This window comes from Punica granatum, chromosome 1, assembly GCF_007655135.1.
Source record: "Punica granatum isolate Tunisia-2019 chromosome 1, ASM765513v2, whole genome shotgun sequence".
NCBI classification, from domain to species: Eukaryota; Viridiplantae; Streptophyta; class Magnoliopsida; order Myrtales; family Lythraceae; genus Punica; species Punica granatum.
In genome coordinates this window covers 42,628,800-42,772,243 of record NC_045127.1, presented here as the reverse complement: position 1 = coordinate 42,772,243, position 143,444 = coordinate 42,628,800, and the positions used below count along the sequence as shown (strand labels likewise).

The following is a 143,444-nucleotide window of genomic DNA, read 5'->3' as shown; positions in this document are numbered from 1 at the left end:
CAAATTCTAGCTTCACTATGTTTCGAGAACTAGATAGACCAGTATATACGAAGCATAAATTCCTTCTGTGCCCCTTCCAAGAACCCTCACTAAACTATGAGATCAATTTTGTAAGAGAATAAATAGATAAATAGATCACACTGTATTCATGAAGTTAATACTTTTGAAGAGATAATTGTGGTTATTGCAAAATCTCGCATGGTATCAGAGCTCGGATTCAAGACATCATTCACGCATCACATTCCATTTAATTAACAACACAATGCACCTTCAAAACTATTCTGAGAGTAGATGATTGTGGTTATTGCAAAATCTCATAAATTGAGGTCACTTTTGGCACTCTAGCTATGATCTTCCAAGAACCCAAAAATTTTGGGGCTGTTCACACACCCTTAATTAATGAACTATTGTATGTCCCTATTGTGTCCATCTGCATGCTATCCTATACTACTTTCACGAGGTATCCTTGTATTCCCAAGATTATGAAAAAAGTTCCAAACTTTAAGAGTCGGAAAAAAACAAAAGAAGTAGCTAGTGAAGATCACATCTTTATCCAATGGCTTAAAGTTAAAAGTTTTAGAAAAGTTAAGAAAGGATCTTTTTTTTCACAAATATCTTCTAATTATATCAAAGGGCAAGTTCAATGTTCGCCTTTATTTTAAGTTTTATTAATTTTATATAACGAGTTCTTCTGTGAATCACGTATTATTAGCCCAGACTCAAAAGTACCACTGAAATCTCATCATATAACTAATTTCACATATATTTGATCATCCACATTTGAACGATCCTTTGCCCCCTGTCTCCCCCACCAATTGATCAAAAGTAAAATTGTTTGTGTATATATGTATATATGTATATATGTATATATAGGCTTGCAAGCTAGGGGATCAAATAGAAATTAGAAAAGAAAATCAGAGTGGTACTGAAAGTCTGATTAACGATAATTGCATCTTGAGTTTATATATAATATATACATATATATTGATTCAGTATGTTATGAGAAGATTGTTTGATTCATTCAATGAGAGGCTTCTGCATAAGTTTTTCAAGCAATCTCTCAACTTTTGTTGCTTATCTCTTTAAATTCCCTACATTAATAAATTTGGTTTTTCTATTTCGACGAATAATTTCTGATTTTATTTCTCATTAATGTATACTTAGAATATTGCAAACGTCCAATTGCTTAAATTTATACATTACAAATTATTAAAATGTTGTGAAATTTATGTAACTTAATGGCACAATAAATTAACTCAATTATGTACCTTTTTCTCTTCTAAAGATGAGCATGGATCTAGTATAATAAAATAAAAATTCTAATAACTAATTAAAGGCCACATGTAGTCTTCTTGTGAATATTAAACACCGAGCCTCTCGAATAAGTAAGAGTATAAGCCATTATACTATCCTCTCTTTTCGATGGATTATGTAATTTTATTTGTTGGAACTTGGAAGACCGTATATACCATTTAGTACTGTCAAGGGAAAATAATGAAATATGGGCGTCGGAATATTAGTAACAACCATCCCGAAAATCCCCAGAAAACACAAAACACCATCTCCTCTCTCTCCTCGAAATATGGATCACGGAAGGGCAGAACAGTAATTTGCGGCCACGCACTTGCTTTCCCGACAAAGATATATAAAAAGCGATGTTACTCTCTCCAGCCCCTGCATGCAGTCCTCGGTGTCCCTGCAACGAATACTATTACATTTTTTAACATAACAACAAGGCCAATGGGGGTGGAGCAGCTGCATCGACCACCAAGCCCCGAAGCCGGTGATGTCAGCCCCTCGGCTGCTGCCGCTACTTCCCGCCGTGGCGGCACCCGCCACCCGGTCTACCACGGGGTGAGGAAGAGGCGGTGGGGCAAGTGGGTGTCGGAAATCAGGGAGCCCCGCAAGAAGTCGCGCATATGGCTGGGGTCCTTCCCGGTGCCGGAGATGGCGGCAAAGGCCTACGATGTGGCCGCCTACTGCTTGAGAGGAAGCAAGGCGCAGCTGAACTTCCCCGATGAGGTCGAGGAGCTTCCGCTGCCCAACACGTGCACCGGGCGCGACATTCAGGCCGCAGCTGCTAAGGCGGCGGCATCTAAGAAGATAAATGTCATCATCAACGACAATGACAACCGTGGAGAGGAGGAGGAGGAGGATGATTTTTGGGAGAAGATTGAGCTGCCGGAGATTTTGATGAGCGGCGAGAACTTGAGCCTCTGTGACCACTGGCAGGGGAGAGGGTGGGGAGCCACATTAGCCATCGATGATGTTGAAGATGATAATAACTAGTCCTGCCCTTGCTATTAGGAATTACTTTTTCATATTACGTGACGTGAGGATGCAAATACTGATTAGTTTTATATATGCATGTTAATATCAAGTAAATAAACCTATGTTTTATTCGATTATCAGGATCTTGTTGAATCATTGTATAAAATTTAATTTTTGGCAAGACTATGGGACCGAAAATTAGGATAAATCTAATTTAGGAACTTATACTTGCCTACCGGAAAAAAAAAGTCTAGGAACTTATATTTACCGTTGGATATACATATGTAGCTGGCTACTACGTATGTAAGTACTGTCAGTTACTTTCCTGTACTTACTGTTATTGGATGTACATATATATATAGACATATCTATCTATATCTATATATGCATATCTATACCTATATCTATATCTATATCTATATCTATTCCTCAATCTCTATTTATATATGAAAGCTTTGCTATTTCGTGCGATGTTAGAGAGAGTACGATTCAAATTTCGTATTTTCGTTACTGTAATTCGTTTTCCTTTATTTTTATAATACTTTAATAATTTTTTTATTATATTTAAATAAATTTATTTTACTTATAATATATTCTATTTGTCTTTTGATATATAAAAAATGAAGCATTAAGTGCGTTCACATTATTATTTCAGCAAATTAAAATTTATTATTATTAATATATAAAATTATAAATTTTCTTTCTAAATTTTTTATATAAAATAATGCAATAATATATACATTACTTCATGGTGAAGTAAATAATAATATCATAAAATAATATAATAAGTAAATTCTTTATTATGCTTTAATAAATTTATTTTACTTATAATATATTCTATTTGGCTTTCGATTAATAAAAATACCAAAGTAATAAGTGCGTTCACATTGCTATTTTATTTTATTATGAAAATTAAATACTTTATTTTCATTATATAAAAATTATAAATTTTCTTCTAAAATTTTTATATAAAATAATGCAATAATATATACACTACTTAACAATGAAGTAAATAATAATATTATAAAATGATATAATAATATATATGTTTACTTAACTATAATGTAAATAATATTAATATATAGGTTAACTTTTTCTCTAAATTTTACCGAACAAAATAATAAACTTTAGTTAACTTTGTCACATTTACTTATATTACAGTTAGGTAATATATGAATTTTAAATTATTTTATTTGATTTTTAAAATTACTTATTCTTTAGTTAGGTCATATAATAATTATTTTATTATAAATGAATTTTCTAGCATTTCACTTCGTACTATTGAAAAAGTTTTCCTATCCTTTCTTTCTCGGTCATGAGTCAAGGTATGTACTCAGCTATCTCTATCTTATTCTGACGAGCCTATTTTATACGACGTCAGAGAGAGTATGATTCGAATTTCGTATTCTCGCTATTGTGATTCATTTTCCTTTTTTTTATAATATTTTTATAATATTTAAATAAATTTATTTTACTTATAATATATTATATTCGACTTTTGATGGATAAAAAATGAAATCATTAAGTGCGTTCACATTACTATTTCAGCAAATTAACTATTTATCTTTAGTATATAAAATTATAAATTTTCTTCTAATTTATATATATATAAAATAATGCAATAATATATATATTACTTCATGACGAAGTAAATAATAATACTATAAACTAATATAATAAGTAAATTCTTTATTATATTTTAATAAATTTATTTTACTTACAATATATTCTTTTCGGCTTTCGATTAATAAAAATATAAAAGCAATAAGTGAGTTCACATTATTATATTATTTTATTATGAAAATTAAATATTTTATTTTTATTATATAAAATTAAGAAAAATAAATATTTTATTTTTATTATATAAAATTATAAATTTTCTTCTAAAATTTTTATATAAAATAATGCAATAATATATACATTATTTAATGATAAAGTAAATAATAATATTATAAAATAATGTAATAATATATATGTTTATTTAACTATGAAGTAAATAATATTAATATATAAGTTCACTTTTCCTCTAAATTTTACCGTAAAAAATAATAAACTTTAGTTAACTTTGTCACATTTACTTATTTCATCGTTAGGTCATATATGGGTTTTAAATTATTATTATTTTTTTATTTTTAAAATTGCTTATCATTTTTTTGAAAAAATAATTTTTAAAATTTAATTCATTTCTTCTTGCATTTTTTCTTCTTTGAACTTAATATTCGTCTGAGTAAACTAAATTATCTTCTCCCTTTATTGTCTTATAATTTCTACTGTTAAGTTCCTTAAATTTAAACTACTATGAGTTTATTAAATTTCAAAAATTGTTATTAATCAACTTATAAAATTAAATATTGTTAACAATAGTGAAAAATAAGATGATGGTGCCGGTGCATAGCACCGAGTGTCATACTAGTATTTATATATGGCAAAGCTGTTCTACAAAATTAAAAAGAGATAATAAGAAATGGTAAAATGTATGACTTTTTTTGAGTGAACTCTGATATTCGAAAGTTCAAGTATAACACTAGTTTGCATTCGTTAAAAAATAGGTAATTTAGCTCCAAGTGGCTGCTTTGACTAAACTTTACCATAAAATTTAGAGGGTATAAGGAAATGGAAAATGCAAAGAAACCCTCACAAATGAAAATCAATTCAAAATCTCTTAACTCAAATTTCATTGTATTAGACTCACGAATCTCTTTTGTAACTGAAAAAAAAAATCTCTCTTAACTCATTATTGAGGTTGAGGACCACATTTAACCTCAATCTTAAATTTCAAATAGTTTTAAGTTGAGATCGAATAGAGAAAATGGTCTTGGTGCAGTGATATAAGACGTTGACTTGGTACCAAGAGGTCCCAAGTATGATTCTCACTGATGGAACTCATGCGCTCTTTTATTTAGCTTTATTTTTTTTTATTTTGTACTAGATCTATGAACCTCTCTAATGATAAAAAAGGAAAAAAAAGATCGAGATCAAGTATCTAATGACTTAGCATGTCTTTAATAACTTAAATTAGGTCTTGAAGATAATTTTCCAGCACTTAATGCATTTTAACTTGTTTGATAAATACAAAAGAGAATGACTCAATTTAACAACTTAACTCAGAAAATCACTTTAGTCATCAACTCGAGGCCTACTTTTTTATTTTTTGCTGAATCGCTCAGCAACCAGCCATTTTTTATATTTGCAATGGTGCTTTAATCTTTTTTGCAATTACAAAATGGTCCAATTTCCCTTGCACCTGGAGAGGGAGAAGACAGAGATGCCGGAAGTGCGATTGGGAGGGAACCATGTGGTGATGGGCTCAGGGGTGTAGCTAGCCACCACCGTTATTGACGACATCGCCGGTGCCCGGTGGGCTCTGTGCTGACTGGAGAATGTATTCGATAAAACACAAAAAAAGACTTAATTTAATGGATTATTATCTTAAAAATTCACGTAGTTTCCAAAAAAATCCCAAATTTACAAATCTTTTACTTTTTGTCCTGTAAATTCATAAAGTTTTGTTTCGGTACCACATCTATTAAAAAGTTAAATGGTTGTTCAAATTTGTTGAGGTGGACATTAATGACATTGACGTGTATAACGAAGTCCTATGTGACGCACTGAATGGGCTTAAATCGGTCAAAGTTTGATCGAACTGATCAAAATGAGACCGAATCGGTCATAATTGATCAGATTGGCCAAACTTTGACCATCTTCTTTCTCCAAAATTCCCGAAGCCCTAGCTGCCCTATTTCACCGAAACCCTAGTCGTCACTTGTCGTTGCCACCAATCATGGCCAACCACTGCATCGTCGATGACCGTGCTGGCAACTGCTGTGATCATCAAAAGACCAACTGAGCTGGAGGTGGCTCACAAACTTGCTCGGAAAAGACTGGTTCTAAGAAGTCGATTGCGCATTCGAGCTGCCATGAGCTGGTCATAGTCTTGTCGGCCACGCGACCATGCGAACTGGACTCCATTGAAGCTACCAATGTTGGAGCAAATGGTGACCTAGATCGCTAGCTTCAATGATCTCGGCCGGGTTGGTGGCGACTAAGGCGGCAGAGATTAGCGGACGATGGCCGCTGAGTTGCCGCTGCCATTTCTGTAGAGGGGTGGAGGAAGAAGAAGGAGGGAAAATAGTAAAAGAAATAGGATTAAACGCAAATCTCTTAAACTATTGGGGGACAAACAAGAAAAATATTAAAAGGAATGGGGATCATTATGCAAATCTCTTAGACTGTTGGGGGCCATATAAGCTTCCATTAGCCACGTATGCACCATTAGTGTCCACCTCAATAAATTTGAATGGCTATTTAACATTTTGGTTAATGTGGTATCGAAATGAAACTTTATGAATTTACTAGTTAATAAACAAAAAAATTGGTAGATCAGCGATTTTTGAAAAACCATGCGAATTCTTAGGATAATAACCCTAATTTAATAGGGGGCAGCGCATCCGGGGATTAATTACAATTTAGCTTGTTTGATAAAGACAAAGAAAAAGAGTTAATTTAATGAATTTAAATAAAAAAAATCACTTAATCATTAACAATGTGTTTGGTTTTAGAGTTGAGTTGAGTTGAGTTTTGATTTTAATTGGACTGTAATGATTGTTTTGTTGAATTATGAGAAAAAATGTGAAAAAGTAATGAATAATTGAGAGAATTTAGTATTAAAAATTGAATTGAGTACAATGGAGGTGTATGTGGATTTATGTATGGGTCCCACCTTTTTGACTTTGAAGAGTTGATTTTTATTGTATAGTAAGTAGAGTTAAAGTTAGAGTTAAAATTTTAAAATTCGATTGCGAAACCAAACGGAGTATAGAAACTAAGGCCCACTTTCTGAGCCAACTAACCATTTTCTATACTCATGCCTTAAATTTTTCAAATTACAAAATGGTCTAGTTTTCCTCACATCTGGAGAGCTAGAGAACATAGATGGCGAAGGTGTGATTAGGAGGAATTAAATGGCGGTGGGGCTTGAGGTATAGCCTGCCGCTACCGCCCCCAACGGTGTCTTCGGTCCCATGCTACAGACGTGCTCGTCAATGAGCATAAAGACTGCTGGTGATCTCGTCGGGGGCGATGGTAGCTAGCGACGATCTATTATCGCCGAGATCTGGTGTTCCGAGTCTATTGCCTCTCTCTAGAGAGAAGGAGATACTGGTCGTGGCGGCTTGTTGGCCAACCACTACCGCCATAGATGAGATCATCGGTGAGCACAGTGCTTGGTCGTGGCCCATGACCTCTTTGGGGCTAGTGGTGGCTTGGCTACGAGCCACTATTGCCCCTTTCGATGGCATGATGGGGTTTCTTTTTTTCAATATTTTACTTTCAAAAATTGTAAAAAAATAATATAATATTAAAAGATTGGGGTCAAAAGTGAAAAGAAAAGAAAATATTAGGCTTGTATGTGAATACCACCCCGAAAAATTCAAATTTTCAATACTTGTTGTCGTGAAATTTTTTTTATTTAATTTATTAGGCATTCAATTTAAATTTAAACACTTAATTTTCGACACTTAATATTAAGTTGAAAGAAACACTATCTGAGTTTTATTTTCCATATTCTTGCAATTGTTGTTGAAAAACAAATAGATAAATATGTACTCACTTTTATGGTTATCATAAAGATTTAGAATCTTTTATATATAGTAATTCAATGCACTCCCACAAAATTATCCCATTGGATCGTTAAGGGCATGCCACATAGGCGCGTTGAGAGATTTTTAGCGTGCCACATCAGCATCTTGAGAGCTCTTGGTGAAGAGTTTGTTCATGTTTCCTACATTTAATATACAATTAGATACACACATATTCTTGGGTGAAAACACCTTAATTAATTAAAATGATTAAATAAATTAAATAATTTATACAATTAAAAAAATTAAAAAAACAAAAGAAATAATTTACTAATAGAAACATCAGTTCCATGATCTTTCTCTACTCTGCAAGCTAATGGTCAGCCTCTCTTCTTCATCTTCCTATTCACCAACTTTGTACATCTCACTTCTTCCTCTTTGTTCACCGCTTCTCTTACACGCGAAACAAGATATTTTGAACATATGTGTTGAATTGTATTCTTTCTTGTGTAGTATGATCAGCGTAATTCATTTAACCATCAATATTTGATAAAAATATCCGTTTAATATTTGAAATAATAAGCACGTGTAATATATATTTTGTTAGAATAAATTAAACACTTAAAAGTCAAGATTTATCATAATATATTATAAAAACTAAAATAATACATATTCCCGCACAGCGTGCAGGCCATGTGACTAGTTGAAATTATGCCCGGCACGACAAATTTGCCATTTTCCTTCTCTCTAGCTCTCTCTCTAATAATTAATCTAAACCCCGACGTATTGCTAGATTTATCATGTTGATATGGAAATATTAACCGACAGATAACTAAATAATATGGCTATTAATAGAAGTTAAACTGAATTCAAGTGACAGTATTTATCTTCACCCGGAAAAGGACAAAGAAATGATCATTTATTGAGTTTTCAAAGGATAAGATCATTAATTGAGTGACTAGTTCAAGTAACCTATCTAAAAGCTTGTTCAAATTACAGATTATGGATGGATGAATATTTGATGGAATCAGGATACGACCCCATGGTCTAGATGAGTCTTCTTGCTTCTCTATGGACGTGATTGAGCGCTGCTCCGAACTTGCACCGAAGAGAAGAAAATCCAGGGTGTGTCCTCGATTTTCCCCTCTAAATGTTGCTTAAGCCAGATTCGATTCTAAAAAGTGTAATTCTGCATGAAGTAAATTAGTTATGTAACGAAAAAAAAAAAATACAGACCTGGATGTGTAAGTATATATGGAGGGGGAGAGGGATGATAATATGTTGAGATATTTGGGATCACGAGATATTCTCGGTATAACTATGTCATTTTTAATGAATTGATTAGGCAAGTGAATATCTTCACTCATGTGCCGCGACAGGCCTAGCTCCATCATTTATGAATGATTAGTATAATAACTCTTCATAAGTCACTTCTTTATAACTTAAGTTGCAATTCAAACTACTCATAAAAATCAGGGTGTACATATATGTAGCCCACTTCTCAATATATCGCTATTATACCCCACCAAATAGAGATATCTTTTTGCAACTTCGACCATTATAATTCCATTGCTGATATGATACGTAAGTACCGGAAACAGTAGAAATAGTACTGCACCATTAATAGAGGCAAATTGATTGAAATTGCTTGGGCCACACACATGCAGCTCCAATTAATCTCTCCTGCCCCATGTGTGAACTGGACACTCAAGCCTATGGAATTATCCATAACCCCAAGGACCGTCCTAGTCCTGAGACATGTCACATTGATTATCAATACTGGGGGATCGGACGGCCTGGCTGGACCATAGCCCACAGGACCACAGTACATACAATGATACAAATACAAGAAGTTTTCACATATAAGGCAATCATTAGTTATGTGGAGACAAAACACTACCAAGAAAGGAAATTGCCCAATTTAATTATTTTCCAAAGTTCTGATCGATTTAACCATTCAATAGAAACGGATAATCCGACTGTACTATGTAGTTTTTTTTTTCCCGGGGGAAATATGTAGTCTCTTTTTAATATATGGATGGATGGATTGATATCCGGCCATTAAAGTTTAATTAATAAAGTTTTTAGTTGATTTTGGAAAGTTCGAGAAAAGCTTATTAAACTTCGCAGCTTCAAAAACTTGCTACCAAAAAAAAAAAAGCACAGTGCTACACGCTTATACCTAAATCGAGTTTTAATTAATAAAATATTGATTGAATGGTAAATAATTCAACCTATGTAAAGAGAAGAACACAAGTTTGAGTTCAACTTATTCAAAGGAATAATAACTTTTAATACTCGATCTCTTAAAATTACGGAGGTAATATTTCTTACGAATTTTTTCACCGGAAAAAGAATGAAAAGATTTTTATCTCACGCCATACTCTTGCCTTAAGCCCATGGCTTAGAACAGGATAGATAGGACATGGAAAATAAGAGGACACAAAAAGTTCCGGAAGTTAAAATCAACTTCAAGACCTAAGTAGAGACTGAGCCACATTCACTTTAGGAGGGGCAAACTAGGGGTAGCAATTCTTGTCGTGTCGTGTTTATACATGTCGTGTCTAAATGGATTCGTGTCATCGAAGTCATAACTCATACACGACACGATTATTAAACGGGTCAGGTTTTTGAAACATGAACATGACACATTTATATCTGTGTCAACCCATACACGACACATTTAAATCTGTTTATCGAAACGTGTCATAATATATATACGTATACACGACACGATTATAACCGGTACCCGGACACATTAACACGACATGTTTATCCGATCAACCTGTTTACCCGGACGCGTTAACACGACCCGATTATCCGATCATCCCGTTTACCTGGACACGTGAACATGACCCGTTTATCCGTTCAACCCGGCTACCCGGACACGTTAACAAGACCCGTTTATCCATTTAATCCAGTTACCCGGACACGGGACACATTAACCCGAGAAGAAAAGGAATGAGAACAATAACCCGTTTGTTGAAATAGCGATACAACACCCAAAAAATTGGAAAGTGACTACAACAGAAACCCTTTAAAGATTCTTGATTTCTGAATAAACTTACAGAATCATTTCCATACTAAGCTAATCATACAAAATTGAAGCTCCACAAAGTAATGAAAAAGGCACATAGCATTTCACAGTAATATTCAAAACATTTCTCCTGGAAACTTTGAAAATCCTCCAGTCTCTGAAAACTATTCTACTCCATGTTCATAATTATCCATGCATAATAAAACCTAAGAAACTCCCAATCTGCCACTAGTAGGCAACAACTTCAAATATACCATTGAAAAGCACACTGAGAGCAACTACATCTTTTGCCCACTGAGAGCAATGCTGGTTTGCGGGACAAACCGACATATTGTTATAGAAGGGTCCCATTAATTCTGGGACAAAGTTGATTCTATCAATTTGAAAGTAACACATGGCAAAGACAGGTATAAGTAAGATGATACAATGTTAAGAAGAGGCAAGAAAAGACTAGTTTATCATTACCAAATCAGCATGCTATGGTAATGTGCTTCGAAATGGATGAAGTGAAAATACCATAAGAATCCCAATAATCTGAGGACCACTAACATAACAGAGCAGTTCTACAAAGCCAAACAACTGCGAAAGATAAGAGAATCCAACCCAAGCCAAACAACTGCGAATACAAAAGCGATAGAGCTCTACAACTCTTACCAAGAGTCTTTTCCATAGACCTATTGATGTTCCCAAGAGCTAATCTCTCCCTCAATTAACCACAGTATTGGACCCTTGAGTTGATGGCTCCTCGCTAATGTTTAAGTTCATCACATCCTCTGTGAGTTGATCCACGGAAATTCCACCAACCATCTACATTCAAAAAAGAGAGAGATCAACAAAAGAACTGTAAAAATCAAATCTGAAAAGTAAACTTACCGGCTAATCCATAAAGCCAATCTCGAGAGTACATGAGTGCTTCCACAAGGTCGGGTTTCAAAAAACTCCGATACTGATCAAGAACACGACCTCCACAGCTGAATGTTGTCTCGGAGGCAACCGTGGATACGAGAATGCTCAAAACATCACGAGTCGTCCTTGCAACCGTCGGATATCGTTGGGAGTTAATCTTCCAATACTCAAGAATGTCCAAGTCTGTCTTTCTATCGCTCCTTGTCTCATCTAAGTACTTTTCTAGCTCGGAGTTTTTCGAAGATGCTGAATACACATTAACAGCATAATCATCGAACTCTTGAAAAAAAAATAACAAGGAAAGACCAATGACAAACGTATTCCAAGTGCAACTGACAACAAGAAAATGAAAATATATGGGGAGAACAAATACAAATATTGACAAAGTAACACATAACATCATTAAAAATTTTACCTCCAGCATATCTACGGATTCAAACTCTTGATCAGGATCTGGCACCACTTTCTCTTTTGATGCACTCTTCATAAAATGAGAATAATTTGTCTCGAACAGTCTGAAATTTTGAAGATTGACTACCATACAACTTTCTGCAACTCCAATCCACAAACTCAAGTTTATACCTAGGGTCAAATATCACAACAATCGATAAAATCACTGAAAATTCAAGCCAGTATTTTTCAAATTTCATAAGCATCCTCAATGACATTGGTCCCAAATCTTCATCTGTCCCATCACTATACTCCTTCAGCATCATATATGCTTAGAAAGTGGAAGGAACAAATAGATTTGCGGTTGGATACTTACTCCCAGAAAACAAGCTCGTAATCTCAAAGAAAAACCTTAAGAACGTTTTTATCTTCTCAATCTTCTGCCACTCCAATAGGGTAGGATAATTTGTATAATTGGAATCACTTAACTCTAGGTGGCAAAATGCACGACGATAATAGAATGCACTTTCAAGCATAAGAAAGGTTGAATTCCAACGAGTAGGGACATCTTGCCTCAAGCCTTTCTTCGAATTCAAAGAGAAGAGTTTCACACATTCAAGAAACTTTTATTTTCTAACTTGAGACCCCTTAACATACTTGACACTCTCCCGCACTTTGTTTACCGTAACATCAATCTCTTTCAGTCCATCTTGCACAATTAAGTTAATGATATGGGCATAACATCGTTGATGAAAGAATTCATCTTTGGCTAGGAGTGCATCCTTCAAATTTAAATGCGATCTCAACTACCCACAAAAGTGTCATTGGCCGAGGCATTATCTAAAGTAATAGAAAACAATCTTCCCTCAATACTCCATTTAGCCAACAAAGAGGTAATCTTAATACTCAATGCCACACCAGTATGTGGAGGTGGCATCGGGGAGAAATTCAGAATCCGCTTTTGCAAAATCCAATTTTTATCAATAAAATGAGCAGTCAAAGAGAAATACCCATCAATAGCAATCGAGGTCCACAAATCAGATGTCAAGGAAATCCTACCATTAGCTTCTTCAAGCAAGCCCTTAACCAGCGACTTCTCTTTTTTATAAACTTTCAACACATCAGCCCTTGCAGTGTTTTGAGATATAACAAGCACACTCTCATTCAAATATGAGAATACAGATCTAATTGCAGCATACTCCACGAAGGCAAGAGGCAGATAATGCATAATAATGACAGCAATTAGCAACTCACGAAAGCGTTTAGGATCAAATGTAGCACTTCTCAAAGGCATATCATGGTTCATGAGCAGCTGACTAACATCTCGTGTATCCTTACGAATGCATCTTTCACTATGTTTTTTCAAATTTCCTGTCCCATATTGACTATCACAAATAAAAATAGCACCACACTTCTTGCCCTTACAACGGCTCTTACCATCAATAGACTTTTCTGCCAACCTCTCAAAGAATTGCCACACACGTGAGGTCAATCTTCTTTTTCGCTTGTCTTTCGATGTCTTTGCCTGAGTTCCTGTTGCAGTGTCTTAGATCTCGTCTACATCGAGCTCCACGACATCATCATCTTCGTTTATCGTGGCCATGGGTTTTTCCTTCTCAAAGGATTCCAAGTTCACCTCCAAATTATTTTCTGAACTCATTATCCTTAAATAAAATAGACAATGAGAAACTAGTTAATGCAAATGGAAAAAGAACTTACAAATTGAAAGGCACTCAAACAAGTCGTGGCTATCAAATTATTCAAGGGACTCGGACTATATTTTTGAAAGAATAGATACATTGGTTAATGGTTAGAGCAAATCGAATATTTGCTCAAAATAGATAGTTGTTATTGCCTTCTTACCACTTCAGAAGAGAGACATTTCAAAGGAAGTCAAACAGAACCAAGGAAAAAACAAACAAACAAAAAACATAACAAAGCAAAGCAAAGCAAACAAATTATACAAATGAACTGGAACTACGAACAAAAGAGAGCTATGTTTACCCAAAAAAAGAGCTAGCAGTTGAAACATATTATGGAAAACAGACAAAACACAGTTATAAAAGTTAAACAAAAACAGTCTGTCCTAGGCTCCCAGCTCCATCCGCACCCTTACTTTCTCGATTTTTTCAGCTCCTAAAATTAAAAAATGAAAACCAGAACATACCCAAAAATTTCAAGAAAAAACACACGATAGTTTCGAACATTCGGATTTTCGAATTGATTTTGGTTCGAGGTGTTGCAGATCCGCTTGGGAAATATGATTCATCAGCCCAAAAGGGTACTTCGATTTTTCGATTATCTAGATATGTTTTAGCAATCCTAAGTAAAGAGACAAACAAGGAAGAGCAAAACCAATCTAGTCGAATTAAACCCTTCTTCTTACAAGCCACTTGTTCACCCAAAAATATATACAAATATACAAAACGTTACATCCTTTGGGCTCAGTATAACCAATACACAACAATTTAAACTACAGACAGAACCTAAGATAATAGAAAGAAAACACGAGTGGGAGGAGGGTACATTACATACAAGAGACCGCTTTCCGTGGACAGGAAGACACGAAAACAGAACAATCAGCAAAGCCTGGATAGGGAAGGGGAGTGCTCTGGGGTCTGCAGAGCAGGGATACCTGATGTCGAGGTTGCGCGGTCGAGTTGGGTCGAGCTAACGTCGTCCTCATTTGAGGTCGGACTCGTCGGAGAGAAGGCTCGAGGTCAAGGGCCCGACGGTAGAGGGCTCGAGGGTCGTGGGGGTGGCGGTCGCGGTCGCGGGGTCGAAGTCGAGGTCGCAGGACTGAGGTCGCGGGGTTGACCCAAGATCTAGGTCGCGTGGTGAGGTCGCCTTCGTCTGGGTGCTGTCGACCGAACGACTGAAGGATTCAGGTGGAGGCTTCGTCTGAGCGGACGGTCGAAGTCGTCTTCGACTCAAATGGAGGCTAGATCTGGAAGGATTCAACTCAAGGATCTGAATTTCGAAGGAAATCGGGTGGAAGCATGAAAGAAATCAGATGAATCTTATCTGGAAGCAAGAAGACCGAAGAGGGAAACTTGCGATTTTGCGAAGACTGACTCCGGTCTCCTACTGGAACAGCAGAACTGGAATGGAAGGAGGAAATTTCGAAATTAGGGTTAGACTAGTGTAAGGATAGTTTAGTAAATTTAGTTAGATAAACGGGTTACACGATTGAACACGTCTAAATAAATATGTTTAATCGTGTATAATCGTGTTATACGGGTTCAACCCGTTTAGACCGAATATAAAAAAATCCCAATCCATATCCGTTTAACTCCGTGTCGTGTCAATTTTTTCCGGCCCTGGGGCAGACCACCATTCCCCCCCCCCCCCCCCCACCCCCCCGAATTTTAACCTTCTTCAAGTTTATGCCCCTAAAATAATAATTTCTTAAGATTTTGTCCTACAATTAGATATTAAATTATCATTTTCCCCCTAAAAAAATGTCCATGTGTTATTCATATCAATTCATTATTTTTGCCCCCGGAAGAAGAAAATCCTGACTTCGTCCTTGGTGCTAAGCCGAGTGATGTTATTACTCCAAACTCCATTCTTATTTGTTTCTTATAACCTTTCATACATTTGGTTTATAGTACAACGGTATTTTACCTCTGCTAATAGATATATCTTTCATATGAAGAAATAAATGGCATGTATTTGTCAAATAATAACCGGGTGCAAAAACATCCCCTTCTATATATTTTTTTAAAGACTTCTCTACGTGTTGATGGAAGAAAAAGACGGGGGGGGGGGGGGGGGGGGGGGGGGGGGGGGGGGGCACCTTTTCAAGTTATTGCTCATATGGGAAAATTCCCTTGTTAGATCAATAAAGGACCCGTTATTTATATCAATCCAATGATTTCGAGAGGTTACAAATGATTTGATTAAGAAATCAGATGATCGAGGAAGGAGTCGTAAAGTAGTGACACAAAATGCCAATCCAAAATCAAAAGATCATTAATTCAATCCTTATCAGTAGGATTTATGTGCCTCCTTATTTCTTTTATTTTTTACCCTTGTACTAAGTCTTGAACATCTCTTATAATTGAAAAAAAAAAGAAATCGGATGATTTTGTTCCACTCAAAAAGAGGGAAACTTGAGGAACATATATAGTTATTATGATCAAGAGATTATACATTGGAAAGTGATTAAAAGTTATTAAGGAATTTGTTTAAGTTAGTTAATTAAGAAAATTAATAAATGTGAAGATAGGACAAAGAGGGAGTACAAGAAGATATTTTATGAGTGTTTAAGTGGACCAATAAATAAAAGAAAAATGGCTTATATTTTATTATTAGTTTTAGAATTTCAGGAGTTGGCCGTGAAAAGAGCCCTTAAAATATCTGGAGCATATTCTTCCACTTCTAGGCTATTTTCCCATCATTGAATGTAAATTGTGAAATGTCATTTCACCCAAAAATGATCAAATGTCATTAGTATTAGAAAACCAAGCACGTAAATAGCGGAAAAGTTAATTACGGTAAAAATCAAATTTTTATCGCGTGCTCATTTTAATCGAAAACTTCAAGATCATATCTTGACATAAGAATTGCCTTCTAAACGAATGACAACATCACATATTGAATCTACAAGAAAAGTTTAGACTTTTATATTAACCTTGTTGATTCGAGTTAATCAAACTAACTGTCCAAGTGTCCGGTCTCTAGGTCGTCCACACGAGCACGTCTCCACCGAGATTAGACTCCTCTCGACCCTTACACTCCGATCTGGGTCACCGATCTCGAACGGAATCGTCACGGAATGAAATGATCTCTTCAAGGATGTCAAAGACAACACCAAAGCGCCGAAACGGAACCGAAAAGAACTCCGATCAGCCTTGGGATTTGGGCGAGTTGCTTGTTGATTGCCTCAGTGGAAACCTTCTCTCTTTCTCTCTAATATCGGTTGATGATCGATTGCATAATGGGGTTATCTGTAAGAGCATATCTATATATATCTTTATCCTAGGGACTAAAATGCAATTATTAATTAATCCACATTAATTAATAGATCACAAATGAGTCCTCACACTTAAGTCATCCAATGACTTGCCCTTGTTGTAAGAAAGAAATATCAAGCAAGTCCTTGACACGAGTTTTCATCAATAGACAATCTATTTATAGAAACTCTCCAAATAAGGAAACTATCGGATTTCCTTAATTAGATTTATCCTTGATATTGAACTCGACTTTAGGATGTGTTAGCACCCTAGCAACCACATTGCAAGCCTCGTTCGATAATTAATTCCTAATTAACTTCCTTAATTATAATTAATTCTTTTCTTGGTTTAACCACGCTCAATGTGTGTGACTAACTAGGTTCATCATCAAATGGCAATGGGATTATAGTATCAACTCATTTGACACTACCAGAAACTCTTTCTGTAATCAAAAGCATAATTCCCAAAATGCCATTGCTTCTCAAAGTTCACGAGTGACACCTAGCAGCATATCGTGACAATCCAAATGATGACGAATGTATAATTGAAAACATTCTTATGAACTTTTGATAGTATATGCCATGCATTAAATCCCTTCACTACAAGATCCCGATCTAGTCAGAACTACGGTAAATGCTAAACTTTATAGCCGATCATATGGACTCTCTAATTTCATTCTTAGATCTGTAGTACTTGAACATAAACTCTTTTCTATTCGAGTCTATCTACTATGGCCGATGATTTCTCGATACATAACAAAACTCATATCCATAGGACCTTTTCCATGTTTACTCAAGTTAGTGAATCCTGTCTTGATCGGACACCTAACTCCAAGTATAACTAATTAGGACCACTATCTGCCGAATACTCATGCTAAGCACAAATATATTAGCAGTAGCAAATCCTAATCACCTATACTTGAGATAGCGTTCTATCTCAGGTATAAGGACTATATGCATTAATACGATCCAGATAATATTCATTGACATTAGTAAATTACCGTATGAATATTATTTGCACGTCACGTTCGACTACTTATTATATAAGTATCCACAAATCTGTCATGATAACAGTTATCAGATAGCATAAGATTCACTACTCCATTTTCATTAGTATTTATATACTAATCATGGAAATAGACAGATGTGACGATCTATTTGGAGAAATAATGTCCAGTTAAGTTTCCTACGATCGTGAACAGTTTAAAGATATTCTTATCGAATTATTTCGTCACTCATATTCTTAACTCTTAAGAATGAAGCATTTAAAATATATTAAGGACTTTATTCTAATAAACATAGACAATATACGAATAATAGAATAAACTTTATTGCCATAAAAAGAATTATCCAAATATATAAATCAGTCTCTAGGGCATATCACTAACAATTAGATGCATCGACAAGATTTCATTCCATGCTTAGGATGTTCTCCACAGACGCTTTCGAGTCTATATTTCAACCAAATCTGGTAATTGGTAATATGGGCCTATAGAGAAACAAACTTTCTTAATCCCGAGTCGTTGTGTATGGCACTATACTAGAACCCCCGTTTCAGCGTGGACCTCTATTTGATCTTTCATATAGTTGCAGTTATTAAAAAAAAGTGACTTAATGGTTATCTTTTATCCTCCTATGTGGAAGACTTCCACACGAAAAATTGTTTAATGATCCAAACTTGCCACATGCGCCAGAGGAAACCAATTAGATATCGAGAAATAGGTGAATAAGAGCTAACTATGCAATTTATATGCCATAACTAAGACTTTATAGTTGTCACGTTAGTCTTATAATAAGTCATTATGAAATAGAATTATCTAAGACTTTATCCTTCTATTTATTTTCCTCAACTAAATTTGTAATTATGAAAATTCTAACGTGACAATAACTTACGGTTAAATTTTATTAAGTGCTTAGCTTATTTATTTTAGTGATAAACAATGCCAAATGCTAAACAGTTGAACTAAAATCCGTTTGGATTCAAAGAAAATTGATTTTAACTTTAACTCAACACACTACACAACAAAAATACACGTTTCCCAAGTCAAATTTATAATCACATCTCATTTGTCCTTTTCCACAATCAAAATCAAAATCAAAATTAAAGTAACTTTAACTCTGAATCCAAACGGCCATTTTATGTCATCAGCCATGACCCTTTGTCATATTAGATGGCATGGGTTGTTATGTCACCGTCCATGACCCTTTGTCATATTAGATGGCATGGGTTGTAACTAACTTTTTAAACGCAACGTTACTGTTCTCAACCAGATTTCTCTAAAATTAACACATAGGACATAGTGATCTCCTTGAATGAACATGATAGATCCTACCTAGGGAAGGGGAAGAAATGACAGATCCAAGTGTGCATACGTGCTATATTCGTTTGTAAAAACAAACAACAAGTGGAAGGTCCTGACTCTGACTTGCCTGCAATGGAAATTTTGTCTATTAGTACATTGGATTAAGAATTTTAGATAACAGTCCAATGGATACTTTGGGACAAGGCCACATTGTATTAAATGTGCTCGAAAGCAACGGGAATGTTGGCCAAAAGTATTATTATACATACAAGAGTGGTGTACAAGTAGGATACAGGCCGGGCAATTCCGAGCCTCACCTGTACTTTTCATCGTGCCCAACTTGTCGTTTGAGGTGAAATGAGTTAAGAGGGTCATGGTCCCCGCACCATCACGTTAGTACACATTTGGTTTGCCTTTGCCGGAGCCATAGTGACCTCCGGCTCCGCAGAAGAGTGACTTTGGATGTTGGCAACGGAGCGTGGTGGCGATGGTGATCAGCGTGATTGAGGTGAAATGTTGAGGGCACCTGCTGGAAAGTTTGATGAATATAGAGGTGGGAGATAATTTGACCCCTTTTTTGGTCAAATATATATAAAGAAACAAAATTTAATAAAGGTGCATGGGTACTCTTATCAAGAGAATGCATGCGTTATCAAAAGAGAACGTGTGGCTGTATTAATCGTAAAGAATTGTCATGGCGTACTATACACTGAGGAATTGCGTTTGGAGTTGAAAATATATATAGAATCTTTGTTTCCCTAAGGGTATATTTGGTTCACTAGAATCTAGATTCAATTCCCTACGTATTCCGTGCGGAATACGCATTCCTTAGTTTGGGAAGCCAGTTATGTGGAATAGGAGTTTCCAGTCGGACCTCCCATCAAGCTCTCATGCTGAATAACCATTCATCCCATGGACATGGTAAATAGCTACTCCCCCTTAACCTCTCATAAGGAATAGAGGAGAAAATCAGAAAATACCCTCTAATTTCCTCTCTAATTACAAAGCTGGAAACCTAAAAATCATGATCGTCTAGAAACTCCTCCATTCAACTAGAGTAAACCCTAGAGCACGAAGGCCTCTGATGGCCCTGATGAAGACTAAATCGATGTTGGGATCGTCGATCTAGCTAGTCAGATTGCCGGGTACTCGAGATCCATAGTGTTATTGTGTACGTTGTCACATTCCTTGCCTTCTAAAGGTGCCTAGAGGACTGCCCAAACGCAATAGAGCGATGGTTCAGAAGCGGATACCCTACCGACAGGGGGACAGGAGACGGCCATCTCGAGGCACATCACGACCTACAGGCAAGACTAGTGAGACTTGGGGAAGGCAACTCGATTGGGAGTAAGAGGATCCATAGTACTTGAAGACTCACGGATCAAAATTGACATTGGCATCGTCTCGCGATTTCATCGAGAACCATCTTTCTTCCTCCAAGATCATTAGCCATTCCACGATCCTTGTCTTGCTGATCGCACACTGCCTTTTCTCTCTCGAGACTCCGGTTGTTCTCAAGTACGTGTTTCTCCGGTCTTGCTACTGTACATATTGTTTTCTCTTCTTTGGGGGAGGACAAAAAGAGACATTACAGATAACAACAATCAACATATGGAGGTTGATCTTGATTGTTTTCCCTGGCATTCTTTAGCAGCTAAGTGCTTGAGGAAATTGAGATAGAAAGAACTGGAACTGTTCTCATTGGTATAACGTTATAGAGTGCAAATGACCTAGCAAAAGAAAACCTATAGAAGGGATCTAAAATAAGGATATTTTCAATTGATTTATTGCCACGAGAGCTGAGGAGGATGAGGGTGGAAAACTTTCTTTTCATTGTAATTTAGGAAGAGCAATACTTTTTCATGTCTCGATAAGAAGCTGCAGCTTCGAAAAAGCAAAAAGAACGAGGACAATGATGTTGTGGATCACAATGAAACTTCCAATTTTTCCCAATTTTATTAAGGCCATGTGAATTGGTTTCCAGTCTAACTAGCTAACCAATCACCACACTAGAATATATGTTCTCTGGTTCATGCTTTGTTTACATATGCTAGCTCCAAATATTATACCGTACTATGTGGTGTATTTGAATCCCTTTTTGCAGTTATGGCTCGCTTGAGCTTGCATAGTAAGAGCAAGAAGACGAAAATCGTTGTTCTAACTGTGTGTATTTAAATTTGTACTATATTAAGAAGTTTGATGAGCCTCTTAATAGAATTAGCTGCTCTATATGGCTTAAGCCAAGCATTAGGTCGTACGAGTTAAGCTATTATGCCAGGAGGGATCATATTAGGAGGCTTGTGTATGCAGATGACGTGACTTGCACTGAACAACTTAGGATGGATAGAAATTCATTTTTCAAATTGTGTCATATGCTTCAACATATTGGGGGTTTGAAAGGTATAAGGAATATGCATGTTGATGAGCAAGTAGCAATGTTCTTGTATATTTTGACTCGTCATTAAACACCAGTTTGGTCGATCAGGTGAAACTATAAGTCATGTTTCCACAATGTTCTCAAAACGACTTTACGTCTATAAGCTCATTTGTATAAGAAGCCCCAACCAATAGCTGCTAACTCCATGGACCAGCGTTGAAAGTGGTTTAAAGTAGCCAAACTAATGTCAAAATTTGTCAAATTATGGAGTTAATATGGTGCTAACATTATATTTTGGTTCTGTAGAATTGTTTAGGTGCTCTAGATGGGACTTATATCAAAATCAGAGCACCCTTGGTTGATAAACCTAGATACAAAACTCGTAAATGTGACATAGCAACCAACGTGTTATGAGTTTGTACTCCGGATATGCAATTCACATATGTTTTTCCTGGATGGGAGGGTTCTGCAGCTGGTGGGAGAGTATTACGAGATGCTCTTTCTAGGGAACATGAACTTAGGGTGCCTACTGTTGAGTATAATAATTTTTTGACATTGATAATATTAAAAGGTAAGCTTAATAACATACAAAGTGAGATAGGTTTTTTTGCCCCTTTTAGTAGAGGTCAAAGGTATCACCTCAATGAGTGGCGTCAATGGCATCAACCGAGAAATGATGAAGAGCTTTTCAATTTGAGACATGCATCTGCTCGTAATGTTACTAAGAGGTGTTTCGGCTTGCTTAAGATTCGATGAGCTATTCTTAGGAGTGCATCATTTTATCCCGTTAGAGTGCACAATGGAATTATAATTACTTGTTGTCTACATCATAATTTTATTGGGAGAGAGATGGCTTTTGATCCTATGGAAGACTAACTAAATGAAACAGTTGGTGACAACCGTAATGAGGATGTTGATAATATTTTTGAGATTCAAACATCAAAAGCCTGGAGTAATTGGAGGAAACGGTTGGCAAGTGAGATGTTAATGAGTGGAGCTCCTCGACTACTTAGTTATATGTTGTGGCTGGGAGTTCTAATGTAAACTTTGAAGAGTAGTTTTTTATTTGTTTTGGGATTAGTAGGTAGTATTCTGATTGCTTTCTCAAGACAATGTGAAGAAACTTGTGTTAAATTACTATGTAGATTTCATAATTATATTAGAACATTAGTTATGATATAAAACATGGTAATAAGTTTGTATATAAGCTTCTATGGTTAATTTAGTATCGTTGCTTTATCGAAAATAGGTTTTATGTGGAGGTTGTTCTAAGCAGGGTTATTTATCATTAGAGGCACCACCCTTAAGTAATCATTATTTTTATTAATACATATATTTTTTCATAAAAATTAAAATAATAATTTTTATAATTTTATATAATAACTAAAATAATTTTTATTATAATAGTAGTTTATAAATACTAATTAAAATAATTATTCTTTATTAATTATATAATTAATAATTAATAATTAAATAATAAATTACAGTAATGTTTTATTAAGAGAATAATTTTTACTAATTATTAAAATAATTATGCTTATTAATTTATTAAAATAGTCATTTATAATAATTATAATTAATAAAAACAATATTTATTATTTATTATTGCTAATAATTAAAATATTATTAATATTATTAATTTTTATTAAAATAATTACTTTTATTATTAATAATTAAAATTTTATTTTCTTTAATTAAAATAGATATTTTTATTAAAATGATTACTTTTATTAATTATTTAAAATGTTTATTTTTTATTAATTTAAACTTTTTCATTAAAGTTATCTATTTATGATATTGAAGGCTATTAGTTTGGCATTAAGGGTATTTTTGTCTGTTTTTTGAATTTCTCTTCTTTCCATTCCTTATTCAAGCCACTTAAATTTGAGAATTGTAATTGTCAATTTTATTATTCCCTTCAACCAAACAAATAAAATTTCATCCGAATTTCTATTCTATTCTCTATCTATTCTAATTTATGTCTATTATATTTTGTATTAATTTCATTCCAATGAACCAAACATATCGAAAATGGTATGTGTACTAAGGGCAAGTCTAGTAGTGAGAATTGGGGACTTTCAAGTGCCCACATGGCAGTGGAAGGCACCCACCCACAGCACTCCTCCCATTGGAGCGGCACCACCTAGCGGCACTCCCCAAGGCAGTGCCTCTACGCAGGCACTCCCCTAAGGGGGAGTGCCCAGCCAATTAGAGCAAGTCGAGTGGCTTGTTTTGGGCGCCTGCTCCCTTTCTTATTTTTTATTTTTTAAAACCAGGGCTCTTTGACCTGTTTTTATTTTTTAAAAGTAAAAACAGGAAAAGGAATTTAATGAAAAATAATAATGTAATTAATTTTTAAAAATGTCATTATAAATAATGTCATTAATTAAATTATTTTTTAATTAATGTAAATATGTTCATTAATTCTAGTTAAATTAATTTATTTATTTAATTACTATAATTATTTTCATTAATTAAATTAATTAATTTAACATAATTAATTTCATTAAGTTTAATTAATTACTTAATTTAACTAATTAAAAGTTATACTATATAAGTACAAAATTATGCCCATTAGAACTCAAACTTAGTGTCAATCATTGGTGTGCATTTCGAAAAGTGAGTGTGTGTGTTTTGCCCTTTGACGAGGCGCAGATGTGGTACGTGTGAGGTCCGAAATGGCAGCCAAGGGAGTGCCTCCCATTGGATTTGCCCTAAGCGTTTATGAAAATTTTGAGTTTCAATTTAAGAAGAGGAGATTAGCGGTCTGAAAAGTAAAATGTAAAAGTTAAAAGAAATCTCAATATGTTCATCCGGAGTGTTTGCAACCATAGTAAGATTTACAATTCAAGAGTTTATGCATGTCCGCAACTTAAAATGGCATGTCCATGTTGAGTTGAACGCCAGAACTTGGTCGCTCCTATCACGGCTGAGGAGACTCCCATCTCCAATGTGGCCGGATAACTGGTGGAGGCCTGATCAATAGCTTCATTTTTCTATCCATATCAGACGTATATGTTAGTCCAATGGGAATTCCGACGCAGCTCATCTTTTTAATCTGCAAATAGCTGTGCGTTGAGTTCGTATATCAGAGATTGGCAATCCATCAGCCTCTGATAGCACTTGCAAGATGATGGGAATGTGTTGCTTGCAAGTTGGATGAAGCCACTTCTAGCCACCAGATCTCCCTTTTTTTCAGATTGCCTTCGTTTTTGATAGCTTGATTTCTAACAATATGCTTCTAGCTCAAGAGCTTCTCCTTGTGCTTAATTAGTCGGCAATGGAGGACGGAACATGAGCCTTGCTGCAATCTAGTTGGATATAGGTAGAGCATAGGGGGACCTGGGTGGAACAGGAGACCTGCTAATTCGATGATAATGCAACATATATACCAACGATTTACATACTTTGGTGATAAACGGCCAACTATTGGAGACATTTCAAACGCAGCAAGGACCTATATTAGGCAAGGCAGCTCGTTTTCCCCATATTAGTCCATCATCGTATCCGCCAATACACCTTTGGAGAACTCGATATATGCAAGTGTTTTGGGACGGGAAAAGGAAAGTCATCGTAACCTTGCCAGGACAGGGATGCCCTCCGTTTAACCATCTTTCTATTTTTCATGGATGCTAGTTTTCCATATTTGAAAGCTAACCAACATTAAAATGTGGAGCGCCGAGCAATAATGCATCAATTTGTTGGAAATCTATGATGAGGAGGAGAAACAACTGGGATGTGATCCCACACATCCTAAGCGTTGTCGATCTTGGATTTAAGTAAATATCCCTTGGCGAAGTTGGGAGATCGAGTGCTTCCTTCTGCAGATTGGCTCCAGGCTGAGGCGTGATGCACAGAAATTGAAACCTATTTCACTTGCCACGAGTTAAGACTGGTTCAGTTCACACCGGAGTTTTCTTCTTAGTCTATAGAGTTCACTTCGCTCTCGATACTACTCGAGAGTGGCATGTCCAAAAGAAATAAGCATCAGCGTAAGAAGAGATTGACAAAATGGTATTCCATCTAGTACTTAGGGGAGGGAGTCTTTCTCTTGATCGCATCGGGTCGCGCTTTTGTATTAGTCGGGAGAAATCATGTGTGGACCAGAGGAGTGATTGAAATGGAAGCTGAAACCCAATTGCCAAATTCTACAGCCGATTTGATTGGACTGCTCAGAATAGCAAATCCGGCCAAATTTGGATTACTGACCCACTGAAGGGAGCCCTCCCCATTGCGTTCTCTCTCTCTAACACGATAACTATACCATATGGGTGATGACCTAATGGTTCCAAACTTACTATCAAGTGGTTTGAAGACTTTCAAGTCTCGAATTCAAAACTCCTCGGGGACATATGCTAGGGTGGGCTATTTGGCTTTGGCCTATGGTCATCTCCGGTTTCTGTGAACTATACTAGGTCATTGGTGATGCTACGCTGACAGAGTCACTATTTTGCGCTAGTTGTTTAGTTCATCTCATATATTCGCGGTTGAACACGAAAGCTTGAACATTAGGTAACGAGGGGCGGCAATATTGCCATTGTTGCCGCCCACCATTTTATTCAGCCCAAAAAAAAAAAGGATAACCATTGGTAGCTGGTGAGAAGGGCGATTCTAGGCTCGTTAGCACAAACCTTACCGGCCGAGGTGAATACTAATTCAATGCACGTATATAAATGAATTAACAGAATCTTCTTATTTTTTATTTGCATTTTTTAAAAATATTTTACCTTTTTTTAGTGTAGAAATATACCACGCCTTCCTATTTGTATCCAAACAAAATTGAAAATTGAATCAATTAATTTTATTTAAAAAAATTAGTTGATAAAATTAGAAGTTCATAAAGAAATTACAAAATTAAAATTAGTCGTTTCGGGGGTTCGAATCACTCTTCGCCCACAACCGGTCCAAAGGGGGAAGGACCTTTCCATGTGAGGGTAGAAAAATCATGATTAGGATAGTGGACCCAAGGCTATAGAACTTGGGTGTGGGTCTTTTGTCGAAATGAAATAGCCTTCCTTTATAATAAATAAAATGAAAAAAGGAAGGCCATTTCATTTCGACAAAAGACCTACACCCAAGTTCCATAGCCTTGGGTCCGCTATCCCAATCATGATTTTCCTACCCCAATAGGGAAAGGTCCTTCCCCTTTGGGCCGATTGTGGGTGAGGAGGGATTCGAATCCCTGACACCGTGGTTAGTAACCACGTGCTCTAATCCTCTGAGCTATAGGCCCCGCCAAGTCCCATCCATCGAATCACTTTTTAGAAAAATACGAGACATCTAAGTCAAACAAGTAAATAGATCTATTCATTGATAAGAAAAAGAAAAAAATGTGAACGGTGATTGGATTGAAGATAAAATAAAATCATGGGTCGCGAACAGTGATTCGATTGATGATAAAAAAAAAAAGAGAATTCTTGGTTCAGTTTTCCACCTTAATGACAGAAAAAAAAGGATTGATCAAATTCTATTGAGTTTGACTCATTGTGAATAATGGTTTGTGTAGCCATAAATCCTATTCATTGGCCTTGAATCAGGGTATTCAAGAAGAGCAGGTTGTTCCAGCTTGATATTGTCAAAGAATTCCTAACTATTGCATGGGAGCAACATCTTCGAATTATTTTTCCTTTCCAATATCATTCTCTTGGAGCTTCTCTCATTCCTTTTATTGAACATAATGATGCGAATCATGCTTTAATGAGTTCGCATATGCAACGTCAAGCAGTTCCACTTTCTCAGTTTAAGAAGTGCATCGTTGGAACTGGCTTGGAACGCCAAGCGACTCTAGATTCAAGGGTTATTGCTATACCGCACGCAAGCGAAAGATCATTTATACCATTACTGACAAGATCATCTTATCAAGCAATGGAGATACCCTAAGCATTCCATTAGTTATGTATCTACGTTCCAATAAAAATACTTGTATGCATCAAACATATTTAGTGGGGTAAGTGCATTAAAAAGGGACAAATTTTAGCGGATGGTGTTGCTACAGTTGGTGGCGAACTCGCTTTAGGTAAAAACATATTAGTAGCTTATATGCCATGGGAATGTTACAATTTTGAAGATGCAGTATTCATTCTGTGAACTATACTAGGCCCTGATGGTGCTACACTGACAGGGTTAATGCTTGTGCTGGTTGTTTAGTTCGTCTTATATGATTGCGTAGCGAGGAACGACAATATTACCATTATTGTTGTCCACCATTTTATTCCAAAAGAAAAAAAAAAGAGGATAACTATTGGTAGTTGGTGAGGAGGGAGATTCTAAGTTCATTAGCACAAATCTTACGAGCCGAGGTCGAGGCCCGCCTAGAGCTTGCGCATCATGCACTATTTAGCAGCAATTGCAAACCTCTTCAACAGCTAGAGGAGCTTGGGAGAGTGTCTTGCCATTTTCAGCCGAGTTCGGTGCTGAGAGTGACGGGACGACCTTGAACTTCTCGTGCTTCTTGCGTTATTACACACACCTAACCAAAGGGGTAAAGGATTAAAAAAAAAAGAGCCAATACAAAATGAGAGATTGACCAAAACTATGTTTATACCGTAGTAAGACATACATGTGTCAGCATCCTATTTCAGTCCACCGGCTCCAAAAGGGCAAAATCATCATTTTTGTCATCTATCGGAGGGAAATATTTTCAACTAATCGCTCAAACACGCACGACTCCTTAAAATGAGAAATTTTCATAATTTAACACCAATTTTATGATTTTTCAAGAAAATAATGCTATTTGGGACTTCTTTAGATTTCACGCACGTCAACGTCAATTTTTATAATTCAGGACTAAATTAAGGCCAAAAAATATTTTATTGCATAACATTGATCCATAAATTTTTCTAAACACAATGCTGGTCCCAGATCATTTTTTCAACATCCAATTGCAAAGACGAGAATTTTAATATAAACGCGCATCAAATATAAATTTTTAATCCAAAAAAAAAGGGCAACGGTCTGTTTTGACCGTTGCCCCTCTTCTTCCCCCCATTTTTTTTTGTCTTTTTCTCCCCTTCTTTCTTCTCCTCTTCTTCTCTCTCCTTCTCCTCCCTAGCTTCTTCTTCGACAAAATTGACAATTTGGTCCCTGAAAGATACACCTCACTGCAAGTTGATCCCTTACGCATATTGTGTGTACAAGTTGGTCCGAATGTTGCAAACGTTTGTACCATTTAGTCCTTCCGTTCGAAAAATGGGAGGTCCCTGACGGGAAGTGCTCAGACGGCCATTAATTGGCATTGTGACCTCCTCCTCTTGAATTCCCTCACTGGCTATACGGCAGAAGAACATAAATGCAAAGAGAAAACCCCAAAACACATTTGATTTTACTCCTTCCTTCCTTCCTTCCTTCCTTCCTTTCCCTGATTTGAACAGAAAACCCTAAAACAAATCCCCCACATTGGACTCGAAGAACACATTTCGCCCCAAAAAAGCCAAACCCGAGAACCCCCAACACAACAGAAACACGTAGAAACCTCCAGCAGAAACAGAAAAAACAGACATCCTTAGCTTGATCTTCAACTACAACCTTCAGATAACCAAAATCGGTATTCCCCATCTGCAAAACAACAAAGCCAACAACCCCCAGCACAACAGAAACACAAACCCGAGAACCCCAGAACAGCAGGAACACACACAAATCTCCAGCATAAACAGAAAAGAAACAGACCCCAGATACAAAACAAGAACAAGAGAATCCCCAGCAGCTTCAAGCCATCGGCATCACCAAACCCGAGAGCCCCCAGCTGCAGAACAACAACAACAGAACCCCCAGTACAACAGAAACATGCAGAAACCCCCAGCAAAAACAGAAAAGAAACAGACCTTAGCTGCAGAACAAGAACAAGAGAACCCCCAGCAGCTTCAAGCCATCTGCATCACCAGACCCGAGAACCCCCAACTACAGAACAACATTAACAAAGCACCCAGCTGCAGAACAACAACATTAACAGAAAACCAAACAATTCAATAAGTACAAACCTAATAATTCAGCTTGCAACAATGAAGACAAATCAGTGAAGATATAACTGGTTGATCCAACAAATCAAATCAGTGGGGAGCAAAGTTCAAATATTTTTATAGTTTGAAAATTTGAAATGAACGAACAATAGTCATTCAGATCCTTCTACAATTGTTTCTAGCCATCCCAATCACAGGAAAAATTCTGCACATTACAGTATAGCACAATCCTCTAATAAAGTTTCTAGATTCATTAGTCACAGAATAAACCATGAAAAAATATAGTTAGAGGAGAAAAGTCTCAAGCATTTTTAAAGAAATATATATACATACATATCCAACCTGAACCACTGTAAAAAGATATGGGCATGTACCGATCCACACAGAGAAACATCATCAATAACCAGGCAATAAACTGAAGCAGAAAGAGAATTAGCTAAAACAGAAAACTCTGTTCCCCTCTCATATAGAACACTTTGCTTCCTCCAATGCACATAGAACATATGATCTGAATTGCTCATTCCACACTCATGCAGACAAATATAAAATTTGTTACAACACTCAAACCAATCCCATTCAGCACTCTTCCATCCACAGACAAAATTGACCACCTTTTTGGGATGACATTCATAAAAAACAATGCCTTAATCACTTTCATCAACACAGCAGTTGAAAAAATTAAGATAAATGTACTGACCTGGTCACCATGTGCCACCCAAATCAACAGCCTTTCTGCCAACTCCCGCAGCAACAATCCCAGGTGCTTCTCACCAGGAAACGACCACAATCACGAATGAAACTCCGGAAGATCACAGTCGACACTCTCAATTGCAGAAATATTGAGGCGTTTGGTCGAATTTGATGATTTGAGTCGAATCAGGTGGTTCAATTAGGGTTTCAGGGACACCGCGGGAAGCACCAATTTGGGGATAATATGATTTTGTTTTTCATTTTGCAGGGTTTGACTTCAAGGACGACCAATTTTGCCAATTAACGGCCGTCTGAGCACTTCCCGACAGGGACCTCCCATTTTTCGAACGGAAGGACTAAATGGTCCAAACGTTTGCAACGTTCGGACCAACTTGTACACACAATATGCGTAAGGGATCAACTTGCAGTGAGGTGTATCTTTCAGGGACCAAATTGTCAATTTTGTCCTTCTTCTTTAAATAGACCAAAAAAAAAAAGAGGGAAACCCTAATGCACGGGAAGGAAAAAAAAGAAAACCCTAACAACACACATCCGGAAACCCTAGTCGCAACATCCCTCTCCCTCGAAAATCCCAACTGCCTCCTTTCCCAAAACCTCCAGCTAACAGCATGACCTCCCCTGTCTTCTTCAACTGGTCCCTCAGCATTCCCTCTCCCAAACCTCGCAGCTTCCCCTCAGCTCCCCGCTCCGCCCCGAGCTCGTCGACAAAAATGCCCCCAGCTCCTTCACGCCACTGCCCTTTCTTCATCCCAACTCCTCTCCTCCCACAGCTCACACCCTATCTCCTTTTGTTCCCTCTCACTCACAGCTCACACCGGAGTTCGACTTTTCCCCAAGCTCTCATCCCTTTCTTTGTTTTTTCTTAAGCTCAGCCCCGACTTCCCTCAAGCTTGTCTCCCTTCCCTTAGCTCACTCACTCTCTTTCCCTCAAGAAAACCATAGTTTCCCTCTCTCTCACCCACATAAACTCCCATGAACTCCCTCAGTGACCCCTAGAACCCCTCGCAGACCTCCCAGCTCGTCCCCGTTGCCCTCGTGCCTCCCTTTCTTATCGGTTTCCCATGCGTTTTCACTTTTTTCTTTCCTTGTTTCGAACAGCACAGGTTCGGGCTTCGCGGAAGTCATTCTAGGGCCATTCAAGGGTTTCATGGCTCCCCTTTTCGAGCAGCCCAGACTTGCCTCCCTCTCTTCCAGGCGCCACTTGCACCAGTCGAGTCTACGAGATTTTCCAATTGTTTTAGACCATTCCCGAACTTTAAAATTTGTTTCATTCAGGCCCTGGGCCATTTTCAACACTTTCAGTCCGGCCATAGAATTTTCAGGTCATTCAAATCAGTCCAGAAAAATTTTATTTCTGTTTCAGTTCAGTCCCTGTGACATTTTTCCTCTTTTCAGATCAGTCCCGCACTTCAAATTCGTTTCAATCGAGTCCTGGGCTATTTTCGACATTTTCAGTTCAGCCACTGAACTTTTCAGATGATTTAAACCAGCCCAGAAAACTTTTATTTCTGTTTCAGTTCAGTCCCTGTGACATTTTCCCCTTTTTTTTAGACCAGTCCCAAACTTTCAAATATGTTTCAATCAGGCCCCAGACCCTTTTTAATTCTTGTTCAGCCACCGAACTTTTCAGACGTTCCAACTTAGTCCAGGGAACTTTTCAAGTTGTCTCAAATCAGTCCCTGAGATTTTTAGCCGAATTCCCAAATCAGTCCCTGTTCTTTCAAAATTATTTTTAATTCGATCCTTGAGCAATTTATGAGATGTGCATTATGATCGTGGGTGATATATGATCATATGCGACCGTATTTTATGTTTGGTTTCGATTGAATGATAAATCATAAGTCAAATGCGTTCGATTTAAACAAGTTGCTTCGCAAATCCATAATTTCTAAGGCAAATGATACATTAAAACGGTTTAATTAATCACTCGGACCTAAAACCGATGAATTAATTTTATTGTGATCATTTTGTCCATATTTGTGTGCTTGGAATGTTTGAATGTGTCTTTGATTAAAACCTCACATGAATCGATTTAATCACGTAAAGTTGATTAAAAATTGGATTTAACTCCAAGACGGTTGGAAATTAGAATTTATCGGGCGGCCTACTAATGACCATTCCGACGGCTCGAAATCCGTAAACTAAAGCATTCGGCAAATTTTTAATTAACTTAAAATTCCACACATTGGACGATCGGGACACTAAATTTGGCTAAAATAAATTACTCGACTCTTTTAAATAAATTGCACGAACCGATCAATAATTTGTAATCGCGTCGACAGTTCAAGAACTGTTGGCCACGCTCTTTTAAAATTCACAATTTTAAAAACGCCAAGATACGTGTCAGGTAATCTTGATTTTCCACGCACACACATATTTTCCGATTAAAGGGCGTCACTATCGGTTCTTGACCCGCCGACACCTTAGCGGTGTCTCGTGCTCCCATTTCCCTAAATTTGTGTTTAGAACGGGTTAAAATACGAAAAAACAGATTAACCTCAAACTCGACTTAATCAAACATGGGCAAATAGTCAAGTAAAGGGTTAAGTTAGGTTCTTGTCATAACCTGTAAAAACCATATTGTCACAATACAGGAAAATCTAAAAACAACAGATACATCCGAGACTTGACTACAAACATCGTGTTTGTTGGTTCCACCAAAATAACGTCAAATGCTACACGTCCTCTCTATCACCCCGCTTTGTTCGTTTTAAGGTAGAATTTGCATGCCAAGATACCCCGGTTAATAATATGTTAATTCACGTAAATTCGGCAATAACAAAATCTCGTTGTTTGTTTATTTGTGCTTACTTATTACATTCTTGCACTTGTTTGTTATGTAGATCTAGCCCGATCCTTAGGATGCGATTTACACGGGTCCAACACCCCTAGTCGTCGATCATGGGGTCTAATGCCCCCATACACCGAGTGCGCATCTTAATTTAATTTTCAGTCTTTTACAAACCACACTGTGAGCACGAGTGAAATAATGATCGAACACGAATCGATCGGGATTCAGTCATTGTAATTTTTATTTTTATTTATTTGAGAGAACAATGTAAGGGCTTATGTTGTACATTTATATAAGAATCCCGGTCGGAGAGTTGGCGGTCGGAGTGTTTCCTCGAATTTACGGTGTCAAAATGGGCGAGTTAAGTGCAACCCTAAATCATGCAATAAATAAATAAAATGGCAAGTCTAACAAGTTAGAGTACCGAAAAGGCGTGTGGGATATAGGCCCACACGTAATAGAATCCCCGAATTCGGAATTTTCGATTCCGTACAAACCATTGCCTTAGCAAAACTAGGTGTATCCCATACCTCTAGACCTGGGCAACTCACCGACCCTCAACCTTTGGGTCGTAAACAGGTAGTGGTGACTCCTTCTCACGTGCATCCGTCGCGCGTTCCCGGGAAAGTGGACACTCCCGATCTGCGTTACATTAGGCACGCGCAAGCATACCCCGACGAGACGAAATTCGGGTGTGCGCACATGACCATTCAAGGGAATTGTTGGCATATCTTGCACTCTACGTTATCGCTTTCCAGTCCAAAACCATTAAACTGTGAGCTGCTGCCGGTTTTTGAATCGAAGACAAAACCCCAACTGCTATTTAATGCTTAATGAAAGATCTTTGGCAAAGCAAAAACCATATCCACACCATAAATTCGATTTTTCAAAAACGGAAAAGCATATCTGTATCCAACCATAGTTTTTAAAATAAAAACAAAAATCATAAAAATCTAGTTCTTTTCGGTTCAATTAACCGTATAAGTAAATATTCTTTTGAACTGCCTGTAATATATTATGTACAATTTGATTCCTGCATTGAGTCATATCCAAACCAATTTTATTTAACATCATACATGATGCATCCCCAACAATATAAAATCAATAGCAAAATGAATATAGTAGCAAAACAAATCTCATAGCTCAATACAAAAATAAAAAATAAAAATTGTGATAGAGGTTGCAAGGCCCATGAAAATAAAATTTCAATGCATACACAATATATACAGTTGGATTCGATGCTTTCAGATCTTAACATTGAAAACTGAAAACCAAAACATACCCAGAAATTTCAAGAAAGAACAAACGATAGTTTCGAACATTCGGACTTTCGAATTGATTTTGGCTCGAGAGGTTGCAGATCTGCTTGGAAAATGTGATTCATTAGCCCAAAAGGGTACTTCGATTTTTCGATTGTCTAGATATTTTTTTAGCAGTCCTAAGTAAAGAGACAAACAAGGAAGAGCGAAACCAATCTAGTCGAATTAAACCCTTCTTCTTACAAGCCACTTGTTCACCCAAAAATATATAAAAATACAAAATGTTACATCCTTTGGGCGGAAAAGGCAGTATAACCAACACACAACAATTTAAACTACAGACAGAACCTAAGATAATAAAAAGAAAATACATAGAGTGGGAGGATGGTACATTACATACAAGAGAACCGCTTTCGGTGGACAGGAAGACACGAAAACAAAACAATCTTCACAGGCAGCAGGGCGGCCAAAAAACTGAGCTGAGGGGTTGGTCTAGAACCGCGGTAACATCCATCCCACCGTCCATCCTAAGAGCAACCCAGCGCCTACGAGACCAAAACCGAGTGCGATCGCCACCGCATACTTAGTCACATCGACTCTCGTCTCCCCACGCTTACCACTTTTGCCCTTGGCAACTTTCTGCCAGTTCCTGCGCAGCTTCTTACCTTTATAGGCTGTCCGAGGACGGACCTCGGGGAAGAAGGCAGAGACCGAGGGCTCATCGTCTCCGTTCTTGATCTGCAAGTGGATGGACTCCAGCTGCAGGAGCTGGAACCACTGCTTGTATGCAAAGAGCTGAGATGCTTGCTTGAAGAACAGCTTGATGATGTGCTCCTTCTCGGCGTTGGCTCTCTTCACAGCATTCTCAGCTTCCCTTGCTCGGGTCTGGGAATGACACAGAGCTTCCAGCAGCTGAGCCTTGCTAGGATCCGGCTCACCACCCTCACCAGCCACTGCCTTCATGTCCTCTTCAGCCGTGCTGTAGCCGGTTTTGCTGCAAATTTCACAAGCGAAACTCAATCCCACTAGTCCAAACGACATCAGCACTATCACATACCAAGACATCCATCTACCATGGCTATATTATTCCCCAGTTCGTTTCACGCAAAGTAGCGGTGCATTCAGGATGCTCGAATGGAAAGGAAAGCTTTTTCTCAATATAAATTCATTAAATTCCAATCCTCAGCTGCTACACCGTAGCAGAAGGGCCATCACTGATTGCCTATTACTTGTTTAGACAACACATGATGCAAATTATTATGGCATTTACCTTTATCTTTCTTTAAACGATGCTTTTACGTAAACCGATTATGCAGTGGCCATAACAAGGGAAAGCGGAAGACCACTTCAAAAGAAGGCGGCATTAAATTAGTCCTCTCTTCTGACAACTACCTGGATGATTTGTCCGAACCGTACGTAAAATGCCCTTCATCAGCGGAACCCCACTTCATCCCAAAATTTTGGCCGAAATCAGGACAGGCCATCTTCTGAGTTGAGCTTACGATAGGCTGGGGTTGGGAGCTCCTATTTATAGAGGGTTGCAATTCACTTTGGGGCTCCAGGCATCTGATACGTGAATAAGGGTGCCTAGTGACATGCACCTTCTGAGGTGGGGGCAAATCACAGTTCTCAACATGGTCGAGCGATTTCCTGGCAACCAAGGAGGCTAATTCTTCCCTGTCGCTCATGCGCCACCATGGCTCGCTCTTCCCATTTCCGATCCATGGGGAATATGCATCAAACCCAAGGTCGTTATGTTGCTTAGAAACAGATGAACCAAAATTATCTAACTCCACAAACTCGTAGCTGCTCATTATATCACTGGTTTTCATTCCCTTGATACCATCACTGCTCAAGGTACTCGCATCTAGCTGCCTCTCATCAGTTCCTTTACTCATACTGGAGGAAAGATGCTCATTACTTAATTCAAGTAAAGCCTCAACAGTCTTTGAACCATCAGCATCCATAAGATCGTCCTGTTTGACAAATGTCACCTCATCAGAGTTACTTCTCCAGCTTTCAGAACCAGATTTCAAGCCTTCCACCTCAGCTTCCGAAGCATTAAACTGTTCACCAGGCAACCCCTTTAGGAAAACATAGCTAGGTTGGAGCTGAAGCCACCACCTGGTATCGGATGGTAGATTGCAAAACGAAGGCTTACGATTGAAAGACATAAAGCCTGAAACAGGATGATCTCCCCCATCTTCAGGTGCAGCGGGTCCAGCATCTACCTGTTTGGACCCGGAAGAGGATGACTGGCAGCAAGCAAGCTTTGGGGCTCTCTTGGCATCCTCTTGCACGAAGCATCGGTTCACTGTTCTCTGCCACACGGCCCTGGCTTCTGCTGCTGCCATCTCTCCTTACCTTTGAGGCATTCTTCTGGCAGAACAAATGATCATTATTAGATAGTCTTTTCTTTTGCATAACCAACAACAGTGGATAGAATTCATCAGAAGCAAAGGACATGCAAAGTTTTCACTTTTCAAAAGAAACAACCAAACAAGCAAAGCACATAGAAATATGAACAAGACATGGTTTCTTAAAATGGCAAAGTGGTAATCCAAGATCCAGGTTTCAGCCCTCTCTGAAGGCAAAAGGACAAAGGAGAGAACGACCGCATAGAAATTTGTTTCTACTCAAGAAATTCCTCCTTATACGCAACTTTCCCCACTCTTGTATGCTTTCAGCCTTTGTTCAGCTCAACCACTTTCCCAATTGGAGGGAAATCTATAAAAGGAAATGTCGTTCCAAATGCTATTTTGTACTTCCGATGGTCATAATTAAGAATGAAGCGATCTTGGGATAAAAGTTAAAATTAGCTAAAATCTTACACAGAAAAGACAGTCAGCAAGAGGGAGACTCACTATACTAAACATACTTCTAAGATAACATCAGCAAAAATGAGGTCACATGAAGCTCAAAGAATGAATGAACATAAAACTATACCCCAGAACATATTAATCGTAAGTCCAGATATGTTAACCATGCGGGCAACATCTAGCTGAGGACAACAAATGCCAAACGGAACCATAATTCAAAGGGCCTGCTATAACAGGAAAAGACACAGCAATCAGGAATACAAGGAGCAGAGGTCTTTCACACATCAAGCTACAGCAAGCGATTCAAAGGGGCAATGGCATTTTAAGGTTGAAGCACACATCATGATTTTCTAGAAGAAATTGCAGGAAAAGAACAGATGCAAAATGTGACCAACTTCAAATTCGATGGAACCGAGCAACTACCCGCAGTTAACACAAGTGACCGTACAAAACACCAAAGACTTTCAAGGTGTGTGATCAGCTGGGCAATACAAAAAGGAACTCAAAATCAAAACTTTTCCATATGAATTCACATCCCAGCAACAAAAATTCGCAAACCAACATAACCCATAAAAGTTGAGCTACAAGAACACCGCCAAGAGCAAAGACAGTAATGAATTACAGCGAAATCCGCCGGATGTTGTTGATTCCAAGAATCCCAAAATTAGTAAGAGAATCAAACACATCTGGACAAAACAGCAACGAGAGAAAAATTAAAACCCAACCAACTGATGGGTTAAAGAGAAAACAAAAGGAGAAAAGATAGCAGGAACAGAGAGAGAGAGAGAGAGAGAGAGAGAGAGGTGCGTGGAACCAACAGCAAGACATGAAGAAATTCGAGAGGGAAACGAGGGGATACGCACATGGTGAGGAATCTATCTACAGATCTGAAGAGGGTTGAATTGAAGCGAAGAGCTCGGAGGTTAACTGAAATGGGGGGAGGGCGAGAGAGAGAGAGAGAGAGAATTTCTCTTCTATTGTATTGTCGTAGTTCAGTTATCGTGCTGTGCTTGCTGGGTCGCCTCGGCCTGTCTATCGGTTTGCCGAGACGAGGAGGAGGGAGGGAAACAATTTCTTCGCAATAATGTATCTGAAGTTACCGCAGAAACACGGCAGCGTGTTATCCCTGGGCTTGGACTATTTCTTTTACGTCTACTCTACCCGGTGGACGCAATTGATTTTTTTTTTCCCTTCTTTTTTTTTTTTTGTTGTTGTAAACCTTGGTATCGACGAATTCAATTAGATCTCGACTAATCCAGTTAAGCAGGGTCGGACCACTAAGGACTAAAACTCTCTCAACGTTGATTTTTTATATTCACAGGGACGCAAATGCAATTTTGTGTTTATTATTCTTATCTAGCTAATATTTCTACTAACTTCTTGGAACTATTCCGGGATCTATTATTCATCAAATTGCATATAATTATCCATTATAATTAACCATCAATCAATATATAATATATAAAAGTAAAATAGTGAAAATTGTGAGAACTCTATTTGAAAACTCTCGGTTCATGATGAAACATTGAGAATCCTGAGCTCATTATTAATTGGCCCTTAATAGATATCACCTATATTAATATTTAAATTAATTTTTATAATTATTCAATAATAAACTTAAAATTCCAAAGCATACGGTTATAAATATTTATATTTTGATTGTCGTAAAATCATAGTAATTTACTATTAATGCATCGATCTTATGCATGCGTCACATTAATTTATCCATGCATGCATGTAATGTTTTTTCTACACTAAGCATTATCCTCTCTCTTTCGGACTCTCGCATTCAGTCCAGAAAATGCAACTCAATCTTTCTGCTCTCTCTAATCAATCATCAATATATATAAAAGTCGAGCCGTGAAATGAAAATGCGCCACAATTCCCTTTTTCTTAGAACCTGAGCTCCTTATCGATGAACTTTTCGAATCACTCTCAGTAATATGTTCATCCCTCATAGCCCATATCCTTTGGGATAGACACTTTATACCCGTTTAAAGATCCGTTAAATTGAATAAATTATCTATCTGTACACTACGTATTTCAAATATTGAGGATTAACGCATTCTTCGAGAATAAGAGGTGGACTATAATAGATTGTATGATATATATTATACATTTTCTATTAAACGTATACATGGTATGATATATTAACACATTTTTCATTAAATGTATATATACTTCGTGCAATCCAACACTAATCCCAAGAAAATTATTCCAATATAAACAGTGCATGAAAGTTTTAGATTTATTTGGGAATGGAGTGGAGTTTATGTATAATTATATTTATTTGGAATTATAATAATTGTGTTGTTGAATTATAGGAAAAAGTAATGAATAGTTAAAATAATTTAGTATTAAAAATTAAATTGAATGGTAGTTAAGATAAAAAAAATTGAAGAAAAATGAAAAAAAATAATAATTTTGCTGTTGAATTGAAAATAAATGGAGTTAAAGTGGAGTAGAGTTAAAAAAATTATTTTGTTGTCAAACAAGGCCTTAGATATTTTTCCATGTAGAAGCCGATATTTGTTCCTTTTTTCTTATTCGAAGACCTTCCGATGGGCACAACTCAAGCTTATTCAGTAGAGGCTAATAGAGTCAGAGACTACTATTAATTTCATTACACATTCGTGCAACGGACAGACATGAACCTAATTATAAATTGCGTCTAAGAGAAAAAAAAAGTAAAAATATTAAAAATTTGATGGAGGATAAGAAACTCTTTTAAACCATAAGAAAGAGCATTGAAGGACTATTAAAAGTGCGTTTGGTTTCAGAGTTAAAGCAACTTTGATTTTGATTGTGAAAAGGAACAAATGATTGTATAATGTGTTGAGTTAAAGTTAAAATTAAAATTTTTGACTTGAAAAATGTGTATTTTTATTGTGTAGTGTGTTGAGTTAAAGTTAAAGTTAAATTTTTTGTGATTTTACCTGCGAAACTAAATGGAACATAATCTCCGGGCAAAATATCTTAAACCATATCCATATCAATATCAATATCTATATAAATTATAAAAGTCGGATCAACTCATCAGGCGATACCACATAGGATATAAATAGTCCGTGGTTTGCCACAAATCATAACACGACAAGTGACATGCAATTATCAAGCCACGCCACTCAAGAACTCCGAATATTCTTCAGTTATAGAAGTTGAAAAATCACACACACACGCACACATATATATATATATGTATTATTAAGAAAAGAATAAAAGTCATCTTTGACTCTCTTAAATTTTATCGAATTTACGTGGACTTGGGCTCATCTCAATTCAAAATCTTGAGCTATTAAATTGTAATGTCCAATCTCATATAAATCATTCTATTTTCTTTTATCCTTCCGATATGAAATTAATTTTTTCTAATTGACTTTTATATTCCCAACAACAGCTATATTGCCTCATTATAAGCAAACAAAATCTACTACTCTATGAACTATATGAAACTCAATTTTCATAAATCGCATCGGTATCATTAGAAAATTAAAGAAACTTAAACAAAAATATGATTAATTATAAGAAATAAAATTTAATCAAATATGTAGTTGCAAATGAAAATTTCAAATTAATCCTTATGGACAAATCTTCGTCATGGAAGGATGTTACTTGTGATCATAGATTTGTTAATATGTCTAACAAATTTTGCTCGTGCATAGCACAGCCCTTTTGTCTAGTTGTCTTAATTCATGATACTTTCGCTTGTAATTTCCTGAAAAGCCTTTGTCTGCCAAGTTAATTGCTAATACTGGAACAGGCTGAGGTGGCTAGCGATCTCAATCAAGATTTGATATTACATCAGACGCAGATCTTATTATTGAAGTTAATATTATATGGTATAACGGGATGCTTTCTTTACGAAAATAATATGGGTGGACTTCTGGATGACCACATCTTGTGGCATAAACAAATGGGAGAATATCAAGTTCCTCGGAGAGGACATTTGACAACATATGACATCTTTTAATATTCCAAAAGATTAAAATATAAAATAAAATAATAAAACACTAAAAATTTGTGATATGGCAAAACGTTGCATCAGAAGAAACCAGCTGAGGCCCACCATTTTATTTTTACCCGATAGTTATTGCAGACCTAATAATCATATCTTAAAATAATAAATGTTTCCATAAAAAAAAGTAATAATAATAAATGGGTTGGGTAGAGTCTCCTTCAAAGTATAATTTTAAAGAGGTTCAGAAAATAGAAAGACTTTTATTATTTTATAAATGTAAAATTCACATTTGGGTCTACATAGACTTGAGCCAATTTGTAATCCAAAAGTTTAAGCTCATAAGTTACTGAACTCAAACCTCATATAAGCTTATAGTTTCTTTCTCAATTTTTCTATGTAGAATAACGTATCTCAACAATAAGAAAATATGTTATTAAGTAAGAGTTTTGTTAAATTCTCAATTAATAAGTTTCTTACAAAAGAATATATTAACGTATTAAAAAGTAAGTTTCTTATTATTTAACGAGTGTCTTAATATATTCATAATAAGTTTCTTGTTAAATAACAAGAAATTTGTTATTCAATAAGGTAGTTCACTAAATGTCTTCCAACATTCTATGTTGTGGCACACTCTGATTATTCTTTACAAACTCCCCCTTTAAGGAGGTCCCGAACATAAGATTATCTCTAATAAATGTGGGAACTTGGAAAAGGGAGACTTACAACAAAAGCTATGTAAGCATCACCGATCTATATATTATATAATTTAAATTTCTCCCACCAAAGTTCACGAGAGCTCTCCATTTAATTGATGAAAAACTTCTATTTGCAATCCTGAATAATCGACTTTTCACATCCCTTATATATTAATATATACTTAAATTTGTTCATATTTTCATGATTAATTTTTAAAATTTTCACAATATATTTATGTATAAAATATTTTCAAGGAGATTATTTAATTTTAATTTTTCGTTATTATAAAATTCTTAAATATAATAATATCAATATAAAATAAAAATCGCAAAAAAGTCGGTGAATGAATTTTTTATGTGATATGCATGTATTATGTATTATCACACTATCTATTAGCGGAGAAACGAAAATTCAACAAATTGATGCTCGGTATTGATCTGGGACTATAAAAATAGTCATTTTTTTTCCGGCTCGACAAAATAGTCAAATTTTCCGTACATTGAATAGTCTTTGCACATATTGACGTTTTGATGCATGTAACTTTTAAAAAGCCGTACATTTTAGTTTCATAAATTCCCTTTCAACATAACTTTTATATATTTTTCTAAATATAACATTACCTTTAAAAAATATATAAAAAGTTTGACATTTGCATTCTTTCTTATCTTTGGAAAATAGTACAAAAATGGACGATCTTGATACTTTTTCCTATTTTTAGCACGATTTTTGAAAAATAACATAAAAATATACGACCTTCAGGTTACTTGCGCATCTAGCGCTATGTCAATTATTCCGTCAAATGGTAACCGCTATCGTTAGCTCCCTGTCAGCTATTACTGTTACGTTTGACAGAATAATTGGCATTGTGCTATAATCGCAACTAAATTTGAAAGTCATGTCTTTCTGTATTATTTTATAAATGTCATATTATATTTAAGAAAAAATGTAAATATCGTGTATTTCTATATTGTTATTCAAACGTCATGCAATGTTTAAGAATAATGCAAAGATCATGTATTTTTTGGTGGTTAGCTCATTTTCTTTGTAAATCAAAAGAAAATATAAAAATTATCCAGCCGGCCTCAGCACTGCAGGGTCCCCATCTATCCAATCCAACCACCCTCTTGGCCCTTCCTAAGATGATCTATGGATAGACAGAAGGAACACCTACATACATACGAGGTGTGAGGGTGGATCATTTATGTTCCCATTGGATTTTTTTTTCCTAAGATTTAATTAATTACATTAATTAAATTAGAAAAACTCACTAAAAGGTGAATTTTATATATTAAAATTCCAAAAAATATGTCGAGAGTTAATAATTCGATGGACAAATGATGCTTATAAGCTCGTGGCTGGTCTTGTTTGTGATTAATAAAACATACTGAGAGATCACAAAAACTACCATACCGCCCACAGAACAAGCTTATAATTCTCTGGCTCGAATGGTTAAATTTGGCGAAAATAATGGCAAAAGGAAAAAGAAAAAAATCCACTTGATCAGTTTTTTTTCCTCGAACGATAATGAAAATCCTTTACATATTCACAGTAAAAATGGATACAAGGGAAAAGGCCCAATCATATATTATAAGAGCGGACACAACAGTTTATTCACGAGTCAAATAACATGAGAAAAATTGAATTACTTCGAAATAAGACAAATACAGTTGCAAATTGCTATCTTGAAATCTTTAATCCTAATCCCGACTAGTTAGTCGCATTTTACCATGGACTCGGGTGAAAATCAGGAGGGGAAATTCTCATCTAGTCCATAACCTATAGTGAAATTATTCTCTATTGTGAAAGTCATAATGGAATTCCACAAAGTAGAATAGATAAAATGTATTGGGCTGGTATTCGAACGCAAGATCCCACCACAGATCACAAGCCCTAATCAAATACCAATGGACTTGATCCTAAATAGCCCAATCCCAAAACAGTCGAAATAAAACAGCCAGGGCATCGTTGATGAGTCCATCTGATCACTTAATTTTGTAGATACAGAATCTAGTAAATGTTGATTTGCTTTTTGATAATAATTGGTGAGCAGTAAGGACCCACAAAATAAAAGGATTCCCCCGGTTTTTAACCCTTTATATAGTGGGCTGTGCCAACTGTTATTTTCCTTCGGTATTGGTGGGGTGCAATTCTGTGGGAACCCCCATGAATGAATGTACCACGTGGCGAAAAGAGTTACCCACCCACCAAATCTAATTATTTATGCCAATGTCAATTAATTTGAACAAGAATTTGTATGAGTTTTTGGCCCAAATGGATTTACGTATTCCCAAATTAGATCTGTGTTGAAAATAATTCTCAATCTAGATTTGTATGTATACAGTTCTTTTCAATTCAGTCCTTATGTTTTTAACTCTTTCAAACATACCTTCGAAGATACTCTTATGTCTTATTTGCCAACCGTTTTCCTGATTTTTGTTAACTGGTTAATCTAATTTTTAAAAAATACTAAAACCTAGATAAAAATTAATCGGTTTGGCTACATTGTATGCAATTCTTAAGAGTCAAACGTAAATTAAAGTCGATTTTTGTACTTTTAAAGACACTCATACGTCTTATTTACCAAATATACTTGTTTTTCCGATTCGGTAGACTGATTAACTGAATGTTTTAGAAAACATTAAAATTATAAAATTTAATCGGGTTCGGCTATGTTGGAAGCAAACTTTAAGAATTTGTAATATGTTTGGTTTAGGAACAAAAGAAAGACTTAGGCCTTAAAATTTTAAGAATTCCTACGTAACTAAAATAAAATTCACAAAATAATTAAAAGAGATTAAAAAGTAAAAATAAAATAAGAAAAAAAACCGCTTCAATTTATGTTCGATTATTAAAATTTGCGTCCAATGTAACCAAACCCAATTCAATTTTATCTAGATTTTAATTTTTTTTCAAAAATTCGGTTAACCTATTTATCAAATCCAAAAAACAGTTATATTTGGTAAATAAGATGTAGGATTATCTTTAAAAGTACGAAGCCGACTTCATGTTGCGTTTGAATATTAAGAATTGCGTACAACATAGTTGAACCGATTAATTTTAACAGTGTTTGAATATTTTTTTTAAAATTAGGTTATCCGGTTAACCGAATCAGAAAAACGGTTATATTTGACAAATAAGACATAAGAGTATCTTTGACGGTATCTTTAAAATTGTTAAAAAAAGATAAGGATTGCATTGAAAACAATTTCACGCATACAAGTCTAGATTGGGAATTATTTTCAAAAGAGATCTAGTTTGGGAATAAATTTCAAAAATAAGTCTATTTGGGGCAAAAACTCAAATTTGTATCGCGGTTTGGTGACTAGCAGTGGAAATTGTAATTATTAGTATTTTCCTTCTTTTATTTTTCTTTGTCAAGGAAATGAGAGATTATTCGGTGATCCTATCTCGCCACGTGGCGTGAAGAAAAATCAATTAAATTGTAATAAACTAAATAATAAGTGTTAATCACTCGACTAATTGTGATAGGTTTTATTAATTTCACTCGACTAATTATGGTAGGTTTTCTTAATTGAAGTAATCTAATTAGTTTTTCCTCACCATATCATTATGCGATAAGATCATTTAAAATATTCTCCAATGAAAGAGAAGGACGCCGAGTCAATTGATAGTTACATTTACACTTCTGAATCCCTACAATTTTGATTGGCATAACTACTTTTTATAGAAATAGCTCACTATCGAGATGCTAAAATGGAAGACATGAGTTAACTTAATAGAACTCCTTCGGTTGAGCATGACCCTCGTCCATGTATAACTCGTCATGCATGGAACTCTCGTAAGAGAATCACGGAGCTATGTGGAGGATCGACATTGATGCGAACATCTACACAACCAACCTGAATTCTTACCATTAAGACCGGACCTCCATGGTGTCATTATTGTTATCTTATAGGATTAGAAATTTTCGATTACTTGAATTTCAATTCCATTACCGAGTAGGATTAGTGTAGTGTTTGGAAAACGTGAATCTTTTGGTAAAATTCCAATTAAAGTTTTACAGTAGAATCATGCAGAAAAATTCTTCCTCTTGGTCTATACGATGATCAGATTACTTATCATGTTAACTGTTTTTTTTTCCACTATGAAATTGATATCCAAAAATTTAATTAAATCATGACTAATTCAGTCGAATCGGATTAGCCCAATAATGAGTAAAACTCTCACAGCGTGAATTTTTTGCATTCAGAAGAAATCGAATCCGAGACATTGTTTAAACAAAACAAATACCGAACCACTTGAATCAATCAGTATTGGTATTAACTTTATATAAATGAACATAGCATGTCTGTAAAATTTCCATATAAAACCCATAAGCGATAGCTTTCAATCAAAAAGTTCGACCTAATAATTCTTAATGTCCAATTTCTTATGAAATTTTAATGATCATTTCGATTGGGACAATAAATTCTCAGTGAGAATATACAGAATACAAAGAAAAAAAACAAAAAAAAATCAGATCAACCTCCTCAATTTCTAGTATCTTATTGCCGGGTGATGAGTCATCAGATCGGACCAACGAAACCTGGCCAAGTAGTGGAAGATGAGAGAACACGCCCTCCCTTCTCGTTCTTCTTAAGTTATATACTAGATAAGAAAGGTTTGTGCGATAAGTGATATTTAGTCAAATGACGGTATAATATCTAATGAAATACATGTAAGGGGTAAATATGACTCAGGGTGATCTCACAAACTCATACTTACATGTATTTTAATAATTTTTATTCATTCATCCAAAATAATAAATAATACTCATTAAATACTTAATCCAACTTAGGTGCACTTTAGCAGGCTGTCTCAAAAGACCCTGCAGTCATCATTGTCATGCTAAAAATAGCAAGAGGAAGAGAGGTCATCACCTAGAACTCTCTATAAAGTTACGATTATTTTTTATCAAGTAAATAAAAGAATTTAGATTCGATATTCACTTTAAGATTAGTCCTTTTTTTATTTGCTATTAATATTTCTATTTCATTGTATTATACATGAGTATTCTAGTTACTCTTCTTCTTTTTTTCATCGTAAAAGAAACACTGTTTCTTTCTTCTTGTTTTTTGAATCCCATTTTATGTTGTCTCACGATAATATAGTGAAAAATAATTAGAGTATGTTCTATAATCCTAGTCACATTGAGCATTATCTAGAAATCGGATAAGATTTTTATCAGGAAAACTGCATAATTGCGGCTTCATGCCTTTGTAAATGATATTGTAATGGTGCGAGGTGGACTAGCAGCTGAAACCTGATCCTTACAGTAAGCGCCCATGTATATATATTTTAAAGGAAATTCCAATACGATGTAGTGTTAGAGCGACACGTTTGACATATTAGTTAAGGCGTCTAGTAGTTTTATCATTTTTGATAGACCATACAAACTACTAAACACTTGAACTGAATGTAGAAATTGTAGTAATCACAGATATTAAAAGTACTAAACTTTTGAATTGAAATACTAAATATTTGGACTGAAAGTACTAAATGTGTCACCATGATGCAATTTTATGTTAGTAAGACATATATTAAATATATATATATATGTGTGTGTCACTCTCTCTTTTCGGTGAATTCTTTCACTCTCTTTGACATTGCGAATTTGATGCAATACATATTTTTTGACAAATTCTACGATGAAATGTCAAATAATATTCTGTGGTGAAATGCTAATTTTTTCTAGTCCTTTTAATATTAAAGACCACATTTTATTCTATAGATCTTTTAATGGCGTCACAAAATCCATCGGGCTACACGTAAACTAAAATAAAATGGAGGGTCGCTTACGTATCAATGGCATATCAGTGACGTGTCCATAAATTAAAACCTGCTTGCATGTTAACGACGTGTCAGTGACGTGTCCGGCTTATATTAGATAGATTTTCTCTAAAAATTGATTTTTATGGTCCGGTTTGGGGATGTGGCAATGATGGGTGATGTGGCAGAATTTGCTTGGTACATGTGACGGGAAGATTTGAAAACAATAGTATAGTATTGTTGGTGAAAATTGCGAAATGAAAATATGAAGGGTTAGAAATATTAGGGGCAAAATATGTAACTAATGGATGAATTAGATTAAAAGTTGGTGGAATTAAATGGCTGAAACTAATGTTTCAGAGTAAAATACAAGTGGAATTTCATCATAGAATTTACCTCTAATTTTTTATTGTATTTCGAAAGTTGGTAAATTATTTTGTAGTGCTGCTTTCGGATCACCATACGTATCACTATCGGCCTACCAGGGTCGAATTCATTCCTTTTATACAAGTATCATGATGGAATTCCACCTTAACCAAAACAAATTAATAATTAAAAAAAATTATAATATAGTGACGCACGCTTTCAATCGGTGACTAAAAAGTTTTAAATTCGACATCTAATTATATTGTTTTCTTCTTTTTTTTCAATGATTAATCGTATCATTTTATTAATTATTAAAATTTTTATTTTACTTTGTTAAATACACTAACTTTTCTTGTAATGAAAAAAAAATCATAAATCACTTGAAAGGAGAAAATAATTCAATAAGTCACTTCACCGCCACTCTACCTTCGTGTCAAATCACGAAGCTTTCAGCTGACTCATCATTCTAAATGTGAAAAATCCTCACCCAATTGGACTTGGACATCCACCTGACGATCCACGATATTGTTTTTTCACCAAAACTATCAGTCCACAATCGCATGGCATAAGTAGTTCTTACACGAGAAAGTAGATTGGGCACAATGCATTGACTCTGGACTTGAAATAATTGAGAGTTCTTGAGGTTATTTTTTATCTGGAAGATTTTTATGCTGTGTTTGGTTTCAAAGTAAAATTTTAACATCAGATTTTGATTTTAAAAAAGAGTGATACATTTATATATGAGACTTACACTTTGACTTTGTATGAGTTATTTTGTTTTGTTGTGGAAAAAAGAGTAGTATAAATGGGACCCACCCTTTGACTTTGTATGAATTATTTTGTTTTGTTGTGGGTATAATTAAGTTAAGGTGTGATTGTATTTCCTTATAATCGGATTCATTTACTAGACTTATGGATCTTCATTGTTGTTGCATATAATTGTCTACCCGTGTTTTGGAAATGAATGAAATCATTCCAAGAGTCGACTTGTTCCGATAATCAGTGGCGAAAGGACTTGTTTCCGGTAATCAGCAGAGAAAGATCGAGAAATCTCTTACAAATTCCATAATAACAATTTAAAACTGGTATTGTTTCGTTTGAAACGATGGCATCACAAGCAAATGGAACGATACCGGACCATAAAGGAAGGCCTCACTAATATTCTTTCTTAGGGGTGTATATGAGCGTTGTTTTTCACTAGTTACTCAAGCTCAACTAAGCAAAAACTTGAATTTGTCTCAACTCTTTCGCGTGCGAGACAATCAAACTCAACCTTCGTCATACTCCGTTCGTAAATCTCGCGAGACTAGTTGACCCTCAATTATCTTAACATGATTATACTATTCTAATTTAATCAGTATATCAAGCTCGAGCTAGTACCCTGCTTGACTCAGCTCAGTTACACCCATTCAGACTCACCAGCGCGGGTCCGGTCCGAAAGAACAGTTGCTCGGACAAGTTCAAACCAAGGCCACATTAAGAGGAAATAGCAGACCTATATCAGAAGAAGAAAATGCATCTGAAAGGATAAGAAGAGAAGCAATACAAAATTAATTTCTACATGTTCACCAAAAAAAAAAAAAATCTATATGGCATGTCTAGTTTACAAAAGATCACCTCTCTCTCTCTCTCTCTATATATATATATATATATATGAATTTATATAATATAGTGTGTATCCATATATTATGCTATTACTAGCTACGTGATACAGTATATGCATAAAATAAGATGTATTGGAGCAACAGACACTTGACAGTTATGGATGCAGGAACCTCTATTAGTCGACCAACAAGTTCTACGATCGCGAGGAGTGCCATTCGGTTGGAAAAGCAAGTAGATTGGGTATCCATTCTGCTTAACAATTCCAAGCGCCACGTGAAGACTGTGTATTGGTTCACTCTTTCATCGCTTGGGAATTGGAACCGAGAAGATCTTCGAGCGATTTTCCCTTGCTGCTCCTAGCTCGTCCAGCTTCTTTCAAGAGCTGGGCAAGTCTTCTCCTCTCTTCGTCAAAGTCGGGATTTACTGTTCCAAGCTTCTCTTCCCTCAACTCAACAATGTACTCCAATATCTCGATTGCTTCCTCTACCCTGTAACAAATGCAACAGAATTCATGTCAGTCATAACTACTCCAACTGCAGCTCTTTGAGAGTATCAACTACTTTGCTCTCGTGCTGCTCAGATTACCTCGTCCAATTATAATACTAAACCCAATGGCCTATCAATGCAAACAGGAAAAGTAAAACCTCCATCCTAGGAACATCTATAAAAGGAGAGCATACGAATGATACCTCCCCAAGGCATCGTAAGTTGCAGCAAGATTGCTATACACTCCGACCGTCTCCAAGTGACACGAGCCGCACTCATGCTCCAGTACTACCGCTGCTTCTTCAAAGAATTCTACCGCCTCATTTATCCTGTGCATTTGCAAGCAAGCCAATCCCGTCTGATTGAGCACGATACCGAAGAAGGCCGACTTACTCTCCCCACAAACCCGAAGCTTCAGGATAGCACTCTCAAAGGAGCTCCGAGCATCACTGTACCTTCCAATCATGTTAAAGATCACACCCATTTGCACTTCTATCCCGGCAACAGTGTTGAAATGCCCAGGACTGCCCTCTAGCAACTTCATTGCCTTATGGAGAAGCTTCAATGCTTCCTCAGTGTCACTCAAGGCTTCATATATGGCTGAGATTTCTATCAACCCCCTTGCGATCTCCTCAGACATGATTTCAGAAACTGCAGACTCCGCATAAACCCTCAATGCATTCTCACAGTAGAATTTGGATTCCCTAATTTTGCGCGTTTTGGAGCTAACATCAGCTAGGCGAATAAACACTGAAGCGACAGAAGGATGATTCTCCCCTCTTGTGGACTTTAGGGCTGTAAGTGCCTTGCGATAGGAAAGAACAGCCTGATCAAAACGACCAAGCAAAGAATAAATGTTCCCAATGCTAACATCAACAGTAGCAATGTCACTATCTAGAGCTTTTGTAGCCATTGTCCTACGAGCAAGAACAAGTTGCTCTAGAGCAGATTCAAAGTCTCCCTTGGCTTCACATATTAGAGCCAAAAGACGGCGATCAGCTGCTTCTTCAAGGGAACCAGGGGCTCCGTGCTCTCTGTATATTTCCAGGGCCTTCTGACAAAGGACCTCGGCCTCATCAAATTGCATTGCCTGCAGATGGGCCTCAGCCAAGTACCTGAAATAAATCAAAAGCCATTTTCGAGGGCTCTCAGGATTCATGTCTTAAATCAGCCTGACATATATTAGAGTCCAGTCACATACGGGTAAACTCTAGAAATGCAAGAAGATATGAAAGAAAACCTCCAATGAACTGATGAGTCTGTGTCCAGTTGGAGAAACAGTACAATTCCGTACCCACCCATAGAATATCAAGCAATTTAAACAAGCAAATCTGCTTATTACTCAGAGAGAGAGAGAGAGAGAGAGAGAATCTCTCTTCATACTGCTCTAGCTCTTAGTTTCACATTGTATGACCATAATCGCAATTAATTAGAAGCTAAGGTAGATGGCAAAAAAGTGATATAAGTGGTAAAAGATAGAATTATGTGGTTTTTGCTAAGATTTTTCTCAATTTCTGACAGGGTCTATAGCTGCCGGGCTTGATGAATATCACAAGCCATTGAACGAGGTAAGTCTGGGCCTTCTTATGGTACCCATGTGTACCTACAGACAGATTGATTGCTTCTTTCTAGATGCAAAACTATTAGTATAAATAACTCAACCAACTGCAACTGATTCACAAATCGTGAATTAACCGTGAATGCATACGCCTGGAACAGGAAGTGCTTTTGCTCTAAACTTTGCTAGCTATACTGCATTGAGTTTCCGCACAAAGCACCCGACAATGAAACATGGTTCCAACTTTCCTATTCAATCACCGGAGAGAACTTTTGGCGATCATTTTCACCGAACAAATCCAGCCGCTAGATATAGCCTCTCTAGTAAAGCCTTAAAAGGCTAGCGAAACTTAGAAACTATAGAATCTTCTAATATTGCAGGCAGGACATGTAAAGGGTTCATGTCCTCTTCTTGAACAAATCATAGTTCAGTAGATACATCAGTTGCTCTTCCTACTTATCCTTGATTTGCCAAAAGAGAGGAAATTGCATGAAGCAAGAAGCCGCAAGCTGGATTTCGGCAGAGGAAGTGACTGACAGAACAAGAAATTACATGAAATCATATGAATAGACTCAAATTAAATTTATTAAAGAACTGTTCATTGTAGGTTTAAATTCAAATTGCCAATGAGCCTCACCTGCAGGTGTCTGCAACCAGGGGATGAGAGCTACCCAGAGCCTCAATCTGGACCTTCAAGCCCGACTCATAGAAGGAGATGGACTTCTCCACCTGCCCCAGCCTCGAGTAGGTGTCCCCGAGCTGCATGTACCCGGAATACTTCACCATGGAGTCGGGATCAGCCCCATCCCGGGTGGACAGCTCGAGGAGCGGGACTGCCTCCTCGGGACGCCCCAAGATGCAGTACATCTCCGCCAACAGACGCAAGGCCATGGCCGTCTGCGGACCCGAAGCGACCGATTCCCGGCTGAGGTTCGACGGAGACGGGCCGGGAGCAGGGCAGCAGTCTCCAGCTCCATTGCTAATCGAAGGACTCACCGAGGCCAAGCCCGGCATTTCCGTGAGATACAGAAAGTCTGAAGCCGGAAAGCAAAATTTGGGCGCATCGGGGGGTCCGTCCGGTGGTGAAGAAATAGAGGGAGAAGGGGGATCAGATCAGGGTCATGATTGGGGAGGGAGTGGCGAATGATTAGGAGATTAGGAAGGGTGGTTATGGTGGTGGAGGATGGCGTGGAAGAGACGGGTCATCATGAAGGAGTCGGGATACTTGAGTTTCATGACCACCTTCAGCACAAAGAAGGGCACGAACAACGACACGAGCTCCATGGCGAAGGAACCCCGCCAAACGCCGCGGTTTGTCTCCGACGACGGCGGGCGGCTGCTGCTGCTTGCGGGAGCTCTACGCACGGAGAGTGAGCCCGGTTGCCAGCGATTCTCCTCGCTGCCTCATCAGATTAGAGCTCTCGTTGGTTCTCAGCCAAAGATTTGGTTTTTACGACGTTCACCGGTGGATTTGAATTAGTCCGACAGCCCCATTGGTAGTGTCTGTGTCATCTTCCGATGAATCGCCAAATAGACGCTTGGCAACTAAACATTTGGTTTTTATTTATATATTTATTTATATGTATGCCCGATATTTATATTATTTCTAGTCAAGTCCCTCATCTTATAAAATAGTTGATTGTCGTCCTTCCACGGGAAGTCTTTCAAGGGTTTCCACTTCCCAAATGCCAAATCTTCTTCGTCGCTCGCCGCCATTCCTCCGCCGTTCCTCTGCCGGCCAAGCTCGTTGTCGCCCATCCACCATACTGGCTCGCCCGAGCTGTGCCCACTCTAGCTCGCCAATCCCTAACGACAGGTGCTTCTCTCTCTAAACCGTAACTGTCGATTATTTGGTTGCATTTTGATGAAAGTAAACCCAACTGGGGGAGTCGGGACTGAGAGAGTGCCGCCTCACTGTGGATCTTTAAAATGCTTACATTGTTGTGGTTCTCAATTGCTATGTTCTTCTTCTGAAATTTCCAATACTCTGGCCGTGATGGGTCTTCCAGAGACCGAATCTTCTTTTGTCAATTGCTATGTTCTCCTGCAGTGGCCCTGTTATTGCCCAGATGAAGTGGTAGAGGTGATAGGCAATTCTTATTATAGGGTTTTCTCCCTATTGCTCCCAGTTTGTCTCCGTTCCCAGAGTAGAGTTTTCCTGAGGTTATACTTCGGAGAACTCATCGGATTGAGTTCTTTGACGTTGTTGAGCACGAACTGTTCGACGAAATGTCCCAACGTTGTTATCTTTAGCAGAACTTTTACTAAAACCTGCTTGTTCTGAGTTCCTGGGGTTCATATACTGAATAATTTCATTGATTCTTTTCAATTGAGACTTGGCCCCCATTTTTTTTTTCCTTTTCCTTTTATTTCGTGATAAGTGGAAGCTTGATGACCAAAAGTTAGATTCATTGTGTTGGGCGAGCATCTATTTAACTCAATGTCATTTTGATTGATTCACATGAATAGTTGGTCAAAAGTTCTCATTGTGTTGGCTTTAGGCCACCAGATTTATGCAGCGTAAATGGAAGCAAATAAAACTTTGGTTTGGGCATGCGTATTTATGCAGTCGTGCTTTCTATGTTGTTTGGACATCACCAGTTAGAAATTCAGATGCTTTTAAGTTTGACACTGGAAACAGTTTTCATTCGTTGGGCACTTATGACTCGCACTCATCATCTTCCACCCCCAACCACCCCCCCTCTCTTCTTCTCCCCACAATTCTGCTTCATGTTACGACAATAATGTATATGATTTTTGTTTTAACTAGCAAGAGTCAGTGGCCCATTGAAAAGACAGTTAAGAGTCATTGAGAGCCTTTAACTACTTTTCCTCTGGAGATGGTTTATACTGTTGGTGTGATCTAATAATATCCTTCGTGTCTGGTCTCTAAAAAAGGATTACAGTCTGAAGCCAAATGGGGCACTAATTGTAAGAACTACAGTAGGTACCAAGCCTGACATGCTTGGTGTTTGCTATCCGCAGAGCTCTGTGGGATGGTATTTTCCATAGGCTTGCTAGATTCTTGAGCATTTTCTTGCAAAGGTTATCCAGTAACTTCTATTTTAGGCTTTTGGGGATGCATTTCCTATAATTTCTCTATTAAATCCTTTTTTCAGGTTTATGTTGTGAACCAATCTACCTATATATTGCAATGTTGTCTCCTTTTATTTGATCTCTTTCCCTTAAGTTCCTGTGCATGCAGATGCTTTTCATCCTCTTAATTCTCACTTCACATTTTTATTAAAACATTGCAATTTTAGCTTCCAATTCAGTATTAGCGACGGGAAATGGGAACTGAAGAATCAAAAGACCCCTTCAAAGGGGTTGACTGGAAGGCCGTTGGTAATGACCTGCAAAAGGACCCCGGTGGCAAACCAGTCGTGAAGAAACGGCTTCCAAGGAAGATAAGACAAATTCCAGAATGCTACTTCCTTCCTCGAAGATCTCTTCCCTCTGCCCTTGCCTTTTACGGGGCATGTATTGCTGGGGGAGTTGGCGCAGGGATGCTGCTCGAGATCTGGATAAACAAGAAAGTCAAAGGTATTTCCGTAATACGTTAGCAGTACTTCTAATAAAAGTGCTCATCAGGTCTTCAACTGTAGAGTCTATGCAGTTTCCGATGCCTCCAGATTTTGAGAATGAAAAATTTTCATCCGTGGAGCTATACTGCTTAATATAAATGATATTTGGACACTCCAACAATTACCTTAAACAAGGGAAACGGGGATTTCACTCGCAGTAGACAGCAAGCATTTTCTGAAAGTATATTTCTTGGACTGCACGTCAGCATCTCCCCGTTCAATACCTCTTTCTGGTGCAGTCGACGAGCTTTATGCTGCAGCTAACATCTGCTTTGTCATTGCAGAGGATGGAGGCGTCATATGGGAATTCGACAAGTAGTGCCAAGACTAACAGTAGTGACAAGTAGTGACAATGCAGGCTTAATCTTTTGCCTCTTCTTATTGAGCAAAAATTTGTGCTCTCATTCTTTGTCTTCAATGACACGGCAGGCTTGAATGCTGTTGGTAAATTGAGCGATTAGGACCATTTCATACGTATAATATCTTCTTCATCTTTTTACTAGTGAGCATGCCTCCACTATTAGGCTGTGCGGGTAGGACAAGAATGGGCCGCCATATGCTAATCTAGCGGCTCATCAACTTGCACAATGCATTGTGTGCACCGGTTGATCGTTGATAATAATTGTTGTGCATGATAGAAACAGCGTTTTTATTTGGATAGCGATGACCCAATTCTATCGGTGAACCGTAATCTATTTCATGTTCTAATACACGGAAATTTTAATTATGCACGATTGGGTTACTAAGATGAAACTTCATTAACCTCATATATTATTTTCTGAAACGAGGTAGTTGGGCATAAGCTTACTAACGGGGTAATCCTTATGTTTTTGGATAAAGATGAGATATCATTATGATGACAATAAAGATACATCCGCAGCCGGATAATCCTCTAGCATACAAATGAATCAAAATTTGATTTGAGGCCATATTGGCCTAAATCATGGGCAAGAGGGTTATTGGAACTTGATATCCACGTACATTTCCAATCCGAGAAAAGAAGACAGTTTATGGATAGCATCAACTAGCAAAAGGGTATCAATGTGTATCCAAATTTTCTTCCATCCACAATCAAGCGCTAACGAGATAGCTAGCAGCTCAACTTTCGCTTCAGCTTGTATAGGGGAGGCAACCTCAATCGAAGAGAACCAAGAGTAGGATATTGGCTTATTCGCAATGCCCATGGTTCCTACCAAGCAAGATTTGTTTGTCGTCCAAGCAGCATCAATGTTAATGTGTATCCATTATTGTTTCGAGTTGTTGGTTTCTCCATAGTTGTCGGTTGGGCTGAGTGGAGGATTGAGAAGTTCGTTAGATGCTTACTTGCTGGTATGTTCCTTGAAAGCTCGCTTGATCCGACTGATGGAAGAAGTAAGATCAGCTCTTTTACCAGTAGCCAAAACATCATTTCTAAGGCTCCAAAGTTCATAAAGAATTATAGAACCATATAAAGTAAAAGAGGCACAATCAGGTAACATGCTAGCCAAAGAGATAAGGGGGATTCACAATGAACTCAACAATATCAGTAATAGATGTGCATGGAATAATATTCGACAAAATATTCCACAGTTATTTCCTTCAAGCAACACCATAAAAGATGGAATCCCCAAAGAAATGAGCATAATTATCGGAGCTGGTTCGACAAAGCGGATATGGGGCATTGTTTTGTATGAACCAGGGGAAGCATTCACTTGTCATTCTCCTTAGATGGATTTTCAAGCGGTCATGCAACTTCAGTCACCATAAAGCTACCAATTAATGTTTGAAGCAGAGCTGAAACGATGCTTTTGATCAAGTTCAGGGAACGATTTTACCGAGTGAGCATCAGAGGTAGTTGGGGTCCAGATGATCGAGTTCCTGTAATCTTCTTGAGGAAGATGAATTCTCAAAATGTTCAAGGCAATGGCATCCACCGTTTTGGATTTAAGAGCATTAAGTCACATAGCTTAGCTTTCGGATCAACCTGTATTCCTGCGTTAGAGATGGGTTTATAGTCGGGATTACCTAGGATCCATGGGTTGCTATATGAAAGTGGATGCTCCATCACCAATGGCATGGCACATACCTGATTGTATAGTATTCTTGCACCATTGAAGTTCTTTCCATGTGTATGAGGAACTCGCTGATGGGCGCTGGTTGAGAAGAGGAAGTTGTCGTACTTGGATTTCATAGCTCAGAAGGCAAGGCTATTGGAGTTCGAGATATGGGCCTATGCTATTTTCGAGAACATCGCTCGGTTTGAATCCTCAGCTCTCTTATATCCTAGACCTCCCATGGCATTTAGCTGGCATATCGAATCTCAACTCTTTGGGACAAAATAGCTTCCCTCTTCTTTTTTACGACCCCACAAAAAACGTCTTTCACTTGATCAATCTTGCCAAGTGTGGACTTAAGGAGACGTAACAAAGACATGTTATAGATGGGAATACTAGTTATAACAAATTTAGCTAAGGTTGCCCGACTCGCCCAAGACGGTGATTTGGATTTCTAAGATATAACTTTGCTCTTTATGTTTTCAATGATGAAATAAAAACTCTTTCTCTATATATATAAAGAGTAGATTACCCTGATAGTGAGAGTCCTCTTTGACCTTCCTCATTCCCAAAATGCTCTTAATGTCCTTCCGAGCCTGGGCTGTGGTGTTCCTTAAGAAGAAAACACCTGATTTGGAGACGTTGACTTCTTGGCCAGACCACAAACTGAATTTTTCTAGGATGCTCTTGACAGTGTTAATTTCAGAGGTGGTGGCCCTTGAAAAGATGAGTAAGTCATCCGTAAACATCAAGTGGGATCTGAGGGCTACTAATTTGTATGCCTTTTAGGGCACCTTATGCCCTCAGCCCTGTAAAGAAGTCGAGACAAGGCTTCCATAGAAATAATGAACAGGTATGGATATATTGGGTCACCTTGTCTTATACCTCTTTTGGGAGAGAAATGTCCATATGGTGAGCCATTGATGAGTACAGAAAAGGAAGATGTGGAAATCTATCGATGGATCCAAGAGATAAAGTTTTCATGAAAGCCAACTTTTTTGAGGATAGTGATGATGAAAGACCATTCTAGTTTGTGAAAAGCTTTCATAAAATCGTTTTTCATGTCGATCCGGCCCCTTTGGGCTTTAGTCTTCTTCATTTTATGGATAATTTCATGAGCAAGAAGACCGTTTTCATTTATCCATCTTCCTTCAATAAAGGTAGTTTGGTTCGGAGAGACGATTCTATGGAGGAAGGGTTTGAGTCTTTCTACAATGATTTTGGAGATGACCTTATAGCTCACATTGCAAAGACTAATTGGTCAGAAATCTTTGAAAGTGGAAGCATTTTGTGATATTGGGATATGAGTTATGAAACTGTTGCTCCATTCTCTAAGAATATGACCATAGTGAAAAAAGGATTGGACTGTTGAGATGAGTGGACGTGGCCATAATGTTTGTAAAAGAAAGCTGGAAAGTCATCTGGTCTAGTGGCCTTAAGATTAGGGATTGCCTTGAGAACTCTAATGACCTCTTCACTGTCTGGGATGGAAGTGAGTATGACATTCTCTTCATTAGTAATGGCTTATTCGAAAAGGCCTTCAAGATTGTCAGGAAATGCGGGATTTGAGGAGGTTAAGAAATCCTTAAAATTTTGGATGAAATAATTGCCTATTTCTTCTGGATCTTGGATCCAGTCCCCACTTGGATTTTTTATGGCTGCAATATGGTTTGATCGTTTTCTAATGATTGTGGACAAATGAAAGAATATGGAGTTTCGATCACCATCTTTGAGCCATAAATCACGTGATTTTTGGCGCCATATGAGGTCTTCCCTAAGAAAAAATTCATCAAGGGTTGTTAGGAGGTGTTCCTCTTTATCTTTGGTTTTTGGAGTTTGGTCTAGTCGTTGAAGTTCATCAAGTTCTTCAATAATCTCAGCAATTCTTATATCACAGTGGCTAAAACAATTGTTATTCCAAACTTTCAATTCTTTTTTCACATTTTTAATTTTGCAAGAAAATTGAAAAGCTCTAGAGCCTTTTGCTTCGAGTAACCAAGCCTTTTCAACCACTTCTTGGCTGGTGTGGTCACGGGTCCAGGCTTCCTCAAAGTGAAAGGGTCTAGGTTTTTTTGTTTGAATCCATCCAAACATTTATCAAAATTGGATTATGATCGAACTTGGCATAGGGCAGGTGAGAGCTTGTTTGGATTATGAGCAATGCTCAACTCAACTCCATCCAATTTGCTACCCGACAAACTTTGTCTGCATTTTCAAAGATGTGGGTCCCAATAGCACAACGGTGGGTCAAAGTGCTCGACAAACCGTGACTTCTGGGCAGAAGACCGTTCGAGTGAAAGCCAAAGAATCCGTGAAGCTTCCTCCTTCCAAGCGTCGGTAGGGTTTGAAATTTCAACGAAATTGGTTGCAAGAATCTCAAATCGAGGGCGGAAACTCTCGATTGGTAAGTGGGTTCCGTCAATTCCATTGATTACTCACCTCCATTCCGTCAATTCCATTGATTTCTCACTTCCATTCCGTCAATTTCGTCGATGTCAGAGACTGTTCGTCCATGATGAGTAGCGGGCAAAGGAGCTGCGCTTCACAGTGAAAAGGGGAAATTGTCAGGAATTATTCGCGGAGAACTGTGCTCCGGCACGCGATGTCAGATCTCCCGAATAATGCAAAATTGTAGGGGGCCCTCCAATTGCTCTGTTCTCGGCTCAATTTGCCGATTTAAGCAGCGGTAGACGAAGATTTGGGAGAAGCATCCGCATTAGAGGTATGTTCCGTCGGCCTCTGTCTCTAAGTGCTCTATTCTCGTTTTTCTTCGTTGACTGCTCATTGGAAGCTCTGAAGCACTTGTTTGAATATTGCTGCATTTAGCCTGAAAGCTCATTGAAAGTTCAGTTTGAAAGCGTCAGTGTCACGACTGTGATTGCTTTTGCTCTCTGGACTCATACAACTTGCTAAAATCGTGAGCTATTAGTGATTATTTTGTTGCGAAAAACACCAGAGAAGTTCGGCTCTTGTCTGAGAACCTACTGCTGCTCATTGAAATTTCAGTTTGAAAGCGTCAGTGTCAGGACTTTGATTGCTTTTGTTCTCTGGACTTATACAACTTGCTAAAACCGTGAGCTGTTAGTGATTATTTTGTTACGAAAAACACCAGAGAAGTTCGGATCTTGTCTAAGAACCTACTGCTGCTCATTGAAATTCAATTTGAAAGCGTCAGTGTCAGGACTTTGATTGCTTTTGTTCTCTGGACTTACACAACTTGCTAAAACCGTGAGCTGTTTGTGATTATTTTGTTGCGAAAAACACCAGAGAAGTTCGGATCTTGTCTGAGAACCTACTGCTGTGCATTCCTTTTTTCCCAAACATAGTCTTATGGATTTACGAGAGATGGGAGTCGCTATTTGTTCGTTTATGCATTGTCTTTCTGCTGCGAAGTTTTGTTTGTTTGTCATTCATTTTGTTTTGCCTGTTATTTGTGGAAGTTTTGCTACAACAACTGCATGCATCATGGCTCCAAAAGGGGAAAATATCATCGAATGGAGTGATGAAATGGACTTAGCTTTCCTAAACGTAATGCTTGAGAAGCTAAGAAGAACACACACTACAACATGGAAGACTAGCACTTGGAAAGAGATCACAGCTGAAATGATCAATCTTTTTCCCGATAAGCATCTGTTCTTGCAGAAGGTGAAGGACAAGTATCAAAGAATGAAGACAAATTTCACCCGATTTTCTGAAATAGTGAAGCATATAAGCGTCGGGTGGGATGCAGACACAAACACCATCACAGCCGACCCAGATGTTTGGGATATGTTTATAAAGGTATATGCTGTTTTTTTGTTTGTTCGGCTTCTACTGTTGTTTTCAATGAATTGTCACTGATCTCCTTTGAGCAATGTCGTTGTTTTTCGTACAGAAGAACAGGGCGTACAAGACATTTCGGAGCAAGGGCTGCAAGCACTACGATTTGCAGAAGTAACTGTTTAGTTCTTCAGTGGCTACCGGTGCTCTTCGCATATTCTCAACCGATCCACCTCCAACTTTAGAAGAAGAACGCCTGTTAAATGAGGAATTCTTATCTAGGGGGAAGGGAAAGCTGAAACAACATGTCGATCTCGAAGAAAGTTCCGACGAGAGTAATGACCCTGTCCATGTTGCAGAGCAAGGGCTGCAAGCACTACGATTTGCAGAAGTAACTTTTTAGTTCTTCAGTGGCTACCGGTGCTCTTCGCATATTCTCAACCGATCCACCTCCAACTTTAGAAGAAGAACGCCTGTTAAATGAGGAATTCTTATCTAGGGGGAAGGGAAAGCTGGAATAACATGTCGATCTCGAAGAAAGTTCCGACGAGAGTGATGACCCTGTCCATGTTGCAGAGCCCATTTTAACCAAGTCTCGACGTCAAGTGCCGAAAAGATCTCAAAGCAAGAGCTCACAAATGCAGGAGTGCATGGACATATTCAGGGAGAGTTTCACGAAGAACCAACAGGAGACCCCACCGTCGGCAAAGAAAAGCAAGTCGGTATCGAGCCCTGAGAAACCTGAGAAGAATAGCATCAAGGAAGCCCTCAATGAGTTGGCTAAATTGGAATCGAGAATCCCTCAACCCTTGTTTGTGAAAGCGGGCAAAGCACTCCTTGATCCAGGAGTGTGAAGGCTTTTCATGTGGTTCAAGGATGAGTCACGAATGTAATGGATATTGCAGCTGGATCATCCTTGAAGCAACCGTGATCAGATTTTTTTTTTTTCGAAAAACAACGTTTTTTTTTATTTTTTCTGACTGAACTCGTACTGCTGATGTTTGTTATGTGTGTTTGCTTATACTGATGAGTTTTTATTTTATGTGTGTGTTACATGTTATTGTGTTATGATTATAATTGAGTTCTTTTTTTGTTAACGATATATTCATGAACTTATTTCCATAGTTATAGGCGATCATTTGGCAAACAGTATGTCTCGTAATGGCACGTCTTCAGCCAATGACAATAACCCCGGAGACGACGAGAATGAACGTAGGCAACGTATGTTCTACTTCTTGATGATGCAATTTGATCAGATGGAAGATCCCGTTCCACGGAACATGCCGTGTAGAAATTCTTCACTTCAAGGACGACAGTATATTGTTGAAGTATTAGGGAGTGACGTTCGGTGCTTCGAAAGCTTCAGAATGGAACCACACGTGTTTAGAAATCTATGCGACACACTGCGGTTGCGCTGTGGCATCACAGATACTAAAAAAGGTATTACCGTAGAAGAGCAAGTTGGTATGTTCATGTTGGTTATTTCACATAGTATGCGATTTTCAATGGTGGCGGAAAGGTTTCAGCATTCGAAAGAAACGATTTCAAGAGTTATCAAAAAAATTACACGCGGAATACAAGAATTATCTGCCGATTTTATAACACCGCAGAACGTTATTGTCCAGCCGAAAATTGAAAATGATGAAAGGTGGCGCTTCTTTAGGGTATGTTATCTGCTAATTTCATACTGTGTAGAACTGTTTTTGGTATACTATGTGAGTTAGATATAATTATGCGTTTTTCATGCAACATTGTATTGGAGCTATCGATGGAACCCATGTCGCTGCATGCATGCCACATGCGAACAGAGTACCTTATCGCGATCGTAATGCCGATATATCAAAAAATGTATTGGCTGCTTGTTCACACGACATGATGTTCACATACGTGATGACGGGTTAGGAGGGTTCCGCACACGATTCAAGAATATTTGTTGACGCTGCGTCAGTTGAACGCTTTCCAGCACCACGTGGTCGTGAGTATTTGCTTATACATTTTCAATTTTCTATGAAATTGCAAGCCGAAATTAGTTATCTTTAATTTTCCTTTTGTTCTTTGCAGGACAATATTACGTTGTTGATGCAGGGTTTTCAAATTTACCGGGATATTTGGCTCCATACAAGGGAGAACGGTATCACCGGAGCAATTTCCCTCAGCATAATCTGCCAACAATGGAAAAAGAGCTATTCAACCAGTGCCATACGTCGCCATGCGTCAGTGCGTAATGTTATCGAACGTTGCTTCGGTATTTTGAAAAAGAGATTCGCCATACTGAGTGTAATGACGAACTTCATACTGTATACACAAGGACAACTTGTCATTGCTTGTTTTATTTTGCATAATTTTATACGCCGTAATAATTACCATGACAGATTATTTCTGGAGTACGGCGATGCGTGGGCGGATTACGATGAATTTCGCAATCCACCACAACAACAAGGAATTAGAGTTGATGTGGACATGAGTAGCGCCGAAATGAATGTTGTACGCGACTGTATCGCTAATTGGTTATGGCGTGCGGAGCGAGGAGGGCGATGACATACACTGAGGTGTTTGTATTTGAATTTAGTAATAATTATTGTTATGCTTTGACATTGATTTTGTCAAATTTGTGTTTAAATGAAATTAATTTCATGCATACAATTACTCCTTTGTTGCGGCACCTTCACCGGCAAAAAGGCAAAGGCAAAAAAAAAATCCCTGGCCACGGCAATTGTGTTTGTCGTGGCCTTCTGAAAAAACAAATAAAAAATTTGAAAAAAGCATGACTGTGGTCAACACAAGAGGAAGGATTCCTTCGAAGGAATTAAACTGGTATGGACCCACCATGAAAACTTATTTCAATCATGTTTTGTCCTTTTATGAAATAAGTTGAGTTGAATTGGACATTTTTTCCAATCCAAACACACCCTGAGAGACTCCGGCTTTTGGAAAAAGGAGTCTCCACTCATCATTAGTAGTGGCTATATCAAGCCTCAGCTTAACGTGAGCAAGACCCGATCATTTGTTTTGCCAAGTAAAAGGGTTTCCAGCAAATCCCAAATCAATGCAACCAGAGTGGTTCATAAAGTTTTCAAGAAAAGACTAAGAGGAAGAGGCGAAGGCTCGACCTCTCCTTTTGTCAAATTCAGAGCATATGTTATTAAAATCTCCTACCAATAACCAAGGGCTATTAACACTATCAGCAATCTCAGACAATTCAGACCAAGGCATGCTTCAAATTGGCGTATGAGGGACCATATACATAGGTAACACACCAAGCAGCAAGCAGCATAGCATATTCAATAAGGGCATGTATATGATGGGAAGAATATTTTAGAATAGTTACCTTCAGTTTCGTGTCCCAAATAAGATAGAGGCCTCCTGCGGTGTTCGTGGAATCAACGCTAAAAATGCCATCCAAATTGCAGCGTTGCGCTATCTTATTGCATCGATTGGAGTTTGTGTTGGTCTCGGATAAGAAAATCATGCTAGGGTGGTGCTTCTTTTAAAGGAGGCACATGGCTCGGACTGTCGGGTCTCCTCCCAACCCCCAACAGTTCCAGGCTAGGAGACTCATGGATCGGTTAGGGGCATGGTTAGGCCCACCTCCTTGACCATTTGGACATCCTCGAGGTTAAGTTCATTTTCCAATTCCTCAAAATAGTATGGTTGGTTCAATTGCTGCCATGGAGACACCAAGATATTGCGCTGCGTTGGAATCTATCCCAGGAAAGCTGCCTGCAATTGTGGGTCGAGTTGCATAGCTTCACCAAGAGGCCTAACCATCTTGTTGAGTATGGCAGGGTGCTGAGCATTGGACGAATTCTTCCATAGACATCTCTAACTTCCTCTTCCTGACTGGATGATTCGGGTGTGCCGCTTCAGCAATTTGGGATTGCGACATAGATGGTGAGAGAGCAAGTTCGGTGCCCTTGGAGGTTTCTGGCAGAATGTTTTGTTGGAACAAAGGACATATGTGAGGATCCTCTAGGCTTAATTTATTGACTTGGCCTTCAGGGTCCATGATGCCTTTGTACAGAGAACCCATGGGGTTGATTTGAGCTGTGTTCATGGATGAAGGGCCTGCAACCAAAGATGTCCTAATCATCTTTTCAGACTAGGTATGGGCTTAGAGAGTGGTGGAGCCTATCATGATCTCTTTTCCCCTCACATTGAGTCCAAAGGGGGAACCTTGTGCATTTATTATTTCAACGGGAACCTGCTCAATGTCAGAGAACATTTCAAAAGAAAAGTCCCCCACTATAATGTTGGTCCTGTATAGAACAAGAGCTGCCATGTTTTCGGAAATATTAAAGATAACCTTGTATTTCTGCTTCTTGGGAGTCACGCTACCTTTCTTAGCTGGAAATTGGATTGTTTGGGTAGGGGTGTGGGGGGAATCTGAATTTTGGGGTGGACCATGGCCTTTTCCACGGCCAGGGGGTTGCCTGGTGGGGAGTTTGAGGGAACCGCAACAACTTGTGGTGAAGAGAGATCGACTTTGGAATTGAATCTTAACTAGGGACCATACTTGTGGGGATTACATGCTGGTCTGAGGGATATTTCCCTTGCCGATGACCGATTACGCCGCAGTCATAACAAAAGGTAGTTAGGTTTTCATATTTAAAATGAACCCATGAAACTGTGTTGTTCTTTCTCATGATGAGGTAGCCCGGGAAGAGAGGTTTGTCGATTGAGACCTTTACCAGTGCTCTTGGAGTAATGAACCACTTGGGATACTCCCATTGTTCTTCCAGTCGATCTTGATGACTGTTCCAGCTTCTTTTGTCAATCTCCAAATGCCCTACTTAGAGAGTAGTTCAGGTGGGATTCCTAAAGCTAGATCCAAAAGGAGATCGTTTTAAATTTGATTTCTTCTAAGGCGAGCCCACTGTCCCATCGAGCTAACATCATGTGTGCTTCTGGAGCAGAGCATGCTCCCTTCATCTCGTCAAAGTGCAGATCCTGTAAATCTCTGAAGAGGCATACCAATATTTCCTGTGAACGATATTCGAGAACAATGGATAAGCCTTTTTTCGGTTTCTAGGCTTGGATGAGGCGAGGGATTATGACTTTCGGTGGTGGGATTCTGAAGCCAAAAGATTTGATGAGGAGAGTTAGGGGCATGGAATCCGGGGCTTCATTGTTGTTCTCAGGGAGTTTTAGAGCCTTTACGTTTGAGGCCATCAAAATCTAGTTGTTGAACAGTTCCACCAAATAAATGCTGAGATCTGTAGGGTCCATGGTGCATTTTTTCTTTAGTAGTGGTGGGGTATCTTGTGGTGAGATATTAGGGGGGGAGGGAGGGGGGGTGAAAAAAGTTTTGAATGGCAGTGGGGGTTGGGGTGTTTGAAATGGTGGAGATGAATATAAATGTTAATACCATGAATGAAAAGTACAAGAAGGTTGGTTTAGGGGAGTTAGGGACTTGCATTGTGATTTGGGCAGTAATAGAAGAAAGATCTTCTGCTAACGATTGATCGCAAATATGGGGCACCATTGAATAAGGGGAACGGGAAGAAGAAGAAGGGGATAACTTCCAATAAAGGGAAGAGAGATGCTCTCAACTAAGGCGAGAAAGAATTCACATTCTGGGTAATCCTTATGTTATTTGAAATAGAAGTGTATAAATACAATTAGAGAAATATATCAAAATTCAGTAATTCCTAGAACGCAAGAGTCGTGATGTGATGAGATTAACATAAGTACTATTTCATATTTCGGCAAGACATACCGTGAGACAAGTAATCAAGCAGGCGGGTTGAGTTATAGAAATTTATTTATTACTTTAATATTATGAGCGTGAATGACTTACCTTTAACTTTCTGATGGAGTAAAAAATGTATAAAGGGAGTTTGACTTGAGCCGCCACATGACGATTGCCCTACCTTGGTCGCTCATGGGTGTAGCCCATAACGGTTGAGGTAGAAGATGATCTTAGCATTTTCATCGATAGCTTGGACCTAGTTTGGATTGAGGTGCGTGAATCTCAACCTCTTGAGACTTGATGTTCATCGCGATTGCCACGAATGCCATTGAGCTCAAGTAGCTGGTTGGTCGGTGAAGTCGCGATGTCCGGATCTTAGTGGTCAAACACATAACATCGACGCTGGCTCGTTGAAGCCTGTCCATGGCATATCAAAGTTATCTTTGTAAGATAGATATAAACACGTGATTCCAAGGAGAAGAAGCAATGAGGAACCAATGGAACCTTAAACTCTCACAAGAATATTAGGTACCGAAAGATAAAGATCCGACTTCAACTCCCTGCATGAGCCACAATGCAAGGAGGATAGTCGTCGGCCGATCACTCCCATCGCCCTTGCCTACTGATGGGTGACCAATTATGGATTCATGACATTTGAATTAAAAAGGATTTTTCGGTTAATTATTAGGACGAGATAGTTATGCTCTTTTTTTATTATAAGGGAGGTCCACAAGTATAGTACGTTGAAATAAAAAATGCTAAATATTTAATAAAATGACACTGATAATTTTATTGGATATCGAAATTGGGACATTTTAATCACCAAATGAGCTGCGTTATATCTTCCGCTCTTAACCTTTCAAAATTTATGTGAAATGGTATAAATAGTTCAGTGATCCGGGTGCACGTACATTCAGTGTCACTGACCATGTGGGACCTACAAGAGCAGAGTCAGTTCAGACGTGAGGGGGCTCATGCACCCGGACCACAGAATTGTCTCTCCTTCCAAAGACTCGGCGTCTCGTCTTCTAACGAAACTTCACGTGAGACGAGACGCCCTCCGGCTCCTGGTGATGATCCCCGTTCTCCCAAAATTAACCCTCACTGGAGATTAAAATCCCAACCCAATCCTCCAAAGAGCCGGAGCCGCTAAATAGCCCTTCCAACTGTGCCTGGCATTCTCGTAAATAACATAAAGAAGGGACCTGATTTATCGAAGTGCGCCCCTAAGGTTCTCCCGCCACTCTAAACCGCCATAACTGCACCACTGCGTGCTCTCGCTCCACTCTTTTGCGTTAGCTCTGCTCTGCTCTGCACATTCCGCACATTCCTACTCTCTCTCTCTCTCTCTCTCTCTCTAAGCGGCCATCGGAATTCTCCCTGACTTGATCATGGTGAACTGCGACCCTCTGCCTCCTGCTCTCTCTGCAATGCAGACGGCGAATGTGAAGGTACGACTAACACCACCGTCCTCTCTCGCCATGTATCTGTTGCATGTTCATCAGAGCCTCTTAGTAATGTGTATCGTTGACATACACGAATCCATCAGACAGTTGCTATGTCGAGTCCGTGAGAGGATCGTCAATGTCATTCCCCTTGAATTCCTGTTCCGATTTGAAATTTCGTTCCTGACAGAATGCTGGTAGCCAGTCTGAGTTCATTGCCGTAGATTTCTTCCGATCAGTCGCTCGTGGATAGATCCTGCGTTGATTCTGCCTCTATTCTTCATTTCGTCTCTGCATGACGTATAGTACACTAGCAGAATTCCTTCTCAGGAGTCCGATCGTTGTTTGATCAGAAATCAGGAGTCTCATCGGACTCAATTTTGCATTTGCTTGTGACCTCTGGTTCTCTTCTTCGTTCTGATAGCTATAACAAAGAGAAAATTGGTCCCTGGAAGGAGCTTGCTTTGGCAGATTCTTCCGTAGAAGCTGCCGGAACATGATTTACGTTCCTCTGTTATCTTTTCAGCTAATTTCTGTATCTGTTTCTTTCATTCCGTCACTCTAGAAAGCGCAAAAAACTGATGGATTCACTTTGTCTGGAAAAGGAGTCCGATCCAGCACCGGTTCCTGTTATAGACTGCAAAGGTGGCGTTGCTACTGAGCCTCCAATGGTAGATAAGCATTTTTCACCAGAAGCAGTGAAGTCACCGGATTTGCCGGATGGACCTCAAAACATCAGCATTGATGCTGCTCATCCTCTTAGCCAGACTGCTGCTTCTGATTCTACAATAGCTCGTAACTCCCCTGGCCCGGTCGAATATGAAGATACTGAATCTGCTGCATTGAATTCTCCGAACTCTTTGCAAAGTGGACCAACTCAAAAGGATGTTATCGGGTCACCTTTGGAAACCATGGGGTGTAAGACTCTGAATGCAGAGAATAGTTCTTCTCCGGATATTATCAAACAAGGGTCAGAGAATGTTGAAAGACCGTCACCCTCTACTGAAGAAAAAGAGGAAGGAGCAGCTGCTGAGAAGTTGAGGAAGAAGACGACATTCAGTAACGAAGTCTCGGATAATGTGAAGGCAACACTTAAACCATGCCCGAGCATGAGCTCCAATCTTAATAACTATGATGGATCTGAGGATAGCACCCCACAGGTGAATGCCAGCCCAATGATGGAGGAGGCCTGGGAGAGGCTCAAGAAGTCATACGTTTACTACAAAGGGAAACCCGTGGGAACTTTAGCTGCTATGGATCCCAGTGCAGAGACTTTGAATTATAATCAGGTAACTACAGTTTCATTTGTTACTTTGCCGGTAGATGTCAGCCACTTCAGTCGACCTTATTGTTTTTTGCCATTTATTTGGATTTTCAAGCATAGTTAATCCTTGGCAGATATCTATTGGTATTCCTTGTAATTTTCATTATGGCGTGATTTGGAGGCAAAACTTTGGCTACTTGTCTATGTGGTTACAATCCTTTAGTTGTATATGAACTAATAAGTTATCAAGCATGTAGGCCTTTTGTCACGTTCATTATGTTTAATAGCATACGTAGGCCCTGATTCAACAGCAGCTCAATGTTAAGATTTGAAATTTATTATTACCTGTTTTAAGAGAATGGTTAATAATCATAATCGTAATCCAATGTCCTTGTGCTAAATCATCGATGGTTTCTTCTCTCTACGTCATTTTGATATAAAATTTGAGCATCGATAAGTAATTCTTATATTGTTTTAACTAGTTAGTAGGACAATGATGTACCATAGTCTTCCAGAAGCCCCATAGGATAGCTTCAGAAGAAACTTTCCATTAATGGAATATCTACTTCTAACAAGTTCTGTGTTGATAGCTACTGATGTTGTCCTCGTCTACTTGGCAGCTGCATGCCCCTTTGGGTCATTAAGATCACTTTTTTCGCCCTTAAGCAAATGCACAGTCTGCTTCCTTATCTATATATCTTTGAACATCTTTACATGATATTGCAGGTGTTTGTCAGGGACTTTGTTCCTTCTGGGTTAGCATGCCTAATGGAATCTCCTATGGATTCAGATATTGTGAGGAACTTCCTACTCAAGACTCTCCATCTCCAAGGCTGGGAGAAACGAATTGATAACTTCACACTTGGAGAAGGTGTTATGCCTGCAAGTTTTCGAGTTCTTTTTGATACAGCTCAAGGAAAGGAGAACTTGCTGGCAGACTTTGGTGGTAGTGCAATAGGAAGAGTTGCACCTGTTGATTCAGGATTCTGGTGGATTATATTGCTAAGGTCGTATACAAAGTGTACCCATGATTACTCCCTCGCAGAACTGCCGATAGTGCAGAAAGGGATGAAGCTGATCCTCAACCTTTGCCTATCAGATGGATTTGACACTTTCCCGACACTTCTCTGTGCAGATGGCTGCAGCATGATAGACAGAAGGATGGTGAGTATTTCATGTATCTCTCTTTTTTCTTCTGAAATGTTTTGGGTGACAATGGCAAGGGCGCTAGCTTAAGGCTATTTTCTTGCTAGCTCTTGCCCCTATTATCTTATGCTATTTCGAAGGATTTGATACTTTACAAGGATTAACTCATTGTGATTTCAATAGGGCATTTATGGCTACCCGATTGAGATCCAAGCTCTATTTTATTTCGCTTTGAGGTGCGCACAGCAGCTGCTGAAACCTGAGAGAGATGGCAAGGAATTTATCGAAAGAATTGACAAGAGAATCAGGGCTCTCAGTTTCCACATTCGGGAGTACTATTGGTTGGACCATTCACAACTGAACATCATATATCGATACAAAACCGAAGAGTACTCGCACACTGCTGTCAATAAGTTCAATGTCATTCCTGAATCTATTCCTGATTGGGTGTTTGACTTTATTCCACTCCGGGGAGGGTACTTCATTGGCAATGTTAGCCCAGCTCGAATGGACTTCAGGTGGTTCCTGGTTGGCAACTGCATTGCAATCTTGAGTTCTCTGGCCACACCTTCACAAGCAACAGCCATCATGGATTTGATCGACGAGCGTTGGGAAGACTTGATTGGGGAGATGCCCCTGAAGATCGCTTATCCTGCACTAGAGGGCCATGAGTGGAGGATTGTTACCGGATTTGATCCAAAGAACACGAGATGGAGCTACCACAATGGTGGGTCCTGGCCAGGTAAGTGTAGCGCATTCGTTTTTACGTCCAAAGGTTCCTCAGAGGTGAACCTTTGTCCATTGTGTCATTGACAAAATAAACCTTTCGCTTAGCTTTTGATATGCTCATGAATGGTGCTTATTGTTACGTGATATTCTGTAGTGCTGCTGTGGCTGCTCACTGCAGCATGCATCAAGACAGGGAGGCCTCAGACTGCAAAGCGAGCGATTGAGCTTGTGGAAAAGCGCCTCTCCAAGGATGGGTGGCCCGAGTACTATGATGGCAAGTCAGGGCGTTATATCGGGAAGCAAGCAAGGAAGTACCAGACTTGGAGCATTTCAGGTTACCTTATTGCAAAAATGATGATTGAGAACCCTGCCAACATATCCATGATTTCATTTGAAGAGGACAAGAAGATTGAGAAGCCAAGGCTCTCCCGCTCCTCGTCGTTCTAGAATGAAATTTTCTCCTGAGACCGAGAATGAGGAGAGATCTGCTAGATGTTCAGTACATGTCAATTACCAACTTGCCACATCTCATTTGTTTTGTGACGGCATGGAACAAATTTGATTACTGAAGGCGCTCCACGAGCCCCTTGAGGTTGTCGGCATCGACATCAGAATCGATACGACTTTTATTCACATTTCATCAGTCCTGATTGACATTAATAATAGTCAAGCCACTGAACTACCTGACTAGTTCTGTTGGAATTATACCCGTAAATACCTGCAACGAGCTACCATGTTGTAGCAATTTTGTGGAAAACCCAGGACTTTCTTGCATTAGGTGAGATATCAAGGAAAATCCAACACGAAACTTGGTCAAAGATAACTGATTTCTATGCAATCTAAGCGATAGCATTGTAATTCCAATAACTGATTGAATATATGTACGCTGGCAGCTTTTAGCATAGTTAGAAAGGTCAATGGGTTGATACAGAATTGGGTACAACATGTTCGTGAGCTCTAGTGATACTATTACTCAAATTTCTTTCAGCAGCAGGAAGACACAGCAAACACATTTTCGACAATAGATAACAGCAGAGACAACAACCATAGGGAAGATAGACATTCTCCTAATTCGACCGAAAACTCACTGTCAGGCCTCTAGATGAAGAAGAACAGTAGCAGATGCTCCTAATAAGTAACGATAGATTTTAGGTCTCTCACGAATATAGAGAGAGAGAGAGAGAGATTTTATGAGGTTAGGGGTTAATCCTCTCTGAAGTCCAGCACTTCTCTTTGCCGGCAGTTCGGGTAAATGTAAACTCCAGCCTCTGATTACTTTTCAAGTTCAAGTAATCAACCTAGACGAGAAAAGGAAATGTTCCGAAATAGTTCAGTTAGAGGAGAGGATAAGAGGAGGATCAGTGACTGGGGAAGACAGATAGAGAGTCCACCTGATCTGGCTCTAGGACTAGCAAACAGAAGGCACCAACAGGGCCCGTGGAAGGATCCACAGAAGCTTCCGCGGGGAAGTCTTCATTGAGACGGGGAACGCCCGGACTAGGTCCCAAGTACTGCAGCCTCGATCTCATAGAACACGAGAACCAAGCCTTCTCTCGTTGCTGCATACCAATCGAAAAGAATTACTGCACATAAGGATAACGGAAAGTCCAGCTGGCTCAATCTCAAACTAAGAATGCACCTCGAGGAAACGATGCATCTCACTTGCACTACGGGCACAGATTGTTATTAAATTCCACTGAACATATAACTCAACAACTCCCTCAAGTACGAGAGACTGATCGGTATTTTTTCGCGGCCGAAGAGAAAACCAATCATCCATACAAATGATTAAATCACCTCATTGAAAAGCTCTTCCATTTCGCTTCTCCAAATCCAGCAATTAAAAAAAGATAAAAGCGAAAAATGTACTAGATACCGATCAAAATCTATATGAACCAACTACAACGAGGCCAGGACAAAGAAGTACCTCACGCTTCAGCGAGTCGGGATTCATCTCGTCGATCACCTCTACTCTCCCATTGATGCGGAACTGCTCCCAGGAATCAGTAAAATACCAACATATCTACAGATAGCGTTATGCTTTAATCGGATTATACACAAGCACAGAAGAGAAAAGGCTCACTGAACTCTATTCGGTAGGGCTCGAGAAAACTCAAAATGAATGATTTACCTCAGCGAATGGGCAGTGCCTGAGCTCCTCAATCTGCACATTGGACGCAGACGTTAGATGATAAGAGACTTAAATGGTCTGAGTCTCGAGCTAAACTCGGAATCGGGAAAATCGAGGGAACCTTGCGGCTTCGGCGATCTGTGTGAATTTGAATCTTATCACTGTTCTCTTCGAATCCTCTGAAACACAAAGCCCCAACAACAAATAACACATGAAGATTCAGAAGAATCCAAGTCATTCATATAGAATAAGAACAGAAATCAAGAAGTGGGCCGACCGCAACCTGAAAACGACAGTTCGATTGGAAGGTCTGCCATTGGATCCGATGGTCGCCTGGAAGGAAGGAAGCAAGCAAGCATTAAAAAAGAGGTGGGTGAAATTGTGAGGAGAGGAACAGAGAGAGATGGAAAGAGTCCGATCGAGCTTAAGAGATGGAGACTGGAGAGAGATTATTTACGAGTTGAAGGTAGGAAGAGTGCTTGAGGTGGGAATTGGACTCCAAGGCATTCAGGAGCAGCTGTTTCCATGGAGCTGTTGCCGTTGCAGTCCCCATTCCCTCACCTCAACCTCCTCCTCCTCTGCTAACGATCTTTAACTTCATTCTTCCAACAGCCAAACCAAACCCACTCCATTCACATGGCACATCATAGAGGCGAATGTGCCACTCCCATGAGTATATTATTTTCATTTTTTGAAATTGACCCCAAATTCTTTTAATTTTTTTAAAAAGTTCAATTCTAATACCTAAACTAGTTGTTTTTTTTTTTAAGAAAAAAAGAAACCTCTGTTTGGAGAATCAAAAATTATTTTATTTTCAAATGCTTGCAACTCCGATGACACTCGGAAGACTGTCTTGGAGGGAATATAGAGGAGAGCGGAGAGAAAGAGAGTGTGGGGATCTTGAAAAATAAAACAAAAAATTAGGGTCGTTCTCTAAAAGAATAAAAAATAAACTCTAGTCGGGCTGGCACAATGTGTTCCATTTAGTTCTGGTTCCGGCATCCCTAATTTTAAGAGCATGTGAATCTCAAATATTATTCATTTCAACTTCTTTTTAGGATTAATCACCTCGAAAAGAAAAGTACCACCTTTACTTTTTTTTTTCTTATAAATATAACACTACCTTTATAAAATAACATAGTAATACATGATCTTTGCATTTTTTTTATAAATATAACACGACTTTTTGAGAGTAGCACAGAAAAACACGATCTTTGCACTCTTTTTTTTTTTCTAAATATAGCACGCACAAAAAGGTATAGCCTTCAGGTTTAGTTGCGCGTCTAGTACGACATCAATTATTCCATCCAATTGCAATAGTAATGGCTAATATTGAGCTAACTATGTTAAGTGACATAAGATGATTGGACAAGTAGACCCAACTGGTTTTTATTTAATTAAAAAAATTAAAAGAAAAGAAATGGGATTCTACTTAATAAGAGGAAAGAGGGAGGGGGCCAACAGTGGTGACTACCATCTTCCAATTGGGGTCGCCAGCCGGAGCAGGACCCTAATTATATGGGTGGTGGTAGTAAACAGGGCACCCATTGCCGAAATTGAAAGAGCTTCGAAATTGAGTGCCTTTTCATTTCAGCGGTGGCGACCTCGATTACGCCTTTGCAATCTATAGTCTATTCCATTCTTTTTCTCAAGAAAAAATCTTCTTTTTTTAATTTTTAGAATTATTTTTTAATTAAATAAAAATATGTATGACCCACTCGTCATATCATGTTGTGGCACCAGGCGCCGTTAGTTGTTATCGTTATATTTAACAAATAAATGATGTCGTATTAGAATCGCAAGTTAAACTTGAAGGTCATGATTTTCTGTGATATATTTTAAAGATCGTACTATATTTAGGGAAAAAAAACAAAGGTCGTGCATTTTCGTGCTATTCTCAAAAGGTTGTATTATATTTAGGAAAAAATGCAACGATCGTACATTTCTAGGCTACTTTCTAAATGTCGTTCATTTCTATGCTATTTTTTAAATGTTGTGTTATATTTAGGAAAAAGTGTAAATGTGGTGCTTTTATGGATGACTAACCCATTTTTTTATATATAAATATCACGTAAGGCCCGTTTATAATGGGGATGGGAACTCCCCATTGTAAGAAAAAAATCTTATATGTAACGATTATATGTAACAAAGTTTACGTGGCGAAATCACAACCCTTTAAAATGAGTCCTCCTATATTTTGGGTCCCCATTTCATCCTATGTGGCACCAAGGTGGGTCCCCTATAAAAAGAGAATAGGGACTCTTACATTGTGAATGCTCTAAGACCATCCGTAATGGCTCCCCATTGTTTATATGGCGACAGCAGGGACGTCCCCCTTTTTTTGCTCCATCGTGGGGGGGAAAATGAGCAGGGACCGTCCTCTCTGCGGTAGGCTCCAATTGGAGCCTTTCACGTGGCTGTAGCTAGGGCCCACTCTGCCTTAGCTGTAACTTCACTTATTATTATTATTATTATTGTTGGGGAAATTGGTGGAGATGATTGATCCGGAGGCGATGTGGGGTTAACACGATAGGATTCGAGGCGCGAATGACGCTTTCCAAAGAGAACTATTTGCCCCCACACAAAGTTACTAGAGGGTTAAGGCAAAGGTCCTCCCGGGATATAACGAAGTCTTATAAATTCCTTGAACTAGCAAAATCGGGAATTCCCTAACTCTCACTCTAATTTCTGGAATTTTCTTAAATTATAATTTGAGCACTATAGCGTCTCTATTTATATGCACTCAATTGACATTATCGAAGAGTCAGAACCATTTGTATTGAACGTAACTCTTAGATGGAACATCACCCATGGATAAGCAATTAATGATCTTACATGAACACTTAGTTAATATAGGCACTTCCATATATATTACTTGTCTTGCACTCAAATGTATTCATCGAATGAATGATTCTTCACTTCGTAACCCGAATTCGTCCAAGTACTCATGAATCACACTAAGTGACCCATTAATAAAATCCAACGAATTTGCAATCTATAATTTCCAACAATCCCCCACTAGATTGCTAATTCCAGAACACAAGTACACAACGATCATGCATAAAGAAGTGGTGTCCGCAGATTGAACCCTTCTTTAGTGCAAACTCTCAAAGTATCAACAAAGTGATTGGTGGTTAGTCGCTTGAACCATCACTCTTAAAGTCAATACCATAAAAGTTGCACACATAATCGTAAAGTATTCGAGTAAGAGTTTATTTGCTTTAGCACCGTTATGACCATGTGCTCATCCCGTTTCATGAACATGTACGAGAGAAAAAACCATAAAAAAAAAAACTCTCGTTGAAGCGGCACCACTTCATGTCCATATAGGTGGATTTCATGACAACTAATGTCCATCCATTAAGAGTAAAACTCATCCTCCTAAAACTCAAGCACTAAATCCTAATTCTTAGTGCATGGGGTCATTCGATAACTTGTTATTACCCTTTAAACCTCAAAACTAACTTTTGGTTAGAATGAAGTAAGGTTCCTATTATCAATGACGCGATTAGAATGGTTTTAAACCCATCTTAGCGATGGTACTCTTAACCAAATCCCTTGACAAACCTTTCGTTAATGGGTCCGCTAAATTGTCAATTGACCTAACATAGGTAACAGTTATCACACCGTCCCTAATCAATTGTCTCACATACTTATGTCTCAAACTTATATGTCTAGACTTTCCATTATACACCTTATTGTACGCTCGAGACACGGTGGATTCACTATCACAATATACAGAAAATGGCGAACCTACGTTATGGCCACAACTTTATATCTAGCAAGAGATCTCTTAGTCATTCCGCTTCTTTGTCGGCAGCTGCCAAGGCTATAAATTCAGCCTCCATGGTTGAATGTGAGATACAAGTTTATTTCTTGGAGGCCCAACTAATGGCTCCACCTCCAATCGTAAAAATCCATCCCGATGTGGACTTATTGTCACTTAGACTCGTAATTCAACTTGCATCTGAGTAACCTTCTAGTACCACGGGATAATCACCATAGAATAATCCCAAATTTTTGGTCTTCCTAAGATAACCAAGAATCCTACAAATTCCTTTCCAATGATCGGTACTAGGACAACTTGTAAATCTCGCCAATTTGCACACAGCAAATGCGATATCGGGTCTGGTGCAATGCATTGCATACATTAGACTTTCAATTGCGCTAGCGTACTCTAATTGCGCTATAGCCCTGCCAGTATTCTCACTTAACTTGAAGTTCAGATCGAATGGAGTGTTTGAATCCTTGATATTCAAGCATTTGAACTTCTCCAATACTTTCTCGATGAAGTGAGATTGGCTTAGTGCAAAGCCCCTTTCATGCTTTTGCACTTTTATACCTAGGATTGTATCTATCTCGTTGAGATCTTTCATCTTAAAATTTGAGGCTAGATACTCTTTGGTCTCACAAACACCTTCCAAATCCATCCCAAAGATCAACAAATCGTCTACATAGAGACGAATAATTACACCGTACCTATCGGTGAATTTAGTGTAAATACACTTATCCGCACAATTATGCGAAAAACCATATGACAAAATAACCGAGTCAAATTTCTCATGCCACTGTTTAGGCTCTTGTTTCAAGCCATATAATGACTTGATCAATTTACACACCTTATGTTCATTCCCGGGAAGCAGAAAGCCTTATGGTTGTTCCATGTAGACTTCCTCTTCGAGATCACCATTCAAAAAGGCCGTCTTAACATCCATTTGGTGCACATGTAACTTATGGATAAATGTAAGTGCCATAAGGACTCAAATGAAAGTCATCATAGCCACCGGTGCATAGGTGTCAAAATAATCTAGGCCTTTATTTTACCTAAATCCTTTTGCCACCAATCTAGCCTTAAAAGTCGGAGAACCCCCGGTTGGGTTATTTTTCCTTTTAAACACCCATTTACACCCGATAGGTTTCGATCCTTGAGGAAGATCAACTAGGACTCAAGTATTGTTGAACAATATTGAATCTATTTCATCATTGATCGCCTCTTTCCAAAATACCGATACCTTCCACATTAAGCATTATGGGGATCTTCCTAATTACGGATTCTTTATCTCCTTCAACGAGATACGCTAGAGATTGCGAGGAAATGAAATCGGGACCAAAGTCCTTTTCTTTTCTCACACTTTGACTTTTCGTCGGCTCCGTATCCTTATTGTCACAAAGTCGTCTCTTGTTTTGATCACTTGAGATCATTGGTTCATATTCTTGTTCCGAATCCACTGAATCGTCGGAAAACTTGCTTTCAAAGAATACAACATCTCTCGTTTCAATTATCATATTTGACACCAAATCAAGAACACGATAAGCCTTAGAATGTTGGGCATATCCAACGAATACACCCTTAATGGCTCTTGGTCCTAATTTTGTTCTCTGTTGGTCGGGAACTCTATAGTAAGCCAAACACCCCCACACTTTGAAATAATCTAAGTTTGGCTTTCGACCCTTCCATAACTCATATGGAGATACCTTGAATTTTCTCGATGGTATCCTATTAAGGATATGACACACAATCAATAATGCTTCACACCATAGGTTATATGGAAGTTTAGCATTTAACAACATCGAGTTAACCATATCCACTAAGGTACGGTTCTTTCTTTTCGCCAAACCATTTTGTTGCAGAGTATACGGCGCGGAACACTCATGTACCACACCTTGTTCCTCACAAAATACATCAAATTTATTGGAAAAGTATTCACCACCTCTATCACTATGAAGCACTTTGATTTTCTTGTTAAACAAATTCTCAACCTCATTCTTAAAACGTTTAAACATGCCAAAAGCCTCGTCTTTACTCCTCATGAGATACACATAAGTAAATCTTGAGAAGTCATCAATAAAAGTGATAAAATATCGTTTTCTACCTCTTGGTAGAATTCCATTTAATTCACAAACATCTGAATGGATCAAATCTAACACTTGTAAATTTCTTTCACACTTTTTAAGAAACGGTTTCTTGGTAATTTTTTATTGAACACAAATTTCACATTTATCCACAAGTTTATCATCACTTAGATTGATGTAACCATTATTTTGCATATATTGTAAAGTATTAAAATTAAAATGTGCTAAACGCGCATGCCACAAAGGATAAGATTCAACAATATAAGCAGAAGAATTAGCTTTATTCATATCAATGCTCAACTTGAACATGCCCTCGCTACAATATCCCTTTCCCAAATACATATCACCCTTAAGTAGGACTAACTTATCAGATTCTAATATAACCTTGAACCCCTTGTTGCACAAAAGACTCGCGGATAGTAAATTCTTTCTTACATCAGGAACATGCAACACATTAATGAAGGTCAATTTCTTCCCGGATGTAAAGTTGAGTTTCACCGTCCCTTGACCGAGCACCTTGATCAATTGATGGTTGCCCATAAGCACCTCATGGTTTGCCACTGGTTCATAGCTCTTGAATTGTTGCCGGTCGTTACACACATGGACAGTAGCTCCGGAGTCGAGCCACCAATTATAGGACTTATTGGTCATGGCTATGTTGAGTTCGGTAATCATACCAATCTCCAAGCTCTCGATTCCTCTCGTAACCATGGCCACTAAGTCCATGTCCTCAACCATATTGACTTTGGAAGTTGCGGCATCTTTCTCCTTTTTGAGAAGTTTACAATCCTTAATGTAGTGCCCTTTCTTATTGAAATGATAGCAATTGCGAGACTTTCTCTTCTTGTCTTGCGTGTCCTCGGTGTTGGACATAGCATTTCGCTTGCCTTTCCGAGAGTTCTGGGACTCACTCACATGGTTCACTTTAGAACCTTTGGGAAGATACACTGCATCGCGCTTCCGAGTTTCCTCTTCAATACTCAAATGCCTAAGTATTTTCTCCACAGTGAAGTCCTCCGCCATAGGCAGGAGTTTCTTCCGGTAATCGTTCCAAGACGAGAGTAACTTTGAGATGATAGCCCCGACTTGTAGAGATTCCAGAATAATAACTTTTAGGTCATGAAGCCCACTTACAAGGATTTGTAATTCATGGACTTGATCCATGATAGGGACACTATCGAGCATTTTGAATTCGAAATACTTCATCATTAAAAATTTATCAGTACCTTGCCGCTCGGTGTTGTATTTCTTCTCAAGAGCTTTCCATATCTCCATCGGGGACTACATCAACATGTAGAGATCATACAGTTGATCGGACAAAGTGTTGAGGATGTGTCCACCACATGTGAATTTGTCTTCCTCGCGCTTCTTCTTGAGTTCGGCCACCTTTGCGATTTTCTCGAGGGTTGCATCGGGGGTGGGATCCTCTAAGGGTTGCAGGTTCGGGTCCAGAACGTACGCCATATTTAAGACGGTAAGGAGGAACAACATCTTGTCCTTCCAGCGGTTGAAGTTTGTGCCGTCAAATCAATCGAGTTTCACGAACTCTTGGTTCATCACTTTGAACGCGGTGGTAGCCTCCGTTGCCATCTCAAAATAGTTCTCTTTGATTGTTGGGGAAATGGGTGGAGACGATCGATCCGGAGGCGATGTGGGGTTAACACGATAGGATTCGAGGCACGAATGATGCTTTTCAAAGAGAACTATTTTCCCCCACACAAAGTTGCTAGAGGGTTAAGGCAAAGGTCCTCCCGGGATACAACGAAGCCTTATAAATTCCTTGAACTAGCAAAATCGAGGAATTCCCTAACTCTCACTCTGATTTCTGAAATTTTCTTAAATTATAATTTGAGCACTATAGCGTCTCTATTTATATGCACTCAATGGACATTATCGAAGAGTCAGAACCCTTCGTATTGGATGTAACTCTTAGATGGAACATCACCCATGGATAAGCAATTAATGATCTTACATGAACACTTAATTAATGTAGACACTTCTATATACATTACTTGTCTTGCACTCAAATGTATCCATTGAATAAATGATCCTTCACTTCGTAACCCGAATTCGTCCAAGTACTCATGAATCACACTAAGTGACCCATTAATAAAATCCAATGAATTTGTAATCTATAATTTCCAACTATTATTACTATTATTATTATTTATATATTCAATCAACGGGGAAACAGATGATGGAGAGGTCTGGCAACTATGGGGAAGCAAAGCCGATGGGACTGGGGTTATCAGCTTGGAGATGTACGTCGGAGAGGATAGGGAACTCCTCGTGGGAGGTGGTGCTGGATGGGATGCTGACCCCACCGGAGGAGAGGCAGCGTTTGTGCCTGGAATTGTAGGAGGTATGAGATTTGAAGGATTTCGGGTAATGGGAGCAAACCGAGCCTCGTCGCTTGAGGAAAATGCCGATTCATACAAAACCTTATCAATCATAAAGCCCCAAACAGCCTGTAAAGTCTTCATGCCCCAAACAGTGGGTCGATTTCGCTGGAGATTGAGCCGACGCCCATCGAAAATGGGGGAAGGTCCTTTTGTGGGTGCCCCCTCTACTACCTTCTTCTCCCCTCCACACCCTCGAGCATTACCATGTTCAATTTTTTTAATAAATCAAATATTATTCTTCTCAATTTTTAATATATAAATATCATGTGGAGCTCGTTTGGAATGGGGATGGACTCCCCATTATGGAGTGAGTTTGCGTGTATTTTGGGTCCCCGTTTCATCATATGTGGCACTGAGATGGGTCCCTAAAAAATGAGAATTGGGACTCTTGCATTGTGAATGCTCTAAAATGGGACTTTCTCTTTGGGTCTCCATTGAGGGCCCATATGGTGCCACAGAGGCACTACGTCACTTGAAATGGGAGTTTGTCTTTGGCCATACCACGTGGTGGGAGCAGTGGGCCCACACGGGTCGTTAGCTCTTTTACTATCAATAAAAGTAAATAAATAAAAAGTTGCTCCTACATTGGAGCAACATGAGCAAGACCTAGTGGCCCTTTATTGGGTTGCTAGAAGGGGTTATTACGCTAGATGTCCTACGGTATCACCCGTTTTTCAAATATATTCCATGGTTTAAAAATTATCCAGAAAGATCCATGGTTTATATCTGATTCCAAATATATCATAGTGTTAATTTCTCTGTTGACATTTAATGGTGGACTCATTCTTGCCACTATAAACCTTTGTCCGTGATAAATTTGAGAAAAAAAATTAAAATCATGTGACATATTTGAGAAAAAAGTAAAATCATGGGATAGGTTTGGAGCTTACTTATATTTCATTAATAGACAAATTAACGGCGTGATAAATTTGAAATAAGATGTAAACCATATCTTTTAGATAATTTTTAAAGTATGATATAAATTTGAGAAATGAGTGATATCATGGGATATCTGGCTTAATAATAACAATAATACTATGGTCAGATGAGCCACCAATTTAAAGAGACAGATTCCATTTTGTAGTTAAGGGCAACTCTTGAACTAAAGAATTTAGAGGGCAGCCATCCCCGCAACTTGTGGACGGCTTTGTGGGGCTGCAATTTTTATAGAAAATAAAGTCAATATTATTTTAGACAAAATTGAGGGGACCCATTATTTCTCATGATCACCCGAAATTTATGATTCCCTTGTGATATGCCTATTTTATGTTCTTTTGTTCAAATAAAAATTATGGGACATATTAATGTATATAGGTAATGAGGTTGGCGGCTGCACTATGAAATAATATCATGGCCGGTTTTATTGCTTAAGATCCTTATTTGTGACCATATCCTGATCTCTTTTTGATTATCTAGGGCTTCTTTAGATATAAAATGCTTTGATCTTCTAAGTGCACAAATTGTTTTTTAAAATTGTACACTCATAAGAAGAATAATTTCATATATGTTAGGACTTGAAACTTTGCATTCAAAAATGCACTAAATTTCATTAAATTATGAGAAAATAGAAAATAATAAATCTTTATTGAATATCTCAAATTAAAAATTTCACGCGAAATTAAGCCGGTGTAGGAACTTCTTCTTACATTCTTCGAGCTTTTACTATTTATATCAGTATATTCTAAATGACCTATGCATTGCTGAATCCACGCAGAAAACGGCCAGATACAGGATGTCAGGACATTCCGAATAAAAGCCATTAGATGACTATATTGTTAATAAAATAGATAACTTGTGTACTAAGTTAGTTGTTCGAGGAACGTTTAGTAAAAGTATATTCCAGATCCCAATGTTTAATTTGCACAAAACATAAAACAAAAGTGTTTTCAGGAATAACAATTAGGATCGATACAACGACACGCACTCTCTCGGCTTAAAATCAAGAGACTCGAAAATTGATATTCTCATCATTCATACTTCCCGTACACTTTATTTTCTATGTTCCTATATATCCTTTTACTAATAAGCTCATGTACTTCTCTTGTAACACAACAAAAAAAATGTGCAATTAATATATGATTAATGTTATGTGATGGCGCTGAATAGGAATGTGCAACCCACTTTTTACGGGAACTTCTACAGTTGCTTAGAGTGATCATTACTTGTACAACATATGATGTCGCTAGATCAACTTAGTTAAAGTAGTTGATTTGAGATTAATTTAACTAACAGCTAACAGTGACCACTACGTACAAATCAATATAAACAATTGCAGAATTTTCTAATTTCCGCGATCTCCTTGAATAAGAACGCAAATGCTTCAAGAAAACTAATAAGAGAAGGAGCACGCAATCACTGCCCTGCATAATTTAGAAATGTAAAACATTAATCTATGTACGTACTTACATTAATACTCATGTATACATAATGTATATTAATATATTGTATGATATGTGTACTGGGTTCCACGTTACATATACGTTGCCCCGTGCGGCAGTTCCAACTGTTGGATTCTCCGACTCCGGTCTCTTCAAGGAAATGAGAAGTGCAGAATAATGCTGTTAAATCATCCACAGCTGAAGGTCCAAACTAAGTGCAAATCTCGTAAGATCAAGAACTTTTGAGCAGCAAAGGTGTGGATCAGGCGAGCTTGTCGTCCCTAAATTATTCCCCCGTATGGAAACTTTCCTGCATATTTTAAAAGAACATTCCTCCCCTCTATTGTGTATCTCAGAAGATTTTCATACCTGTCAACATCACGTCTATCTCATGATCAGTAAATTTCTTTCAGTTTTTTTTTTAATTTTTAATTTTTGAAAATTTTCGCACCAAATAATGTCTTCGACCAATTCTAGGTGAGGCTAGGAAAATGCAGTAACATTAACAACATAAGCTCTGAGGTATGTATAACCATACGCTTTTGGCGATCTTCAACGCCTCTCCTGGGCAACATGCTCAAACCCTTACGTTCCGTTATACACATCCTCATAACTTATATCATTAACACCACTGATTCCCTAGGATTACCTCGGATCGAATATCTGAATGACATTATTCTTTCTGTTGTGCAGGATCCTCATAAGAGGCAAGCACATATCATACTCAAATCCTTTCTAATGTGCATGATCCTCATAAGAGGCAAACACAGAGCATACTCAGAGTCAGCTCTTGGTATTGAATAATTACTTCGAATTCTAAGAACCCCTTCTGCCTAGAAGAGAAAAGTTTAGAAGGCCATGAAGAGAGTATTTCAGAAAGAGGAGTTTATTGCCCGTTCTGATCTGAAAATTACAGAAGACGAACCCGCAATTTATAGGTGGGTGTCGGTAGAAGAAGACAAACAAAGAACAGGAAACCCCCTGCTGTCATGCAGGATAGGTCAGCAATCACGGGCGCGAAAGTTGCGCCGGTTACACCAAATGAAAATATTCAACGCTGCTACAGTGACTTGCTACAGTAACTGCTATAGTGACAATCGATAAAATAGTAAATATTTTTAGGCTGAAGTAGTTGGATCGTCTCTGCTTTCGATGGAGTCGTCGATGCTGTTATAATCACTGTCCATGACCCTTTTGTTGACCATTTTCTCTGCTTGTCTTTTATCTTGTGCAGAGCCCAATCAATGTCTTCAATGGTCAAGTCATCATCCCACCATTCATGTGCATGTGACTGTGTAGGTAGAACAGGCTGAGGCCAACTGTTGAGATCATGCAAATTTGCAGTTCCACTTGGTCCTGCCTAGTCACTAGCCTGGGCTGCCTACTGGGTTTGGTCAGCAGTAGGAGGATTGAGATCCAATTACATGAGATTTTCCAGTTGCATAAGGGCTTCTGGATCAGGAGAATATAGGTCTTGTGAGTCAGGATGAGGGATAGAATCAGGAAGATGCTAATCTTGAGATGCAGGAAGAGGAGCTGGATTTTCCTCATTGTATTCTTTTAAGGTCTGCTCAAGACTGGGCCAAGTGCGCTGATAATCCCCCGGAGGAGAAGCTGGATTTTCCTCATTGACCCCAAATTCTTTTAATTTTTTTAAAAAAGTCCAATTCTATTGACTGAAAGTTAAAGCGTTAGAAAATCCAAAAAAGAATTTCAAAAATTAAAATAAGAATGGCAACTTTCTATTGGTTGATGACAATTTTCTATTAATTAAACATTTAAAGAAAAGGAAAATTTTAAAAAATAATTCTATTAAAAAAAAGTAAAAAAGAAAGAAAATCAAAAGGGGAGCGGTGGCCGACAGTATGAGGCCTCGATCATGGCCAACATTCCCCCTATTAGGGTCGTTGGAGACCATAGAGGGGGCGTCGACCCCAGTCGGGGGAGTAGTGGCGATCTCGACTCATCGGAATCGAGAGAATCCCTAATTTGGGAGTTCTCTCAATTTCGGCAGGTGGAGCCTTGTTCCTCGCTACCACCCATTCCCCCACCCCTCAATTGGTGTCGTTGGTGCCCTTTGTGGTCATCGGCGACTCCAATCAGAGTGGTGGCGACCAGGATCGAGGCCTACCTATCAAAATCAAGGAGAACCCCCAATTTGGTAATTCTTCCAATTTTGGCGGGTGAGGCCTCGATTCCAGTCACTCCCCACCTATTTTGGGTCGTTGGTGACCATAAACCCCCTTTCAATTTTTTTTTCTAAAATATTTTTATTATTAAAAATAATAACTAATTAAATTTAAATTCTTTTTTAACTTTAACATTTTAATTTTCGGCCGGTAGAAAATTGTCACGTGGACACTTAACAACCACGTAAGATAGTTTTGACTTTATGAAGTCCACGTCAGCAGATTCCTAACGATTATTAATGGATACGACCAAAAGTGTACTACGAAGTAAGCATAAAATATTGAAAATTTCAAATTGAAACTTAAAGGACTGAAGTCTAAACATTTAGGACTTCTTTGCACTTCTTCCTTTATTATCCATATACTAAACCCATGAATCTCTTTTCTAATAGAAGAAAAAAGGTTGGAAACTAGAAACTACTCCAAAAGAAAATATAAGTCAAATAAGACAAAGTAAAATGGTGGTATAAATGATTAAATGTTGTAATAGAAGATATTTATAGGAAAGTTCTAAATTTGAAAAGAAATTGAGAAAACGAAAAGAAGGGACATGTGGCATGATATCATGCATGCGGGCCGGTTTTGAATGGTTACAATTCCAAATTAAAATTTTATAAATTTGTAATTATTAACTAAAATTATAAAAGTTAAAATTATACTTTTATTATAAAAATTTAAAAATTAGGAAAAATATTAACTAAAGGCTCGCACACTTTTAAAATATTTACATAAATCTAAAATAACTTTCAAATATAGAATATTTGATATATTATTAGGATATATTTATTTTAAGTATTAAAATTTCAAATAAATTTGAAAAAATTTAGAAAATATATCCTCTTGATAACTCTATCTTATCAATTATTTTTATACTTATTTATAAAATTAACATAAGTCAAATAATTGTAAAAATAGAAAATAGGAGATAATTTGAAATTGCCATCGATGCAATTTGGGGCTATTAAATCGGGTTCACTTCAGCTCCGCTTTCATTTCTATCTATATATGTATATCTATATCTATATATGATATAAAGAGGAGTTGTGGTGGGTTAGGCTAGATGGCCTCAGAATGCTTGGTTGTTGAATGAATTTTTCTCAATTTTTTAAGTTTTTTAAAGAAATAATTTTGAAAGATATATAGATATAAACGTGGGGGATCGATCATTATTTTCTCAGTTTTTGAGTTTTTAAAATTAAATTTTTATTCTTAAAAATTTAAAACATATAAATATGGATTTGTGGGACTAATTGTTACTTTCTCGATTTTTTGAGACTTTTCAAAATATGAATTTTTTATTGTGAGTTTTTAAAAATTTTAAAACATATAAATATAGAATTGTGTAACCTGTTGTCATTTTCTTTGTTTTTTTTAGTTTTTTTAATTAAAAAATCTATTAAATTTTTAAAACATATAAATATAGTTTAGACCGGTCGTTTAAATAATATTTTTATAGATATGATGTGTTATTTATTTGATTTTTAGAAAGCAAATCATAACATATTCCTTTTATAAATATAAATATGATGCGTTATCTACTTTATATTTTGTATGAACGTCATAAATAACGGAGGTATCGCACATAAACTATTTCATGATCCAGCTCTGAAATATATCGCTACAACTTGAGTTTTTAAAAAATTTCGAACACAGGCGAGTTTATAAAAGTACATCTGCTATTAGCCTTTTGGAGGTGCATTCTTCAATTTTTTACTTTTTTTCTCGGATAAACTTTTATATAATTTTTGAATTTTCAAATTTTATGTTTGTGATAAACATAGACACAATGTAACTCCTTATAAATCTCAATAACATTGAAGATAAAAATTTATCATGACGTTGGTTGCAATTTATCTTCTTTAGCTTTTTATGCATAGACTTGACAATGTTTAATTTTCCAGTACTTGTATTGATTACTCTTTTTCATGTAATTTTTTTCTTATATTCGTGAAATTAATTACATTAGTCACATATGTAATAGTATATTGTTGTTGATTGTAAATTACTATTTTCAACATTTGATAACACATATTTTATATAATAAAATTAGCAAAAAAATCATGTTCTATCTTTTGCAACGCATAAACTCGAAGATTAGTATATAATTGAGTGCAATTTGACAATTATTTCACACATACAATTTACACCTCATCGTTAGTTGACATAAGAACTCATTTGATTGTTGACAGTAAATTAATTTTAACGGTCAATAATGTGAAACCTTTAGTTTGTCGAATCAGTGCAAGTGACGGATCCGACGATTGTGTTAAAAATAATATATAGCCTAGAGTGCCACGCTCTGCAGGAATTTAAAATATTTTAGCATAAAATATGGTGATCTGTCTTACGATTTAAAAAAAATGACATTTAATCCCATGGTTTGAAAAAATTAACATAGTCGTGTTAACTCTTTTAATCAGAAACCTTTACTTCAAAAGAAGTACCAATTCAAGGCCCAAGGTTTGGATTTCTCATTAGGAGTAAAAATCACTTTATTTCCCAATTTTTAAGGATAGAAAACGGTTGTTCTCAACCTTTAAAAATTCGCATAACTCTTCCTAACCTTACGAAAAATAAGCACTTTTTCCCTCCCATTGTTTTCTTACCCGAAAAGAGTCATGTGTGTAAAACATGACGTTTTCAAGGGCCAACGGCGACATATAACAAATAATAATAATAATAATAAATTAAAAAATAGCAAGCTAGAGCTGGGAGAAAGGGGTGGGATTTCCCGCCGACCACCTCATCCCTAAAACGAAATGAAATTCTCAAAAACTTCCTAAATAAAAACTGAGTCATTCATATAATTTTTTTTTTCTTTTAATACCGTTTACCCGTTTGTTGTGATGCTACGTATATTTTCTTATAACCATATATGAATTTCTCAAAAAATTTCCGTCCCTTACGAATTATAAATCATTAACGTCACTTGTGTGTTATAATATAGTAAGTTATGATTAACATTCCAAAAATGTCAATTTAATTATCAATGGCAATAATGTGACGCCACCTTTCCCTCATTTAATTCATTGACATAGCAGCTCACCCAAAAAAAAAAAAAAGTTATTGACAGAGGAGGGGGAGAAAAAGAAAAAAAGGAAAGGAGCGGAAAGCGGGGCCCGCCCTGCTGAAAGGGTAACCAAAGAACAGAACAGAAACAGAAACAGAAACAGAATACGAAACAGAACACAGAACAGAGGGGAAGAAGAAGAAGAAGAAGGAAGGGCGGACACTGTTGGAACTGTTGGCTTTGTCGGTTATCTGAGGAAGGAGGAGAGCCAAAGCCATATCAATGGCGAATGCTCCACCGGACAAGTGTCTGTTCATCCCTTCTCTATAGCGTCCTTCCCCACCCCACCAAATAAAAAATAATAAAAAATAAAAATCCCCCCAACAAATCGAAGAATCTCCAAATCTTCTCTGACAACTGAACGCCAATGTTTTCCGTTTAAAGTCAACGCCTTTCCCTCTGTTTCAGCTTTTCCCGCATCCCTTCACCCCCCCAGTTTTCCCCTTTTTGCCGCCGCCCCGTCGCTTCGAAGAAGCCGAGATTCTGGTGGGTCTTTGTCTCCCCTGATTCATCCCCCCATTTTCTTCCCCTTTGGTTGGATCGGATTGGGAGATGAAAGTCGAGGGAGGAAGAGGGCAGAGTTGGGGTTTGGTGTAGAAACATGGTGGAATCCTGTCGGATTGCAAATGGGCTTATTATGCGATCGCGGCCGAGCTCATTAGTGCCTCCTCATCCCCTCCGTCACCGGAACCTGCATCTCCGCGTCGGCGGCTTTGTCGGATGCCGTCTCCACTTCCTGAGATCGGCATTCGGTTCCTCGTCCGTTGCCGCCGGGGAATTCTCCGAGCTCCGTCGTCGTCGTTGCCGTCTCAATCTGCAACGGCGACTTCTCTGACTACCCTTTACACTCGTACGCGCATCTCCGGGATCGCCCTACACTGCTTTCTCCTCGCGTTTGTGGTTGCTCTCTGCTTCTTGACAGGAACAGGAATGACTTCTCGATCTGCTTCTGGTAATAACAGTGGTTTATTAGTTAAATCTAGCGATGTTTCCGACTCCGAGCCCGATTTCATAGAGGTTGATCCCACCGGTCGCTATGTTCGGGTATTTCCCCTCCTCCCTCCTTTACCACCATTGTTTTGTTCTATTTGTCATTTTCTCATTGACAATTAATTGGGTGCAATCATGTGATCACATATTGATATAATCACCAATGTGTTTCTTGAAACTCGACCTTATTTCGTCTTTGCTTCTACAACCTAGGATAAACAAACGCAAACCAACTGGTATCCATGATGTAAATTGGTTGTTGACGCTGCTTTTGTGACCGGACTGATCCTTTCCTTGAAGCTCAATTTGCTGCTATCAGCTCATTGCGATAGTTGCTTCTGTATTGGCATTAGGCTAGACCAGTGCTCATAGCTTCTTAGGAGCTTGCTTCAGTATTCGTTGTTAATATATTAGGAAGTAAACTGAATTTATTCATTTTGCAGGTATTGTTTTTTCCTGCTAATAATTGTCTGTTACAAATTAGTAATCCCTTGTGAGGCTTCTTGAGTGCTTTTTTTTTGGTTTCATCTGTAGTTGACTTAAACTTGGCAGTGCAAATGTTATTTTTGTAGCTGTAATAAGTGATCGTGCCAAATGCTTCTGTCGTGTCGTGTGACATTAGTATGAAAATCACCGTTTTACTAATCTTTAGTTACAAGCCAAATACCTTAACAGGTTACAACGAATATCACTTACTTTTAGCATTTCTTTGTGGTACCTTTGCATAAGTTCTAGCAGCCTAGAAGCAAACCCAAGCTTCGATCATCTTCCGCTGTCGTGGGCTTTGGACTTCTATGTTGAAAAACTGGGAGTACTAACATTTCCTTTTCTTTTCCTGTGACAGTATAGTGAGATCTTGGGCAAGGGTGCTTTCAAGAAAGTGTATGATCTCTCAATTCACATCTCAATGGTTTGGTTTAGAGGTTTCTCTCTTTAGTATTTTAACTCATACATTCAAATTTAGTTAAAGAAGTGCCTATTTTGGTTCAGTTACAAGGCATTCGATGAAGTCGATGGCATAGAAGTAGCTTGGAATCAAGTGAAGGTTGATGATGTCTTGCAAACACAATATGATTTGCATAAGCTCTATCTGGAAGTTCACTTGCTCAAACTTTTGAAGCATGACAACATCCTCAAATTGTACCATGGCTGGGTGGACTACAAGAAGAAAAACATTAATATGATCACGGAACTATTTACATCTGGAAGCTTGCGGCAGTATGTCTAATCAATATTTGTTAATTTCTTGCATATTTTATAGTTCTCGCTTTTATGATGCAATAGGATGTGATATGACAATTCTCTATCAGATACCGCAAGAAGCATAAAAAGGTTGACATGAAGGCTATCAAGAATTGGGCAAGGCAAATTCTGCAAGGTTTAGTGTATCTTCATGATCAAGAGCCTCCAGTTATTCACAGAGATTTGAAGTGTGATAACATATTCGTAAATGGGAATCAAGGAGAAGTGAAAATTGGAGATCTTGGGTTGGCAACTGTCAGGAAGCAACCTACAGCTCGAAGTGTTATCGGTGAGAGACCTACTTCATTTCTTTGTTCATAGCTTAGCTGATAAATTTGATATAAAAAATTCACTAAGTATGCAAAGTTTAGGAACCCCCGAGTTCATGGCGCCAGAGCTTTATGAAGAGGAGTACAATGAACTCGTCGACGTCTATTCATTTGGGATGTGCATATTGGAAATGGTGACTTTGGAGTATCCATATAGCGAATGCAAAAATGCTGCTCAAATATATAAGAAAGTTTCCTCGGTGAGTCCACCTGTATCATATTATATATTGCAATTAGATGTATTGGGTGCTCCCTTAGCTGATTTGGGATATTATTTATTGGTATCCTTATATATTCCTGCAGGGCATTAAGCCTGCTTCGCTGAATAAAGTCAGCGATCCAGAAATTAAGGCATTTATTGAGAAATGTCTCGTTCCGGCCTCACAGAGACTCTCTGCCAAGGAGCTTTTGGCTGATCCGTTCCTGCAAGGTGATCTTTCACGGTTGGCAGTTCAAAGTCCGAGCTTAACAAATTTGTCAGAACCGCTTCTAATGGATATGGATGGTGATTCTAAGCATCTATCTCCTAGCACGTGCATGGGGAGTAACAGTCACCCGGTTCTTGAATTTGAGAGAATGCATGGGCATAGCCTGTTCAAATTGAGAGGAAGGAAAAATGATGAAAATTCTGTCTCGTTGACCCTACGGATTTACGTTCCATATAGTAAGTTTATTTCTTGTATCCGTCGGCATACTTTTTCTTATTATTAATATTTGATATTCAAGGAAATAACACGTTGGTTTTCTCTTCATTGCTAGGTCCGGTTAAAAACATTCATTTCCTCTTTTACCTTGATAGTGACACTGCTCTCTCTGTGGCGAGTGAAATGGCCGAGCAGTTGTCATTAGCACACCATGATGTGGTATTTATAGCTGGTTTTATTGATTTCCTGATAATGAAGCTTATTCCTGGATGGAAGCCTTCTGATTATCTATCAGATGGAGTGCGGAGCCCTCCTCTCGATGATGACAAAATGGCAATGGTCAGCCCGTCGGATTCGATGGTAACTAGCATGCCTGCAGAATTGATGGCCCAGCAAGTTCCTCCCGAGAGCGTGCATGCGAGGAGTTCCCAAGCTGGTGATAATCTTGACGATGTTTATCAGAGCGAGTACTACTCTTCTCCTGCTCTTGTTAATCTGGACAATCGGGACTCTCAGCAATCCGTTGTTTCCGAAATAGCCATTGAAGATTCTTCCACCAAGCACGACAAATCGGTTGAATTCGTTGATTGCCCTATGAATGGAAGCTTCGATGCTTCGAGTGCAACAAGTACTAAAGTTGGAAATTTCATACCAATGAACGGACATCTTAGGACTGCAAGGTTATCTTCAAATGATATGGAGGGACATGTTATGAGCTTGACGAGCAGCTGCTCATCGCTCTCATTGGCAGACAAAGATATAGACGTGGAGCTAAAGTTAGAACTCGACTCGATAGAAGCCCAATATCAGCACTGGTTTCTAGAGCTCTCTAGGATGAGAGAGGAGGCTCTGGAGGCTACTAAAAGGAGGTGGTTGGCCAAGAAAAAGCATGCTGTTAATAATTAACGGAGGGAAGGGAAGGAAAAAAAAAAAAAAGAAAGAGAGAAAAAAAATATTCTCTCTGTTGATATTTGCTGATTTGGTGAATGTATTATTCTACCAGATTAGTTTCTGCTGTTGCCCAAATATTTTGATACTCCGTTAACTCGAGAGCTTGTTTGAATACAAATTGAGGCGATAATTTGATTAGAAGTCTGCTGCTTATTTCCTCCAATCATTGAATTGTCATTGTTGTCATCGCCACCCTTTTCTGTTCTCAAATCACACATAAAATGGCGCCTGCTTTCATGCCTTTCTTCCCGGTAGATGTGATAACATCTCATGCCAGATCATAGTGAACTACACTAGAAGTTTCCACCCGACGAGCATATATCCGGATCCACGGACTCGGTCTTCTTCACTGTTACCACAACGGACTTCGAGAGGCCCAGCAAGCATGTCTTGATCCAGCTCATCACAGGTACGAACAACTGAATGTTTTCACCGTTCTCAATAAATGAATAAGAAAGGGAGCTTAAGGGGTTACGAGCGCAATTTGGCTGCTAGGATGTGAGTGTATTGTCATCTTCCAAGTCATAGGTGAGACTCCCTCAACGAGTTCCGGGAAGTATATGCAACTACGCATGGACCTGTGCTTCCATTGTCTCGACGTAGAAAGACAAGAAGATGAGGGCTCGAATTGGACGGCAGATGTGAATATAAGAAAGGCACAAACAGAAGATTCCAAGTCCCAACAATCACATTGATGGGCACAGAGAGGAGATAGGAAGCTTCTTGGAAGGACCCTTTAGGCTGAAGGAGAAATTAAAATGGAATGACATGTTATTTCATTAGAATATATATAGTATGGAACCATGAAAAAAAATATAAGCCGTAATACAGAGAAAGGCAGGCCGCAAGAGATGGATAGAATGATGCCGATTCTTCGAGCTGAACTGCACTTTCCTAGAAACCACTCAATAGGAATTGGATGCAGAAACTTGTTCGCACGCATCACCAAGATCCTGATCTCCTTAGGGAAAAAAAAGTGGAAGAAATTCGGCTCGCTCGGCTTCTTTACTCTGCCGTGAGTTGTGTCATTCATTGGTGGCATAGTTGTCCCGGGAGTCGTATTCGATGACCCCAGGAAGGTTCCTAGTAAGTTCATTACAGGATAGATCAATTTTCAGAGTTGAGACTTTGTCTCGTGAGAGCGCATTATATCCTTCGAGAGACGAAACACAAAAGAGATCTACAGTCTCTCGCGCTTTTTAAACGTGGGGTGGTTCTGATAGAAGATAGGACAGGGCAACCATTTCATTCAGTTGACATCATACAGAAGTCCCCACCTCCATGAAAGGCCTTCCCCTTCCCTACAAAGCTCCTCTCCGTTCCACCTCTTCTCATATATTTGCCCCAGTTCCTGTTCCATCACTTCTTCCTTCTCTTTGACGGGATTCCGAAAAAAAATAAAAGGGGGAACATGGAGGACGGAAGCCAGTCTCAACCGAAGGCCGCAGATACACCAGCGCCTTCAGAGGGCAGAGAGTTCGAGGATCTGCTGCCGGTAATGGCGGAGAAGCTCGACATGGACACCTTCGTGTCGGAGCTGTGCGGGGGCTTCCGCCTCCTAGCAGATCCTGTAAGGGGCCTGATAACGTCTGAGAGCCTGAGGAAGAACTCTGCGCTCCTTGGGATGGAGGGGATGAGCGCTGAAGAATCGGAGGCCATGGTCAGAGAAGGGGACCTCGACAGGGACGGAGCCCTCAATGAGTCCGAATTCTGTATCCTCATGGTCAGACTCAGCCCCGGGATGATGCAAGATGCTGAGGCATGGCTGGAGAAAGCGATCGAAGAAGAACTGAGCAGGTCCTCCCGTTGATTATCTTGCTTACCTCTTCCACGAAAAGTGAGGCAGATCAACGTTCAATCAATGTGAAGCTTGCCCTTATGATCCGGGGCTTCTTAAATTTCTGCTGAACCAATTAGTTGAACTGCATATTCTTTGGTTGTGATCTTCTAGACTGTGTTAACCATTCTGAAAATTCGATAATCTGGTCAAGAAACTTTGCACAAACCTTTGATCATATGATTCATAACTTTGACGTGAACTTGCGCATGATAACTAGCAGCTCCCTTCAGAATACAAGATCTTTAGCTTCCAAGAGACTATTCCACAGTTCCGACATCTCTAAGAGAAATGTGGTAAAAACAGCTCTCCAGCTACCAAATTCTATTGGGATGATGACGACGACCACCACCACTGCATTTTCATCCATATCATGCAAAAGGTAGAAGCTTAGCGTGTCACCGCTACCCTGGAACCACAAGAAAAACAGGTTCCGAAGCACTACAGTTAATGACATAATCGGCCAAGATGTGTATCGATTCACACGACTGGCATCTAATTCTAACAAAACTAGCAGCCTCCTAGTCTTAGAATTACTAAACGGAAAATCAGAACTAAAAGAAAAGCCTATTGATCTCACAGCAGTACTCCTATGCTACTAACTTGCCTGAAAATGCATGTCCAGGACCCCGACTCGGCCAAAGGATACCCATTCTTATACTGCACTTTCAAGCTATGGCTAATCACACTCCCAATCACTTCTGAGACTGAAGTATAACCCAAATATTCTTCATCTTTTATATTACCTATCAAAAAGGTAAGAAATGTTGCAGAATGCTCGGATATGCTTCAATACTAACCCAGGAAGAATAAAATCGTTATCCAAAAAAATATATATGCTTCAATACTGTCTTCATAATAGTGAGAAGCAGAGAAACCAGTCTATACAAACCACAATATCACATACTATCCTAACATGAGGTAGATGCACACAGAAACATAATGGGGCCAGCAAAAGTAAACCTAGATGTTCCCTAAAGCTAAACTTTTCAGTAACAAGTATGTCGCAAACTCCAAGTTGCGCCAGCTAGTATGATTCTCTACAAGCACACCACCTTCAAGTCCTTGACCTCTGCCTGATGGGTGACGGGCTGCATGCAATATAAAAATTGAAATCACACCAATAATATATTTATGCATATACAAACGTATTACAGCAAGATTAAATCATTGGGAACAATCAGATGATTACATACCTGCGGTATCGGCCATACTCAGGGCTTCTAGGTCGGCCATAATCAGGACTCCTGCGTCTATCATAAGCTGGACCATCATAGCGATCATAATCTGGGCTCCGAGGACGACCGTAATCAGGGCTGGGTCGCCGACGGTATACCGGACTTGGTGACCTCCTGAAAGGACTATCCCCACGCCGACCATAGCTCCCCCTTCTAGGGCTGTCAAATCTCTCGTCTCTCTCCCCATCATCTCTTAGTGCATACTCCACTGAGACAACCCTATCTAGTAGCTTGCTGCATATAATATGAGATGAAGCAAGATTTTATCAATCAATAAAGCAAAAAAAACTAAGTAGGAATTGAAAAATAAAATGACACATATCAGTGCATGAAGTGACGGACAGGAAACAACTATGATACCTCATATGGGTGCACTCCAGTGCCTTAGTAGCATCTTCCTGCGTCTCAAACTGCACAAACGCAAAGTTCCTTCTGATCCGAACATTCAGGATCTTCCCATAAGGTTCAAAGTGTCTCTCTATGTCACGCACCCTAGTGTGTATCGGATCAAAGTTGATCACAAAAAGTGTTTTAGTGGGTCTCCGATTTGCCCTACCATCATGGAGCTTGCCACGTTCTCCCTTGGAAATAACAAAGCACACACCCCATCAGATGAAAGTGGAAAACCAATCTTAACCTGACCTCAAATATCAGCTGCAGGTGTAGACAGTGCGGACTGTGAGAGCTATAGCAGGAAAAGAAATGCACCTTAGCCCACTCCACCGATAGCCTACGTCGGTCATAACCAAATGGTACATTATCAAGGCCACGAATGGCATCAGCAGCATCACGTTCATCCTCAAAATATACAAAAGCAAACCCTGCAGCAATGGTGTAAAAGAATTCAGATCCAGAGGTAGCAATGCATTTCATTGCTGTTATATCTGCTCTCACTAGAAGTAACTAAATCATCATTCCCTTCCCAAGCTCAAACTAGAATAGTACAACACCTGCATATATGAGAAGGGCTGATGTAGAGTAGGATGAAGAGGCGTTGCAAGATGAACTAAATCATGATGATGGTAGGTAGCCTAGAAAAATATGTTCCAAGTTTTCGGATCTGAGATGTCATTGCTTAAGCATGCTTCAGCACTCAATGCTTGATCAGATATGGAAGGCATGGCCTGAGATAATTTCATTCATCCTCCTATATCTGTGATTGGTAGACAATGCAAAAAAATGTACTGATCCCGCCATCACAACTCTTCTAAGACGGAAACTTTTTGCAGTGAGGTGGGAGAGTGAAGGATGATTGAAGTGAAAGTGAATGATGCCCTCTAGTGCATGGCAGGAGAGCAGGCAGGGCATGAAGGAGTTTTGATATTGCGAGGCCAAATGGAAGCTCAGCTCATTTTCCTTTAAGCGGAGATTCCTGCGTCAAAACAAACACTTAAACACGGACCTTTACTCCAATTCACATTTCAAGTTTTTTCGCTTCGGAATCGAATTTTACTGGCTACAGTTGAATCCACACGACCAATTCAGTAAAGCCCAGAATCAAAAGGTACTTTCGCTTTATCAGGGTTTCTAGCGGCAACTGCAAAGCAGTACAGTCTCCCTAGATGAACTTATATAACTTTTCAACACGTCAATGCATCCATCTTTGCTCCTTCCATAAAGCAGGGCTAAACGGAACACCATCAACTGGTTCACAGAATGCCTCATCGTACCATCAGCATACAACGGAAGAGGTTCAACATTTACCGGATTTCATGTCAACGCGCTCGACCCGACCATACTTGGAGAACAGGCGCTCCAGCTCGGACTGGCGAGTTTCGTACTCAAAGTTCCCAACGAAGACGGGCCTCATCGTCGCTCAAACAGGCAGCACCAGCAGCAGAAGAAGGACCTGAAAGACGATCGCTCGCCGGTGAGCCTCACCACGCCATCGCAACACTATAAAGCAAAGGGAGCACATTGCAACACTATAAAGCAAAGCGAGCACGAAGCAGTTCCTCTATCCACGCACGAGCCAGGAAGATTCATCAGGACGAGATCATCGGAGACGGCGGAGAGTGTGAATGAAGTCACGACGCGGGTGAGAGAGTACCTCGGAAGCTTACCGTCGTTGAGCAGCGAGGTCTTCGGATGAAACCCTAGCAGAAGGAGCGAGAGTGATGGAAGCCAGCCAGAATGATTAGTACGGACCGGAGGGCTCCAATTTATACAGCCATCGACAGAGAAAGCCCTAAATAAGCCCAGACCCCCCCGTCACGGTGGTCTGATTTCGTCTGCTATTTCATCTTTTATTTTTTTTAATTTTCATTTTTGTCTGCCGTGGTAAACTGGGCCTTGGGCTGCTTGATGGATCATGTGGGCCCAGGAGAAGCCCACACAATGTTGGGCCCAGATTGTGGCCCACTGTTGCTTACATATACATATACGATGGCAGACAAAAGCAATGATCGCTGGCCAATGGCCACATCAAAGATACTGCACGGAGATGGGAATGGCCACGTGAAGAGAATTGTAATGTGAGGCCGTAGCTAGAAAGCGGATCGAATCGCCAAAATAACCACCTTGGACCTACTCTCCCTTTGTCTCGGTTCTGTGCGTTAGATGCTTACGTTCCTTTGAACGGTTAGATCAATGTAAAGTGATATTGCAACTCCCATACGTAGTACGGCACTATGGTCGGTTTTCCTCTGGCCGCATCCATGGCTGGTAAATTTTGGCTCAATCCAGCTTCGAAGTGGACTTATGTCATGGATAAATATAAACAATAAATATACGAACCTCCACTTGGTTTCACTTTCAGTATTATAGGTATAATAATTATTAAGAAAAAGTATACGAGAGAATTTATTGAATTAAAGGAAGAGTGAAAGAGAATGGAATGGAGTAAATTTTTTATTTTTAAACTAAACAAAACCGCATCGCTAATTCCCATTTCATTATGAAATCTATCTATCTGGTTAAGCTAATTAATATCTGTCCACGGTTGCATGCAGATTTAATTTGGTGGACAGACAGGCAACCTCCCTTCCTCCTCTCTTCTCTTGAAGATAATCAAACCCAAGTGGATCGAATAATCAATCATGATGAGTTTGGTATGGTATGGGTGACAACTACGCTTGACCTGTGAAATTGTACCAATTTCCTCCTTAAATATACAAAATACATATTTAGTCCTTCCGCCGTCCTATGATAAATTAAAATGTCCCTCCGCCTGTTTGATAAATTAATATATTCCTCATAATTCACGGAATTAAACTCAATAAAGTTATGCTTAAAAATGATATGGTACTCAACAGACAAACTCTTCTTTACACCTTCTGCAATGATTGCTTTAGCTAAGCCCACATCTGGTCTGGGTGTTAATCTAAGGGCATCATGATGCTGCACCCCACTTGGGAGTTGCGCCATCTAGTTTTGAAACATTAAGGAGGAAAGATCTACGGCAAAATAACTTCCAAATGATTATATCATTCAATAAAAAGTTATTTATTTTGGTTTTATGTTACACAGATGTTGGGGTAAATCATACGGATTTCGGAGTAATACATAAAATTTCAAGTAAATTACAAAAATTTTGAAGAGTTTTACTTAATTTTTTAGTAAAATACTATATTTTTATTCAAATTTTTACAATTTATATGATTGTTTGATACAATAATTTTTATTGATTGCACCGTAAAATTTCGTACAGAAGAGAGAAACTTTACTTGACGGTGCCTTTCCTCTTATTTTTGCACAAAAATGCTAAATCCTCTTGACAAAAGTGTCTAATAATTCTCGTTAAACTCACATATATTAAATAACCATTGGATATTGTATAAATTGTAATTCATGCTACTGTAAATAGAGCTTTTAAACTAGATGGACTTTCAGATTAATTATTAGGAAAATAGAGCAATAGTCCATTCTGTAATTAGAGTCCCATTGTAAAAAATCTTTCTTTTTTTACTAAATCCCATTATAAAAAAGTTGATATGATAACTGAGTATATATGATAACTGAGTATAAGAAAAGCTCCAATATATATACAAAATATTGTGAAAAGGAATACTAATGGCTTGTTTAGTTTGCAAATGTGATTTTAAAATTATAACTTTAATCTAATTCTACCAACAATAAAACAAAATAACTCATATAAAGTCAAAGGGCGAGCCCTATTTATACCACTTTTTCACAATAAAACAAAATAATTCATATAAAGTCAAATGGTGAATCTTATTTAAACCACTTTTTTTCAAAATCAAAATTTAATTTTAAAATTTTACTTTGAAGTCAAACGCAGCATAATAATCTTCGATATAGTTCAAAACGGGTGAAAGTCCCTGGTGCACTCACTTTTTGTTGTTGTCATTTGTTATAACGTTGAATTACAATCATAATGAATAAATTAAAAAGTAATTAGTCATCAAACTGTCTAAAGCATGATTATATCATACCATAATAGTTTCACAGAATTTTTCTCGAAACCAACTTCAACATCAAATAAATATAGTTTTTCTCCTATGACAATAAGAATGGAGTCAAGTGCTCTCGTTTTATTCCACCCGCTTTCTTTCTAGTCTATGGAACTGAACTCCATAAAGAAGGAGATAAGTCACTTTGGGATATGGATTCGGCCAATTGCAGGGGTTGACATTTGTTTCACTTTTATTGTATGAGCAATTGGTATGGAATAGATTAAATGGGTATTCCCGCCTAGTTAGTCTTTTGGATCGATCTCTTATTTAATTTATAACAATTGGTATCATAACCAATATCATAATAGTGATCCACGTAGTGATGGCCAGGGAGTGCCAGCCGTGACCAATTGTGACCATAACCAACGAGAATGTTGGTCCTTATGAGCGGACAATGTTATGAACATAACCGAAGTGTAAGGCATGAGACCCAACCCTTATGAATTGTATGAGCAACTGATATAAAATTATACAAATAAATGAGTTTTCGTATTCAATAAGTCAATTCATTTGGATCAAACTCTCCCATTTAATTTATAGCAGCAATTCCGTTTGCAAGAAAAACATCACCAAATACTTGCCAAGGAAACAACAGACGTAGTTCGACCACCTTCACGGTGGCAACACACTAACAAATAGAGCGTTAGTATTAAATGTTCTTTCCCAACACATCAACTCAAATCCAATCAAATGCGTATTGATTGGTCAGTATTACCTACCTACCAAATACATCTTACTCTCCCTCGTAAGTAACTCCAGGTCCTGGGTTTATCGCAGGCGGAGCTATTGATAATACCAGCAAGTGATTGAGAACACGATGTAACTTTTCGATTGATGATTTTGACTTCGATATCGAATATGTGCACGACTCGGACATTGTGGAATCAATGCACGTTGGGGTGTCCACATATGCTCTATGAGAATGAAATCAAATCATAGAGTCCACAAAAGGAGGAATCATATTCTGATTATGGCAACTTTTGAGTATTCAAAGACTATTGAGCCCTAAGCTACACTTTGCAGGAGGAAGATGACTTAGTACAGCGACATAAGTCGTCTAATAATAACAAAAAATTCCAAACTATTGATCCTCGCCCACGAGACTTTAATGCCACTTCATTTCGCATTCCTATTCTTGTACTTGCCTCATGGTCGACCGGGGGCAAGGCTGCACACGATGACCAGTTTCAGTTTCACTAGGCACCATTGGCAATGGCAGAGAAATCCTTCCCTTGATCCAATTGATTTCCTGTGGATGCAATTTGTGTCTCGAACAATTTTGCCTATACGAATCGGTAATTTACAATGCGGATTCACCCCATACATGCTCAACTTTGAATTGGACTAAAGTCGAGAAAGAAAACCAAGAAGATGTTTCGCGCCGGGAGGGCCTTGTCATCGGACGTTTTGCCCTGAAGCCTCGTCGAAAGAGTGCGACGACTTTCTGCTGCTCTTAATCCTCAAGAAACCGTACAGTCTCTTGATATCCTTGATTGCATTACTATCCTTGAAGAATATACCGCTCGAGTCGGCGGAGGAAGACACGTCCTCGCACAACCGCTGCCCGATTTTTGTAGGGACCCTCGCGTCGCCTCCGGTCCTGAGGGCAGTGATGACTGACTTAAGTGCCCGGTTCGGTGAGTTCCGGTTCGTGATCATCAGCTCCCCGATCTCGGCAGGGCTCAGCCTCGCCCCTGTCTGGAAAATCTCCTCGACTTGGGGGAACAGCTTGTGATCGGTGACCCCGAGGCAGCTGTTGGCCAGGCTCCTGAACGAAGAGAAGTCGCACAGCGGGAAATGTATATGCACGTCTATCCGCCCGGGCCTCAGTATGGCAGGGTCAATATGGTCCTTCGAGTTCATCGTAAACACCATGATCCTCTCCTCGGCGCAGCACGAGCTCAGTATCCCGTCCATGAAGTTCAGGATTCCCGATAGGCTCACGGACCCGGGTTTCTCCATCAAAAACCGATCGAGGTCCTCAATGACTATCACAGACCTGCTGCTGGTTTCCAGCAGGAGCGTCCTCAAGTCGGCATCGTCCGTAATCCTAGAGAGATCAATGTCGTACACGTCGTAGGACAGAAAATTGGCCATGGCAGCGACGAAGCTCGATTTCCCGGTCCCCGACGGGCCATACAGGAGGAAGCTCCGCTTCCAGACCCGGCCCAGTCGGTGGTAGTACTGCTGCGACTTGAGGAATAGCTCGAGGTCGGACTTCACCCGGTTCTTCAAATCGGGCTCCATGGCGATCGTCTCGAGGGTGGACGGGTGGGTGAAGGGGACGGAACGCCACCTCCCGCGGCCGCCCGATCGCGCCGGGTCCCACTCCGAGTTCACGTAGAGCCGGAGCTCCCGCTTCCTCTGGTCGAGCTCATCGGAGACGGTGTGGATGTGCTGGAGGTAAGGGCGGAGGATGCGGCGCTTGTCGGCCTTCCTGATCCTGAGGGCGAAGACGCGGGCGGGGCCGGTGTCGTCGTTGACCCAGGAGACGCGGGCGCCGAGGAAGGTGTCGTGGACGACCTGGTTGGGGTCGAGGCGGAGGACGATGTCGTGGCGGCTCCGGCCGGTGAAGAGGTTGGTGAAATCGGAGTCCTCGATGGAAGGGAGGGATTGGAGGTAGGCGGAGACTTTCCGGTAGAGGAGGTTCTCCTGCTTGCCGTCGTTGAACTCCGGCACCTTAAAGATCTGGTAGACGTGGAAGCAGTCCTCCACCGACCGCCACTGCTTCTTCACGGCGTAGATGAACCCCGTCTTGTAGAAGAGGACCCGGAGCAGGAACGCCGATACGGCGGCGGCGACGAGGAGGAGAACCAGGCTGCCGTTAATGATCGCCGCCATGGCCGATCGCCACTGACAGTCCTAACGCTGCGGAAGGAGTCGGGCGGCTAATTATCTTTCTTCCCGCAGAAAAAATTGTCTTTTATAATTTGAGGTCATGGCGGAGGAATAAATGCAGAGGCGAAGAGAGAGAGAGGGGCTGATTGGTAAATAATGGAAAATGGAAGGAAAGCCGCTTTCGAAACGCGTAAAAGGTTCCAACTCAAATTGAAAAGGAAGACAACTGATAGAGGAGATGAGTTAAGAAAGATTCACAGAATAAATTTATTTAATTATTTTTAAAATTTTTGATTGAGATATATCATTAATCTTTATATAATAATATATAATATAATAAATTAATATATATACATTAATACAAGGTCAGAAAAACTCGAAATTAATTCTATTTTTTTGGGCCACATAGAAATTAATTAATTGGTTAAGGGAATTTCGGGGACGGCTATTTCCAGGAAATTATTATGGAGATTTTAGATGGAGCGAAGAGGCGGAAGAGGCAGGGGCACAAGCAAAAATCTGAAACATTTTGAACCAAAAAAATCGTCTGGGATCAGAAGGAAAAATCTATTTTTTTGGAGGACAATTTCGTTTCGAGGGTCTTTTTCGGTTTATTTCCTTTTATTTTCAAGAGAAAAAAACCGAAATGTGTTATAACTCAAATGAATATTCGCGCATTGTTAACTTTATGAAAATAAAGTTATTCGGTACCATTCGCGAGTTTATTGTGGAGCTAGATTCTCGAGTTTAGGTTAATTATAGTAGGTTTATAGTTTAATCAATATTCATTTGCATTTTGATAGGATTTTTGAGTATTAAGTGCTTTAAGATATTTTGAGAGTTAGTTCATAAATTGAGTTTTTGCAGCCTCTAAGTTTTCGGTGTTTTGAACGGGCTAACTTGGAGCTAAATGGTGCAAATTGCATATCAATGGAAAGCCCATCGAGTTAGGAGCGCAGGGTTCAAACGGTTCGTCAATAGAAGTTCGGACGAGGAAGATATGATCGAAAGAAATTCAGTGCGCGACAGAAATTACTGACTCATAAGGCCCCAGCCGCGGAATTGGAGGGCTACAGCCCTTCAGATCAGTTTACTCCGACTCTTTCTTGCTTAGTTCGGGATTTTTCTCGATATTAAGGTGGTGTTTGGTTTCATAGTAGGATTTTAAAATCAGATTTTGATTTTGATTTTGAGTGGTATTAATGGGGTCCACCCTTTGACTTTGTATGAGTTATGTTGTTTTGTTGTGGGAAAAAGTGATAAAAATGGGACCCACTCTTTGACTTTGTATGAGTTATTTTGTTTTGTAGTGGGTAGAATTAAGTTAGAATTGTGATTCCAAAATACAATTGCGAAACCAAACAGGCCCTAAGGGTTCTATGAGGAGGTTAATAGTAGAGATATATTTAACTATTTTTAATTAGATAGTTATAATATTTCTAGAGATAAAAGAATCCTATTTAGGTGATTTTAAATTAGGAAACAATATTTTTTTCATGGAGAGAGATTTTCCGGGATTCTAGGGATGGCCTTTCTGGACGTTTAACCTAGACAAAGAGTGCTGAACGTTCATTTACATGGAGAGGAAGAGAACGTGACCTTTGGGAGCAAGGAGGTGGAGATCGAGATCGTGATGACCGTGGCTCGAGTTGGAGAACCGGCTACATCATTCTTTCTCGTTTTTCTTCCAATCCTTGTTATGATGATTATGTTTTCTTCTAGGGATTCGATCTTTATCGTTATGATCATGAGTTAAACTCCTTTATCTAGGCTTCAATGGAACCTAGTATTTTTATTTAGAATTGTGAATTCTTTTATCTATATCTATAGAATTCGATTGAATTGATTATCTTATCTTGTTCTTAATGCGATTAATTCCCTGATCATCAATTAATTTGATTAGGAAATCTGGATGAGCTCAGAAGAGGATTCTACGTTAAGTCGTGCATGAGATAGCTTAAGTTTAGTTTGAGCTGGAAGACCGACTAATTCGTGTGAGAGATAGGAATATACCTAGTCGCCTTAGGTAGCCAATTATGGTGGATGATTAATTGGTTCCCGCTTGGTAATTGTCTATGAATAGAATAGTTAATTCGATAGAGGGAATACGTGTCTGTAGTGCTCGGAAGAGGCGTAGAAAGATAATAGAACCCTATGTCAGTAATTCATGAATTCGATAGAATAAAGATAGAATGATCAATTTTGTATAAGGTACTAGGGGACATTGAAAGTCCTAGGTTCATCTCGATTGACTTTTACTCTTGTTTACTTTGCCACTCTAGTTTAGTTCTTAGATTTAGTTTAATCCAATCTTTGAAACCCTATCGTTTGGATAAAAGCTAGTTATGATGGTTTTGGTACTTAATGAGGTCTCAGTCAGTCTCTGTGGGATGATACTCTTACTCTCATATATTACTTGAGGTGATACGTGCAATTGCGTGAATTGACAATTTTTATTTCAAACAAGTTTTTGGTGCCATTGCCAAGGATTATTTCTAGACTACTCATTAATATCAAGATTAAGCAATTGCTTTTAGTTTATTTTTTATTTTTTTTATTTTTTATTTTTTTAGGTTAATATATTTCTTTCTTCTTAATTTTCTTTTCAGGTGATGACACCAAGAAATTGTCGATGGTCGAAAGTATCAATAAGGTCAAGTGCAGAAGTAACTGAAGTTGGGTTTGAGAGACCATATATAAATTGTGATTTTTGTGGAGACTACCATGCAACCGAGCATTGCCCCAATTACAATCCATACTCCGTCATATACAACTCGGGCTGGTGGAATCGTCCTCATGGAATTCAATCTCTACCAATGCTTTGGATGTGAGAAGAAAAGCCAAATCTCGAGGAAATTATCATGCATTACACAACAAGGATGGATATGCTTTTACAAGAATCAAGAGCTATGAATCATAGACCTGAAACTCAAGAGGAGCAACTTACTTCCTTCTTTAACAACCAAACATGAGAAGAATCTCCGATGCAAGTGAAAGAGATAAGTACTGAAGAAATATTGTACCAACATATTTCTAAGATGGATACTCTCTTATAAGAAAGTTCAAATCAAAACGGATCACAATAGGCCATCTTAGAAGGCATGGACAATCAAGAGGAGCAATTTTCTTCCATTCTCTGCAATCAGTCCCATTAAATGTTGTTGAGCAACATTGAAAGCAACTCAGACGAGAGGGGCACGAAAGAAGCCACAATGATCACGGTGCAAAGCAAACAACTATTAGTAGAATGTTCGACCACACACATTAAAGCTACTAAACTTGAAGACGACGCCACATCCATTTGAGAGCACTCCACATCCCTCTAGAATGTAGAAAATCAAGTCGGCTCTCAAGCAAAGGCTATTCGAAACATTGAGAACCAATTGGGGAAAATGGCTCATGCTCTGAACTCAGGTTCCCAAGATGTCTTGCCAAGTGACGACGAAGCTGACTTGACGGAAGAGGATATAGATGGAGTCACAACGATTATGATGCAAAGCCAGAGCGAGCAACAATTGCAAGAACACATGAGCACCTTAGAGCCCAAGAACGATGTCACACCAATAGAAGAGGAAGACAAAGAGGGTCTCGTTGCCATGACCTCTGCCCAGCCAACTCTCGATCTAAGTGACACTGAAATTCCACCCGAAGCTTCCTTTTATACCTTGTTTCACAATGGGAGATGTTGATTTCATTGGAGTACTTAAATGGCTCGAACCCCACAATTTGCATCGTGGGCAATACTTTAGTGTGGATTCGAGAAATTTTCTATTTACCCAAATTAAATAAATATTTTGTTCCTCCATAAGTGAAGCGGGAATTTAAGGAGTGAATTAGTTGGTTGAGGAAAGTGTTGGAGTGGCTTTATCAAGAATTTAAGAAGAGTCTGTAAGCAATGGAAGGAGCTAAAATGGAAATTAAGCAAGTGGCGAAAACGTGTATGTCGACAGGAACGTCCACGTCAATAAGGAATATTATACCCTTCTTTTGATTTTATTAAAACACTGTGGAAAATGTTTTGAATAGATTTCGAGAGTATACTAAGAACAACAATCGTAACACATTAATCTAGACATATTGGGTGAAACTGCCATGAAAATAAAAGGAATCTTCTTCGGATATTAACTTGTGTGCGGTCTTGATCACGAAATATCTATATTATTATATTTTTATGTACCACAAAATCAAATAGATTATTTAGCGGCGGTCGATGCACAGCTCAATAATAATAATAATAATAATAATTATTATTATTATTAAAGGAAAACTATATAAAAAAAAAAGTGCAAAATTTACATTTTTTCTTTTACGTTTTTGCATGCACTTTTTATTAGAGAAATATACAAACTTTTGACTCGTCTCATAATCTATTATCCGTCCACCATTATGTCAAAGATGATGACGTGGCAAACTAGGTGCTAATGTGGCTGATGGCCGCTTATGCAGCTTGCCTTCTGAGGGTTAGAGGGGTGTTAAATTGGATTTCCTCCAATTTGGGGCAAAATCGAGGGTTTCTATGGGAAAGGGGTGAAATTAGGGCAGAGAAAGGAAAATTGGGGAATAACATGATTGAAGAAATTGGGAGTTGATTTCTCAAAATCAATAACCGAGCAATTGATTATGCGCATTGCCTTTCAATTTTAAGTCGAAAATTGAGATAAGAAGAGCAATTGCAATGGCTGCGAGCTATGGCGCAAATTCTGAGAGGTACATAGTGTTGTTGTGCATTGATTGATCTTGCAGTTGTCTATTGAATCTTTATTGTTGTTTATGATATCACATAACTGAGTTTGATTGTATTTTGGCAATTATGGACTAGGTTATGAATAAGCTAGCTTGTTGTGAGCATGTGAAGAAATTAGAAGAGAATAATGACTTGATGGGCTTGCAATTGCAGAAGGGAGGGAAAAATGGAAAAAAGGTTAGGGAAGATGAAGGTCAATGTTTGTTTCTTGGTAGGCTTGCAGTTGCGCTAGAAAAGGAGAGAAAGTCACTTCGTAGTTGCAGAAGGCAAAGAAAATGGAAAATGGGGATGATAAAGGGCTTTTTTTTTTTCCTGTATTTCTTGCTTCTAATGCGCTTTGCGGTGAATACATCAATATTGTTGTCGATGGAGCATGTTGTCTTCACTACTAGAAAACTGTCGATTATAGATGGGCATATCCGTTTATAATCTGTCTCTAATCTCATATTAGAGACAGATTACATATGAGTTCATGATCATTCGAAAAACAGACATTGCAAACTGGTATCCGTTTATAATCCCGTATGTATGTGTTGAGACGGAAATATCCGTCTGTAATCCATCTAAAATCTGTCCCTAATCCATTTGAACTTCCGTCTATAATACTGTATGACGAACAAGGAATCCATCTGAACTTCCTTCTTAACAGGCATAGACAGACTAGGGACAGGTACCTTCCGTCTCAAAGTCCGTCCCTAATCCGTCTAATTTTTTTTTTAAAGAATATCTATTATTATTATTATTATTTTATTTTTTATTTTTGCATGAGAAAGACCCACAGCAACGCAACAAGAAAAACAGAAAAATTGAATAGATCTGAGCAAATACTACAACAGCAAATCTACACATTTACTGTGGCATTCCCCAGTTCACGAGTAATTTGCTGCATGCAACAGCAAAACATCAACAAATATACACACTTGTTTTGGTAGAATCAGGTCTACACACTTACTGAGGCATTCCCCAGTTTTCAAGTAATTTCCTTTCTCCCTTTGCATATATTCTCCTCTTCAAGTTTTTTTACACCAAGAAGCTTTCACCTAACAGCAGACAGGAGTGAGAAGAGAGGGAGAAGCAGAGGAGAAGGTCCTTCAAGAGGAGGTGCTTTGTTGGGGGGCAGCTGGTGACGCACGGAGGAGGAGCAAGAGGGGAGGGCTGAGATGGAGGTGAAAGGATGGCTGCAGTCGCCGCTGTTGCTCTCTGATGCCGAGACCCGAAAATCATGAACTTTTTGCGGGAGACGTGATGAGAGAAGAGAGAAGATATACTGCTAGAAATATATGAGGTGGTTGGGATATTTCTAGAGTGAATAACGGGGAAAATGGAGGGATTTTCAAAACATAAAAGGGATGGTGGGAATTTGGGGAAGTTTGCCTTGTTTGGATTGTAAAAACTTTAACTTTAATTTTAACTTTAACTTTAACTCAACACACTACACAACAAAAACACGCATTTCCCAAGTCAAATTTATACTCTCATCTCATTTGTCCTTTTTCAAAATCAAAATCAAAATCAAAGTTACTTTAACTCTGAAACCAAACGCACCTAAGGTTTCGTGGGTGTTCAGTTTTTCAAATTGAGACGGATTTGAGACGAACCGTTTCCGTCTCAAATTCCGGACAAACCATAACCCATCTGAAATGCCATCTCAAATTGCAGATGCAAAAGAAGCTCATATCAAATTCCGTCTACCAATATTAGAATAAAAAATAACTCCTTTTATTCTATCCATCAATAACTTTTAAGACGGATTTTAAGACAGAATGCCCCGTCTCTAAGTTAGATGCGGAACTTTCCGATCATAAAATTCATCTATACTATTTATAGACAGAATGTCTGTCTCAAAATCCGTCCCTAGACATGCCGTTCATAAACCGTCTATATTTCCATCTCAGTTACAGACGAATTAGAGTCCGTCTATAATTGTCTGTCTCAAATAAACTATTTTCTAATAGTGCTTGTTGATGGTTGTTACTCTTTTTGTAAATTGCTCTCCAAACCTCCCCACATAACGGGTTCTCAATTTCTCACTAGACATCTACAATAATGAGAAGAACAATTAACTTATATGGATATATGGAAGATATATATAAACAAGATAACCATTAAAGTTTATAACTTACATGGATATAAGTCATTCCAGTTTGAGTAGTGTGTAGTACTCCAACAGCATGTTTCTCTACAACAGGTCATTATTCACTAGTCTAAGAAGTTTGCAAATCAGCATTTGTAAACTAAGGATTCCTAACCTGTTTACATTACTTGTTATTTACATATAAGATGTGCACTACAAGAATTCGCTCCTATAGAAACGACACTTGAGACGAAAATTTGCATCTCTGCATAATATAGAGACGGACTTTTCCATCTGAGGGTTCGTCCCAAAAAGCCTCGTCGCAAAATGATGTGATAAAAATTTTCGTCTCATCCACTACTGAGACAGAAATTTGAGATGAATTTTCTATCTCAATCTAATAGACAAAATATACTGTCTCAAGGCTTATGTGCGCCCACCACGTATACAAGTGGTGCATTGCGCCGTGTCTAGCTAATTATGGTTGGCTTTGCACTCGAGGAGATTTAAACCAAGGTCTTCACCCTTGCGCGCATGTATATTACCACTTAAACCACTCTTATTTATTGAACATTTTAACATTTCATTATTTGTCATATAACTACAAATTTTCATTTTAAAAATTGATATTTAAATTTCTATTGCTTATCAATTAAATCTCTCCGATTGATTTTACACTTTCACTTATTGTAGTTTGTATATTTTTTCTAATACTATTTATCTCTTGTCTGTAATTTATTTATTATTTTATCTACAACACTTTTAATGTACAATCAATGTATGAATTTTATTTTAATAATTTTTGAAATTTTTATAGACTTTTCTTATCCATAAATATAGTAAAATTGACTCTACTTTGCATTAAATAGGGTTATAATTAGTAGGGTTAAAATAGTCCATTTATAATTACATAGCAATGAAATATTTAACTGGATATTATTCTATAACTTATTATTATATAAATAATATTGAAAAAAAATTAATTGATCGTATATAGGACTAAACCATAAACTATTAGCATGTGAAAGAAATTTAAAAAATATTCAATTGCGTATAAAAATGTATAAATCAAATTTGTAAGAGAATTTAAAAAAAAATACTGAATAAGTTAATTAATACAACTTTATCGAAGGTTATTATTAAAGATTATAATGTGAAATTTTAAACTATTTTTTATATCTTTATGATTCTTAAACATATTATTTCTTTGAAAACTACACATAAAGAATTCATTTTTCATATAAAAATTTCCCCAAAAAATAATAACAAATCACTAATTCTACGAATTTATAGTGATATGAATAAAATTGACTTCTATATTAATAAATGATTTCTCTTTAGTGAAAATTCTTTTAAGAAAATAAGAGGGCTGATTTAATCATGTGAGATCTTACTTCTATTATAAGATTGAAATTGAAATTATTATTTATGAACTTACAACAAAATATCCAAAATAGTATTTTAAAAAAAAATTAAAATATCCAATGCAATTTAAAGAAGTTAATTAGTAGCAAGTTGGCATTAAACTATTTAAATGAGTATTGAATATACTAAAATTATTATTTAAGAATTTTTAGTCATCGTTAAAAATTCTAATATAATGAATATAATTACCATTAAAAATAAATCCGTGCAATGAACGGTTTAGAACACTAGCAATTTATATTCGTATACTTAGCTATTTGTGATCTCGGTTATACTCAACATTAAAACTAATATGAGCAATTAATAACTTATTTGACGCATTTACTATGCGAATGATTAAGTATTTTTTATTTTTTTAAGTGTAAAATCCTAGAAAACTTTTGAGTTTTACGGAAAGAGAGGAAGAAGATTCGAGATGAAAAAATTGAAAAAAAGGATAAATAAAAATTCGAACTTATAAGTAGTATCTGGATCCATAGAGATAGAAATTTGAGACAAAAACTTCCGTTTCATGTAGATAGAGACGGGAATTTGAGACAGATATTTTCATCTTATTATTAAAAGACGAAGTTTTCGTTTCCTGATCTATCTCAGAAAAAGAGACATAGTTCTAAGTCTTATTTTCCATCTCTATAATGATAGACGAAATTTTTCGTCTCGATCTAAAATTTTCATCTCAAAATTGAGACAAACCCATTTGGTCTCAAAATTCCGTCTCAATAAGAGAGACAGATTCTGAAATAGAAAGTGTCGTCTCCATACTAAGATACGGTATTTTCCGTCTCATAATCCGTCTCAAATAAAGAGATTGAGATTTTCGTCTTTTTTTTCCCCTCTATTGGGTGATAGATGGAACTTTGCGTCTCAATTTTTTAAATTTCCGTCTCAAATTAGAGAAAAAAACTCATTCCGTCTCAAAATTTCATCTCTATAAGACACTTTTCCGTGGTCATTAACTAATAATATGATCCCTTGAAAGACCAAGTACCTTTAATGGTCTTTCCAATGCAAGTCCTTGTTCATTAGCTTGATTTGTTCCTTTTGCATTTTCAGTTGATGCTCTCTGACCTTAGGAGGTCCTCTCCTTTTCTTCACCTATCATCATATATTTAATTAAAATTACAATTTGTACATTGAAAGAGTGATTTAAAAAAGATTAAAGTATATGGTGCATAGCTTACTTGACTTGTTGAGGCTTGAGCTTGTACTGGCCCACTATTTTTGTAGGTGGTCTTGTTATGCCCATAATCCTTGCAAATTCCACAGCTCATGCAAATATCCTTTTTTGAAAGTTTAGAAGGATTTTCATTTCTCTTAGTCTCACTCTTATCATTCTTTCTTACTTTCTTTGGCCTACCTAGTTGTATCTTATTGAGTGTGGTGAGTACATCATCATGTCCAACTTTTTGTCACATCCTTTGCCCATTGATTGGATGAATAATTTCATCATGGGCCCTAAGATACACTGGCATTTTAAAGTAGTTGTTGACATAATCTTTAGATCCTTCCCATAAGAAGTTAAGCATGTAATTGTATGAGGGCAAGGGATACCAGTATGGTTCTAGGCCGTGCATGTACATGTCTTCTCCTGAATATATATAACAAAGCTATTGGTCAAGTGTGCCACCTCAAAATTTCCCTGACCAACATATATTGATGTGCATCAGCAACTTGTCACCTTGTTCTCTCTTCTAACCTTTTCCTTATTCTTGGGGGTAGTATGTCACTTGATTTCTCAATCATAGCCCTCTTCTCACTCAGCCTTTTCATCATGGATGTCCTAACGGATTCCAACATGTCAATGATTGGCTTGCGTCTTGCCCTACGTATATTAGCATTGAAGCATTTTGGCAATTTATCAGCAGTCACTTCACACTTGGTCAAAGTGTTGATCTTACACCTATAGAACTTTTCATCTCTAACATTCTTGAAATCTTTGTAAGCTTAAGGCGACATGGCATTCATTTCCTTCATTGTTTCACTGAAAAGTACTTTTGTGTTGCTCTTGACTGCCATCCAGAATAATAAAAATGCGTCATTCTTGAAATCTTTGTAAGCTTGTGCTTATCTATGTAGTTTTTCCTAATAATGATAATAATGTTGATGATGATGATGATTGTTGTTGTTGTTAAAATCGAACTGGATTTGCCAGTCGAACCGGTTCAACCGATCTTATCCAGTCCGATCTACTCGAAAGACCTTTAATTTTTATTTTTTTTTTGTGTTTGCCTATGAAAAATTTATTTAAATAGATGCATGCATGGGGTCTCGGGTAGGGCTGGCAATATTTCACACGATACGAATACGACACGAAGTTAAAATGGGTTTGGGTTTGACATTTTTGATAATTGGTCTAAACGGGTCCAACCCGTTTAAACATGGTTAATAAGCGCGTCTTACCGGGTTGAACCCGTGTAACCCGATTATACACGATTAAACCTGTTTATTTTGATATGTTTAATCGTGTTACTATAATCATGTAACCCATTAACCCGTTTATATATTTGGATTTACCAAAATATCCTTATGTAATTCTAACTTTATAAATCCCTAACCTAATTTCCTTTCATTTCTTTCACCCAATTCAACGCAGCCCAACCGCACTTCCACTTCTACTTTTACTTCTCTACTACCCTCCATCAGATCTCATCTACGATTTGATTTCCTTCTTCTCATCCATCAATGGCGAAGTTCTGCTTCTTCACTCTCATTGCTCTCCTCTTCGTGCACCTCACATTGTCCGCAAATCCGCCTCAAATCTCGCCCTCCCCTGATCCCAAGCTCGCCGCCGACTCCACTAAAACCATTTCCCCTTCGAAGCCCACCGCTTCGTTGGCTCCCACTCCAGCTAATGCGCCTCATGGCTCAATCTCATCCTCGCCATGAGAAGAACAGTGACAGCTATCCTGACCCTAACCCGAGCACCAACAGAAGACAGCTCGACAAAGCTCGGATCACTATTTACAGTTGGGTCAACATGGTCAACCAAACGACCCCTGGGGCATGACTATAGAAAAGACCCAGGGGTCTCCAAGAAGGTCACAAAAAGGAATCAGAGAGATCAGACAGGTATCCAATCCCAAGCAGCACTATTTATCATCGGATCACTGGACTATCATAAGATATCCAGTATGGGGCTCTAAAAATATCTCATGATGTCAAATTGATGAAAATCACCTCCTTGCGCATTTCGCAAATAATCTACTTGAGCCGGGGCACTCCTGAGTGTTCGTAAACAGCCTTTCTAGTGGGGCTCCTGAGACACCCACTCAACAAGCGAATTAAGGACACGCGAGGACAGGTCTAGCGACATCTAAGGACCCCTAGGACCATAGAATGGAAATTAGACTGTTCTTCGAAAATCATTCAGGTCTCCCGAGTGGGTCCAAAGCTTGAAAAATGGCCCATTTCTACGGAAATCTCTAATCGGAGACTTGCTCGACGAAACATCAGTGCTCGAAATCAAGTCCAACCAATCCCAGGGACCTCAAGGACTAAAGATGTGGTGCCTGACCACACCGCACAAGTCGTTCAGGTCTCCCGAGTGCCATTCAACCGGAAAAAGGGTACATTTCTAGTGGATTCTCGAGCCTGGAGCTTGTTTGGTGAAATGTTAACGCCCGGGGTCTGTCTACCCAATCCCAACAACCCCAAGGGCCAGGGAGACCATTTCAATTCGGACTATACAAATTATCCATGTTTTTCGAGCGGCTCTAAAAGGGTCTCAAACGTCGTTTGACGAACCTTCAGGTTCCGTTTTCGACAAATAGAGAACACAATGGCCTCCGGCTACATCAAGGCACTTGGGAAACAATGAGAAAACTCCGATTACAAATTTCGAGATGTTAGGATCCAGTTTCCAGCGGAGGCTGCGGAGTCAACTATTCTGCCCAGGCAATAAAGTACATCAATACGGCCAGATAACACGCAGATACATGAACGGACGACATAAACAATTAATTTTGCTCCAATCACCCGAATTAAGCAAAACCGACTCCCGAGCCCTCGGGCCACAAAGTCATCCCTAAAAGCAAAACATATCAATATTAGGCTCGTTCGGATTGTCTCGTCGCATACATCGACAATGCGTCCTTCATTCGAGACACAAAACTCGAACGCACAACCGACCGAGACCTGAGCTTCCTTGATCCTTCTCCAAGCCATGTGGGACCCATGGCCACGCCCTCCATTCCTCCCCATTTTTTTAATTTGCAAGTTTTCCCCCTAAAAATATTAAATTATTTAGTTCACATCTCCCATCCATCTCTTCCATCAACTTTCTTGAATGATGGATCTTGTTTATCTCTTGCCTCCCCCTAATCCAACCGGCCCCTGATTCATTTCCCCTTAATTTTACTTAATTTTCACTAATCTTCATTAGTTTGAATCATTAGTTTACCTATATAAGTCTAAACACAAGACAACTCAATGACTTTTTCTCTTCCATCACTCTCTAGCCTTTCTCGCTCAAGAAATCCGCTTAAACTCCTCTCCCATTCCCCCGGTCGTCCAGCCCCCCAGCAGGCCAAAACAGGCCGATTCTAGTCAGGAAACATCCCGTTTTTCGGCGACCGCCTCCAGTCTTAGCTCAAGCTTCAACAAACTATATATCCCCTTTTTTTTCGACCTTCCGAGTCCATTGGTGGTGTTAATTTTTTTCATTTGAAGCCTCTTGGTGCCATTCTAGCAGTTTCCAAAACCGGGTCTTCCTCGAATTTTCTCGGTTTCTAGGTGAGTTTTTCCTTTCACGACTAAGGTGAGTCGTGCCTACACCTTTTTGATGGGTCATCCACGACCTTCACCGTCCTCGTGACAAGGAGGTCACATTCGAAGAGCCGCTCCACCAAGCAAGCCACACGATCATACCTTCTCTTCTCGGTTTCCTTCATTTTTCGATTTTATTCTTTCTTTTCTTCCTCACGGGTTTGTTCAAGTTCAAGCAGCTGATGCACCTCCCTTAGCCACCTCCAGCGCTCCCTTGGCAGTTAGGAGCCATCGTGCCTAGTCACCACACCCGCTCCTTGCCGTTCCTTCAAAGTCGGGTCCTCTGTCGGGCCGTTTTCCTCTTCTTTTGGCTTCCTCCTTCTAGGCGAGTCAGCAGGGGAACTGGCCATCTTCAAGCTACCGATGGCCACGTCCAGGGGTCCTTTAGGTACTGTGAGCCACCGTGCCAACTTGCGGGAACCACCTCCAACCTCCCATTCCAACTGGGTTCTCTCCAAGGCATAACCGGCTCTTCTTGAGTCTCCAACACACCCGACTATCCAGAGTTGTGTTCTCCTTGTTTCAAGACTCTTCCCGACACATTTCACCCTCGAGGCATAGGTATAACACCCTCTAAACCCTTAGAGGAGTTACGACTTTTAATTTTCGAGTTCTGTAGGGAGATAAGGCGATCCTCGGCCGATATCATGCGTGTTTTCGTTTAAATGTCATATTAGCTCGTTTACTAGCACTTATGATGATGTACTAAGTGATAGTATGACAGGAAGTGACTAAGTTCGGAGTTGAGGACACCACCATGGCTCGGGTGGGCCATTGGAGCTCACAGCCACACCTCAAGAGGAGGTGGCCGAGAGCTCCTTTAGCTCTCTCAAGCCCATGGTGGCTTCCTCCTCCTTGAAATTAGTCGGTTCTCGTGTTTTTATATTTTCCTAATTCATGTGCCGTTGCCATTTTATGGATTCCTACTAATATCGGGTGTTTATGCATGTTTGAATGTTTGCTTGTATTTCCCAAGATCATGGCGGTGCCGGCTTTGTAAAGGCTTGTTATTATCGTGTTGTTGATTCGATGCTTGCATGAATTAGGATGATGTGGAATGCATGTCTCATATGACAATGTGATGAATCGGTTTAATAATCAAACCCGACTTTTGAAAATGGGGCGAGTGATTAAAATCGATATGAGCAAGAATTTGAATACTTTAAAGAATCGGATTTAAAATCGGTTGTTTGAAGTGAGAATGAACCACACGAATTAATCTTATGCTCACTCGGTTTAAAGGAATAAAGTCGACTAAACAAATTAAAATCGGCTTAATCGATCATTTAGACTTTAAATCGGCAAATTAAGTCTTGATGTGATTCAACATGCCCATGATTGTGCATTGTAGTGTTATGTATCTTAATAAAAACCCCGCAAGAATTTGATAAATTACATAAATCCGGCAACTTGTCTATTTTTGTCTGTCTTTATCTGTCTTTTTCTGTTTTATCTGCTTTTCTTGCAGGTCGAGCCCTACTCTATTAGGACACGACATGCACGGGGTCCAATGCCCATTAACCATCAACCACAGGGTCCAACGCGCCATACACATACAGTGCGTGCAATCCGAGCGCAGCATGAGGTCTTGCCTCGAGTCACCGTTCCCACTCGTGTAGCGTCCATGTGGAGGATGACTCGGGTTGGGATGTGTGAAACGAAGTTAGACAATCACTCGAAAGTTAACTGATCCCGCAGATATCTCGACGACCATTTGGCCCTTTTGGAGTCCGTTGATTCTGTTGGACCCCGACCTTCGACTCTCATGAGCCCGCGTCGCATTAATTTCTGTTTCGGTCTTTCAAATCTCACGGTGAGCTGGAGCGGAATATTGGCCGAATGCAAACCGACCGGGGTCTATCTGTTGTAATTTTATATTTATTTGAGAGTACATTGTGAGATATTTATTTGTACATTTATTTATGTAACGATTCTAGTCGGCAAGCGTAGAATCTAAGAGTCGGAATAGATCGAGTCTGTTTACGAGTCCCCGAGATGAGCGGGACCACAAGAGTTATTGGTTCGGTTCACATGGTGAACTAGCCATTACGGTCTAGTTAATCGAGATGCGAGGACGGTGGACCAATCTCCTGACTTGAGGATCTGCTCCTCTTTCGGTCTCATGGTTCGAATCAAATTTTTTTTTTCCGAATTTACGGTGTCAAAACGAGCGAGACAAGTGTACCTTAATCAAGCAGTAAACAAATTTACTCGTCGGGAACCGCATGCGTGCGTGCTGATTGCATGTCTTGGGAGTGTTCACTTTCTTGGGGGATGTGTGACGGACACACGTGAGAAGGAAGACGCCGCATCACGTGTGTCCGTCACGCATCCCCCCAAGAAAGTGAATACTCTCAAGACATGCAATCAGCACGCACGCATGTAGTAGTAGTAGTAATAATAATAATAATAATAATAATAATGGAATCTCAATAAATTTCAACTAGTCAAATCAAGCCCGGTCGGCTCACTAAGGGATAAAACTTTTGATCCAAGCGTGATTTTTTCGATTCACAATACTCGAACCTATACATTACTTAAGGAAATAAGTATCGAACGGCTTGAATCAATCCACGTTTTTTCTCCAAAATTTTGCTCTCAAAATGCCAATAAATTTTTTTGTTCCCTCCAAAATTATTCCTTACTTTTTACTTCTTTAAAGCAAGTCGTTCAATTAATATTCAAAGTAACGATAAAATTCCTTTCAGGAAGAACAATACGATGAGCTTTTCCTTAACAATCTGCGAAGAGATGAAGACTAAAGTTTTTTCAATTCGACTTCCCTCTTGGCTCATGCTGAATTCCGTTTTGATTTCTGGGACACACTATACAGTTCATTTAGTCGGTTGGGCACTGTAATGGGTTTTCCAGTAGTTTCATCATAGTCAGGATGAAGAAATCACGAGATCTTATTAAAATCTTTGTAACTAGTGGGAGGGATCACCTGTCGAATTTTTCCTATTTCTGACAAGAAAGCCCACCTAAGATTCTTCTTCTTTTTTTTTTTTACCTTTCGGTACGTGTCTTGTTATTCCAAAATTCAACCAGTTTCGATTAATTCAATTCGAATTGAGTTAGACCATTAATGAATACAGCTCTCCCAATCATGATTTTTTTCTATTCATAAAAAAGATCTTTGTTTAAGAAAAATAAATCCTGAAATGCTTGTTCTGATCCATATTAGCAAGATTCCCTCTTTCAACTGTTGAATTTACTCGACAACTGAGTAGGCTAATTCAAATCAATAAAAAGCCAAGACAAAGTTGTAGTCAAGGAAAAAGAAAACTTTCACTCAAAAAAGAAAAAGTAGTTGGGAAAGATAAACTTTGATAATCCGACTATTAATCCCCTGATTTCCCACGGTATTCCTGCGGAGAATCCATATTAATCTTAACCAACAAGGTTAGATACGGTTTTCCACTTTTAGATTTCTTCTCCAGCCGTGACCAATCTGCTGACCTTTGGGTCGGTCCAATGTCGACCGTCACAAGAAACTCCTTTGTCTTAATTCAAGTGGTCAATTTGCTCCAAATTGTAGGCCAAGGGATTGAATATGAGGGCTCTTCGATTGAACGATGAACACGGTCCGAACGCCGAGTAATAATTATCACGCTCAGACTTCAAGTACGTATATTAAGAATCATAATGGTCGTGTTTGCCTCTTTAATTTCTTTGCGATGACTTCCGTCAAGGATCAATCCGAATCCCGCCGAGTTCAACAATCGCTCGAGCCGGTCAGCTCGAAGGGCTCAAAGGGTGACAGTTACCTTGTGCACGTGGATGAGGCGGTCAAAATTGAAAATCATATGTGATATTTTTCCAAACGTTTCTTTTTATTTTTTTAAAATTAAATGAAGGACGACTGAATCCTAAGTATTGCCAAAGACGGCAACTTAATTACGTGCCAGGAAATATGTAAAAGACAGTGACATGTAATATTAAGTAAATTGGCTACAGTTAATAGCGTTTCGATAACATAAATAGTCATTTTCTTAATTAACCAAAGGGTCAAGGAACGGCCAGCTGGAGACGAGAGCAATGGCTGCACTTTGGGTAGCTGATAACGTAGCTGATTAATCAATAATTAATCGAATTTAATAATGCTTACCTGACATTATTAGAGGCTAATTTGAGACCACACTCTCGTGCTATATCAGTCATGGCCCAAGTACTTAATAATAATTAATATCACTATCATCTATTGTTAAAGTGTAAGAGACAAGTCGGACAAACAAGCAGGAAAAATAATCGGAGAGTTGTTCACGTCACGTCATTGTAAACTTCCTCTTTTTTGGATTGATAGAACGACAACCACGAAATATAATCAAAGTTATCCCAGTCATTTTACATTGTCTTTTGGGTGGATGTAACCTTTTTCTTCTATTTTTTCCTGGTTAGCTATTAGTTATGTATGTACACGTTAATTTAACCAATAAAATTGAACTAATGGATATTAGGGGATCTCTGTAGCCTCAAATCTTCTATAATTATAGTTTGCACCATACTAGTTCAGATCGTTGTTTAATGTTACTCCCAATTGTGGACCAACAACAGCATGGAAACTATCATCATTCGGATATCGGGTTCAATGGTAATATCTAGACCATATTAAAAGAAAGCCATTTTGATCATTGCGAGATTGATCCAATTTTTACAACCATTTGGCCTATCTTTTGAGTCGCTCTTCCTAAATCAAACGTTGTCAGCCACCTTTACATGCGCAATCATTGATCTCCATCGCCAACAATGACTTCAATCAAATTTTGATCGAGGAGCTTGATGTTGGTGGCATCAAAGTATGAATGTCCAGGTGGTGGGTCAGTCCCGGGTGTTACTTCTTATGGCCCAACAACGGTCGAGGTTGCTTTAATGCCATGGCCCAACAACGGTCGAGGTTGCTTTAATGCCGTGGCAACATCTTCGACCTTTGTAATATGGAAAATATAAAATTGCGTGGCAGAAATATAAATACAGAAAATTCAGATGACATCCGTCATTATTTTAATTTTACAGCAGGGATATATCATTTAAAAGTAGAGATTTAATAAACTAAGGTGGTAAATATGGTATTGGTTAAAAAAAAAAAAGATGGGCCATTTGTGTTGGGAAGGGATGTACTCAACCAAACAATAACGCAGCGATTAATCTTCCTCCCCTACTAGTGTAATCGAGATAGGAACTAATCAAATTAACCAACAAGCAGTAAAGTAAAAGAACACCAAGAATTTTACGTGGAAAACCCCGATGTAAGGAAAAACCATGGGACCAACTCCGAATCAACGATCCACTATGAATGAAGGTTATACAATGTCTTTCATCAAGGGTAAACCCTTGGATCACCAAACTCAAGAGAAACACTCTCTTGGATCACCCAAACACTAAATTCGTCACCCACATCAGGTGGTTCACAAAGTCAGCTGAAACAGCACCTACAGAGCTCGAATAGAAATTCTGACCGTTCAGAACTTAGCCCCACGTGTTGTGAAGCTACTGTCAAAATTTCGTCCCAATCGGAGTTCGTTTGACGTCCCGATCGAGGTTTGATCTCCAGCTGCGCGCTGCCTCTGTTGCTCCGAATTCTGCTCTGCTCTTCTCTGTTATTCTGTACTGATCTGCTGCACTATTCCTCAGCTGGTTTGCTGAAAAATAAACCCTAACAAAAGTGGATCCTTGGGCCTATTAAAGCCCGATAAAAGCCGAATATGATTTGAGCCCAACTTCCTCCAAATTGGAGGGATACCCAACAAACTCCCCCTCCCGACTATTTGGAGGCTTCGAGCATACCGGCTATACTTCGGCAAACATGAAGTTTCTCCCTATCAAGAGGTTTTGTCATCATATCAGCTCCATTCTCATCAGTGTGCACTTTGTCTAGGTTCACCAGCTTGGACTCCAACACATCTCTAATCCAATGAAACTTGATATCGATATGCTTCGACCTCGAATGGAAAGTGGGGTTCTTGCAAAGATGAATGGCGCTTTGACTATCACAGTGTAGAACATACCTTTCTTGCTTCAAGCTCAACTCCTGCAAAAACTTTTGCAACCACAACATCTCCTTGCAACCTTCGGTCACCGCAATGTATTCGGCTTCCGTTGTAGACAAAGCGATGCACTTTTGAAGCCTTGATTGCCATGAGATAGCTCCCCCTGCAAAAGTCATCAAGTATCCCGAAGTGGATTTCCGGGAATCGATATCTCCTGCCATATCCGCATCCGTGTAGCCCACTAACTCCGGCTTACCAGTGCCAAAGTGTAAACACACCTTGGATGTTCCTCTGAGATACCTCAGGATCCATTTAACTGCATTCCAATGCTCTTTCCCCGGATTGGAGAGAAAACGACTAACCACACCAATAGAATGAGCGATATCTGGCCTTGTACAGACCATGGCATACATTAAACTTCCTACAACTGATGAATAAGGAACTTTCTTCATCTCTTCTTTCTCATTCTCACTTGTAGGACATTGCTTCGAGCTAAGTTTGAAATGAGAAGCAAGTGGTGATGAAACTGGTTTAGCATTACCCATGTTGAACCGATCCAAAATCTTCTCGATGTACTTCTCTTGAGAAAGCCAAATTTTTCCACTTGATCTGTCACGAGAAATATGCATCCCAAGGATCTGCTTTGCCGGTCCTAAATCCTTCATAGCAAAGGACTTGCTGAGCTCTTTCTTCAACTCTGCAATCTTGCTCATATCATGACCAACAAGTAACATATCATCCACATATAACAGTAAAATGATAAAATCACCATCCGAGAATTGTTTCACGAACACACAATGATCTACAGTTGTCCGTGTGTAGCCATGGCTCAACATGAAAGAGTTAAACTTTTTGTACCACTGCTGAGGTGCTTGCTTAAGCTCATACAAGCTCTTCCTCAGCCTGCACACCAAATGCTCCTTACCTTTAACTCGGAATCTTACAGGCTGCTCCATATATATTTCTTCCTCCAAGTCACCATGCAGGAAAGCTGTTTTTACATCGAGCTGCTCGATCTCCAAATTCAGACTAGCTGCCAGTGCGAGAACAACTCGGATCGATGACATCTTGACAACAGGCGAAAAGATCTCCTTGAAGTCAACTCCTTTCTTTTGGTTGAAACCTTTCACTACCAGTCGAGCTTTGTATCGAGGTCGTGAGTTCTCCATCTTCAACCTGTAGACCCATTTGTTCTTCAATGCTCTCTTACCTTGCGGTAGCTTCACTAGGTCATACGTGTGATTTTCAGACAAGGAGTTCATCTCCTCATTCATCGCCTTCAACCAGTGCTCCTTGTGCTCATGTGCCACAGCTTCACCATAGCACTCAGGTTCTCCCCCGTCAGTCAGTAGCACATACTCATGAGGCGGATATCTTGTAGATGGTCGTCTTATTCTATCAGATCGTCTAGGTAGATCTGCAGGCTCTAACTGTAACTGCGAGCCTGTATCATCCGTAGTCACATCATCATCTACCCGAGGAATCTCACCCCCAGTCGTGGTTTCTTCATACTCACCAGGTACCTCTTCTACTGGATGCTCTACATCAACCGATACAGGAATAGAGATCTCGTGAGGATTGCCTACTCTGGCATTCTCTAACTTTTGCAAATCCTCGATTGTTTGGTCCTCAAAGAACACAACATCCCTGCTCCTGATGATCTTCTTGCTATCAGGGTCCCAAAACCTGTACCCGAACTCTTCATGTGCATAACCCAAGAAGATGCACTGTTTTGCCTTGGCATCGAGTTTTGATCTTTCATCTCGAGGAATGTGAACAGATGCCCTGCACCCGAAGACTCCGAGATACTTGTATGATACTTTCTTGCCGGTCCACACCTGCTGGGGTACATCTCCATCAAGTGCAACTGACGGTGTAAGATTAATAAGATCAACCGCTGACCTCATTGCCTCGCCCCAGAAAGACTTAGACAGTTTCGCCTGAGAAAGCATACAACGAACTTTCTCAACAATTGTGCGGTTCATCCTCTCTGCAAGCCCATTTTTCTGTGGTGTCTTCGGTACCGTCTTCTCAAGTTTGATACCGTAAGTCCTGCAATAGTTCTCGAAAGGACCCCTATACTCACCACCATTATCAGCTCTGACACATTTCAGCTTCATGCCCATTTCTCTTTCCACTGCTACATGGAAGTTCTTGAAAATCTCAGTCACTTGATCTTTAGTTCTTATAGGGTAAGCCCAAACCTTCCTGGAGTGATCATCTATAAAGGTCACAAAATAAAGAACACTACCAAGAGATCTATCCGACATGAAACAAACATCAGTATGCACAAGATCAAGTATATGATCGCACCTAGAGGGACGACTTCTAACAAAAGAAACTCTCCTCTGCTTACTAGCTAAACAGTGATCACAAGTGCTCAAGTGCATACCTTTAACGGGCAAAGACTGCTTTCTAGCACGAATTTGAATACCTTTCTCGCTGATATGCCCAAGTCTCATGTGTCATAGCTCGATAGGATAATCCTCAACAACATTAATTTGACCGGAATTGTGCTTAGCACGTAGCCTGTAGAGAGTGTCGGTCTTCTGACCTCGTGCCACAATCAACGAACCCTTGGAGAGCTTCCATCTCCCATTGCTAAATTCGTTACTGTAGCCTTCATCATCAAGCTGACCCGTCGAGATTAGGTTAAGGCGAATTTCTGGAACATGTCTCACCTTCTTCAGAAGCAACTTGCAGCCAAGCTCGGTCTCTAGACAGACATCACCAGTACCGACAATCTTGCATGACTGTCCATTCCCCATCCTCACATAACCATAGTCCCCGGTAGTGTAAGATGAGAAGAAATCCCGATGATGAGTGACATGAAACGAGACACCTGTATCTGCAATCCAGGTAGAGTCCTGACATGTGAAATTCACATAGGCTTCATCACAAATGATGTAGGTCTCTCCATCAGATGCTACTGCTGTAGTGCCTTCTTCCTTCTTGCTCTCACCGTTGCCATTCTGATTTTTCTTTAAAGCTCTACACTCCCTTTTGTAGTATCCCTCTTTTCCACAGTGATAGCAAGTGACCCCTTTTCTCATCTTCGACTTTGATCTACCCCTCGATTTGCCACGTGAGTTACTATGCTTGGAAGAGAAATTTCTGCTTTGACTTCTCCCCCGTTGCTCAGTAACCAAAGCTTCAGACTGAATGGAAATTCCCATGCCTTTCCTTCTAGTCTCCTTATTAAATAAACTGTCTGTCACCGTGGCCAACGATAGCTTCCCGTTTGGCGCAGAGTTGCTTAATGCAACCACAAGTGTGTCTAATTATCTGGTAGAGTCCCTAAAAGTAGACAAGCCTGCAACTCATCGGGTAATATTATCTCCAGGTTCGTCAACTGGTTAATAATATCCTGGAAATTACTCATGTGCACAGCCATATCACCTCCATCCTGGAAACGAAGATGAACCAGTTTCTTCACGAGGAATGCCTTATTTTGCGGTGTCTTCCTCGCATAGAGATTTGTCAATTTATCCCACAAAGCTTTCGCATTTGTCTCCTGAGCAACATGATGATAAATACTATTGTCTATCCATTGCCGAATTAAACCAATAGTCTTCCGATTTGTGCGTTCCCAAACCTTGTCATCCTTATCTTTGGGTTTCGCGGAATCCCCTTCAATGGGATCGTACAAATCCCTGCAAAATAGAAGATCCTCCATCCGAGACTTCCATATAGAGTAGTTGGTTGCATTCAACTTGAACATAGATCCTGTAGACTCCTCCATCTTGAAAACACCGGAAAAACTCAAACTTCTCTAACCCGAAGCTCTGATACCACTTGTTGGGAAGGGATGTACTCAACCAAACAATAACGCAGCGATTAATCTTCCTCCCCTACTAGTGTAATCGAGATAGGAACTAATCAAATCAACCAACAAGCAGTAAAGTAAAAGAACACCAAGAATTTTACTTGGAAAATCCCGATGTGGGGAAAAACCACGGGACCAACTTCGAATCAACGATCCACTATGAATGAAGGTTATACAATGTCTTTCATCAAGGGTAAACTCTTGGATCACCAAACTCAAGAGAAACACTCTCTTGGATCACCCAAACACTAAATTCGTCACCCACACCAGGTGGTTCACAAAGTCAGCTGAAACAGTACCTACAGAGCTCGAATAGAAATTCTGACCGTTCAGAACTTAGCCCCACGTGTTGTGAAGCTACTGTCAAAATTTCGTCCCAATCGGAGTTCGTTTGACGTCCCGATCGAGGTTTGATCTCCAGCTGCGCGCTGCCCCTGTTGATCCGAATTCTGCTCTGCTCTTCTCTGTTATTCTGTACTGATCTGCTGCACTATTCCTCAGCTGGTTTGCTGAAAAATAAACCTTAACAAAAGTGGGTCCTTGGGCCTATTAAAGCCCGATAAAAGCCCGATAAAAGTCCAATATGATTTGAGCCCAACTTCCTCCAAATTGGAGGGATACCCAACAATATGAGATACCCAATTAATCTAAGTGTTTATACCTACTAAAAATTAATGACCGCATCACATAGATTTTTTTTTCTCCCTCTAGTTGTAGGTCCATATTTATTGTTAGGTCGGGCTTAATGAAAATCATGTCGTGCTTATTATGAAGCTTTACCTTAGCAACTTTGTAAGAATATGAACTCGTTTGTTTTTATGTACAGTTCGAACTTTATATAGTATTTTACGGCGTTTGTTTGTAGAGGTTGTAAAAGTTAATAGTTATAATCATTTGCTAGAGTTAAAACTTTATAGTCATGGTCGGTAAAGACTTTACATCCAAAACATGTGAAATTGTTAAATTACAACGGAAATTAAGGTCGAGGGACTTATAATCATCTCTACAAAAATAAATCACATATTATATTATCACCTACATTTCCCATAATTCAATATAATTTACCAAATACAACAATCTCACATTTCAATTTTTAGCCGAGAAAAAAAGTTTCACAGGCAACCCTTGACTTCGGCCTTTCCTTACAATGAGGAGATCGCCCAGATCTTAGGTTTAACAATTACAACAAGTACAGGGTGGTTGTGGTGTCGACTCATTATTGATCCTAAAAGGCCTTGTAAGAGAGGCTATTCGTTTGATATCAAAGCTGACGGAAGAGCCCGGTTGGATGCTGGAGTTTAGGTTGAAGGTCTTTTATAAGTTCATGACTTGATGATGGAGCCCAACTATAGTCAGATGAGCAATCCCTGCAGATTATTTTGGAGGATACTTGCTACAATTCGGCCATGAAGAAAAAACCCACCTTAAATAGCCTCGATGAGGCCGACACCGAGTTGCTCAAGTGCTTGATAGGTTAGGCATGCCCTTGAAGAGAAACCGATTAGCGAAAGTCGCAATGGGATGCAGTTCTAAATAATGTTTTCATCGTCACTACCCACGAATTTAGGTTGAAAGTTTTTTTCGATGTTGTGTGGTACATCTCAAGCTGCTTCCTGCAGTAGAGCAAAATTATGTCTGTATTCATGAGGGCAATCGACTATACTTGTCTCAAATTTGGCCAGTGTTAGGAAACAGCTCACTGTACAATTAACTTTATATCATTCGTATCGGATGTCCTGAAAGAAATTATTTTCTCTCAAGTGGCATGATTATCAAACAAGGGCATTTATGGTAAAATTGCATCAGTTTCCATTAATTTATTTTTCATGCCAAACACTGCAATATCATATTACAAACCATATTTTTAGTAGTTTAATATACTTACCAAACACAATAATATTCACATTACAAACTTATATTCCATGTAAAAATAATGAGTGGATCAACTTTACCTACAATGTTAATTTCTCTGTAATCTAACAATACTCGAACCAAATGTCCCGGATAATCTAACAATACTCGAACTAAACGCCCCGTATTAAGAAGGTACTTAGATAGTGGGCCCATTTAATTTGGGAGGGATTGAGTAATTACGATAGGAGCATATACAATAAGACTATTTCTTATCTGAAAGAGATGTTGAAGAAAGAATGTATTTTAAAATGTTTTCTTTCTTATTTTTTTTCCAGTTACAAAATGATTTCTTTCTTTCAATTCGTGTAAAAAATTTATCTGCAAGTTACTATTTCATTGAGTCAATAAGCACTACTGGCCTCCTTTTGTTTGGTGCAAATGGTTTCCCTATGGCAAATCATTTACGAGGAAAGTGGGAAGTAGTTTCGGGTGTTTGAGACTCGTTACAAAAATGAACTCCCTTAGGACCGTCACCTGAAATTATAAAACCAGAAAGGCAAAATAAATAAATAAATATATATCCAAATACCAAATAAGTAAATAAATATAAATAAATAAGAGAGAGGAGAAAATCATGGTTGGAGGTGCTGCCTTGGCCACCATTCGCCCCTTTATGATCATCGGCGACCCCTGAAGCTGCCTGCTACAGCACCTCGTGCCCCGATTGGTCGAAATACTCGTATTGCTGAGAATCCCGATCAAAAGGGCAAAGAAAAAGAAAAAAAGAAAAAGAAAATCAATTCGCATTGTGCAATGCCTTCGCGGGTCACCACCCACCCCTTTTAAGTCGTCAGCAACTTTTAAGCTCGCAGACAACCTCGAGGGGTGGGCGTTGGCTGGGGACGGCGCCCACAACTCCAATTGCTCGGGATTCGTTGAGATCACCAATCGATCCAAGGCTTTGGGCATCGTCCTCAGATATGGCTGCCTCTAGTTCGAGAATCAAGATCCCAGAGATGGTGGCCTTTGTTGACGTCGCCAATGAGTTTTAAGGCCTCTAGTTACCCTAGCTGACTATTTCCTTAGTTTCTGTTGACAGGCCAACGACCCCCAACGGTGGATGATGACAGTGGAGGGTGGCGCCGGGCGAGGACTTGAGATGGCGGCAAGTGGATGTGTCCTGCAGTGGTCCAATCTATGGTTGAGCGTAAGAAACGTGTGGAGGATTTTTAAACCATGGACCTTTCTGGAAAATTTTAAAAATATGTGATAAATTTGAAAAATAGGTGATACTATAAGATATCTGGTGTAACAACCCCTAATTTAAATTTTCTTGGGATTCTAACCCGATAATGATTTTAGGGTTACTTGGTTGAAGCTCTCGATTAGCACCTCCAAGATCTGAATGAATGATCACGATCCCGTCTTACGAAGGACTCTGTGAAGGGCCTCCGATGACAAAAACATCACTCCGGCGATTAAACTAGTAATCTCGGAAGTGGGTTTTTTTGCGACGAGTTAGAGCAAGGACTGCATTATTCACAGCACAATAGCCCTTACCCACAGTCTCACTATTCGGGAGTGATAAATTCACTCCCAAACTGATCCTCTAACCATGTATCTGGTATTTAATACTTAGATTTTACAGTTACAAATCTAATTATGGATCCCACGAATATCAATAGATAACCATCCGTCATGAGAAAATATCTCACACAGTTAGTCGATTACAGTCGATAGATGATAGCTGATCCTTACTGAAGTCGAGTCGAGCCCCACAAGGGCATATTCGATTCTGTTGGCCTGAATATTCCTACAATTTTCCTAATTGACCGAAAATGAATTCCATTTACTTTGAGATTTTTCGAGAAAAAACGAACGCCCGAAACTCAACAAAATGAATTCCGGGAGTTCATTCTCCTCGAATTCCAAAACGTGTGGAGGATTTCTTGGATCGTAGGAGCACCTCTCCACCACCCATCAAGTTGAGCCCAGTTGGATGTGATGGGCCTTCCCTTAGCTGGGCCCATAACCCATCACCAACCGTAAGGAAGGAAGTGGAAGAATGCAGATCAACTGCAATCCTCTGTGTCTTATCCCTTCGTCTTAGGAAATGTCTGAGAGCTGTCGTGTTATCTTCTCTTCCTCTCCTTTTCGACTCTTTCCATGACATATTAGAATAGATCACAGAGAGAGAGAGAGAGAGAGAGAGAGAGAGAGAGAAGTCATCAAGTAGTATGCCATGGCCGTGGCCACCACACTCAGCTTCTTGAGACTTCCAGCTCTTCCCCCTAACAAGCCTCCCAACCCCAACTTCCCCAAGCTCCCCCTCCCGCCCCCGAAACTCGCCTCCCCCGGCCCCGGCCCCGGCCCTCTTAATTTAACGTTTGACCATCTCCAATCTGCTTCCCTGCCCCTCACCGCTGTCGCATTGCCATTCATCTTGGATGCCGAGGCAAGTGCAGTTTTAATAAGTAGCATTGGATCGGAATGCAGTTACACGATGATGTAATCTGTATGTTATTATCCCGTGGCATTTCGGTGGTGCAGGATGCATTGGCGGTGGGAGGCGAGTTGGGGATACTGGAGGGGAGGACGTTCGCGTTGATCCACCCGATCGTGATGGGGGGCCTGTTCGTGTACACGCTTTGGGCAGGGTACCTGGGCTGGCAATGGCGCCGCGTCCGGACCATCCAGACGGAAATTAATGAGCTCAAGAAGCAAGTCAAGCCGGTCGCTGTTGCTCCCGATGGCTCTCCCCCGCCCGAGGCTCCCCCATCTCCCGCTGAACTCAAAATTCAACAGCTCACCGAGGTATGTGTCCGCTAAATAGGGAGCTTGCCACAAGTTAAACAGCATTCCATGAATATCAGGATACCTGGAATATTTGTTTCAGCAATAAAATGCCTAGGGATTTATGGGGCAATTTCTGGAATTCCTTTCCGCCCGAGATCCTTGTAACGGGTTACAGGGTGACATTCTCATCAAACATAGTTTTTTTTTTTTGTTTTTTTTAATGCAAAACTGTCCCCTTGAGGCAACCGGTATATGTCTCCGATGCATAGTATTTTTGTGCAAAATTGTCCCCTTTGGAACCTCCCAAGGATGCTTGAGCTAGTAATTATAATGATTTGATCTCTCACACTGAAATGCAGGAGAGGAAGGATCTAATTAAAGGCAACTTCCGGGACAGGCATTTCAATGCGGGATCCATACTGCTTGGATTCGGGGTGTTTGAGGCAGTGGGCGGTGGATTCAATACGTGGTTCCGGGCGGGGAAGCTATTCCCTGGACCCCACTTATTCGCCGGAGCAGGTGTGTCATAACTTAAGGCCCATACATCCTCAATCATTCTTCCGTGATCAATTCTATTTCATATCGAGTGGCTAATATGTGCTTATATGTATGAACAGCAATAACAGTGCTGTGGGCGGCTGCTGCGGCACTGGTACCTGCGATGCAGAAAGGGAGCGAGACTGCCAGGAATCTACATATTGCTCTGAACGCCTTTAACGTAGTGCTTTTCATATGGCAGATCCCCACTGGGATCGATATCGTCTACAAGGTCTTTGAATTCACCAAGTGGCCTTAAACCTAGCATTCTTTTCTCCTGCCCTCTATTATATACACTAGCATATGTACATTCATGTGCAGTATCTGAATATTGTCTTAGCTAATATTTGCTTTGCCGAATGAGCTTATGAAGAAGAATTTGTACTCCGCATTATCGTCTCAAACTTATTTGGTTCTCCATATTTCCCTTCCCTGAGGAAATGGGTAAGACACTGACTTCATGGTTCATTGTATTCTTCGGAAAAAGCAAAAGAGAAAACACAGTGTACTTGTAATGTCACAATGATAATGCACCAGTGCTAAATTATGGCGACGCAGTGATAATTCTTTGCAGCACCTAAACAATTGGTGACCTCAGTCCGATTAGTGACCGTGTGACATTACCGAATGAGACAAGTTTGGATTAATTGATTGGTTTTCTTTGGCGGCACTCATTCCATCCCTTACCCTTGAATATCGTAGTCGAGTTAGACAAGTCAGTTGCATTAACCACATCGCAGACATCCTGTTTCTGCATAATGATAGGTGACATATGGCATTCCTAGCATTTGTGTTTTGGTCTTGCCGTTGTAGCAAACTAATAATCCTCGAAGTAAAAGATGACCAACATCTCATTTACTTCATGATCGAATGGATCACATGGCCGAAATTAGATTAGGCAAGAAAGCAAATTTAATGGAGATCAGGAAGTATAGTCCTAGATGATCCATCATCAGGACAAAAAAGTGTACGGGCTTCTCTATGACATAAGAGCAGAGCCAAAAGGAAGAGGTCCCGGTCGGACCCATTTCCGAACACTTCTCTGGTGCTTTTCCAGAATCATTAAAGCGCCCAAATTGTGTTCATGGAATAATGGCTGTGCTTTCATGACATTTTGCAAAGTAAAAAATAGTCGTAAATTGTGAAGATAGCTGTAACCAATTCTATATTCCAATTCGAATCCCCTTGACAGTTAAGGAAATATATATATGAAAAAGAAGGCGCAATACATCGCTTGAGAGGGCTGGTTAATTCAAGAATCGTGAAAAGGTCGGGAAAACTTGAAAGCGTGAAAAAGGAAGCGGCAGCATAAGTGTCTCACTTTGCTAGCAAGCAAAGTCAGAAACAAGACATGGGACAGGACCCCTGTATGAATCGTTGTTGAGATCATGTGGAGAATCTAAGCACAGAGCGGTTTTGATCTGTGCAGGAATCTTCAACGGGAATAAAGCGCGACGGAGAGAAAAGAAATCTAGTGGTTCTCGAGCCGGCGATGGAACAGCAACAGGAGCTGGAGACATATGCCTCACAGCTCATAGACGTTTTCGGTGTGAAAAATGGAATTCGGCTGGATAGTTCTGGCGGCCAGGGGTGTCAAGTGGATGCGGGATTCCTTGGTACAGGAATGAGAAGGGAAACGTAGACTCTTTCGGAAAGCCTCCTTTCTAACCTCTGCAAATGCTGGGGCTAAAAACAGCGGATACCAATCTTGGGTGAGTGGTGGGAGAAAGAAAGAAGCCCCAAAGCAGAATCAGATACCGTGCCTGCCTTCTTTGATGGACATCTCTCACATTTCTTTACCTCAAAGCTTTTGATGCACAGACTGGAACTCCTCTATATAAAAAAAACACCCGATCCCCACTCATTACCTCATCTCATATTCTTCCAACTGCATTTAATCCCGTAGTTGGCAGAAGGTGACACGGTTGCGATTAAGTTTGAATGGCAAGCCAAGCTAGGCCATGGCGTCGGTTGCCCTCAATGATTCGGGGCCCAGCCCCGGTCCCTCCACCGCCCACGCCTGCACCTGCACCTGCTGGGCCACCCCCAACCGCACCGGTGGCCCGTCCGCCTGTTGCTGCTCCCGCATTCAGGGCCGCATCTCCACCTCCACCTCCACCCCCACGAGAGCCCACTCCGCCTCCACCCCCTCAGCCTCAGCCTCAACGAGAGCCCACTCCGCCTCCACCCCCACCACCAGCTGCTGCTTCTCCTCCTCCCCCTCGTCCTGCAGTTCCAGAACCATCAGCCCCACCTGAGCCTCCAACTCGGGGAGCAACCGTCGGGTCTGTTCCATCATCTCCAGTTTCGAGACCCGCTGGAGCAGCATGGGCCCCGAGTTCAACATCTTCATTGCCACCTTCTCCTGCTCCGGCTCAGCGGACATCGCCACCCGCAGTTACTAGTCCTCCAGTAAGGAGTCCTAGAGTTTCGGCTCCCACTTCACCAGTTCAGACTCGGAACGGGGTCCCATCTCCTTCCGCTCCTCCTCCTGCACCACCGCCGACTACTACTGCTGCTGCTGCTGCTACAGCAATGCCAGTGCCAAGCCCGAAGATGGAGAGCAAGCGCATAATGACTCCTGTTCCATCTCCTCCTAAAGTCATTAAGCCTGAGGCCGAGGTCCGAACCCCTCCTCAGTCGCCCAAGACTAGGCCCGTGGCTCCACCGCCTTCCCCATTGGCCCTGCCCCCAACCCAAATAAAGACTATGGAAGCCGAGCAGAAGACAATTACAATGCATCAGAAAGTTTCTGATCAAAATCATAAGCCCAACGGAGGTGGAGAAATGCCGCGGGAACCAGCTAGGGACACTCGCAAGCATGAACATGGCAACGGCATTATGGATGCCCACAAGAAGCATCACGATAAGAAGCATTTGGATACAGAGGAGGCGGGCGTGAAGGTCATAACAATTGCAGGAGAGAACAAGGGCGCCATGATGGAGCTCCTCCGTTCCCCCAAGAGCGGGAGGTTTCTCCACAGGATAGGCAAGAGGAGCGATGGAGACGAATCGGGAAGCTCAAGCAGCAGCAGCCGTGAAGGCAAGCAAAAGATGAAGGACAAGACTCTCAAGTCGAAGGCGATGCTGTCCCCTCCAATGACTGCATTCATGAATAGCAACGTGCAAGGCGTCAACAATTCCATAGTCTATGACTCTTCCTGCACTCACCACGATCCGGGCGTCCACCTCTCCTTCTCCAGGAAGCCTTCATCCAATGGCATCCACCACGTCAAGGACAAGGACAGCGCCAAGGGTCACTAGAAGTCATCACCAAAAAGAGGAGTTTCCTTCATTTTATATTTGATATATAGAGGATCGGTGATGTTCGCGTCGCGAATAATAATAAACTTTGAAGTGCAAGAGGTGTTTGTAATAAATAGGGAGTGGGATTCTTATTCTTCATGGTAGCATTCCACTTCCAGTGGATGTAAAGCGAAGAACTGAAGATGGCCCCATCCCTTTCAATTTGGTTTTCTGGCGTGTGACTATGTATTGTACAATCATCAGTTCCAATAAAGTGGCTATTCGTTTTGAAATTTTTCTTTTTGAAGGCGACTTCCAAATCAGACTTCGAATTCTTTCTTGAAAATTTGTGCTTTTGCAGCTGCGACAGCTACAGCAGTGACCGTTGACATTGGAGTAGGGAGATTGTCAGCTGCTCCGCATTCCCTACTGTCACCAGCCAATGAGGCCGGTTCATGTGATTGCCGGTGGCTCTGCTGCCTGTTGACAAATTTAAGAGACCACTTAACACCAGTTCATTTCCTTATTATGTTTTGTTTCTAGTAACAAGTTCTGATGACAATGATCAATGAAGTTGTGGTATGAGTCCCTATTCTACCGGAATATTGAAACGTTGTTATCTTTAAGAGGTGTGGATACATATTTGATGAGACCGTCAAGGTGAATACAATACCATGGCATCATCAAGACAAAATCCTGCAGGACTCTGCATAGTCCTTGACTTCGTGATGATTATAATTGTGACTGAGTTTCAAGGTGCTACCGAATGAACATTTGAATGATGCTACCTATGGTGGGGGTTGGTGGTGGCCAGAATGAGACCGGTGCAGAGTCCATGGGACGCTTCGGGGCCTTGAATGCTAGTAAGAATAAAAAAGCGAGGAAATCTTGGGATTCTCGAAAATGAAAAAGAACCGTATTGACTGTAAGGAGCCGGAAGTTAGGGTAGGAGGATTCAGAGGTGGATCTAGATTTGACGTCCTTGCAGAGGTATCTCCGAGGGAGAATACCTTTCTATTTGATTAGGGAGAGGTTCTTATCAGTAGGACATCTCGAGTCTATTCATTTCCATTTTCCCATCTATATACATCGGTCTCCCTTGTCGCAGAACATGGAACATGTTAAGGTGAATGATGTATCTAATGAGCTCGATGTTGCTATCAAAGAAAGTGATGAATTTCTGCAAGTTCACACATTGTCCTGATGCTTTGCTTTACAGCTCCAAGATCCTATTCTCCAACGATATGGTACCTTCGATGAAGAACCAAAGATTATCGGCAAAAAGGATGTGCGTAACACCTCGTGGCAGATGGTTCTCTTCTTCATTCTCATGTCATGCCCCTAAGCCTCTCATGTAAAATAAGCATGCATAATTTAGTATGGGTGATAGAACATCACCACCAATCATGGTTGTGCGCATCCGAATTTTAATCTCGTCGGGATACCCGTGTGCGCGCCTATGCAACGCGGCTTGGGAGTGTCCACCTTCCCGGGGACGCGCGACGGACACATGTGAGAAGGAGTCGCCACTTGTCATTTTACCACCAGAAGGTCGAGGGCTGACAAGTTACCCGGGTCTAGGAGTACGAGGTACACCTAATTACTAAGGCATATGGTCTACGAAACTTGAGGTTCCGAATTCGGGGGTTCTGTTACATGCGAGCCTATATCTCGCACGCCCTATCGGTACTCTAGCTTGTCTAGGTTTGCCATTTTAATTTAATTACCGCTTAATTGAGTTCCGCTCATCTTACGCGTTTTGACACTGTAAATTCGAAGAAGCACTCCGACCGTCCACTCTCCGACCGGGATTCTTACATGAATAAATGTACAACATAAACTCTTACATTGTTTTCTCGAATAAATAAAACACAAATTACAACTGAATCCCGATCGATTCGCGTTCGGTTATTATTCCACTCGTACTCACCGTGCGGTTTGAAAAGACTGAAATTGAAATTAAGACGCGCGCTCAATGTTAGGGGATTGAACCCCGTGATCTACGGTTGGGGCGTTGGACCCCCCTATGGATCGTGTTCTAAAGGATCGGGCTCGATCCGCATAACAAACAAGCGTAAGAATGTAATAAAATGGGCACAAATAAACAAACAATTGGGTTTTGTTATTTTCAAATTTACGTGAATTAACCGATTGTTAACCGGGGTATCTTGGCATGCAAATCCTACCCTAAAACAGACAAAGTGGGTACAGGGTGTGTATCAATCAAGGATTGTCTCGGGAAGGTATTTCGCATTTGGCATTATTTTCCGAGGACTTGACGTACGTGACGTCTGTTGTCAAGTCTTGTGTTTGTGGGTTGCTTTTAGGATTGTTCTATGTTGTGACACTACGGCTGTTACGAGTTATTATTGAACATGGATTCCACTCGTAAATCCTAGAACCTAGTGCTTATCCCGCTATTGCCCGTTTTTTGTCTTAACCAAGTACACAATTAGTCCGGTATTTGTATTTTGAGCCAATCCACCAGAACTAACTACCCGAGACTATGTTAGAATAACAAAAATTCATCGGTCGGATAGAGCGGGCTATGCAAATGAACCTGCGCCTGGACAGGTAGCCCATCCCTACCCTGATACCGTAGTGTTTCTTTTATTCTAACCCTATGGTTGTCGCTAAGTTGGAAATATACGATTTTGCCCTTGAGGTGAAAATTATTGTCGGAAAAGAGATATTACGAAGTGCGGGCCACCTCGGCCTGTGACCGGCGCTAACCAATCCCCTGGACCTTCCAGGGTTGTCAAGAACCCTAAAAAAGTCAAAAGATCGGTTAATCTATCCGGAAGTGATCTAAGAAGAACTTTCGCATCCCGACCTGAGTTTCTTGAAATCGGGTGAGGCCTCGAGTCAAGACGCGTAAGTCCTTCCTAGACATCCATGTCACATCGAGCCACGTGTCTCGGGTTTTATAAAATTTACAAGTTTTGAGAAGGACACCAACGCATGTTTGCAACCTATCGACGCGTGTTACCAGTTTATTACCAATTCGTGCAAAATTATTAGGGTCACGTGAGTAAATTAATCGCATGAACGTCCCAATTTCCCCGTAAGTGAAATTATCGATTAAATTAATTAATATTTTGCCAAATGCTCTAAATATGCGGGTTTCAGACCGTTGAGCCAATCATTGATGGACCGTCCGATGCGAATCCTAATTTCCGACCACCTTGGGATTTAAAAATTAATTTTAGGTTGAGTTCGCATGATTAAACCGGTTCGTGTGAGGTTTCAATTAAACGAGGAAATAAAGCGTTTAAACACGAATGGAGAGCACATTATCACGTCAAGCACGACAAACATGCATATTACACAATCGGTGCCGTCATGATCATGATAAACACATATAATCATACACAAACGTAATATTAACGGAATCGATAAAACGGCACCGACTCATGAAAACGGAAAATCATGCAAAGAGTACGCATCATCACGTTGTATACAAATAATTACATGAATAAAATATTTAAACGGGGCACATACGTTGTCGGTCGGGGATCCAAGTAGGTAAGGGTTGGATATTTTTAGAAAATGCCCAGGGACTGATTTGAACGACTTTAAAAGAGCAGGGACTGATTTGAAAATTCGGATAAAGTTTCGGGGATTGATTTGAAAATTCTGGAAAAATTGGGGACTTTGTAAAAATTACTGAAAATGTCCCAGCACTTGTTTGAAACGAATTTGAAAATTCGGGCTGATTTGAAAAGCAAAAAATGGCCCGGGACTAAACTGAAACAACTTGGAAAGTTCATTGGGATGCTTGAAAGATTCTGAAAAATTCGAGGACTAATTGGAAAATGGTAAAAATAACTGGAACTTGACTGAAGAGAATTTTAAAATTCGGGGCAGATCTGAAAAGGGCGAAAAATGGCCCCGGGACTAAACGGAAACAACTTGAAAAGTTCTTTGGAGTGGTTGAAAAATTCTGGAAAATTCAAGGACTGATCTGGAAATATCAAAATTGGCCGGGACTTAACTGAAACGAATTTTAAAGTTGGTGGCAGATCTGAAAAAAATAAAAAAATGCATCCTCAGGATTGAAATGAGACAAAACGGAAAGTTCGTAAAATCGAGTTCGGGACAAATCCGATCACCCACGCAACCCAAGAACGCTCATTTCACATCATATCCATCCATGAAAAATATTAATATTTAGAAATGGAGCCCTAAACATGCCACTAAGTCGAGAATTTACCTAGTTCGGGAAGTTGAGGGGCGGTTCTGTAAATAAATAAAAAAATCGCCTGGCGAATTAGGCGGAGCTGGGCCGGATTGGGCCGCTGGGATCCGGGTCGGTTGTTGGGCCAAACTGGGCCGATGTTGGACAGACCAGGCCACGGCTAGTGGGCAGGTGGACGGGTTGCTGCTGGGCCGAGCTGGATGACTGGGCTGGGCCGCTGCCGGACTGGGCCGAACTGCTGGACGCGCGAACGGGGCTGCTGGGTGGTATGCCTGTTCAACTCGGAAATCACAAAGCCCCGATTAAGAAAGAAACGGAAAAACAAAGAGACGAGAACGGGCGGTCCGAGCGGCAGCGTCGCGGCGACTTCCGACTCCGAGGAGGTTCCCGGCGGTCCGCTGGAGTAGGGATCGAGGTGAGGAGCCCAGGGAGAATCCGGATCGGGGATGTGTGAACAAGTTGAGGGCCGATTGTTTTCGAGAGAAAATGTCGGAGCCAAGGGCGAAACGGGCGTCCAAACCGATAGCGGGTTCCGCTGTTCGAGCTGAGGATTTTCTTCGGGAGAATCTGTGAGCTGAGAGCAAGTTCGTCCGAGAGAGTGTGGGAGTTGAGGGAGAGTGAGGTGAGGGAAAGCGGGAGAGTGAGCTGAGGGAGGGCGTGAGGATCGGGATGAGCCCGAAGAATAGAGCCGGGGGAACCGAGTGTTCGAGAGTGAGCTGAGGGAGTCGTTCGAATTACCGCCGTTTAACACTCGAGCTGAGGGTTTTTTTTTTTGGAGAGAATCGGCCAGCTAAGGGATCCGAACCCCGGATTGAGCTGCCGGTTTTTGTTTGAAAAATCGAGAGAGAGAAAGAGAGAGTCGGTGTGCACGAAATCTGTTGGCGTGTGCAGAGGTTAGAGTGTGGCAGGCTCGGGTCAAGAGGCGCGGCAGCAGTCACGGGCTCGGTCGTCCCTGTAAGGAGGAAGAAAAAAAGAAAAGAAAACTGAGAGGAAAGGAGGAAGAAGAAGAAGAATAGGAACCTGGGGGGCATAGAGTCAACGGTCAGAAGTCGTCTGAATTCTGACCGGTTCTGACTCTTTTTTTTTTGTTTCCTTCGAATTCGACGCGCGTACAAAATTGAAAATTCCGTCTTCTTGATCGGACGTCGAAAAAATGATTCGAGACCGCTATAGTGCTTAGAAAAATTCGTTGATCGATATTATGCAATAAAATTATTTTCAATCTCGAATTTTGTTCCAAATTTTGAAAATTGACGTCGATGTACGCGAAATTCGGAAACGTTCCAAATAGTATTATTTTTGAAAAATCATAAACTTGGTGTTAAATTAGGGAAATTTGCTGTTTCCAAAAAGTCGCGAATACTCGAGTAATTAATCGAAAATACTTCTCTTACGGGTGGCAAAATGACGATTTTGCCCCTCTAGAGCCAGTGGACCAAAATTGAGTGCTGACAGCTTGCCCCGCTTTGGTTGCGTGCTCGGATAGAGGGCGTGGCCAAAGATCATGAGAAGCACCCGTTTGGCCTTGACGACCATCTGGACATTCTCCTAGATGCAACGGACTTATTTGTGGGAGGAAAAAGACAAAGGAGTCATAGCAAGGAAATGATATGGCGTGAATTTGTAACCCAAAACAGCAAATGCAAGGATAAAATTCGTAAAGCAATAAATGTGGATGCGAAGTCCAGAAAGCCGTAAAGGTGGACACGATGTCCAGAAAGCAGTAAATGTGAACACGAAGTCCTAAAAGCGATAGAGGTGGACACGAAGTCCGAAAAACAGTAAGAGTGAACACGAAGTTTGAAAAACAGTAAAGATGGACACGAAATCCTAGACACGAAGTACGAAAAGTAGTAAAGATGAACACGAAATCCTAGACACGAAGTACGAAAAGTAGTAAAGATGGACACGAAGTCCGAAAAGCAGTAAAGATGGACACGAAGTCTGGAAAGCAATAAAGATGGACACGAAGTCCGGAAAGTAATAAAGATGGACACGAAGTCCTGGACGCGAAGTTCGAAAAGCAGTAAAGATGGACACGAAGTCCGAAAAGCAGTAAAGATGGACACGAAGTCCGGAAAGCAATAAAGATGGACACGAAGTCCTGGACGCGAAGTCCGAAAAGCAGTAAAGATGGACACGAAGTCTGGAAAGCAATAAAGATGGACACGAAATCTTGGACGCGAAGTCCGAAAAGCAGTAAAGATGGACACGAAGTCCTGGACGCGAAGTTCGAAAAGCATTAAAGATGGACACGAAATCCGGAAAGCAATAAAGATGGACACGAAGTCTGGAAAGTAATAAAGATTGACACGAAGTCCTGGACGCGAAGTCCGAAAAGCTGTAAAGATGGAAAAGAAGTCCTGGACACGAAGTCCGAAAAGCAGTAAAGATGGACACGAAATCCTGGACACGGAGTCCGAAAAGCAGTAAAGATGGACACGAAGTCCTGGACACGGAGTCCGAAAAGCAGTAAAGATGGACACGAAGTCCTGGATACGAAGTTCAAAAAGCAGTAAAGATGGACACGAAGTCCTAGACACAAAGTCCAGAAAGCAATAAAGATAGACACGAAGTCCGAAAAGCAGTAAAGATGGATACGAAGTCCTGGACACGGAGTCCGGAAAGCAGTAAAGATGGACACGAAGTCTTGGACACGGAGTCCGGAAAGCAATAAAGATGGACACGAAGTCCTGAACACGAAGTCCGAAAAGCAATAAAGATGGACACGAAGTCTTGGACACGGAGTCCGAAAAGCAGTAAAGCTGGACACAAAGTCCGGAAAGTAATAAAGACGGACACGAAGTCCGAAAAGTAGTAAAGATGGTCACGAAGTCCTGGAAGCAGTAGACGAGGACACAAAGTCCGAAAAGCAGTAAATGTAGGCATAATGCGAAAATGCAGGGAATGTTAGGGAATGGCGTGGGGCGCTGAAGAGGGGCGCTTGGCATTGGGTCATGGCTTTGTTGGCAGGGTGTAGTGGTAGGCGTGGCTTGCAGTTTGTCGCGTGATTGGGCGCATGCTGGATGACTTGTGTCGCGTGCTTAGCGGGGATGGTTTGATCACTGTGTTCACCGGGGATGCTGTTGCTTGTAAATGTTGCCATAGTGAAGTGGTGATGTAGGTTGGACTAACTCTCGGGACTAAGACGCATCTTGTCTCAGTGGAGAGTGAGGATTGCACGTGGCTTTCCCACAGAGATGGGCACCACTTTCCATTAGTCGTGTGAACGGTGGTGTACGTTGAATGTGCAGGGCTGATGCTACCCCAAATGTGCTGATCTGCCGGAGGCCGGCCTCGCTACTAGGGCGGTTGCTTGTTGCTCTGCCGGATGTCGGCTCTGTCGCAAGGGCGATTGTAGCTTGCTGGGGGATGCCCCGGTATTGCGATGAAGGACTCAAGTTCTAGACGAAGTGCTCACGTACCCCGAAGGATGGGGAATCAGAGTCCGCCGTAGTTCCCGCGTTTGTTGTACCTGTTATCCTGACATCATTAGTAAGTCATGGGATTACTAGCGATTTGTAAGCACAGGTAAAAGGATGTGTTCGCGACGCATGTTCTTCAGTTTCGGGTCGCCCAGGCGATCTGTAGAGAGTTTTTGCTTTGGCGATGCGAATGAGATCCCATTTTCGAAGGCCTCAATGCGAAGCCTCCAAGGCTCCCGTTGGTCATGTACGAGCATATCGAGACACTCTCAGTGATGCCCTAGCGGCTCTGTCGATTATTCGACGCGCCCGTCGGCTTAGGACCCTTCTCGTCAGGGTACCGTAGTGCGGCTGTGCTTGTGACCCGCATGGGGGTTTCTGTGCAAATTTGGTTAGACCTCAGTCTATTTATTTCCAAAGTGTTATGACTTGACTTCCGGAGATGAGTGTCTAGGATTTTGGTTTTGTGGTAGCCGATTGTAAGGTGGCTATGACCCGTTTGGAGTTATGCTATAACAAAAAGGAAAGAGAAAGCTTAGGGAGCACGCTACCTCAAGCCAAAAGGATACATGGGTTCACGCCTGCAGCGACATGTACCCCCCTTTCTCCTTTGTCCTTCTAT

General features: G+C 39.5%; 12 protein-coding genes and 1 long non-coding RNA gene across 18 annotated transcripts; 7 read left to right on the top strand and 6 right to left on the bottom strand.

The window, feature by feature from the left end:
* The first annotated feature begins 1,542 nt into the window (after positions 1–1,542).
* Positions 1,543–2,519, top strand: LOC116196721 (ethylene-responsive transcription factor ERF023). The gene has a single exon (XM_031526589.1). It carries the CDS (start codon positions 1,741–1,743, stop codon positions 2,287–2,289), a length of 549 nt encoding a protein of 182 aa, XP_031382449.1. The 5' UTR covers positions 1,543–1,740; the 3' UTR covers positions 2,290–2,519.
* An 8,889-nt stretch (positions 2,520–11,408) lies between these two features.
* Positions 11,409–12,468, bottom strand: LOC116193054. The gene is made up of 3 exons (XR_004154191.1): positions 12,206–12,468; positions 11,758–12,036; positions 11,409–11,691 (listed from the first exon to the last, which is right to left on the bottom strand). It is a non-coding gene; the product is annotated as an uncharacterized LOC116193054 (long non-coding RNA).
* Positions 12,469–34,733: 22,265 nt separating this feature from the next.
* Positions 34,734–38,451, bottom strand: LOC116187187. 2 transcript variants are annotated; one of them, XM_031515828.1, is made up of 4 exons: positions 38,216–38,451; positions 37,975–38,038; positions 35,926–36,912; positions 34,734–35,527 (listed from the first exon to the last, which is right to left on the bottom strand). In XM_031515828.1, the coding sequence occupies exons 3-4, from the start codon at positions 36,885–36,887 to the stop codon at positions 35,026–35,028; spliced, it is 1,464 nt and encodes a 487-aa protein (XP_031371688.1). In that variant the 5' UTR covers positions 36,888–36,912; positions 37,975–38,038; positions 38,216–38,451; the 3' UTR covers positions 34,734–35,025. The 2 variants fall into 2 exon arrangements, with proteins under 2 accessions (XP_031371688.1, XP_031371679.1); XM_031515819.1 differs by lacking the exon at positions 37,975–38,038 and having other exon boundaries at positions 38,216–38,450.
* An 11,220-nt stretch (positions 38,452–49,671) lies between these two features.
* On the bottom strand, positions 49,672–53,334 carry LOC116214159 (protein KINESIN LIGHT CHAIN-RELATED 1-like). Its single transcript, XM_031549489.1, has 3 exons — positions 52,428–53,334; positions 50,436–51,347; positions 49,672–50,234 (listed from the first exon to the last, which is right to left on the bottom strand). The coding sequence occupies exons 1-3, from the start codon at positions 52,802–52,804 to the stop codon at positions 50,039–50,041; spliced, it is 1,485 nt and encodes a 494-aa protein (XP_031405349.1). The 5' UTR covers positions 52,805–53,334; the 3' UTR covers positions 49,672–50,038.
* A 102-nt stretch (positions 53,335–53,436) lies between these two features.
* Positions 53,437–56,049, top strand: LOC116214167. 2 transcript variants are annotated; one of them, XM_031549506.1, is made up of 3 exons: positions 53,437–53,606; positions 55,066–55,333; positions 55,659–56,049. In XM_031549506.1, exons 2-3 carry the CDS (start codon positions 55,081–55,083, stop codon positions 55,691–55,693), a joined length of 288 nt encoding a protein of 95 aa, XP_031405366.1. In that variant the 5' UTR covers positions 53,437–53,606; positions 55,066–55,080; the 3' UTR covers positions 55,694–56,049. The 2 variants fall into 2 exon arrangements, with proteins under 2 accessions (XP_031405366.1, XP_031405360.1); XM_031549500.1 differs by having other exon boundaries at positions 53,442–53,606; positions 55,054–55,333.
* A 12,895-nt stretch (positions 56,050–68,944) lies between these two features.
* Positions 68,945–71,886, top strand: LOC116193119 (probable alkaline/neutral invertase F). The gene is made up of 4 exons (XM_031521890.1): positions 68,945–69,589; positions 70,291–70,728; positions 70,894–71,452; positions 71,594–71,886. Exons 1-4 carry the CDS (start codon positions 68,969–68,971, stop codon positions 71,884–71,886), a joined length of 1,911 nt encoding a protein of 636 aa, XP_031377750.1. The 5' UTR covers positions 68,945–68,968.
* Positions 71,887–72,291: 405 nt separating this feature from the next.
* Positions 72,292–74,208, bottom strand: LOC116193120 (pyridoxine/pyridoxamine 5'-phosphate oxidase 2). 2 transcript variants are annotated; one of them, XM_031521892.1, is made up of 7 exons: positions 74,028–74,208; positions 73,860–73,903; positions 73,692–73,755; positions 73,571–73,603; positions 73,367–73,462; positions 72,831–72,998; positions 72,292–72,737 (listed from the first exon to the last, which is right to left on the bottom strand). In XM_031521892.1, exons 1-7 carry the CDS (start codon positions 74,121–74,123, stop codon positions 72,636–72,638), a joined length of 603 nt encoding a protein of 200 aa, XP_031377752.1. In that variant the 5' UTR covers positions 74,124–74,208; the 3' UTR covers positions 72,292–72,635. The 2 variants fall into 2 exon arrangements, with proteins under 2 accessions (XP_031377752.1, XP_031377751.1); XM_031521891.1 differs by having other exon boundaries at positions 73,692–73,749; positions 73,854–73,903; positions 74,028–74,206.
* Positions 74,209–89,552: 15,344 nt separating this feature from the next.
* On the top strand, positions 89,553–93,789 carry LOC116197368 (serine/threonine-protein kinase WNK8-like). Of its 2 annotated transcripts, none has more exons than XM_031527496.1 (7): positions 89,553–90,506; positions 91,297–91,334; positions 91,443–91,670; positions 91,763–91,983; positions 92,066–92,223; positions 92,327–92,687; positions 92,783–93,789. In XM_031527496.1, exons 1-7 carry the CDS (start codon positions 90,183–90,185, stop codon positions 93,571–93,573), a joined length of 2,121 nt encoding a protein of 706 aa, XP_031383356.1. In that variant the 5' UTR covers positions 89,553–90,182; the 3' UTR covers positions 93,574–93,789. The 2 variants fall into 2 exon arrangements, with proteins under 2 accessions (XP_031383356.1, XP_031383365.1); XM_031527505.1 differs by having other exon boundaries at positions 90,364–90,506; positions 91,302–91,334.
* Positions 93,790–94,427: 638 nt separating this feature from the next.
* LOC116197392 (calcium-binding protein KIC) lies at positions 94,428–95,633 on the top strand. Its single transcript, XM_031527537.1, has one exon. The coding sequence runs from the start codon at positions 95,030–95,032 to the stop codon at positions 95,426–95,428; it is 399 nt and encodes a 132-aa protein (XP_031383397.1). The 5' UTR covers positions 94,428–95,029; the 3' UTR covers positions 95,429–95,633.
* A 618-nt stretch (positions 95,634–96,251) lies between these two features.
* On the bottom strand, positions 96,252–98,916 carry LOC116197378 (serine/arginine-rich splicing factor RS31). Of its 2 annotated transcripts, none has more exons than XM_031527518.1 (6): positions 98,757–98,916; positions 98,398–98,542; positions 97,402–97,514; positions 97,054–97,274; positions 96,652–96,927; positions 96,252–96,546 (listed from the first exon to the last, which is right to left on the bottom strand). In XM_031527518.1, the coding sequence occupies exons 2-6, from the start codon at positions 98,501–98,503 to the stop codon at positions 96,513–96,515; spliced, it is 750 nt and encodes a 249-aa protein (XP_031383378.1). In that variant the 5' UTR covers positions 98,504–98,542; positions 98,757–98,916; the 3' UTR covers positions 96,252–96,512. The 2 variants fall into 2 exon arrangements, with proteins under 2 accessions (XP_031383378.1, XP_031383387.1); XM_031527527.1 differs by having other exon boundaries at positions 98,744–98,883.
* A 3,115-nt stretch (positions 98,917–102,031) lies between these two features.
* LOC116192016 (AAA-ATPase At2g46620) lies at positions 102,032–104,079 on the bottom strand. Its single transcript, XM_031520407.1, has one exon. It carries the CDS (start codon positions 103,947–103,949, stop codon positions 102,504–102,506), a length of 1,446 nt encoding a protein of 481 aa, XP_031376267.1. The 5' UTR covers positions 103,950–104,079; the 3' UTR covers positions 102,032–102,503.
* Positions 104,080–130,747: 26,668 nt separating this feature from the next.
* LOC116216046 lies at positions 130,748–132,421 on the top strand. The gene is made up of 4 exons (XM_031551966.1): positions 130,748–131,075; positions 131,171–131,434; positions 131,776–131,935; positions 132,034–132,421. Exons 1-4 carry the CDS (start codon positions 130,863–130,865, stop codon positions 132,210–132,212), a joined length of 816 nt encoding a protein of 271 aa, XP_031407826.1. The 5' UTR covers positions 130,748–130,862; the 3' UTR covers positions 132,213–132,421.
* A 1,310-nt stretch (positions 132,422–133,731) lies between these two features.
* Positions 133,732–135,492, top strand: LOC116216035 (formin-like protein 3). Its single transcript, XM_031551954.1, has one exon. The coding sequence runs from the start codon at positions 133,895–133,897 to the stop codon at positions 135,215–135,217; it is 1,323 nt and encodes a 440-aa protein (XP_031407814.1). The 5' UTR covers positions 133,732–133,894; the 3' UTR covers positions 135,218–135,492.
* The last annotated feature ends 7,952 nt before the right edge of the window (positions 135,493–143,444 follow it).

Coding starts and splice junctions, on each gene's coding strand:
- LOC116214159 (XM_031549489.1), bottom strand. CDS start 52,804: ATGCCGGGCTTGGCCTCGGTGAGTCCTTCGATTAGCAATGGAGCTGGA. Junction 51,348..52,427: donor CTGGTTGCAGACACCTGCAG/GTGAGGCTCATT, acceptor GATTTATTTCAG/GTACTTGGCTGAGGCCCATC. Junction 50,235..50,435: donor ACTTACGATGCCTTGGGGAG/GTATCATTCGTA, acceptor CATTTGTTACAG/GGTAGAGGAAGCAATCGAGA.
- LOC116193119 (XM_031521890.1), top strand. CDS start 68,969: ATGGTAGATAAGCATTTTTCACCAGAAGCAGTGAAGTCACCGGATTTG. Junction 69,590..70,290: donor AGACTTTGAATTATAATCAG/GTAACTACAGTT, acceptor ATGATATTGCAG/GTGTTTGTCAGGGACTTTGT. Junction 71,453..71,593: donor CAATGGTGGGTCCTGGCCAG/GTAAGTGTAGCG, acceptor GATATTCTGTAG/TGCTGCTGTGGCTGCTCACT.
- LOC116197392 (XM_031527537.1), top strand. CDS start 95,030: ATGGAGGACGGAAGCCAGTCTCAACCGAAGGCCGCAGATACACCAGCG.
- LOC116197368 (XM_031527496.1), top strand. CDS start 90,183: ATGCCGTCTCCACTTCCTGAGATCGGCATTCGGTTCCTCGTCCGTTGC. Junction 91,671..91,762: donor ACATCTGGAAGCTTGCGGCA/GTATGTCTAATC, acceptor ATTCTCTATCAG/ATACCGCAAGAAGCATAAAA. Junction 91,984..92,065: donor TACAGCTCGAAGTGTTATCG/GTGAGAGACCTA, acceptor TGCAAAGTTTAG/GAACCCCCGAGTTCATGGCG.
- LOC116214167 (XM_031549506.1), top strand. CDS start 55,081: ATGGGAACTGAAGAATCAAAAGACCCCTTCAAAGGGGTTGACTGGAAG. Junction 55,334..55,658: donor GATAAACAAGAAAGTCAAAG/GTATTTCCGTAA, acceptor TTGTCATTGCAG/AGGATGGAGGCGTCATATGG.
- LOC116197378 (XM_031527518.1), bottom strand. CDS start 98,503: ATGAGGCCCGTCTTCGTTGGGAACTTTGAGTACGAAACTCGCCAGTCC. Junction 97,275..97,401: donor TATCGGTGGAGTGGGCTAAG/GTGCATTTCTTT, acceptor GTTATTTCCAAG/GGAGAACGTGGCAAGCTCCA. Junction 96,928..97,053: donor CTGGAGTGCACCCATATGAG/GTATCATAGTTG, acceptor TATTATATGCAG/CAAGCTACTAGATAGGGTTG.
- LOC116216035 (XM_031551954.1), top strand. CDS start 133,895: ATGGCAAGCCAAGCTAGGCCATGGCGTCGGTTGCCCTCAATGATTCGG.
- LOC116196721 (XM_031526589.1), top strand. CDS start 1,741: ATGGGGGTGGAGCAGCTGCATCGACCACCAAGCCCCGAAGCCGGTGAT.
- LOC116192016 (XM_031520407.1), bottom strand. CDS start 103,949: ATGGCGGCGATCATTAACGGCAGCCTGGTTCTCCTCCTCGTCGCCGCC.
- LOC116193120 (XM_031521892.1), bottom strand. CDS start 74,123: ATGGGGACTGCAACGGCAACAGCTCCATGGAAACAGCTGCTCCTGAAT. Junction 73,904..74,027: donor ACTCTTCCTACCTTCAACTC/GTAAATAATCTC, acceptor CCTTCCTTCCAG/GCGACCATCGGATCCAATGG. Junction 73,463..73,570: donor GGCACTGCCCATTCGCTGAG/GTAAATCATTCA, acceptor CGCTATCTGTAG/ATATGTTGGTATTTTACTGA.
- LOC116216046 (XM_031551966.1), top strand. CDS start 130,863: ATGGCCGTGGCCACCACACTCAGCTTCTTGAGACTTCCAGCTCTTCCC. Junction 131,435..131,775: donor AAATTCAACAGCTCACCGAG/GTATGTGTCCGC, acceptor ACTGAAATGCAG/GAGAGGAAGGATCTAATTAA. Junction 131,936..132,033: donor CCACTTATTCGCCGGAGCAG/GTGTGTCATAAC, acceptor ATGTATGAACAG/CAATAACAGTGCTGTGGGCG.
- LOC116187187 (XM_031515828.1), bottom strand. CDS start 36,887: ATGGCAGCAGCAGAAGCCAGGGCCGTGTGGCAGAGAACAGTGAACCGA. Junction 35,528..35,925: donor GGTTCGGACAAATCATCCAG/GTAGTTGTCAGA, acceptor TGAAATTTGCAG/CAAAACCGGCTACAGCACGG.